Source organism: Denticeps clupeoides, chromosome 9 (assembly GCF_900700375.1).
Source record: "Denticeps clupeoides chromosome 9, fDenClu1.1, whole genome shotgun sequence".
NCBI classification, from domain to species: Eukaryota; Metazoa; Chordata; class Actinopteri; order Clupeiformes; family Denticipitidae; genus Denticeps; species Denticeps clupeoides.
Genome location: NC_041715.1, coordinates 19,839,907 through 19,984,085, shown reverse-complemented (window position 1 = coordinate 19,984,085; position 144,179 = coordinate 19,839,907). Strand labels below are relative to the sequence as shown.

The 144,179-nt window shown below is 42.8% G+C and overlaps 4 protein-coding genes and 1 long non-coding RNA gene across 8 annotated transcripts; 2 read left to right on the top strand and 3 right to left on the bottom strand.

The window, feature by feature from the left end:
• Positions 1-10,951: 10,951 nt before the first annotated feature.
• Positions 10,952-32,500, top strand: acvr2aa (activin A receptor type 2Aa). Of its 2 annotated transcripts, XM_028991379.1 has the most exons (12): positions 10,952-11,646; positions 15,302-15,500; positions 17,917-18,020; positions 20,688-20,842; positions 22,993-23,016; positions 24,864-25,007; positions 25,883-26,026; positions 26,491-26,636; positions 26,838-26,952; positions 27,039-27,177; positions 28,289-28,419; positions 30,399-32,500. In XM_028991379.1, the coding sequence occupies exons 1-12, from the start codon at positions 11,592-11,594 to the stop codon at positions 30,591-30,593; spliced, it is 1,551 nt and encodes a 516-aa protein (XP_028847212.1). In that variant the 5' UTR covers positions 10,952-11,591; the 3' UTR covers positions 30,594-32,500. The 2 variants fall into 2 exon arrangements, with proteins under 2 accessions (XP_028847212.1, XP_028847213.1); XM_028991380.1 differs by lacking the exon at positions 22,993-23,016.
• An 11,190-nt stretch (positions 32,501-43,690) lies between these two features.
• Positions 43,691-51,201, top strand: tnfaip6 (tumor necrosis factor, alpha-induced protein 6). The gene is made up of 6 exons (XM_028991549.1): positions 43,691-43,809; positions 44,245-44,382; positions 44,951-45,112; positions 46,890-47,118; positions 47,269-47,309; positions 50,512-51,201. The coding sequence occupies exons 1-6, from the start codon at positions 43,710-43,712 to the stop codon at positions 50,631-50,633; spliced, it is 792 nt and encodes a 263-aa protein (XP_028847382.1). The 5' UTR covers positions 43,691-43,709; the 3' UTR covers positions 50,634-51,201.
• Positions 51,202-62,408: 11,207 nt separating this feature from the next.
• Positions 62,409-77,339, bottom strand: ttf2 (transcription termination factor, RNA polymerase II). Of its 2 annotated transcripts, none has more exons than XM_028992157.1 (23): positions 77,202-77,339; positions 77,007-77,118; positions 76,510-76,593; positions 76,336-76,411; positions 75,494-76,180; positions 75,300-75,420; positions 73,541-73,717; positions 73,270-73,427; positions 72,162-72,243; positions 71,398-71,508; positions 71,166-71,316; positions 70,854-70,953; positions 70,500-70,684; positions 65,654-65,807; positions 65,448-65,539; positions 65,248-65,333; positions 64,957-65,093; positions 64,611-64,775; positions 64,099-64,148; positions 63,254-63,407; positions 63,070-63,152; positions 62,907-62,981; positions 62,409-62,656 (listed from the first exon to the last, which is right to left on the bottom strand). In XM_028992157.1, the coding sequence occupies exons 1-23, from the start codon at positions 77,227-77,229 to the stop codon at positions 62,512-62,514; spliced, it is 3,213 nt and encodes a 1,070-aa protein (XP_028847990.1). In that variant the 5' UTR covers positions 77,230-77,339; the 3' UTR covers positions 62,409-62,511. The 2 variants fall into 2 exon arrangements, with proteins under 2 accessions (XP_028847990.1, XP_028847991.1); XM_028992158.1 differs by having other exon boundaries at positions 65,254-65,333.
• A 2,816-nt stretch (positions 77,340-80,155) lies between these two features.
• igsf3 (immunoglobulin superfamily, member 3) lies at positions 80,156-132,590 on the bottom strand. 2 transcript variants are annotated; one of them, XM_028992121.1, is made up of 9 exons: positions 132,016-132,590; positions 119,732-120,112; positions 100,368-100,787; positions 98,293-98,679; positions 97,553-97,960; positions 95,341-95,748; positions 85,326-85,736; positions 83,441-83,872; positions 80,156-83,353 (listed from the first exon to the last, which is right to left on the bottom strand). In XM_028992121.1, exons 1-9 carry the CDS (start codon positions 132,128-132,130, stop codon positions 83,103-83,105), a joined length of 3,213 nt encoding a protein of 1,070 aa, XP_028847954.1. In that variant the 5' UTR covers positions 132,131-132,590; the 3' UTR covers positions 80,156-83,102. The 2 variants fall into 2 exon arrangements, with proteins under 2 accessions (XP_028847954.1, XP_028847955.1); XM_028992122.1 differs by having other exon boundaries at positions 119,732-120,109.
• A 5,450-nt stretch (positions 132,591-138,040) lies between these two features.
• On the bottom strand, positions 138,041-139,779 carry LOC114797239 (uncharacterized). The gene is made up of 3 exons (XR_003750829.1): positions 139,711-139,779; positions 138,621-139,281; positions 138,041-138,286 (listed from the first exon to the last, which is right to left on the bottom strand). It is a non-coding gene; the product is annotated as an uncharacterized LOC114797239 (long non-coding RNA).
• Positions 139,780-144,179: the final 4,400 nt, after the last annotated feature.

The window sequence follows — 144,179 nt, the reverse complement described above, 5'->3', positions numbered from 1 at the left end:
ATAGCACACCTCACACTATAAAGTACTAATTTTTGATATATAGTGTGCGTGCTTCGGTACGACACACATTAAGTGCCAAAAAATAAATAAATAAAGTTTTTTTTGCCCATTGACACTTTTTTGTTTTTCCAAAATTGTGTGTGATCTGTAAATCATACAGAGACAAAGCATATATAAAAACGTTGGTCTTGGTAAGATCTACGAGACAACATCAAAAATAATTTTTTGTATGTCAAACCATCTAGACACAAAGTCCAAAAAAGTCAAATTTTGGACTAGGATAATTAACACTTTTTGGGGAATTGCGCGCAGACCGTAAATCTGACATATGTCAAACCATGCGGAATGAAAAAGTCGTGTGTGTGCTGTGAACCGTGTTATTGCAAATTCTACGAACCCAATTTTTTTCTCACTTTTAATAGTTTGGTCACGAATTGTGGGCGTCCCGTAGTCCCCAAAGAAGCAACCAATATGTCATTTTGTGCAGAGAGGTCAGGTCTTGACACCCGTGTCTCTAGCTTTTACGGCTGGTCACAGTGAGCTGAAAACTTCTTCTTCCACTCTATAGTAAACGGTATTTTTTACACTTTGAACACGATTTGTGGACGGCCATACGACCTACCAATACAAACAATATGTCATATTGTTTGTTTCTGTGCGTTACACGGTCTTAGCATGGCAGCCTTTAATGTAACACATGTCCTTTTTTGCCTTTCTACCAGTTTTCCAAACCTGCGTTGGCAGCACCAACTCGTCCTATATGTCAGATCGTTGGCCTCGCCTCGTTTTTCGGGTCACTAGCTTCAACGGTTACGTAAAAAAAACGTATTCCCAGCACAATAGTAAATGGTCTGTCTTACTGACAGGCCCAAATAATAGTAAACCCAACATCTCAAATCTAGTTAAAAGCCAAGGAAAAAGATGAGCAATTCTGCCTGCCTAGCACAATGGGTTAATTTTATTCTTTTTTGAAAAACGGCAACACGACTTCCTCTCTGCTCTCAACAGTATGATTGGTGAAGGGTGTTGATGATGTAATTTCCTAACAAATGCCCCCTTGACTTCTGTAGGCCGCTCTCTTCCACATCAGCGTTTGAAGCTGTTTTAGGCAAGGGCTGGGAAATTCTCAGCCCTCGCCTAGATAAAGGGCCAAATTCAAAATAATGCTGTATATGCCTGCTACCCTTGATAATATGTTTATCAGTTAGAGTAGTAAATTAGAGCAGTGTTTTAAAATCTAGAGCAGTGTTTTAAAATCCCTTCTCCTTCTCTTCTCCTGTCCTGTTGGAAAACCATTTCAGATGACGACCTCTTGAAGCTCATCGAGAGAATGACAAGAGTGTGCAAAGCAGTAATCAGAAAATGGACACATTCACCTGGCTTTACAAATGGTGGGGGTTTATTACAATGAACAAGTACACGCATGGAACAAGATTTTCAGATTAAGGATTCAACAAGAAAGCAATAGAAGATGCTGACAGGTTGCTGTGAATCTGCTGAAACATCTGCAACTCTCGACTCTTTGCGGTTGGAAAATGATTTTCAATTGGCTACTTTCATTTGTGTTCAACCACGATGTTGCATGCGACTTTGGTGTCAGGGAATATTGGCCTAACCGCAGCAGCCATTATAAGAAAAAGGGACCCGAAAACTAATTGTTAACTTTTCCATTTATCCATAATGCCCTCTAGGCCACACATTTGCTGAAATACATTTCCCTAATACCAGACATGAGTTGCAAAGAATGTATTTCTCAAATTATTTTGTTTTTAATCTTTGATTCAGTACAATTGAAACTTTAATATAGCATTGACTGGAAGTGCAAATGCCTCCTCTGGTTTAATCAGACTTTTAAACCTGCCGTTAAAAGTCCAGGCTGGTCCTTTATTCTCATGTCCACATTCATGCCATACAAGAGGCTTCCACACTATCTGTGTTGGGATCTGCTGTAAATAGTTTATGCCTCAGCTGAGCCCAATACATGCTGCTTTTCCTCATGCTGTACACCGTGTCTCTTCTGAGTGTCTGAAGAGCCTTGTGCACTTTCAGTTTTATTAAAATTCAGTTTAGAATTTATTTTAAGTGAAGTGATTGTCATTGTGAAACACTGCAGCACAGCACACGGTTGACACAATGAAATGTGTCCTCTGCACTTAACCATCACCCTTGGTGAGCAGTGGGCAGCCATGACAGGCGCCCGGGGAGCAGTGTGTGAGGACAGTGCTTTGCTCAGTGGCACCTTGGTGGCACATTGGCGGCTCGGGATTCAAACCGGCAACCTTCCGATTTAACCAGACCACAATTGCCCTGCAAGGCCACCACGTTCAACGGACTGGTGTCCTTGTATAATAAAGAAACATCTTTTCACAAAAAAGACTGATCCTTGAAATTTTATGAATTATAGCTTTAGGTTGGTAAATAACATTCACTTGCAATCTAAACTAAATACTAATGTCTTCCACTCCTGCTCTGCTTTGAGATCAGGACAGTTTTTGAGGAGAAGACGTGTTTGTTGACAAAACTGACAGCCCCACATTTATCTGATTATGTTCTTATCTGACCTCTGGCACAAGTCTTTAGTTAGTTACCATCATTTCTCTACATGTGGGAAATGGGGAAAGTGTTCAGTGTGCTTATTGTTCACTAGCATAAGGTAAGTCTTTAAAGGGAAGAATCACATAGTAGTTATCTCTGTCTTGAAGAAGAGAACTATGATAAGTAAATATGTTTGTTATCCAAAACAATCATGATTTTATAATCCTGAGTTTAAAATGGGAGGCGCACAATGATCGATCTGTTCTGGAGGATTTAAAAAAGGTCAAATGCAGAAATTGTTATTAAAAAAGATTGTGTTTATGGGAATCCTGAGGATGAATTTCACTTTTCACTAGCAAACAAGCCCCACACTTAGTAAATAGCACGGCACCGGTTCGAAAAAAGTCGTCACTGACTCACTGACACAGAGGTTCACAAGTGCAGTTTTTTCCAAGTCCCAGTCAAATGAAATGACTGAAATGAGGGTTCTGCACTACATCATCTATACTAGTACTATTATACACACTATTCAAATTGAATAGAAGAATATGCACTTCAGAGGGTTAGGAACATGTAAATTAATATTATTAGCTTTATCGCCCGAGCAAACATTACTACATGTTGGGGAAAAGCTGCAGTATTTTTAGACCATACTGCATTTTTGGAGCAGACTATGCCATTTTAAACAAAAACTGGGAGAGTTATGTTAGAAAACAGTTTTATTGCATTTCTTGCAATATCTTTTCTTATTTTTAAAAATTTTCAGTAACTTTTATTAATATTTGAATTATTAATCTATTTGACTAAATCCATCAGGATACGCTATAAGGTTTTATAGAAAGCTATAAAATCTACAAATCCTAATTGAATCTATTCGACTCACAGTGCACAGGCAAACTTGCCATCACCCAGTGTCATCCAGAAATCTGTCGCTGCACACGTGCATGATGTTGCATGTATTATCAGGGAGGGATATTCAGTCTGCTTGTGGTTTTCCTGGAAAAACTGAAATGAATTAAATAAATGTATTTGTCATCTCTGCTGACTTATTGTTCAGAAGTGTTCTGATATTATGTGTAATGCTCTGGTGCCACTGGGCTTAGCCTTAGTGGGTAACACACTCGCCTATGAACCAGAAAACCCAGGTTCAAACCCCACTTACTACCCTTGTGTCTCTGAGCAAGACACTTAACCCTAAGTTGCTCCAGGGGGGGACTTTCCCTGTAACTACTGATTGTAAGTCACTCTGGATAAGGGAGTCTGATAAAAGCTCTAAATGTAAATGTACTGGGTCCTGATCACTCACTGCTACCGCTCATTAGGCTCAAGTGATCCGGATCCTTTTTAAGTGTGAATGCAGGACACATAGGTGCCCTGTGTTGTTTTGAATTGTTGATGGTTTAGGTTTGTGGTGCTACAGGCCACAAACATAAATATTGAATTTATCACAATGTTGAGGGTTTGTGCCTTCCTTTTCCACCATGGCATTACAATATGTCATTTAAATCACATGGTTCACTCAAGACTAACGAGATGAAAAGAAATTAGCTTTGAGACAAAAATTGTCATTGAGACAAATTTTGTCATTGTGACAAAAGTTGTCAAGAAGTCATGACAATGATTTTTCATATTCATAACTTCATATTTCTTACACACTTCACTACGAAATCTCCACTATGATCTCCAAACAGAACAGAAAAAAACTAATAGCAACCCTGATAGCAAATGTCCTTCATAACATATCCCTCCCCATTTGTACAGTTTTTTTTACTGTCCGAAATTGTGGAAACTGTGACCTGCCTGGGCACATTAGACAGCCCTTTTCTCTGTTTTTAAATCTCTTCTCATTTTTTCTTGTTGGCTTTTGGCATGCTATGAGATGCTATGTTAATTTGATTATTCATTCTTATTCATCTGATGTATTAAACATAAAATAGTAACAATAAAAAGCAGCTCATGTAAAGTAGCATGCAAATGCTTTAATCTATTGTCTTTACAATGTCTTTAATTGATTGGGTTTTGTATAGTGTACAGAACTTCAGTGGTTATAAAAGTTGAGTGTAAATCAAATTGGATTGGATTGCATTGGACCACATAAAGAACCAACACAATTATTTCTGTTGGGAAGAGAAAACGTGTTTTCAAAATGCAGGTGACCTATGAACTAAAGCGTGGCAGTTGCTGACACTAATCACTCAACCGGCACGATTCACTCTTCAAATTATGCAACCAAAAGTTGGCATCCTGTGTAAAATGTAAACGGAAAAACAAAAATGAAATTCGTATTGAAATCTCATAAACACATATTTTATTCACCGCACCAGATGTTTATACTTTACCACTGTACCATTCCAAAATAATTCTACCACTAATGCCATGTTGAATTGGTTTAGAAAGAGGAATGTTATTCCACTCCTGTCTGATATAGGATTTTATCTGTTAATTTTGGTGAAAGGTCTGGATGGAAAGTAAATTAGTTCTGCACATAGACTGCCTTGTGTATATTTACTTGTATATAAATGTTTTTTCAAGATGCATAAAATGCCATTAGCAACCCTGAGGCATCTGTCCAAAAACAGGAACGAAAACTACAAACAAGGTTGTGGTCCTAACGGTTCTTATGGAGTCCTAGTCCATCAAGCCTCACTGGTTTCAGGCGCGATGGATCAGGACTCCATAATCAGGTGCAGGAGCACCTGCTGTGATCGCCCCATGGTCCCTGGGAATCACAGTTTTGTTACCAAGCGGTTGTTGGTTTAAATGCCAGTTCTGCTTAGAAGAGTCACGACCTACTGTAACATGTATTAACTATGATATAAAATTAATAATAATTGATACTTTGTGCCCCTACCTCTTTGGTGTGTTTTAGGAAAATGTGGAGGCATGGACATTTTGTGAGTTTAATAGCATTGGACCTTTCTGGTGTCATAGGGCTTTTAAGTAAATGTTAGCACAGCAGGAAGAGACCATCCTTGCCAGCAAGTCAGCAGGTGAAGAAAAATACTTAGCTGTGACACGCAGGCAACATGCTGAGGTGTGGCATGACACCAGCAGTCCGGCCATGCAGGAGATGCATGCTGTCAGGGCTGCTCGGAATTCAGTACATGCTGCGGGATCCCAGCATGATCCTCTGCACAAATGTCATGAGCTTATTGGTAAACCCAATGACTGAAATAATGTTTTCATTATTGTTGTTGCTGCAACCAAGACCACAGCACCTAGACACTTGCACTTTAAGGATCTAATTTGCAGTAATTGTTTCACCATGAAAGTAGTGGTTACACAATTGTGTGTGTAAATGTAAAAAAATTGTTTAACTAAAGACACTGCCTGCCATTTAATGATTGTGGGTGTTAATGAGGTGCAAATTAGCAGCCCATGCATTGACAAAATGCAATTGTCACCACTCTGCTGGAATACTGTAATGCACTCTGTGAGGGTCAGTGGTTCCGTCATTGCTCAGCTTCAGAGGATACAAAATGTTGAAATGCATCTTTTAACAGGCACTTCGTTTTAAATCAATTTTATTTGCTTTAAAAAAAAAACCCTTATGGGAGTCACCCCATCCCTAACTGTCTGTGTTTCTACACCCTTATCCACCGTCCCACCCTCTCATTTGATCAGTTGCTCCTGACTTGCCGTAAAACAAAGCATAATCTCTTGCTTTTATAGCATTCTTATTCCTTTGATGTATTAAACATAAAATATTCAAATTAAATAGCAGCTCATGCAAAGTAGCATGCAAATTCTTTAATCTATTGTCTTTACAATGTCTTTAAACGATTGTATTTTGTATAGTGTACAGAACTATACAGAACAGTGGTTGTAAAACTCTAATTGGATTGGATTGCATTGGACCACACAAATAGCCAACACAATTATTTCTGTTTTCAAACTCCAGGTGGCCTATGAACCGAAGAGTGGCAGTTGCTGACACTAATCACTCAACACACCATGGCCAACTTTTGAATTCGAAAGTTGGCATCCTGTGTAAAATGTAAACAAAAAACAAAAATACAATTCATATTGAAATCTCATAAACACACATTTTATTCACTGCTCCAGATGTTTAAACTGTACCACTGTACCATTGCAAAATAATACTAAAAATAGCATCATGTTGAATTGGCTGCAAGGCGTCTCAAATAGTTTAGGAAGAGGAATGTAGTTCCGTTCCTGTCTGATATAGGACTGTATCTATTCATTTTGGTTAAATATGGTTAAATCTATCTATTCATTTTGGTTAAATAGTTCAGCACATAGACTGTAAAACCATGTATATAATATACTTGTATGTACCTTTCAGCATTGATGCCTTTCCAGATGCATAAAATGGCAAGTCTTAACACAGAATACATTTAAGTACATTCTGTCCTTCTCCCGATAGCTACATCTCACACATGCAGGTTTTATTTCAGACACACATACTCATGCATTCACACACACACACACACACACACACACACACACAGGAGATGTAAGGAGGAGATATTCTGTTGTGTGAGATTACAGAAGAACAGACGGCTGTACCTTCTTGCCGGGTCAGTCACTTAATCTGCAGTCACCTCTCAGTTCTGTCACAGTCACGCTTCACCAAGAGTCTTTGATTCAAGGGCATTTTGACCTGTACAACTTCCCTGTCAGCGCTGCCCGAGTTCTGAAATGAACAGGTTTGACTGAATGAATTCAAGTGGGATTTTCTTGCTGTTTCATTTTTTGATATTTAGCATACCAAAAAAATATATATTACTTTCATTCATGTTGTACATAATTTACCTCTCACAATATTCTTAGGCTAAACAACTGACTTAATACAGGAAAATATCCGGGGCATGTCTGTGAGAGCACCTTTCCAAAAACATATATGCTTTAATTATTCTTCTGCTGGTCTCTACCTAAAAAATTCCAATGTGATACATTTTTAATTACAAATGTTGTTTTCAAAATGCATGAAGTTATATGTCAATGCCAAGCCCTCTGACGACCTTAAAAAATTAATCAGATCCTTTGTAATGGATGGAACCACCACCAGTGTATTGTATGCCTGGGTAAACTCATTTCACCATGGTAACCACATGGGGGTTCACACACGTCTGGCCACAGCTCGCTTTTCAGCCAACTATAGTAGAGTTTTGTTGAATGCCACGTTCTATGCTCAGTGCATGAGGGCTTATTAAATGTACTGGCTGTGTATTCTGTCACAACATATAGTGGCAGCAAATATGAGGAACTGCAGTATATGATAAGCTAGCATAGATAGGGCATAGAAAAATGACAACAAGATGAGTGCAGCTGTTGAATTTCTGTGTTAAAATTGGCATATGTGCTGAGTGTCATGGCTCATGGCAGCTTGCGAAATGTAAGGATTTGTCATGGAATTGGTTTGCATTTGATGAATGAATTTTAGAGATATGTTCATTTGTGCAGCAGTTGAGAAAGAGAGTATACAAAATCAAAAACCATTAACATGAAACTGTAAACCACTAAATTATCCTCAGATTAGTGAAGCATCACATTTCTAATCGGGTGCGTCGGGTGTTGACCTAAACTTGGATAAAGAGGAGACAGATTTCCAGGTATCCATGGAATTAATCGAAGTTGTTTAGATGTATTTACCAGTCAGCAACGAAATAAGACATTAGTCCCTCAGGGGTCATGTTAGCTTGGCAACATATCATGTTATCTTAAATAAGAAATTGGTCATAATTATGGTTCTGCAACACAAGAGAAGCTGCCATTTGATAGAAAAGGAATACTGAAATAGGCATTAGGAGCAATTGGGAGCCTTCTTTTGTGTTTCTCAGATTGCCTACGGTTGTCTACAAGCACAGGAAGAGCCCTTAGGAGTAAAGAGTTTAGTGGCTTAATATTTTACATGTGCAATAATTATTTTCTCTGAGCTGGAATCCTCTCCTGTTTTCATTATAAGTTCTGTTCAAAGGCAAAACAGGCCCCGTACCGCGTGTCAGAAATGCTGGGGAATTCCACACATCTCCAACTTGATCTCATTCTGCAAAACGTATCCCTTAATTATGCACCCATTACAGCTTATAAAAATGCCAGAGCAATATAATGAGCAGCAGGCATGATTTTACATGAGTTTACTTTGTGCTGCAGCATGGAGTTCCAAGTTCTTTTTTTTAGGCTTGTGATGTTGGCTGTAAACGTGTGTTTCTGAGGGTACAGCCAGAAAGAGTGTTGCAGGTATGACATTGCCACGATCGTTACAATTTTATAACTTGATAATGTGTGACCGGGTTTACCAGAATACTCCAATTAATTTGATAATGACATCATCCAGGCATATTTTGTAAATATTTAAGGCATTTGGCAGACGGCCTTATCCAGAGCGACTTACAACGTGCTTTCAAGTTACCATCGATGAAGTGAACAGTTCTGGTTCAGAACTGATTTAGGACCCTCAACTATGAATACAATCTTTTTATTCACTCTGTTGTAGATTCTGTACATAAGTTAGACAATAAGAAAGGTACAAGTTAAACTAAATATTCTCTAAAGAGGAAGGTGTTGAGCTGCCGTTTGAAAATACTCAGTAACTGAGCTGTTCTGACCTCGAGGGGAACTTCATTCCACCACCGAGGGGTCAAGACCGAGAAGAGTCTAGATGAGCGTCTTCCTTTTACCTTCAGAGATGGAGGGACCAGGCGAGCAGTACTGGAGGCTCGGAGTATACGAGGTGCAGTGTGAGGTGTAATAAGGGCTGTGAGGTAGGATGGTGCTACTCCATGTTTGACTTTGTAGGCCAGCATCAGTATTTTGAACCTGATGCGTGCAGCTACTGGGAGCCAGTGGAGGGAACGTAGCAGAGGGGTGGTGTGGGAGAACTTGGGAAGGTTGAAGATCAGACGTGCTGCTGCATTTTGTATGAGTTGAAGAGGTCGGATGGTACATAGAGGTAGACCAGCTAGAAGGGAGTTGCAGTAGTCCAGTTGTGAGATTACTAAGGACTGAACCAGTAGTTGGGTGGCCTGGGTTGACAGATAAGGGCAGATTCGTCTAATATTGTAGAGAAGGAATCTACATGAGCAGGAAAGACTGCTGATGTGAGTCGAGAAGGAGAGTTGGTTGTCTATTGTTACTCCAAGGTTGCGGGCTGTTGTAGAAGGAGAGAGCTGTGAGTTGTCCAGGTAAATTCAATTGAGCCTGGTCCTTGGTGTTATTGGAGTTGGACAGCCTTATCAATCATCACTTGTGTGTGTAAGGCCAGCCACTTCAGCTGCCACTTCAGGCCTTTTGTTCAGCAAATGCTGACATCATGGCAGCTGCTACTGCTCTGCAGAGTAAAATCTGTGAAGGGTGTATCACAACTGCACGCTCTCAATTTTCTTTAATTTGCCCACCGGAAGACCGATGATTAATGGTGTACTGTAAACAATGGGCACAAGTCATAAAATATGCAGCATGTAACATATACATTTAATTGATAATAGATTGTAGATTTAATAATGAAAATTAACATTTGGCATCATAAACCTGAGATAAGAAAAATGAATAGTTCAATTAACAGAATTCCAATTTTCGTATTTAATGAAAATCCCTTGCTCAAAGCGCTTAGTTCAGAAAAGCCCTACATGTATTATATCTAAAATGTATTACCAAATGAAAAAATATGAAGGAGCCCAAAGTATTAAATGAAAATCATGTAAATATCACTGTAATCTCCATAATCTAAAATCTGCAAAGAGTTTTAAATATAATGTTATTTATAAATCTATGCATCATATGGCTAAGATATTAATAACTAAAAGAGTAAGAAGGAGAAAGACAGGAAAAATATTAATAGGTATTACCAGGTATTTTATCCAAACAGATGACACGCATGATGAATGAAACAGCAGATGCACTATATTTGGCGCACATTAAATATATCCATGAAATACCCATCTGCTCGGAAATCATGTGTAGCATAGGAGTTGGACATATGTAATGATTGACTAATACCTTCTTAATGTAATAAAAAATGATTACAGTTGGAAGAAGCTTGTGGATTACATGTTGAGGATTACAGCAGAGTGAGAAGATCGTTTTGATACAAAGTGTAACGTTTAACGTTGCTTACAACATTGGTAAATAACAGGCAGTAACCAGTAAATAACAGCAAAGTAAAAGCTGTTGCAGATGCAGTAACAAGACCCAGAAAAATTACCAGTACCGCAGGATTGACAGAGCGACGTCACCGGCGGACAGGGATTTTAGCCAATGGCAGAGGTTTTTGTAGCAGGCTGGGCGGGGTCCCCGCATAATTATAGGTGTGGCCGCTGGAGAGCAGTGTCAGAACCGCCCTGGGGTCCAAGGACGCATCCGATTCGTCCAAAGCGCTTGTCCGTCAATCTGATTGGATGCACGTGGTTCCAGTAAGTGGGAGGGGTCGGGAGGCGTCCCGACGGGAAAAAAAAACAAAACAACCCCGCTGGCTGCCATCTTGAATACTGTACTCACGGCACAGCGGTGCGAGGAGGATTATAATGCCGCCGCCGCCGCCGAGTGTTACGCTAATTATCCCGCGGCGCCAGCCTTCTTCGCGGCGGAATGCATGTTGAGCCGTCGGCCTCGGAGCGCAAGTTCCTCGCGAAAGTGGGCGACGTCGTGTGACGGGAGGCTGTTGCGCCCGGCTGCCGTGCTCTGCTCCCAACCGCCGAACCGCACGGAGCCGCTGCGGGTCAAGTCGAGTTCGCCCATCCTGAGCCGCTTATTTCCGTCGCTGCCCGTAAATATATATATATATACGGCCGAATATGAATATTCTGAGCATGATGCTGAAACTCTGCTTGCTCGGCGCTGCGGGCCGGGTCGGTAATTGGCGGATGTTTCACCTCGAACCGGCCATGTCCTGTTCGAGCTCCGTGTAAGGATTTTGGAAGGATTCCGGACCCGACACGCAACCTCTTGGGATCCATTTTTTCCCTCTTATGGGGTTAATTTTCCTTTTTTTTTCACGCGACGGACAGACTGTAAGAAGAATTGCGATTAACATTTAAAAACGCGAGAGGATTTCTTCCAGTCAGGTCGGACTGAACCCAGTGAGCGGACCAAGAATGGGAGCAGCGACGAAGCTGGCGTTTGGAGTGTTTCTCATCTCGTGTTCTTCAGGTGGGTCTCCAGCCAGGAACTAGGACCTTTTCCTGCTTGAAATCATTTTTACAATTGACTGCGATCTGGTGGTTTTGTGAATATTATATTATATATATTTGCTCTGGCAGAAATTAATATATTTTTTTGCACACAACATGGAACATATATAACTTGACCTTGTTGTGTCCAGATGTGGTTCCGAAATGAATGGGAGCAGCGCTTTATGAAAATGTACGAGGTGCAGCATTTTAGTCTCTCTTTATTCGTCCAGGCCGGGATAACCTCACGATTATTACGGTGGTGGTGATGTTGGCGAGAGAACCTGCACTTCTTCCTCAGCCCCGCTGCTCCAGTGGTGTCGTGTGGTTTTGGCCCTCGCTGGGCACGGTGAAAAGTCCGATCTGCTGCTGAATCCACAGGCTCTGCTGAGCGCGCTCTTTTACTTTACTTTCTGTCTGCGGGAACGCTGTGTTACAATATTCATTTGCGCCATGCAGTTGTGTGGCCTGCGTTGAGGTTTTAATCCTCATTGAGAGCTTCTAAATCTCAGATTTCATAGTATCTGAAGCATCAGAGACGTGGGGGAAAACATGTTTTCATGGATTAAGCCATTTCGCCGGTTCATACCTGCGATCTGGTAGTTTGATCTGCCGCGGGGATACGGTATTGCTGTTTGTCAGTTCACAGCTCGGCACTGGTTGATCGATTCCGCCCTGCCAGTTCAGCACGTGACCGCGCCTGGTCTTAATGCTCCCTCAACGATCACCGTACAGTAAAAGTTTGTCCAATTAATTGTAATTATAAGCCAGAATGTTGAGTGCCAGATCAGTGAAATGTCCCAACCAGAGCCTGGTGCCACAGTAGCAGGGTCGCCAATATTATTCACGCATAATGCTTTGGCCGATTTTTGTATACTGACATTTCATATGTTGAAAATTTTAAAGTAAAATGTTTCCTCTTATTAATTTTATTATTATTATTGAATAGTTTTATTTTAAGCAAAATCTGGGAGCATGGGCATATATAACATAATCATGTTTATTCATTATGTGGAACTTAGTCCTAATTAAATGTGACCGTACCACAGTATTCAAATATATATTTTGTCAGTATATAATCCGGGCTCATTTGTCTATTTAGTTTGTGGCCTGTGATGAACTTTGCAGCTCTGGGCTCGGCCAACCTCGTTCCCTCAACAAATCCAGACAGATTAGTGGGGCGACCATTAGAGAGTAACACTGCCTCTGTACTAAATCCCCAAAACAAAGATTTTGTTTTCATGCGCAGGATAATGCACACTTCCTCCCCCAATCCCCATCAGCGCGGTGGAGCAGTGTGCATGCTGATGGGTAATTTTTGGCGCTAATGCGCGCGCGCGCCACTTTACTATGGGGGATTTACGCTCCTCGCTTTGTACAGCCTGTCGGTGGCAGCAGCAGCGGCGTCGTTTTCTGGAATGCTGTTATTATTCTTATTGTATGCATATGTTACCGTGCAAGCAGACAATACGTTTACATCAAGAAGCCTTCCGCCAACATTAGGGTTTTCAGAGCCCTGTACAGCCTCCTGCCTCTAATTTCTGAACCAATCAGAAGCAGAACCATTCTTTTGTGCTAATTTGTCCCAAATTCTACATCTATTATAGCGCTTTGAAATAAATGTTCTACTTTTGGTCTTATCTACGTACAGGGACATTCAGACTGCAGGTAATCAAGATACATTACAGGTAGGCGTGGGTAAAATGTCCTTTTCAAATATCTAGTGATTATGGCGATTATTTTCATATGCCTGATTGGAATTTATCGGTAAGATTTTTTGCCCACTCCTGCATCAGTATACTGAGGAAGAACCATTGAAAGTGAAGTGATTGTCATTGTGAAACACTGCAGCACAGCAAATGGTGACAAAATGAAATTTAACCCTGCGTCACTCTTGAGACCTCAGTGGCACCTTGGTGACTCGGGACCGAACCGTTCACTTCCTTACCAGCTAGGCCACCACTGCCCCTATTCTGGTGAATATCACCAGAATTGCCTGAATTCTTTTTTTTTCCACAGTAAGTACAAGGATATTATTCACAGGATGTGTAGAATTGCACACACTTTCTTAATCTGTCACAAAATAATATAAATAAAGTAGTTTCTCAGAGGAACAGAACAACCTTAAAGCTGGGACACCTCAATATTTTCATAAAATGTGTGTGTGTGTCTTTCTGCACACCGCAAACAGAAGATCCCATGGAACTCTGGGAAATGTCTCAAGTTTAATCCATCATCGTTACCTGCTGAATGTGTCCTGAAGGTTTTGTGACTGATATCAAGAAGTGGTTGTCATGACATCATGAACAGTTTTGGCAAGGTGTAAAAATCGGATTGATACGAAAGTCACACAATTTTCCCTGTTGATGATAAGCTTGTGTGTGTCTGCCACAGCGTTGAGACTACGTCCTCGGCACATGCTGTCCCGCTGTGCTTGTATTTCGTTTCGATGTTCACATCGCTCATGTCTCTTATGTCCCCACCAGAGCTGACCAAAACAGGTTTTCTTTACATGGTGTACACCGTACAACACACGATCAAGCTGAGATTCGGCCCATTTCCAGAAAGTATTCATTCAAAACGGGCCAAAAATCTTGTATGTCGTTGTATGTCCAGTTGAATTAATGTATAATGTAAAGTAAGAGTCACAGCAGCTGATTAAATTTGACATGCGTGTATTTCAACAGCAGCACGTCATTGGTGGAAACTCCAGCACACCTTCAGCAGATGATCAGCTCCAACTTGCTCTTTCATAAACTCATTCAGAATCAGAATGAAAGAAAATGTACATGTATGTTTTATAAAGACCCATAAATTGAGGAATTGGTGAAAAGGAAAATATATATTTACTGACGTTTTGCATGTGGCTCTACAGTTTTGTAGATTTCTGTCTGGCCAGAAGCACCTACACGGGAGGACAAAACGTTCCCGAAAAGCACTTGTGTGTACAACACTCGTCAACGTGATCTTATTTCCCTGGTCATCCTTCATGTGGCACTTTGGATAAAACGATCGCTCTATAGAATGAGTATTGTACTCACAATTTATGGAAACCGAATGGGGAATTGCAGTTGTCTTCTCCTTGTAAGTCGCTTTGGTTAAAAGCATTAGTAAAGGAAAAGAAAGTAGTATGGTAGGAGGTTTGGGCGACTTTCTAGTCTTTCATTTTTTATACCGTCATGTCTGAAGAAGACTTCTGATCCGTTTGTGAAATGTGGGATCGCATTGAGGGCAGCTCTGTACGGGTTCAGATAGAGCAGGAACTCCAGCAGATTCTAAGTAATCCTAATAATGGGGAGCTGTGTCTTTGGAACAAATCCTTTGGATTTTGTCTTACCCAGGGGCAATTACCAAATGACACACACACACACACACACTTACCCCTGTATACGCCGCCACTGACTTTATTACCGACTACGAAAGACGATTGGGCTTCATAATTTACAGGCTAATGAACTGGTGAACATGCTCTATACAGGTTTTGTAGAGGTACAGAAATAAGCAATATGCTTGGCCAGTAACTGTGTTTCTGATTAGAGGTTCCTCCTCGCACGCTACACTCAGGAGGAACCGTCTCCCTTGTTGCATTTGGATGATGAAATAACATGAAAGTCCGTCTTCTCTCTCTTGGGCAGGCGCCATCCTCGGCCGCTCACAAACCCAGTGCGTGCAGTACAGCTACCACCCCGCCCGCAGCAACACCAGCGGCGTGGAGGCCTGCGTCGGGGAGAAGGACAAGCGGCTCCACTGCTACGCCACCTGGAGAAACGTCTCCGGCAACGTCGAGCTCTTCAAGCAGGGCTGTTGGCTGGACGATGTCAACTGCTATGACAGGTAAGTCCCCACGCTGCCGATGGGAAGGGAGTGGCAGTCGATGAGCTCCCAGCACATCTAGCGCAAAGACTGGGAAAATAAGAAAATCGGAAACTAACTGGCATCTTCATTATTCATTTAACTAGTTTAGTGCTGTCACGAACGTGCACTTTGTCCGTATGCAACGTGGTTTAAATGTTACATGCAGCACGTCAGCTTTACAAGGTGCCTCGGTTTCATTTCTCAGAAAAGGAGATAAGATTGAAGCCATTCAAATGACTATTTCAGTTGTGGACTATAAGATATCCATGTTCTCAGATGCGTGTTTGTTCTCATTATGATCTCATGATAGCCCTTTTGAGGAACATTCTTAATGGCTTGACCCACGATTGTAAATGTATGAGTGGTTTTTACGGAGCTGCCTGTTCAGTGTAAATTTACATTTAATTTACGTTTTTTTTAATTGACTGCAGTCCATGGGCTCAACTCCTTCTAGATGGGTTACAAGAATTTCAGCATACTTACTACAGTACCTCCCAGTTCGCTTCAGATTGATTTGTTTTGCTCGCCATTAGCCTGCGAGAGGGAAATTGTGGAATGAGGCACTTTAGTCCCCAGCATTCCATTATGAGAGTTTTAAAGGACCATAGGAAGAAAAAAAAAAAAAGTGAAGTGATTGTCATTGTGATAAAGATCCGAGCAGCCAGTGCACACAATGACATGTGTCCTCTCCATTTAACCTTCACCTTAAGTGAGCAGCGGGCATTTACATTTACATTTATGGCATTTATCAGACGCCCTTATCCAGAGTGACTTACAATCAGTAGTTACAGGGACAGTCTCCCCGGAGCAACTTAGGGTTAAGTGTCTTGCTCAGGGACACAGTGGTAGTAAGCGGGATTCGAACCCGGGTCTTCTGGTTCATAGGCGAGTGTGTTACCCACTAGGCTACTACCACCTGGCATGGCATGACAGGCGCCCGGGGTGCAGTGTGTTTCCTCAGTGCACCTTGGTGGTTCTGGATTCGAACCAGCAAACTTTTGATTAACCGCTAGGCCACCACTGCCACCTTGGGCAAAAACTAAACACAAGCAGGACACCCTGACTCGAGTAGATTTTACAGTCTTCATTATATGGATGTTAGGATGTAATTGAATGGGGTTTACAAGGGCACATAGTACCAAATAAAGTATCTGTCAATGTATTGTGATACTTCCCTTCTAGTGAATACCTTGACCATCGTGATTTCATTTCTCATGGAAGCTACCTGCTATCCTAAATCCTTTCAGCAAATCAGATACCAATCACTGAACCTGAAGTTCAAGCTGATTTAATAATTCAGCTATATTGGAGCATATCGCTGAAAGTTTCACAGAAGTATGACCGTAAATATTGTTCTGACCTTGCAATATTCTGACTGTGTCCCTGCTGTTTGCAGTTTAAACATAGTTGTAAATGGTTGAAACGTTTGTGTGTAAAGAGGTTTTTTGCGGTTGATCTGGTTTTCAGTTGAAAATCATATCTGCTTCTATCTGGCACGACCTTCAACAAGGAAGTCAGCACTCAGTTCCCTGCTTGTTAGCATAGCGTGCAAATAACGCCGAGGACTTGCCCCACGGCTCGTGTCCTAGCATGCTGCTCAACCTGTTCACCCGCTGCTCTGACGCGGACCGATTCCGTCCGGGTGCGATCCAGGCGCCCCTTCCCCCCGCCGCCTTTCAAATGAAGGAATGCTGGAATGTGGTTACTTACTCCTGCATCTCAAATGATCGTGAACGCTTCTCTCCGTGATGAAGAACCTGACGTGCAGGACCTGAGATCCAGTCCAGGCGTGGACTGATAGCACGGCGTAATTATAGCAGCAACTCAAAGCACCTACAGGAGCCGGAATGTTCCTTTCAAGCCCCTTTTTTAAGGCTGAAGGGTGGTGACCGGATCTTTCTTCCGGTTTTATTGCTTAGGGATTGACTTCTGAGCTATTCGAAGTTAAGAGCCATTGTTGTTGATGTGAACTTTTGAGTGACCTGTCCTCCTGAGGGGCAGCCGTCCTCATAAGTACTGAATTCAGTTTATATTCAAGCTGTGCAGCACTACACGATATACGTCGGACAAAGACGTCCTCTGGGTTTCCACGTAGAAATAGGTCAAACGGAAGGGAACACGTTAATGATGTTTGCACACGCGATTGAATGCGGAAGTAGCGTGTGCAGAAGAACTGTCAATCATTTTAAAATTATAAAGAACATAATTGAACATAATTCTTAAGATGCTTGACCTTAAAGAAGCCCCCAGGCTTAGCTGGTAGTACGCCTTGAAAACAGTGGAATAGAATTTAAGTTTTGAATTAAACTGAAACAGTTGTGAAACACTCTGAGTGGCCGCTGGGTGTTTGGTAAGGCCAGGAGTTGGTTTGCTGATGTGGTGCTTTGTTTTGCAGTGCCGAGTGTGTGGAGAGGAGAGAGGTGTCGGACATCTTCTTCTGCTGCTGCGAGGGCAACATGTGCAATGAGAAATTCTTCTACAATCCTGACCGGATGCAGCGTAAGATCATTTAGCGTTATTCCTTTTTCCTTTCATGAATACAGTTTCTACAGGCTGTGATTTTCTAGCACAGTAGAAAACCGGAGAATTAGAAATTAACAGTGCAACAGCAATAAATTAAAGAAATACTAAGAAGTAAATAATAACCTTGTGGTCCAGTGAAAATCTGAAACAAAAGGTACAGGAAAAGGGAATCAGTGGTTTGTTTGGTTAGTTTGTGTGTATGGCCTGTCCATTGTTTTAAGATAATAATAATGAAAATAAAAAAACAAAAAAACAATGGCAATAAAATAAAAAGCACTCATTGAATTAGAACCCTCATATATCAACATGTCCTACTTGTACCACTGAACCACCATCAGGATCCTGGTTAGAAATGTTATTGTAGTTTGTAATAAATTACTGCAAGTTTGCTCACTTTCAATTGGACAAGTTTTGGCAGCAACAGTGGTGATCATGATAGTCTCTTCCTGTAGTGACTTTGTTCAGAGAGGATTTTGGCTCAGCTCTCTCTGCAGAACTGTTTTGGCATGTTTTACCTTTTACAGCCAAGCTTATAATCCCTCAGCTGTTCTTTCTCTTCAGGCAGGGTTAGGAGGGTTCGAACTTGTCCATTCTGTTAATTCACTGACTCTCAGGTTCTTGGTAAGGCTGTTTCATAACTGTACTTTCCAGCAATGTTAAATGTGATGCAAAAAGTTGCGTCTACTTAAAAAAAAATAAAAAAGAAATAGTTCATCTTTAATAATGTCATGAAATGCTGAAGTCCTCTCAGATTTTGTGATACTTGAGCATATAGAAAATGAAAATACCAGCTGGAATGCGGTTACACAGATTTCCCTGACCTCACTGCATGTGGATGCCCTGTACATGACCTCCCATTTCCTTCTTGTGAAAGATTAACACACTTGTATAGCCACCATTTACTGATCCCTCACATTCACTGGCTTGAGGGAAACAAGCTTCTTCATTTGGGGATGAACCCACTGCCTCTTCCTGTGCATTGAATGAATCCACAGCTCCTCTGTTCTTGTCACTTCTTGCATTGCAAACTGAATTTGCGGTCCACAGATTACTACTACTCCTGCCTGTAACAGAGGCAGGTGCATAGGTGATCTTAAATACAGGACCCCCAACAGAAGACTGAAATAGGATGCCATGTCAGCAGTAACAGTGCATGAGAGGGTAGACACGAGGCCCTATTAACACGACAAAAGGTTGTCACAACTCCGAACAAGGAGAGATGGGCATTCCAGCGCCACTTACAGGTGTGGAGGGAGGTTAAAAAAAGCATTTTCCTGCATCATCATCTTGTTCTTTGTGTGAATGGCAACAAATGACACTTATAAAAGCCATTTTATAGAAAAGACAGGGCCTTAATCAACAAACACAAGGGCTTCTGAAGGTCTGGAAACAAGACACTAGTGACACCAACTAAGTAAAACAAAATGTCACATATATTTAAGTACAGTTTGGAAACTCAGCGTTGTCGGGTGCATCAAGGATGCGGATATCTACTCTTTTTCTCAGCTTTATGCCAGCAAACAGCAGCATCCACAATACTGAACTGTGAACTTGAATGTTTCAATTTTAATATTATTTACACCAAATCATTATTTCCTACTGTTTTTAATAGGAACGCTTCCTGTCATACTCTGCTCTGGCCATTCTGACATCTGCAAGGGCATTTTGGGTTCTGCTTGGCAAAATAATATGTTCATGCCACATGGTGAAAGAAACAAATGCAGAATGCTTAAGAACTTGAGGTGTTTAGTCTTTTCCATTTTAAGCAAACCATTTGTGCTATAACTGCCCATTTCAACATTCTCATAAAGCCTTTGTGCAGATTTTTATCTTTTTATCAGTTGATAAGACTGTTCAAGTTTTTTTTTTTTTTTTTTTTTTTTTTTTAAGGTGAATGTGATCACTCATCTCTTAATTTGTAAAAATTGCAAAAGGAATTTTAATCCCTCCCAAAAAAAGCATGATTATTAATAGGTGTTTTGTGCATCTTGACACATACACATAATATAACCATTGATTTTCTAGCAAAATCATCTTGTAACTTCTAATTGTTGCTGCCTCATGCTCGATATTCTGTATTTTTGATTCCTGACTGGAGATCATGTGATCTTTTCAGAAATATTAACAGATGTATTTGAATGTCCGCAGTGAACAGCTCTAACAGTCCTTAGTGCTTTTCAATTCTCCGTGGCCAGTGAAATGTACATTTTATTGTTTTTATAATAACTTATCCAACTCTGGGTCAGAAGGAAACTGGAGCTTAAATCACATAATTAATCACCACTGGCCAACCTAAACTGGACATGGACTATATTGCATTGATGCAGTGCAGAACATAATCTATTTTATCAGAATGACGTTGCTTGGTGATTTTCTGGCAGCGGCATAAAAACTCTTACGTCACTATGATTGTCACATGATGACATTGTACTACCAGTAAATACAATGTAGAAAATGAATGGGATGCATCAAAATCGAGGCATTGGTAATCGAATCGTGAGGCCAGTGAAGGTTCACACCTCTAGTGGAAACCCTGGTCCACTACATATACACCAATTCAGAATATTTAAAAGGAAGGAGCCTGTAGGCATGTATGCAGTGGTGTGTTGTATTTGATGTCTTTCTCTCTGTTTCTTTCTTCAGCCACTTCCAGTCCAGTTACGCCGAAACTTTCCGTCTTCATGATCCTGCTGTATTCCTTAGTGCCCATCATGGGCATTGCAACCATAGTTCTCTTCTCTTTTTGGATATATCGCCATCATAAACTGGCATACCCACCCGTTCTGGTGCCCACTCAGGTAAGCTGTGCAACAAATTGGACATGTTCCTTTATACCAGTGTCATTTTAAATGAAATGGTATCATGAACCTTTATTTTTTTGACACGTGCCGTTTCTGAGTAGATTTCTTCTGTTCAGTTATACATTTCACATTTAGTTCTCATATGTTTGTTTCCATTTGCAAACAATGATGTTTTTGTAGTTGGATGGATGGATGGATTAGTGGATGGATGGATGGATGTCAGCCTGATGTAGCACCAGCTCGAGATAAAACGTCTTCTTGTGCAGTATGTCCTGACCTTTCCTCCAGATCCTCCTTACTATTTATTGCTCATGTGAAGTGGGATTCAGCCTGACCTCCAGAAAGATGTGGCTTCTTCAATTGCCATGGCTTTATCTCTGCATCTGGCAGGTCAGGTCGATCCAACTGGGAGCAGAGTCTCCAAAGTCGCCTTCCAGCTGAATTGGTGCACCGCATGACCTGTTAGTAGAAATCGTTTCTCCTTCAGTCAGAACAAAGATCCTGACTATATAAGATCAAATGAAGATCAGATGGGCATCCTGTTGGGTCAGAAGAACTGTAAACCCAAGGAGCTTAATCTCTTCATTGTCCTCTGCTCCCGTATGGATTTTCACATAGAGAATAACCCGTTGGTCACATGGTTTGTCAAACTCATCACATTTCATGCTATGTTTCTGTAGGCGAATGTGCCCCGTTGCCATGTGCAGCTTGATCCTGAGGGGAGAGATGAACTCCCTAATTCAAAAGCCTCCTTAAGCACCTTGTGCTGGAATAATTCTGAACAAGCAGGACAAAAGTCAAGAAAATCTGAATACTAAATATACAAATACGACATGGAAAATCTGTGTTCATCATTTTTCTTAAGATGCACTCGGCCTGATCTAATTTGTTTCCATGTCAATTGTTTATAGTTGAAGAATGAAAGTGAAGATAGCATTTTAAGCAGTTGGCCACTTTCTACCCTCTCTCTTAATGCCACTGTGTACCTCAGGGTGTGAGTCTGCACTCAGGCCCATATTCTGACCACTTGTCAGTTATGTTCATGGTCCCACCCCCTGGTTATTAACAGGTAGTCAAAGAACAGAGCAGTGAACCCAACGAAGTCTCTCCTGCTCCATCTCCTGGCCTCATGCTCTAGTCCTGCCACTGTGAAAAGAAGGGCCCTGCAGACGGGGATGGTCTCTGCCTTACTTACTTTTGTAAAATATTGTTGGGTCTTCCCTGATAGCACGTGCAAGATTTTCGGCACCAATTTTTGAACTGCAAAATTAGCAAAAGACGAATGAGCCGCTAGTTCCTCATTGTGGAATATTTCAGCTCATGCTGTCAATATGTCACATGTTTTATCTTACTTATTTATGACCTAGGGACATCTTTAACCTTACTGTAGTGGAACAAGTCCCATGCTTATCATCGTAGTGTTGTGAAAAATAGTGCACTCAGGTTTATTGGATAGAAATTTGGTGGATTTCTGTTAAAACGACTTGAGTTCATTCATTTGAAGCCCATTTTCTAGAGGCTGCTACCTTCAGCAACTACCACCAGTCTATACATAATATAAATAATGTATACATCAAGCTTTCTGCTCAGATCTGTGCTCCCATTAGCACCCCCCCCACCCCACCCCACCCCCCCACGGTCAGCTGGGAGCAGTCCCTCAGCCGAGGTTAGTTCATTATCTTCTGTCTGTGGGAAGTCCGCTCTAACTCGCACGTGAAGCACTTAATCCCTCCAAATGATGATGACTGCCACATCTTCAGACTTCAGTTTTTGGATGGTAGTAGCCTATTGGGTAAAGCCCGACATGATGGATTGTGGCCTGTGGTTCCTCAATGCTACAGTTCGGGTGGTAGTAGCCTACTGGGTAAGACCCCTGCCTATGAACCAGAGGACCACAGTCACAAGTTCCAACCCCACTTAACAAGACACTTAACCCTTAGTGTCTCCAGAGGGACTGTCCCTGTCACTACTGATTGTATGGCGCTCTGGATGACAACGCCTGATAAATGCTGTAAATGTAAATTATTTGTGGACTAGTTTAAGGCAATCAATAAATAAATAAAAATAATTTAATGCCCCAGTTCATATTGTTTTGCCAATCTAGAAAAAGTAATGTCTTTTGTTTCTGACTTTCTTTCCTGGAATAGCATGCCTTTCATATCATGGTAGAGGTAAGAGTTTTAAACTTAAATGTTTTCACTTTTCTTATTTCAATCGTTTAAAAGTTTTGTGCATTTTGTCACCATTATTTACCTCTCACTCCCAGATTTATATATACATATGTCACTGGCCTGCATATTCATTTCAATACATTTAATTTGTAGATGTTATGTAGATGAAATGTAAAGACAATTGGGTCTTCTGAGGCATGAGGAAGTCACAGCGCATGCAGCATCTAGTCGAGCGAAAGAGGTATTGGGACGAATTCAGGCATGATCACTGTAGACCGGTGCAGAGGGACCAGCCTCTGCAGGATCAGCATGTTGCATGTTGCTTTCTGAATTTGTTATGAGGAGGGGGGGTGCTGTTTTGTTTTTTTTCTTCTCGTGTTTGACAAAGTGAAGATGTGCTCAATTAACATGGCATAGAAAGGCTGTTTTAGTCATATTAAAGGAGTAAATTAATTGTTTGGTAAAATACATTGGTTATATAAAACCATTCAATTCATGGTTAATGTGGCTTTAAAGTATTTATATGTGGATCTGCTATGACACTGTTGAATGCTCACAAAAATCATCGTCCTGCTACTCAGCAAATCTTTTCCTCCATACCTGATTATTAAAATAGGATTAATAGGAAAATAGGATCCTAAATTGCTGTCTTATCTCAGGTTAGCACATGTACAGGATTAACATTGGCAGCATATCATGATTATTTCATCTCGAGGGTTGCTTCCACTTCCCAACTAGTTCAACTTACTGCAGGATCACGGCATCAGGCATCTTTATTGCTGTTTTCTTATGAAACACATGGAGTCAAGTCGTGCGTGTGGACGTTTTTTGCTGCTGCGTAGAAGATGAAATGGAGAAACAAATCTGTTTATGTTGCAATCTGCAGTTATCTGCATATTAATCTAAGATGCGGACCATGAAAATAAAAGGTCCTGAAGTTGGGTGGATTTTGGGGAGTTAAAACACTTATATTTATCATCAATTTCCTTATCTTCTTATTCTGCCCCATTTTTCTCATAAAAAAAAGTAAACACACAATATACCATCAGGCTGCCACTTTTTTTTTTTTTCTTCACCTGTTTGTGGCGCCCTTATCGATTGCATATATTACCTATGCCCCCAGCCGGCCCCGGGCCTGTGGAGACCACCACTGCTGTAACATTCGTGTTGGATTGCAGCAGACCTTCATCATGAAAATGCATGACCCTTCCGATAAGACGCTCTGCTCTGAGTAGAAAAGGTCATGTTAGGTGTGTGCAGGTCAGGTTTGTATGCTTGCAGACAAGCACTGACGTGCCCACACAATGGGTTTTGACGTGATTGCAGCGACAGTGGAGATAAGAGTCAGCAGTGTGCCACCGCCGCCACTGTCCCCCCTCATTACATCACTGTAAAAAGCCTGCGTGAGGTACAATAGTGATCACACTCTCAACATGAAAGACAAGAGAAAGGCAAGTATTTCTAGCATGGTCCACAGCTGCAGCTAGCGTAAAGTTTAGTAGCTTGTGATCACAAAACCTTTACATCAAGATAAGTTGAATAGAGCAGAATCATAGACATTTCTTCAACTGGCGGAAATTTGCATTATATTTAGGAATCTAAGCTAGATCAGTATCGACCATCCATCTATCCAATCCACCTCATCTGTTTGCTGAAGAATTTGTGTGTGTGTGCGTGCATTTTTTTGTATAAACAGTAGTGCTATGAGTCATTTAAATCTATGGCTGCAGGCAGCTTTTCGTGTATAAAAAGGCTCAGAGCGGTCTGGTCACCTGGAGAAATGGTGGTCTTTCAGCACGCGGGATTGCAGTAAACCATTTCCGCTTTATTTTTCCCCAACATTTCAGGATCCCGGCCTCATGCCCCCCTCACCCCTCCTTGGCCAGAAGCCTCTGCAGTTGCTGGAGATCAAGGCCCGGGGTCGATTCAGCTGTGTGTGGAAAGCTCGGCTGCTTAGCGACTATGTCGCTGTGAAGATCTTTCCCATTCAGGTAGGAAGCCACAACATTGTGACAAGACAACACACGACTCGGCGCGTGTGCTATAAGTTCACCAGACTGGATTTTTGCCACTTTTTAAACTTTTTTTCAATAAACATACAATGCTGTATGTTATATAGACTAGAGCAATAAATCTTTGCCCAGGTCAGATCTGGTTTGTACTAAAAATCTATCATTTTAGTCTAGCCTTGCCATATGATTCGCTTCTTTGTTCAATTGTATTGGTGGTTGGTAAGAGGTCTTCTCATTTTGTACATTTGTTTTATTAAACATTGTTTTTAAATGGAATATTTGTTCAATGGCCCATGGGTTAATGGCTCTATGGAAATGGAACAGTGAAACACTGACTTTAAATGCACCACACAGCGTAACAGTCTGATCTGGCTCCGGCCGTGTTGGGTCTAACTTTTTAGGGATGATTACAGTTATACGCTACAGTGTAAAACAAGGAGAAAAAAAAAAAAAAAACTACAACTATCTTGGGGTTGGGGCATCCTGGCTTTTCTTTGACACAGGCAGGGGGTCTTCAGGGTAAAAAAAAAAAAAAAAGGTTTGGAACCACTGATCTATAAATACACCTGTAAGCCATGACATCATGACCACCTGCCTGATATTGACTTGTTCCTGGTATCACCACCAAAACCAATCACTATCGGGCTTGGACAAGACCTCTAAAGTGAGGTAGTGCCTCCATGGGCCGGTCATGGTTTTCTGGTATTGATTGCATCAAGTTAGTTCCAGTTTCCTGAGCGTTATGCTGGTGTAATCATCTAGTTTCTTCACCACTAATTTCTTTTTGTTTTGAAGGCCATCATGTGTTCTTACCTTCTTTGTCTGTGGTTTGTCTCCTCACTTCTCATCCTCAGGACAAGCAGTCATGGCAAAATGAGTTTGAGATCTACAACCTGCCTGGAATGAAACATGAGAACCTGCTGCTGTTCATGGGAGCCGAGAAGAGAGGAAGCAGCCTGGACATCGAGCTGTGGCTGATCACTGCCTACCATGAGAAGGTAGCAGCTCCCCCTGCTGGTCAATTTATGTGCTTCCATAACAAGATTGAGATTTTTTTCTTTTTTTTTCTGTTTAACTATACAGAAGTATAGTTCATAAATCCTGTACATTTATGAGTGTTTGATCCTGTAGACATACCGGTACTTTAACAGGCTGTTATGTTGAACTCAATAGATTTCTGACAAATCATATCCATATACTCCATATACTATTGATTCTGTCTGTGAACAGTTTCTGTATTGCACTGCTATTAGCATGTCAAAGTTAAAAAAAAAAATTTTCAACTATTGTTCCACATTATATGTTCTTCCCTGTTCCTTTGATTTTGTTTTAATATAATTGTGTTTTATGTATGTATGTTTGTTATTATTGTCAATAATTGATAGCGTTCCTCTTGTTTTTTGCCCTGTGTTTTGTCTTTTGTTTCATTCCCCTCAGTAATTTTTCTCTTTTTGGTCAAAAGGGTTCTTTGACTGAGTACCTGAAGGCCAATGTGCTGTCCTGGAATGAGCTGTGCCACATTGCCCAAACCATGGCCCGGGGATTGGCCTACCTCCATGCAGATGCCCCTGGCCTGAGGGATGGTCACAAGCCATCCGTCGCACACAGGTTAGCCCTGAGTCAGGAGATCTTCTGCAGCTCAGATTTGTTTTTAACATGCAATATGATTCCATACAGCTTTTTTGAAAAGTTAACAGGATTAGAGAAAGCTCATTATGTGCTATAATTTTGACCTGGCACCATTGATGCATTTCAGTTGATACAATTTGTCCATGCTTATTTACCGTGGTGTGTCTACCTGTCACACAGGGACATCAAGAGCAAGAATGTGCTGCTGAAGGCTGATTTGTCTGCCTGCATTGCAGACTTTGGCTTGTCCCTGAAGTTTGAGGCTGGCAAGTCAGTAGGAGACACTCATGGACAGGTGAGACAACGCTGCTGGACCCAGGGACGTTTTGCCGCAGTATTTTGTAAAAATGCTGAAATGTCTTTCTCTCTCTGTCCTAATAGGTGGGTACAAGGCGGTACATGGCTCCAGAGGTGCTGGAAGGGGCAATAAACTTCCAGCGGGACGCCTTTCTGAGGATTGATATGTATGCTGTGGGCCTGGTGCTGTGGGAATTGGCAGCACGATGCACTGCGGCTGATGGTACGATTTCTCAATGTACAGTGGTGTGGAAAAGAGTTTGCTCCCTGTCTGATTTCTTACTTTTTTTGGTCACATTTCATTGTTTCAGATAATCAAAATAATAAAGTCCAGTACACCAAATGTGTTTTTAAGTGCAGAATTTTCCACTTATCCGCTAGGCTACTTTGACAACTAACCATAGTAACCTCCTGATAGCAAGTGTGAGTCTAGAATAACATAAATCAAATAATAGGAATAATAATAATAGGAAACGCTAAACATCAAACCCAAGTCAGGGTTCCAACAGTCATAAAAAAAATTAAAATTCCAGGCCGTGAAAAGTTTTAGAATACGAAATAATCATATAAATTTCTGAAAAAGTCATTGAAATCTGATTGACAGATTAATGTATAACAGGAAGTTGCCTGCGCGAGAAATGTTTTTCTACGTTTACAGCTACAACGTTTTAAAACTAGCGCAGGTCTATAGTATCTTTGGTGGCTCCAAGTAATGAACCACGTTTACCAAGTTTAGTTTAACAAACATACATAACAAACACAAACATACATAGACAAAAAAAAAATACACCAACAAAATCCAATGCACCATCTACTTTTTCTCTTAAGTGTAATATGGGTATATTTACCCACTACATATGTAAAATCTCACAAATATATAATTTATGTATATACTGACACATTTTTACAACGTTTTTTTCTCTTCTAGGACTATTTATTTGCTTACTTGTACATTGAATATTATATTATACAGTCGACCTAGTGTTTTTTTTTTTTTTTGTTTTTTTTTTTTGCTGCTCTTATCTTGTAATGTTCACTTCCTGCCATGAAATTTCCAATTTTCTGGTAAATTTTACATTTGTGATTTATTTTTATTATTATTTATTTATTGAGTTTATTGATTAAATGTCACAGGTATGATTGTGGTGTTGGTAGTTTTTTTTTTTTTTCTTTATCGAGTGATTCCATATATCTTGGCTATGGATGGATAATTAGTTTCTGACTTTATTCAGACTGTCATGTATTTTGTTTGAATATAGAAAAATTGAGGAATCGCCTCGTGAGCAGGATTGTGAATTAATAGAGCACCCGTATCCCCTTTTCTGTCCACTCAGGCCCTGTAGATGAGTACATGCTGCCTTTTGAAGAGGAGGTGGGGCAGCACCCCAGCCTAGAGGACATGCAGGAGGTTGTGGTCCACAAAAAGCTGCGTCCTAAACTGAGGGAGTGCTGGCAAAAACACCCGGTGAGTTCTGCTCCCTCTTTATACATATATACATCATGGCTTTAGACCAATGACTTTCTTTCACACTTCCATGTGCACGTATGGTGCATCCGAAAAGTATTCACAGCACATCACTTTGTCCACATTTTGCTATTTCAAAAGGGAAATAGCAATAGCTTGTTTCCCCTGATCATCCTTGAGATGTTTCTGCAGCTTAATTGGAGTCCACCTATGGATAACAGTGTATAGGACCTGATTTGGAAAGTCCCCCACCTGTCTCTACAAGGTCCCACAGTTGATGTCAGAGCACAAACCAAGCATGAAGTCCTGTCTGTAGACCTCAGAGACAGGTCTCCGGGCACAAATCTGGAGAAGGTTACAGAAAACTAGCTGCTGCTTTGAAGGTCTCATTGAGCACATTGGCCACCATCATCCATAAGAGGAAGAGGTTCAAAACCACCAGGACTAGAGCTGATCGGTCACCTAAACTGAGCAATTTGGGGTGAAGGGTCTTATTCAGGGAGTTGAACAAGAACCTGATGGTCACTCTGTCAGAACTCCAGGGGTCCTCTGTCCACCGAGGAGAACCTTCTAGAAGGACGACCATCTCTGCAACAATCCACCAATCAGGCTTGTAGGGCCAGACAAAATCCACTCCTTAGTAAAGGGCATACATAGCCTTTTGGAGTTTGCCAAATGGCACCGGAAGGATTCTCAGACCATGAGAAACAAATATCTCTGGTCTGCTGAGACGAATATTGAACTCAAGCATCAGGTTTGGAGGAAACAAGGCACGGCTAATGCCATTCCTACAGTGACTCATTGTGGTGGCAACATCATGCTATGGGGGTGTTTTTCAGCTGCAGGAACTGGGAGACTAGTCTGGATAGAGGGAAAGATGACTGCATCAATGTACAGACATTCTTCATGAAAACCTGCTCCAGAGCGCTCTTGATCTCAGATTGGGGGAACGGTTCATCAAGCACACAGCCAGGATCTCAAAGGAATGGCTTCAGGACAACACTGTGAATGTCTTTGAGTGACCCAGCAGGAGCCCAAACTTGAATCCGATTGAACATCTCTGGAGAGATCTTAAAATGGCTGTGCACAGACCCTTCCCATCCAACCGGATGTAGCTTGAGAGGTCCTGCAAAGAGGAATCAGGGTAACTGGCCAAGGATAGGTGTGCCAAGCTACTACTACCATATTCCGGGTGGTAGTAGCCTAGTGGGTAACACACTCGCCTATGAACCAGAAACACAGGTTCAAATCCTGCTTACTACCATTGTGTCCCTGAGCAAGACACATAACCCTAAGTTGCTCCGGGGGGACTGTCCCTGTAACTACTGATTTTAAGTCACTCTGGATAAATGCTGTAAATGCAAAAATATTCAAAAAGACTGTACATTTACAGCATTTATCAGAGCAACTTACAATCAGTAAGTATTACTTACTATTAGTAAGTGGGATTTGAACCTGGGTCTTCTGGTTCACAGGCGAGTGTGTTACCCACTGGGATACTACCACCCCAAGACTTGAGGCTGTAATTGCTGCCAAAGGGGCATCACCAAATGTATTGAGGAAAGGCTGTGAATACTTATATACACATGCTTTTTCTCAGTTTTTTTACGTCAATTAAATGCCATCATTATGGGGTGTTCTGTGTAGAATTCCGATGAAAAAAATCATTTTAAATCGTTTTGGAATAAGGCTGTAACATAACAAAATGGGATGTGCTGTGAATACTTTTGTATGCACTGTAATCATATGTTCAAGCTGAACATGTTACAGCCAATGTGAACAGTCTCTGCTTAGATGCTAGAATATTTTTAAAAATATTCCCCATCCAGGCAGTTATTGGTACCATTTCATGGTACATGTACCTTGTGTACTTCATATTTCATCTACAAATTAACAAAAATACACCATACACTGCTCACTTTCACTTTTCACTTTCCTGTGTAAATGTGTGAAATGGAGTCTTTCTTCTGGTGATCCAGGGTCTGATCATGCTCTGTGAGACCATTGAGGAGTGCTGGGACCATGAGGCAGAGGCACGGCTCTCTGCTGGCTGCGTGGAGGAACGTGTGGTGCAGATGCAGCGCAACAGCAACAGCACGGGACCCAATGACATTGTCACAGTGGTTACGATGGTCACCAACGTGGACTACCCACCCAAGGAGTCCAGCCTATGACAGGCAGGGAGTACTGTTGTGTAAAATCAGGTGACAAATGGAAAGAGGAAATGTGACAAACTTGCACTGTGTTGAAGGTTCATTCAGCAAAATGAATCAAGCTGCACATGGCGACATGTGCTGACCCAAGGGTTCATCTGGCACAGGTGACCTTACTGCACAGACCATGGTGTTCTGGACTCAATGTGAATCTCACTGTCTCTTTTTCAATCAATGAAAGGAACTCACTTTTTCTTCTTCAAAACCAGAGAGCATGGGGTCGACCTCCTTGGGTTCATGTCATTTCAGTGCAGTGACTGATTTTAAAGGCATCGGCTGATCTCGGGTTGTCATTGATGACTGTTGCAATGCCAATAACAGCTTCTGAATGTCTAGTGTATCACTGCTGCTGGACATGTATATACAGACAGAGACAATATTTTACAAAGAAATATTGACTTCTTTCTACAAGGTATACCTCAGTTTTTCCCTTCATTTTCTCAACACCACTACAATTAAACACAGCATTTATACGAGCTACATTTAGTGAAGATTTTCCGACATGCCGTGTTGTTTTTAATGACTTAACCACATATGCCAAGAAAAGAGGCCATTCAGAAACCAGTATTTCTGCCTTTTATTATCTTGTTTTTTCTACAATATGTTCCCCTGCTGCTGAGTATGTGATATATTTTTTTTTTTTTTTTTAAACATGGTGATCTGTGTTTGTGTTCAGTAGAGAATTGATTTAGAGAAGAAAATCCCTGAGAAATATGAATTCATGTAAACATGATGAGCGCACTTAACCTTTTTACAAAAAAATCTGCATGCCTTTTTGTTTCGTTTGTTTTATATAGCCTTTTTTAGAGGAAAATATATGAAAAAAAGATTTATGACATTAATGTTTTCTTAATTTATTGTGTGAGGCATTTTGTACATTTTCTCCTTCACTGTTTTGTCCATGTGGGTCAGTGTCCATTTTTTTTTTGTTTGTTTTTTTTTTTTTTTTTTTTAAATCTGCTGCGATTTTCGTACTTCTGTACATCTCAGGAACCTTTCAAGCCCTTCTGTTCAACTCTGTCTCTGTGCCATCCCTCATGCTGACCCCCTGATGCAATGATTCTCAACCCTCCATCACTCATCAGGCATTGCCCCTGATCTGCATTGTCTGACAGTTCCTTTTTCATGGCCCCGTGCCGTCATGCGGGGGTGATCGGTTAAAGCTCTCGGCCAGGTTGGTCTGTTCTGTTTCACCCAAGTAGAGCTGAAACTGAAACATGGTGTCAGGGTGTACAGGTGCCATATGTATAATACAGCTGTACATGAAGTGTCCAAATTGACCCTGAATTGAAAATTAATTTGCTTTCATTTATTTTATTTAATTTCTTGTTAACATACAGTCGATTGCACAACATTAAACTGTAACAAAGAATTTTTTTTTTTTTTTTAATATCAAAGGTGCTAAGTATTATCACTCACTCACTATCCATAACTGTTTAAAATGAATCATTGGTTTCGGTTTCTAGACCCACCCCGGAACACCTGGGTGCAGGGGCAGGAACACACCCAGGGCAGGGCACCAGCCCACCTCAGGCTTAGCAGTATCATGAAATTTTCATTTACAGAAAGTTTATACACACATTACATATGTATAATGTGCCCCCAAATTGTGCAAATGGACAAATTCTGTGGACATGTTGAAGGTCTAAGTGTGCTAAAGAGCAGCTTAGTGGGAGTTGAAACCTTCTGGGAAAATTAGTTCATTATTGATGTTAGATTTTTATTTCACCTACCACCCCATATTGGTTTATTTGATCATGCAGAGGCATGGGTAAAAAAATTCAAATTTTTCTCAGCAAGGCCAAACTTCCTTACCAGTGTCTCCATTGCAAAGGTCCACTGTGTATATAAATATGAATGTTCTTTTAGATTGTGAATTAGCATGAGTTTTTTTTTTTTTTTTTTTTTTTTTTTATTATTATCTCAAACATGAAAAACACATTTATAATATTATGACAATGTTCAGTCTTTGGAGTATATCTTTATTTTAAGTGTTTTTATTAATTTATCCTCTTCAGAGCTGGTGGGAAGAGTGGACAGGTCCTGGGTGAGTGTTTCCTGCAGCTCAGGAGTCTGCAGTCTCATGGCAGGGAACAGTCACTGTAGCGAACGCTGTTCTCTGCACCATGCGACTGTAGCTCTTCTTTTCTCACACTAAGTTGCACTTTGTGACCTTAAAAAAAAGTGGGTTTCCTCTCTACCCCTCAACTATGCTGAGTGACTGTCACTGTTAACCCAAACTGGCAATGGCGGGCTTCAGCTGCAGGTATTTCTGTTATTGCGGACGTGACGTTTGGATTACTGATGATTATTATTTCAGGGCCTGGTCCCCAGTGATTGTATAAACATTGTACAGTTAGTTGTGTGTATGCTCTTCCTCCCCCTGAAATTAAAAAATATAACGACTGCTCTGAACAACATGCTGTCTTGATACACACAATTTTGGCCTGGTGCTCTCACATATATAATATAATCAGCTATAATATTATATTCTAATATAATCAGCTTTACTTTAAATCACAGATGCTCAGTACAACAGGCCAACCGTTACACCCATGGAGTGTCAGGTGATGACGTATTTTAGAAATCTGCAAAGCGGTTGCACAACATAGAAATGCTTCAGGAGAGCTATACTGCAATCAAAATGGAGAGAACCACAGGTACAGTGTGTTCTAGTTCCTGGCAGTAGGAGAACTGCTATTCACATAATCATGTCGAGAAGACTTGGTGTTCTTAATACGGTGATTCAGGAGACCTGTATTCCAAGAATAGAACAGGGAAACATAGTAAAATGTATGCCTTGTGATTAGTGGAAAATGGGCTAAATTAAAACTTACACCTTGACATGTTAGTGTTCATAATTCTTCATGCTTCAGAAGATCCCTGTTATAGATAAGGGTAACACATTTCATGAGCACAAGGGGGCAGTTTCTAAACAGGAACCTCACATTTACAGCATTTACCAGACGGCCTTATCCAGAGCGACTTACAATCAGTAGTTACAGGGACAGTCCCCCCCTGGAGCAACTTAGCATTAAGTGTCTTGCTCAGAGACACAATGGTAGTAAGTGGGATTTGAACCTGGGTCTTCTGGTTCATGGACGAATGTGTTACACACTAGGCTCCTACCACCCCCTATGCCCTGTCCACGTTCACTAAACACATGTAGACTGAATTGTCGTACTCCTGTGCACCCCCACACTGTTGTGCAAGGGAGAAGAGTTGGTCTACTGTCCCAAGGCTAGGACAAAAACACACAGTGCACAGTGTGACCTCCCATAATCTGCCTACAGTAGGCCCACAATCATCATGCGGTTGGTCAGGGAAAGATATGGCACCCAGAGGCACTCTAGCAAGAAGAGCTGGGAAACTTTGGGTCCTGCCATTGTGTATGTTACGATGATGCGCTTCTAAACACCTCCATGACGGCAGTGCCCGCTTTCAGCGATATAATGCACCCTACCACACTGCAAAAAAGTTGCTTCAAGGTGTTGTCTTTGTGGTCAGTGGTGGTATTACAGCCAAAGCCGTTAAACTGATCCAAGATAGAAAAACTGTTTATGCATATTAGTCCTGCGCTCCGACAAGCATTACATGATGAGAGGACATTTGCAGGCATGTTATGTGGATGTATGATATTTGTGATTTTGTTGTTGTAGCCTAATGGATTAGACAGTCACCTATGAACTAAAAGACCACAAAATCCCAGGTTCAAACACCACTTACTACCATTGTGTCCCTGAGCAAGACACCTAACCTGGAGTGTTTCCAGGGGGACTGTCCCTGTCACTACTGATTGTATGTTGCTGTGGATAAGGGCGTTAATTTTAACATCCATAGAAAAAGAAGACCCTATACCACATTTTACTGATAGAAAGTCAAATTTACACACACACCCACGTGTCAATCTATTCAACATATATAAATAGCACACATAGAAAGCTTGGCCTAACATCAATTTTCCACTAGAAAATTCTGCCAAATTTTGGGAGAATTGCAACATTGCTGCCTTTCAAAGGACACAAAGCTGGGCACAAACAGCGATAATCAAATGGATTTATGATTTATGGATCTGGATTTATATGTATCTGATTTTGGGCAGAATATAAAGTCCTTGTAATTTTGTTACATTTACATTTACAGCATTTATCAGACGCCCTTATCCAGAGCGACTTACAATCAGTAGTTACAGGGACAGTCCCCCTGGAGCAACTTAGGGTTAAGTGTCTTGCTCAGGGACACAATGGTAGTAAGTGGGATTTGAACCTGGGTCTTCTGGTTCTTAGGCGAGTGTTTTACCCACTAGGCTACTACCACCCTTGTTCATACTGTAATACAGGATCTGCTTGCAAAATTAAAGTGAGGAACTTCACCTAGCCCACCTGTATGGAAGAAAATCTGTTCCAACTGATTATGAAATTTTATTAGCCTTTGAATGTAACACACTGACATTGTAACAATGCTTCTGAATATTTTGGCTCTACAGTTTTGCTGTAAATAATTTCAGTGTATATTTTCAATTCCAAAAAATTCACAGTAAAAGATTCAAGCACCAAAATTTCAAGCAATATAATTCAGCACGCCCCCTGCGATCAACGGGTGTGGGGTCACTACTGGTACCCAAAGTACAATAGGTCACAGCTGGGAGCAGATCCTCCTCCTAGAGATGCTCCGCAGTTGTGGAACGGCTTACCGGTCAGTGTCCGGGACTCAGACACAGTTTCAGGGTTTAAATCTAAACTGAAAACACATCTGTTTTCTCTGGCCTTCTGCTTAAGTCCCAGACACAGTGTCAATTATTAAGTCCACTTTATAACACAGTCCCCCAGTTAAGCACAGACAGTGTTAAATTCACCCTAGTTAGGCTGTCCTAGTTAGGGTACCGGGCTACTGTAGCACCAATATACCATTATTACCACATATTTCAGTATCGGTCGTACAGTGCCACCGTCTGCCGCTGCTTCTGTTTGTTTTTCTCTGAGACACGGAATCAAGCACCCAGACTACTGGCAGACTCCAGTGAAGAGACCAGCAAATAAATCCTGGTTCCTGACAACTGCCAAACGAGGACTTAGCATAAAATGAACCAGAAGGTCACCACAGCCGCCACCACCGTTACAACTACAGCTTCAGGGATCTTCAAATGGACCAGTAGCATCATAAAGGACACATAATGTACACCATGACACTGGACTACATTTTGGACTTCTCCACCTCTACAACTGTAGGCCTTTTTCTCTTAAGGAACAATAACAAATCCTGCACTGACACCATTTGCAGGTTCACTCTACCGTGGAAGGGGGTCCCTCTCTGTATCACTCCTTCCCAAGGTTTCTTCCTTTCTAGGAGAGGAGGGTCAAGTGTGGGGGATGTCAACTGTAGGGCCTGTTAAAGCCCATTGAGACACACTGTATGTGATTTTGGGTTATATAAGAAATAAATGTTGATGCTCAAATTTAAGGTCAGAAATTACACTCCAAAAATTAGTTTTGGGGTTATACGTTAATTGTGCAGTCAAATTCTATTGCTGCGATGCCTAACAGGAGCAGACAGAGGAGTTGCTGAAACTTTTTAAACTTTCTTGCTTTTTCAGCTTTTTTCAGTTGCTTCCTGTCAACTGCTGGGTTCTGTGGCAGGCATTATTTAGTGGCTAAAGGTGTACAGTTTCCCAGTCGGAACACGTGTTATTTATTGTTGTGAAAAGAATATTTGCTCATTATTTGAAAGTCTTTTAGTTTTCATTTTATTCAAATGTGAGGAGCGTCCCAACTTTTGCAAAATTTTCACTCAGCGATTTTCACTTAGCGTGTTTCAGCAAATTCATACAGTTGTGTGTGTGTGTGTGTGTGTGTGTGTGTGTGCGCATAATTGTGTGTGTATTATTTAGATTTCTTTTTCTTTCTGTTAAGTTAGCATGGTGGAATGGGGAGGGGAGGCAGCATGGCATTAAGCTTTTGCCCTCCTGTTAAAGGACTTGCTTCCTCTTGTTAAAGTTACTCTGGTGCCTTGTTTTACGTGCCCAGCCTAGGCCAAGTGTAATAATCTGGTGGAATAGGGACAGAGAGACAAGAAAAGATATTGATTCCGGTCGAAATGGTGGTAACCTTTACGCACTGAACACTCTTAGTTAACTTTACTTAAATTACGTCAACATTACACAATCTTTTGTTAGAAATAAGATCTCATTTATTTCTGATTTCTGTATGTTGGACAGCACAGTTATTTAGTTTATTTTGAGTCCTATTGTTTTGCCTGGATTAAGTGTTGAAGTTGTCGCTGCTGGTGGAGGGGAATTTAGTGTTTTTAGAATTTGTTAAATTAATTGCAATGGGTAGCTTGGGTATTGTGTTTTGCTGTCTATCAATTTTTGTAAGTAGTCTTTGTCTTAGTTTACCCGTGTGTGTTTTAATGATCTGATCAGCTGTTATCTATGTTCCCCTGTGTGAGTCCTCCTGCCTGCCTGCCTGCTTGGTCCCTCACAATGTCAAGCAAATACCCAGCAGTATCAGGGGCCCGTGACAGAAAATTCCTGACCCTACACCACAGATAACTACCCTCGGTAGATAAATACAGGGGCTGACACAACCAGGACATCAAGAGAAAAGCTAACGTCCCCCTTTTTTGGACACCATAGCTCTTCCCTGTCCAGGTGGCAGGTTCAAATTGGCCACCACAAACAAGGGGACAGGGAAACCAGGCAGAAGATGGTCACAAGTAGCACATGATATGTTTAATTCAAGATTTGTCACATGCATGGTTCTAGCATTTCAACACGCAGTGAAATGCATCCTGAACCGCTCTGTTTTGATCGTGCAGAGTTACAGTACTAGTTATAGAAATAAGTAAAATAGAATAGATGAGAAAACATTAAGAATAAGGCTAGTAAAAAAAAAAAAGCTATATTGCAAGCAAGATATTGTTCAATGAGAACATAAGACACAGGCATCATATATTAAAGTTCATGGTGCATGGATTGTACAATGACCAGTCTAACAAGAAGAGATTGCAGTTGACAACAGTGAACATTCCGATGGCTGGGGTGTGAAGTGTGGTGGCATGTCCTCGTTCAGCATCCTTATGGCCTGATGACAAAAACCCCTCCTGAGTCTCTCAGTACTGGCCAAGATTTTGGGCGCTGGAAGAGGCTGCTGTGATTTGTCATTCATAACCTTGATGGCCGGGTCCTACATCTCTTGATGTATGTGGCCTGCAGGGATGGAAGAGGTGACCCGCAGCAGCGTTCCGCCACACAAATCGCCCTCTGTAGAGCTTTTGCAACACAGCTGTTACCAAAGCGTGAAGTAAGGTTCTGTGCCCATGTCAGGTCCTCTGAGATGTGGACACCTAGGTACTTGACGCTGCTGGTGTACCACTGATGTTGAGGGGCTTGTAGACTTCATGATGGTGTTGGAGCAGTGAGTGGCCACACAGTGATGGGTGTAGAGGGAGTATAGCAGAGGACTGAGTACATATTCTTGCTGGGTTCCTGTATTGAGGGTGATGCTGCTGAAAATGTAATCTATCTATCATTAAATTTGCACGCCCATGGTTGTACTATGTCGCTATATATCTTAATAAATCTAATCATAGTCTCTGTACTGTGATATGTTCAGAATGGAGAGATTCTTTCTCATTCTGAAATCTTTTCAGCATTAATGGGAAAATATGGGGCTGACAAGGGGCTACAGACTAGAGTCTGGCGCATTTAACATGCTAAAACTGAGCGAGAGAGTCTGTCTGTGTGCTTTTGTGTAATGAAAAGGTGCCTAATACCAAAAGAATGGACTGGATGAAAAAAAGGCCTTTTAGGGTTTTAGAGAAAAAACACACCCACCCTGTCTGGCACATAGCACCAGCAGGATGTTAAGTCATAGAGTGACAGTACATGGATGCTGGCGTAAAAGCAGCCCAGGACAAAGAGGGCATTCTACTCACAAGGATTTCTGTTCATGCAGTGTGCCCTGGATTTACAGAACAATCAGGCAGGATTCAGACTCAGCACCTTAAAGATGAAAGGACGCTTTGCTTACCACTGCATGGCGCTTAATGATACATCATTACACCATTTCTGAACAAAATCAAGCCATGTATATACTTTCTAATAGAAAATGTAGAAAAGTGCATGTCAGGTGGCTTCATAACCTCAGTGTGTTGGTACGCTGTGCTGTACATTTATGTTTCCAGGGAAAATGTATTGTAGTGTAAAATGTATTGTTAGTGTACCTTATATATTGTTTAGTTTTGAATAAATAAGGACTATCAAAATTAACATTAACAAATTAATTGTGTTAATTTTTCATTTTCAAAATACATCAGCACAATTGCTGCAGCAGCCTTTTGTTTTCTGCCTCTGCAAGGTCTGAACTATGAATTGGATGACTAATTCCCTACAAAAAGATGGAGACACCCAGGGAGTTTCAAATTATGCATCTTTCTCGTCCAGATAAATGTATAAGTGTGACCGAATTAAAAAACACAGAAATTTATCAAATAAGGTAAATGTGTTTGCTTTTAATTTACTCAGTCTAAATTGGGAAAAATAATATTAACAAAAAGCTCCTATCAGCGAGTCCATCTGGCATTATGATGTTGAGAACCATGGTGGTAAGCAGGCTCCTTCTAGAGGTGCATCTGAGATGTCAGTGTTAATAAGCTTAGGAATTTACTTCCCCTGGTCTAGGGTCACTGTGGGTTCAATTTACAATGATACAATCATGAAAAACACCAAAGGGAGGACCAATGCTCGTACCTTGATCAAGGGCACCTCAGTGGCATCTTGGTGGATCGGCAACCTTCTGCCCCCAAAATCTGTTTCTGCCCAAAATCTTGGTCTGTTGTGAAACTCGCGGTCACACCAAAAAAAACACACAGAGACCTCCAAAGACCTCCAAAAAGAGGTGGTCTTAATCCGAGTCAAATAGTGAGCTCTGGTGCAGTCCGCCTGGTGAGAAGCGTGCCGAACAAAAACTGGACCAAATACTATAAATCACACCGACTCGAGAGCAACGAACTATGAGTACATTTCAGTAAAGTCATTGTGTTTGTACGTTCAACATCCTGTAAGGTGAATCTCAGATAAACTTCAGGAGGAGTTGTGCCTCACACACATTTGGTCTGATGACAACATTCATATGAGTCCACAACAGAAGATCAACTTCCTGTATTTACTTTTATTGTTCCTACAGCGACATACCTGACCAATTAGTGGACCGAAAGTTCTCGTGTGATTTGATGCAACGCATGTTCGTTGGCTTGGATTTTTCCCTGTGTGAAAGGAAACAGAACCAGGAGGAAAATGATACAAAGAGTAACAGTCATGGGCCGCAGACAGAATGATTCAGGGCCTCATAAAAAGCCATTTTACACAGAGAGCTGGCAAAGAGGAGCAGCACAGAAACCTCTGAGCAATTATCATGGAGTGGTGAAAATGCCTAGTTGCATTATAAAGTACTGTCATAACTGTAAACCTGGCATGTGTGGGAACGGAGCAGTAACAACATCTATTGTTAAGTGTTAGGGGAAGGGCTGGGGGGTGGTGCATGATTTGACACGTCCATAGAAAAAGTAGGGGTGCATGGAGCTGCAGCAGGAGGGGGAGAGCAGGCGGCGGTGGAAGCACTCGGTAGAAGCCCAGGGAAGGGAGCGGGCAATACAGGAGTCATCAAGAGTTGGTTGACGTCAGGAATGTCCAGTAAACAAAGCGATTTGGCAAAAATTGCATCGAGGACAGGCAAGAGATTGGGAACATCGAGGTCCAAAGTCAATTCCAGGAGACTAGTCAGACAGAAAAAGTTTCAGAATGAGGTGTTATCCAATACAGAGAAAACGATGATGGCCGACTTCCAAGACGGTGACCCGATGTATAAAAAATGTATAAACAACATAGGAATGTCCAGCCATCATACCGCTCAGTTAGGAGACAGCTCCTGAGTCCAAAAGATGAGCGTGTTCTGGTGCGGAATGTGCGTATAAATCCCAGAACAAAAGCAAAAGACCTTGTGAAGATGCTGGCTGAAGCTGGTGAGAGTGGATCACTATCCACAGTGAAACGAGTCCGGTACCGACATGCGCTGAAAGGCTACTCTGCCATGCAGGAAAAAGCCATTACTCCAAAAGCGACATAAAAAAGACAGATTACACTTTGCAAATGCACCCAGGGACAAAGACCCTAATTTCTGGAGACATGTTCTGTGGTCTGACGAAACAAAAATTGAACTGATTGGCCGTAATGACCATCGTCATATTTGAGAACGCCATCACAACTATGAAGTACGGAGGTGGCAGCATCATGTTGGAGTTTTTGCTGCAAGAGGGACTGGTGCACTTCACAAAATAGATGGCATTTCATGAAGAAAGAACAGTATGTTCTCAGTAAATTAAAGTAACATCACAAGACATCAGCCAGGAAGTTAAAGCTTGGGCGCAAATGGGTCTTCCAAGTAGACAATGACCGTAAGAATACCGCAAAATTGCCTACAAAGTGGCCTAAGGACAACAAAGTCCTGTTTTGGAGTGGCCAATGTTTTGGAGTGGCCATCACAAAGCCCTGATCTCAATCACTTAGAAAATTTGTGGTCAGAGCTGAAAAGACGTGTGAGAGCAAAGCGGCCTACAAAACCTGACTCCAGTTACACCAGTTCTGTCAGGAGGAATGGGCCAAAATTCCATTAAACTGTTGTGAGAAGATTGGGGAAGGATACCCACAGCGTTTGCATCAAGTCATTCAGTTTAAAGGCAATTCTACCAAATACTAAGCAAATGTATGTAAACTTTTGACTGAAGAAAGTAATAAAACATCTCAAAATAATTCTCTCACGCATTATTTTGACATTTAGAAATGATTTTGAGAATCCAAACGGGCCCAAAACTGAAAGGGTTTTGTATGATTTAATGTCAGACAGTAAGAAAAAAAAGTTACATATCTTTTTGTACAGTCTATGTAAACTTTTGGTTTCAACTGTAGACAATTGAGGAGCACTTTCTTAACAATAGCAAACAAGTACGAGCTCAGTGTCCAGATTTGGTATGAAGACCTAATAAATTGGATGTGGATTCAAACAATATATGCCAAGTAGGCCTGGCAAGTATGGCATCAAAATCTTGAGGAACTTGTCTGGGAACTTGATAATGGTTTCAAAACAACATCAGGACTAAAATGTAACATGTCTCTTATATTCTATTACGTTTTGTGCCTCTGACCATAACCATAGTTAAAATAATTCAGAATGTTTGTGAATAATTTTAAATAAATTGACTATAATACCAAAGATTTAAAAAAGTCAATATTTTGGGATCAAGCTCACTAAGAGATTAAAGCAAAAAAAATTTAATTTATTTCAAAAAGATTTCATTTCATCCTTTATGATTTATAAGCAGTCAAACACAGTGGGAAAAATGTCACCGGGAAGATAAAATGTGCATAGTAAACGGGAAGAAAACACAACCTGACCTCACCTCACACAATGAGACAATAGGAACGTTTAAAGATGCCTGGCCAAACCAAATGACAAAATGGTGGAGATTAAATGAAGACACGGGCAGGCATAAAACAGGAAAACTCAGAATCCCCCATCGGAACCCTGAACAGATGGAAAAGGCCAAATCGCTCCTTTCTGGATTTAGGCCATTTCAAGACCTCAGTCCCATCTTTTGCCATGGAGGAAGTGTCCCAGGAAGGACCGCCCCCAAGACCCCAGGTAACACAAACATAGAACCAAATCTTTATCACACCATATCTTTAAAATATCTTTATTGTCATTGTAACCAATACAATGAAATAAGATGCAGTCCCTGTGTCAGAGAGATATCTATAAAAAATGTGAAATATATAAATAAGGAAGCATAAAAAAGAGAAAGCTAACATCTGATACAAAAGTATACAAAATTAAAATCTCATGAATCAGTCTTCATGAGACCTTATTGCACGTGGAGTAGAAACGGAATTAAATTGGAGGTGTAGATTAAATGTTATTCAGTGCCCTGATGGCAGTCTGTTAGTCCTTGTTTTAATGCTGCTGTATCGTTTGTCTCAGGAAATAAAGTCTCTGCTGAGCCTTCTTCACCAGCTCTGTTAAGTTCACACCCCAGGACAGGTCCTCCGGGATGTGAACGCCCAGGAAACGCAAGTCCGTCACCCTCTGCACACCGTCCCCACTGATGTAAAGAGGTTTGAGGTCAGTTTTTCTTTTCCTATAAAACCATGTAAGGTTAAAGCAAAATGAAGTTAGAGTTAAAGTATTTGTAAAGCGTATTATTTGAATGATGTAATAATTGGCTGCAAATGATAATCTAAACCAATCAAGTACAGAGGGTGTTGGCGTGCTGTATTACCTTAGTTGGTTAAAGTGCCTGTCTAGTAAACAGGAGAAGGCCTAGCTGGGACAGTGGTGGCCTAGCGGTCATGGAAGCGGCCCCATAATCAGAAGTTTGCCGGTTCGAATCCCGATCCACCAAGGTGCCACTGAGAAAATGGCTGCCCACTGCTCACTCAGAGCGATGGGTTAAATGCGGAGGACAAATATCACTGTGTGCACCATGTGCTGTGCTGCTGTGTGCCACTACCCTGTGTGAAAGTGAAGTGATTGTCACCTGTGTGGCAGCACCCATCACGATAATAAATGATATTTGTGTAGACGTCCAGTCTGCCTCATCTTCAGAATTCCTTTTTCACTTACATTTACATTTAAGGCATTTATAAAGAGCGACTTACAATCAGTAGCAACTTAAGGTTAAATGTCTTGCTCAGTGACACAATGGTATTAAGTGCCACTTGGCATGGCAGGATCTGAGCTGTTCATACATTCACATGGACACTTTATATTAGGAACAGGAATTTCTGCGGTCAATGATACTGTCTGTGCAGGAAGATCATCTACATATGTGAAGAATGTGAAACGTACTTCACACACAAACAGGGCTTCAGACAGGATGAGCAGAGTTCAGGACCGAGTCACGGGTGTCGCGGGTGGGCGTGGCGACGGCGCGGGGGGGGGGGGCGGGGCGTGGCGGCGGCACTATTTAAACCCGCGGCGGGCGTCAGGGGGCGCGGCTGCGTGCGGAGCTCACTGCGGGCCGGACATGCGGCTCTTTTCCTTCACTCTGGCCTCCTGCCTCTTCCTGCAAGATGTCCGCTGCTGGGGATACAAGGACGGGGTCCTCCACAACTCCATATGGCTGGGTAACGGCGTCCCCCTCTCTCCTCACAGACACACGCAGGCTAGACAGACAGGGGGAAGGACGCTGCCACGTGATCCCAGCATCTGCACACATCTGGAAGACATGAACTCAGCAACACCCACCGGACAAGGCACAGGCAGCAGGGTTTTTCTGGACTTTTGCTGACCACTTCAGACAGGTTACCTAACAGGCTTAGTAAGAAGAGGAAAAACCTGATGGAATCGGCATCATGCTCACTTCCAAACCGAATATGAACTGATAGCTAAGTGAAAAATAAATATCATGTTGTTTACTGTACAGCACTAATGCGAATTATGATAAATCATTTTTTTCTTAGTGCAGAAACAACTGTTTCTCTCTGTACTTTTACAATGCCAGTTGTCTGATGTAATTGCAGCATGTCTACAGACATGATGTATTGTGTGTGTGTGAACAGAGCAAGCTGCCGGGGTCTACCACAGAGAATCCCGGAAAGGCCGGTACCAGCTGACCTACAAGGAGGCCAAAGCCGTCTGCAAGTATGAAGGCGGAAGTCTGGCTACTTATGATCAACTGGAAGCTGCCCGCCAGATAGGTCCGTTTCTTCCCACTGACGTTTAGTGTGGAGTTCTTGAAATGTTTTACTCAGAATGGTGTCACTCCACTATGGGAAGCGTATGGACAACCAGTTTAGCAGTACATAAGTGGCATAGTAATGCAGCATATAATTACTGATGGTAATGATGGAGATGGCTCTTCTCACAGGAGGTCTGCTGCTTTCCAGAATATTCTTTTCCTATGACAAATACGTTTTTAGAAGACACTGATGAATATTTTAAAATACTTAACTTTAACCCAACATTTCATAAATATCTCAGGTTTTCTTATATGGGTGTTTTCTGATTATTTTGTAAACAAACGCAGACCAAATATATTATTCATAGTTATTATATAGTTATTATTTTATTAAAAATGCATTTTATACTGTGTTTTTCCCCCTGTGACTATAGGTTGTGTATTCCAATCAGGTTGTTAAAGAAATAAGAAAATGAATATTTAATGCCTGCATATTAATCTCTTAATTAGCCAAACAAAGGCATTGGTCTATTTGTGCATTTCAAGTGACTTCCACAATGTTTATCTTTATGTTCATTTCTGTTAAGGCTTTCATGTTTGTGCGGCTGGCTGGTTTGACAGAGGGCGAGTTGGTTATCCTATAGTCAAAGCCGGCTCCAATTGTGGCTTCGGAAAAGTTGGGATCATTGATTACGGCTACAGGGTGAACAAGAGCGAGAAATGGGACGTCTATTGCTACAATCCCAAAGGTAGAAAACACAGTTTTGAGTGTAGTGTAACTTTTACTGTTCTCTGGGCCAAGTAGAATGCGCTTCTAATTGGAAAAGTAGTAAAAGAGTATTACTGGTCCTTGCATGTAATCTTTACATTACTGCTAATGTAATAATACAAAGCAATACAAATTATATAAGTTGTTCATAGAAAAAGGTTCTTCCCATTATTCTTACAATTCTTATCCTTACAATAGTCAATTCATCATATTCCCTACCAACTGCAAAAGATGTTATTCTGAGATGTGCAATTTAATATCTTATGATTATCTTTAGGGTTAAGTATCCTAATAGTGCTCTGACTTGGAATTGGAAGCACTGCTATTTAGGACACTGTTGTAAATATAGTGTAGATACCATCCCTCCAATGTATCATAGAGAGAAATTATAGTACAAAATGCAACAAAATTAACATGAAAGGAAGAAACGAGCTGCTTTCTGGTTTATTGGATTTGATATTAGTGAGACTGAAATAATGTATTTTTTACTGGCTATGCATTTCCAGACAGACGTCATTATCCCCACTGTTAAAATGAAATTCCCCTTAGTCAGTCACATCAGCAAGCCACAAGTCCCACTTTCCAAACAAAGCAGACAAATTTAAATTGTGAATGAGAAATCGCATGATTGTGTATTCAGGGAAATAAAACTGCGCCATTTCTGAGGTTAAACGGGTATAAAATATCTTTATATTTTCTGATAACTCTTACATTTCTAAACATGTCTTGTGTTACTGTTGGCATTTCAACAAACTGTGGTGTGTGTCCCTCAGGAAATAGCCTTTCAGCAAATTAATGGAATTAAATACCACCATTAACAAATTAATTCTCATTTAACAAAAATTTTATTTTTTCTAAAATGCTAACAACCAATCTATAAAATTACCTTAGACTCTATATTATTTAATTTGTTGTATTGTTGTATTATTTAATTTGTTGTATGTTCAAGGATACATTTTAGGATGGCAAAAATGACTCATCTGAGTCTTGTGTATTGCTAAGGAAACATAAAATATTCAGTACAATGACTTTCTTACAACACTGCAATTTTAGAAGAAAAGATTACCGTCAATTTCAAAATCTGCCCAGAGTGTATACCCTAGGGCTGTACATTTACATTATATTTCATCCTGATCAATGATCGCGACGAATAATGAATAAAAAAAAGGCATGTTTTCTGTGTGTATTTACATCACTTTTAAATGGCATGTAAAATACACAGACAGTACCATGTGACGTGGTTCCCTGCATAAAGCTAGCAAAGAGCAAAATGGCTGAAAACGGAGCAGAGGAGAGCAGCGAAAGTCATGGAATCATGTTAAGTGAATGTTGGCAAGAAAGATTACATGAAATGGCTTGGATTTAGCCAAAGTGACATGGAGGAAATTAAGATGCTGTGTAAGATATGCTGTCAGTTGGTGCCTTCAACTTTTAAAATATAATCATATGAATATATGCTGTTTCAGACATTTGCAAACTGAACAGTATGTGATCATTCCACAAAATGACAAGTGCCCAGTGGATGACATCATGTCAGTGGTGGTCTGAAATGATGCACATTTTCCTCCAGTGGCCTCAGGTGCAGATGTAGATCATGTAACTGTTACAAGCAGCCCATATGGACTTAATTTCCTCTCTTTTCAACATGAAGAGAGGAATTATTTGATACAAGGAATACTAACTACTAGCACGATCTATGGGACCTTCTAGAAACAGAGCTAACTATACCATTTTAACATTTTCATTTTTGTTTACAGCAAAGGAGTGTGGAGGTGTTCACACAGACCAGCAGAAGCTTTTCAGTTCACCTGGCTACCCTGAAGAATACCAAGATGAGCAGATTTGCTACTGGCACATCAGAGTGCGCTTCGGACAGAAGATCCATCTTCACTTCTTGGATTTTGACATTGAGGATGACACGTCATGTCTGAGTGACTACCTGGAGATCTATGACAGCTATGATGATGTGTCTGGCTTTGCAGGAAGGTGAATGCAGGAAAATACAGAAAAGACACATACGCAGTATCTATCTATCTATCTATCTGTCTGTCTGTCTGTCTGTGTGTGTGTGTGTGTGTATATATATATATATATATATATAGTTTTTTTAAGTTCATTTTGTTGATTTTTTCATAGGTATTGTGGTGATGAACTACCAGAGGACTTCATAAGCACAGGTAGGATGTTTACAATTGAAGCTGAAAGTAATCATTGTGATAAACAGCACACGGTACACTAAACAAAAGGTCCCCTGCACTAACCATGAGCTCAATCCCAAGAGTGGTAGCTAGACACAGCAAGAGATGCACAAGAGTGGTGGCTAGAGTCAGCTAGACATGAAGTACAGTGGTTGCTAGAGGCAGCTAGAGATGACTGGTGGCTAGAGATGAAGGAGAGTGGATGCTAGAGACAGCTAGGGATGAACAAGAGTGGTGGCTAGAGATAAAGATAAAGTGAAGTGATTGTCACTAGCAGCACAGCACACGGTGCTCACAATGAAATTTGTCCTCTGCATTTAACCCATCACCCTGATGGAGCAGTGAGCAGCCATGACAGGTGCCCGGTGAGCAGTGTGTGGGGACGGTGCTTTGCTCAGTGGCACCTTGGCGGATCTGGATTCGAACCAGCAACCTTCTGATTATGGGGCTGCTTCCTTAACCGCTAGGCCACCACTGCCCTGCACAAGATTGGTGGCTAGAGCTAAAGATTAAAGTGTAAAGAGTGTTGGCTTGAGCTAAACAAAAGTGGTTGCTAGAGATGGACGAGAGTGGTGACTAGAGATAACCGACAATGGTTGCTAGAGATAAACAAGAGTGGTGGCTAGAGACAGCTAGAGATGAACAAGTGTTGGCTAGAGATGAACAAGTGTTGGCTAGAGATGAACAAGAGTGGTGGCTAGAGATGGACGAGAGTGGTGGCTAGAGATGGACGAGAGTGGTTGCTAGAGATGGACGAGAGTGGTGGCTAGAGATGGACGAGAGTGGTGGCTACAGATGGACGAGAGTGGTGGCTACAGATGGACGAGAGTCTTGGCTAGAGATGGACGAGAGTCTTGGCTAGAGATGGACGAGAGTGGTGGTTAGAGATGGACGAGAGTGGTGGCTACAGATGGACGAGAGTCTTGGCTAGAGATGACCGAGAATGGTTGCTAGAGATAAATGAGAGTGGTAGGTAGAGACAGCTAGAGATTAACAAGAGTAATGGCTAGAGACAGCTATAGATTAACTGGAGAGTTGGCTAGAGATGAACGAGAATGGTTGCTAGAGTGCACAGATGGCCTACACTGAAAATGTGAGTGGGGTAGCATGGGCAAGAGTGGTGGCTAGAGATGGACGAGAGTGGTGGCTATAGATGGATGAGAGTGGTGGCTAGAGATGAACAAGGGTGGTAGTTAAAGATGACAAAGAATGGTTGCTAGAGATAAACGAGAGTGGTGGCTAGAGACAGCTAGAGATGAACAAGAATGTTGGCTAGAGACAGCTAGAGATGAACAAGAGTGTTGGCTAGAGATTAACAAAGGTGGTAGCTAGAGATGACAAAGAATGGTTGCTAGAGATAAACAAGAGTGGTAGCTAGAGATGAACAAGAGTGTGGGCTAGAGAAGATCGAGAGTGGTGGCTAGAGATGACCGAGAGTGGTGGTTAGAGATGAACGAGAGTGGTGGCTAGTGGTGGCTACAGATGAAGGAGAGGGGTGGCTAGGGATAAAGCGAAGTGATTGTCACTAGCTGCACAGCACATTGTGCTCACAGTGAAATTTGTCCTCTGCATTTAACCCATCACCCTGATGGAGCAGTGAGCAACCATGACAGGCGCCCGGGGAGTAGTGTGTGGGGACGGTGCTTTGCTCAGTGGCACCTTGGCGGATCTGGATTCGAATCAGCAACCTTATGATTATGGGGCTGCTTCCTTAACTGCTAGGCCACCACTGCCCCGCGCAAGATTGGTGGCTAGAGCTAAAGATTAAAGTGTAAAGAGTGTTGGCTAGAGATAACTGACAATGGTTGCTAGAGATGAACAAGAGTGGTGGCTAAAGCTAAAGATGAAAGTGTAAAGAGTGTTGGCTGGAGATGGACGAGAGTTGTGGCTAGAGATGGACGAGAGTTGTGGCTAGAGATGGACGAGAGTGGTGGCTACAGATGGACGAGAGCCTTGGCTACAGATGACCGAGAATGGTTGCTAGAGATGGACAAGAGTGGTGGCTAGAGATGACCGAGAATGGTTGCTAGAGATAAAAGAGAGTGGTGGGTAGAGACATCTAGAGATGAAAAAAGTAATGGCTAGAGACAGCTAGAGATTAACAAGAGTAATGGCTAGAGACAGCTAGAGATTAACTGGAGAGTTGGCTAGAGATGAACAAGAAAGGTGGCTATAGCTAAAGATGAAAGTGTAAAGAGTGTTGGCTAGAGATGAACGACAGTGGTCCCTAGAGATGGACGAGAGTGGTGGCTAGAGATGAACAAGGGTGGTAGGTAGAGATGACAAAGAATGGTTGCTAGAGATTAACAAGAGTGTTGGCTAGAGACAGCTAGAGATTAACTGGAGAGGTGGCTAGAGCTAAAGACGAAAGTGTAAAGAGTGTTGGATAGAGATGAACAAGAGTGGTGGCTAGAGATCAACAAGGGTGGTAGCTAGAGATGAACGAGAATGGTTGCTAGAGTGTACAGATGGCCTACACTGAAAATGTGAGTGGGGTAGCATGGGCGAGAGTGGTGGCTAGAGATGGACGAGAGTGGTGGCTAGAGATGAATGAGAGTGGTGGCTAGAGATGAACAAGGGTGGTAGTTAGAGATGACAAAGAATGGTTGCTAGAGATAAACGAGAGTGGTGGCTAGAGACAGCTAGAGATGAACAAGAATGTTGGCTAGAGACAGCTAGAGATGAACAAGAGTGTTGGCTAGAGATTAACAAGAGTGGTGGCTAAAGACAGCTAGAGATTAACTGGAGAGGTGGCTAGAGCTAAAGATGAAAGTGTAAAGAGTGTTGGATAGAGATGAACAAGAGTGGTGGCTAGAGATCATCAAGGGTGGTAGCTACAGATGACAAATAATGGTTGCTAGAGATAAACAAGAGTGTTGGCAAGAGATGAACAAGAGTGGTGGCTAGAGATGGACGAGAATGGCTGCTAGAGTGTACAGATGTAATATAATCCCGGCATATTGAAAATATGTCAATGTTTCATTATTATCATCATAGTTTTGATTATATGCTTATTAACTGACATTTTTGTGAGATTCGCTTTTAATTTCTGACAGAAACAGTCATCAATATGAATATGTGCTTACCCATTGCTCCATTTTGTCACTCACATGATTACAGTGTAGCTGAAACTGTATTACCACTTGTGCCTCTTATCACCTTTTATGACTCTGTTGCCTAGGAAACGTCATGACACTGAAATTCCTCTCAGACTCCTCAGTAACAGCCGGGGGCTTCCAGCTACAGTACTTCACCATCAATTCTGATTTTCAAGCCATTAATGATACAAATTCTTTTACCTGACTCATGCTGTATTCTGTATGTTTTAAATGTCATATATGCAGTTTTGTTAAGAATTGTCATTTAATTTACTAAAATGAACCTAGTACCAAACACGTAAGGTACAACGGCAGGTAATTTGGTCTAAAACACTTCTCGAATTATCCTAGACCAAGTGTAGTCAGCTAAAATTTAAAGAGGTCCAGTTAGAGAGAAAATTTCCAGAAGCAAAGGTCCAGTAGATCATGATTTGTAACTATTTAGTGTGATATACATATTTAAGTGGCCTATTAGTTGCATCCACATTGCATGTAATCAATTCCTGACTCTCAAATCACATTCATTCAATACAATAAATTATTTTTTTTCACCTGAACATACATGCATGACTGACGATATGAAGTTGAAGTTTATTGTCATATGTACAAAGTACAGCGTACAGAGCACAATGAAATTCTTACTTGAAAACCCCTCCCGTAGACAGAACATAGAACATGATACATAGAAGACAAAGTGCAGCAGCAAGACAAAGTGCAGCAGCATATGTATGTTCTCCCATTTACTAAATAAAAGTTTTTTTACAGAAAATAAACAGGTTTAGAGGCTCACTTTCTTCCACTCCCCCACTATTTTGCTCAGTGAAAGAATTGAGTGGTAGCTTGTCCTGGCAGGATTTTAAACCTGTAATTGAATGGAGTCAGGGCCATTCTCATATACATGTGGAGGTGCTCATTTGTGAGCCTGGAATGATATTTAGTTGTAAATATGTTCACTGTGGTGAAAGCTGCTTCACTGCTGTGTGTGGAGCCAAACATAGAAGCCATCTCTTTCTTTCAACAATTTCTTTCTTTCTAAAGCCCTAGAGCGCTGTGTCTACAATCACATTATCAGTCTCATAACCAGTCTGGCTTCAGAGCAGGTCATTCTACTGAGACGGCCCTTCTGGATGTTTCTGAGAAGCTACGTGTTGCCAGATCTGCAAAGCTAATGTTCCATTTGCTAAAGTGGGGATGTCTGTTTTTCGTAGCGCTGAGAAGAAAGAGTGTCAAACAGGTGATGCTTGAAACCGGTCCGCCTGTGAAGTGAAAATACTATTCAGCAGGCATTTTTGGGGTGTTTCATACCAAATTAAGTGTAACACAGATGCGCACATCCATACAGTCCCACAGCCTCTCCCATCAATTCATTCTTCTCCTTTCCCACGTCTCAGAACGGTTGGACAAATGTTTTTGTCTGGCTAGGCCATTGAAATCATTTTTTTAAAGACCATAAATTTTAAAGCTAAAAATTTAAAGCAACTGCCCATATCACTTCATCTGGGAAATTCAAGTTATTTTCTATAAACATCCACTTTCAAACTGTTCATATATAACAACGAACAAAATGAAGAGAACAATCACTTTACAGATGTTGAAAAGAAAATTACAGTGAACCAAAGATCTAACATACCTGTCTGCTTGCACACAACCGAGAAGAAATTAGTCTCGTTATTTAAATAAGTTTCCTAAAGGTCGCCTAGCCTGTCAATGGTGCTTTGGCCATTCTGCTTCGCCGTTCAGAGAGCAGCAGCTCATACGGTCGAATCTGGAATTTGACGTCATAAGGGGAAAGGTTTCCTCCCGTTTCTCATGCTTTGTCTGCCCAGAGAATTTCACAACCATCCCCTAAAACATGATCTCCACCGACCGTCATGACTTCCAAACATGCAGTTGTAAAAATGAGCACAAATATATATATATATTTTTTGGTCTCTCATCACGCGAGACTCTGAAGAACCAGTGGGTTATTTTAATTTTTCTTAGAAAACCGCTGACACAACTTCCTGTCTGTGTGAAACATTGTTGATGACGTCATTTCCGCAACTTCTATATGCCGCTCTCCTCCTTGTCCCACCTCTCTCCTCCACATTAGCATTTAAAGCTACAGACATTGAAATGGTGCGTCCTGGGAAATCTCATTGTGGGACTGGATCAAAAGCAACCACTTAATGACTCCTAGTTGGAATGGATATTGGAAACAGAGTTATTTACTACTTTTAACAAATTAACCTATTTAAATAGTGTAAGCAAAGGACATCACAGAGATGGCTTGTTCACAAAATGTTTGCTGAAATTTTATTATTTTTTTTCTCATCTGAAGCAACTTGGCCTTTTACAAGGTACGTTAACAGTCGGGTAGGTAGAGAGGTTTGTTAGAGAATTCACACTGTATTTCGATCAGTTCTAATTGCAGATTCTCTTCCACTTCTTCTGCAATCACCATAAAGGGAGTTGAGAACTGCTGAATTTCTTTCTTATTGGCAGAAACATCTTGGAAGCACTGATTGAATTTGGTCATAGGGTGATAGCAGCCTAACACACTCACCTACGAACCAGAAGACCCAGGTTCAAATCCCAATTACTACCATTGTGTTCCCGAGCAAGACACTAAGTTGCTCCAGGGGGGGACTGTCCCTGTAACTACTGATTGTAAGTCGCTCTGGATAAGGGAGTCTGATAAATGCCATAAATGTAAATAACAGACACATATTTCCCCCTTATACCAGAAATCTTGGTCTCTGGAGAAGTGCGCATGATTTTGGACAAGTGTGCAATGTTAAAGTTGTGGTTGTGAGTTAAAGAATGTTTTCATGAGCGCGGTTTTGGTGTGTTTGGCGTGAGCTGGTGTTACTTCCAAGGACTTCCTGAATTAAGAATCACCTAAACACAAACGTAAGTTATGGCTCCCTCTCTTGTTCAGTTTGTGAAATGTACAGTTTGTCGAACTCCGTCAGATTTTACCTGTGGTAAGTGTATAAGACTAGTTGAAATAACGGAGAAAATAATCAAGCTAGAAGAGCACATCCAAAACTTACATTTAATTAGGCAATGAGAAGTTAACCAAAACTTGGTTAAAACAAAATTAATTTGTAGCATAAAACAAGTCTACTTCTTTTGGATACAACTATGTTGCACCAACCTTGCTTAACTTAATTTATAATGATAACCTCGGTATTGCACATAAACCCGGACATGGATTTAACTCTTTTGAGATTCTCTATACCAACATAACCCATGTAGTTAATAAAATAAAAATCATAAGTTCATTCCACTGATTATTTTTTATAGACCCCCCTGGACCTTACTTCGAGTTTCTTAGTGAATTTACAGACTTTGTTTCCAAACTGATTGTATCTGTGGATAAAGCCCTAATTGTCTGCGACTTTAACATCCACTGTGATAAATTAGAAGACTCTCTAAGAACAGCATTCCTGTCTATACTAGATTCAATTGGAGTGAAACAAATATAATAAGACCTACTCATGAAGGTGTTTACATGCTTGATCTTGTACTGACCTTCAGTTTAAATATAGAAGACATAGTCACTCTTCCACAATAATCTTTTCTAAGATATTTTCTAATTGCTTTAAAAATATGTCTTAGACACAATTAACTCAACTCACCTCATTACAGAGACAAACAGACAACTACATCAAGTGCAGCACAGAGGCTCCTCCTTGAACCGTCACCTTATTGTGGTGGAGGAGTTTGAGAGCCCTAATGATCCTAGGAGCTATGTTGTCTGGGGCACTTGGTGCACCTGGTAGGGTCTCCCATGACTAATTAGTCTTAGGTAAAGGGTGAGACAAAGAACGGTTAAGAATACCATCATGGCAGAAAGAACAAAGAGCCAGTGAACCGGCCCGGAGGTCCCACCCTGGAGCCAGGCCTGGGGTTGGGGCCTGTGAGCGAGGGCCAGGCCCAGACCAAACCATATACAAGTTGGGTCCGGGCCCAACCCAAACTGGATACATGGGCTCATCCAACTGTGGACCCATCACCCGCAGGAGGTACATGAAGGGTTCGGTGCAATATGGATCTGGTGGCAGACCGAGGCGGGAGCTTTGGCAGTCCAATCCCCGGACAAGGAAACTGGCTATTGGGACATGGAACATCACCTCTCTGGCGGGGAAGGAGCCGGAGCTTGTGGAAGAGGTTGAGAGATACCGGCTAGATTTAGTCGGAGTCACCTCGACACATAGCATTGGCTCAGGAACCCAAGTCCTTGAAAGAGATTGGACACTCTCCTTTGCTGGAGTTGCTTCGGGTGAGAGGCTGAGTGCTGGGGTTGGCTTTTTGTTAGCCCCAAGACTCTCAGCCTGTTTGTTGGCGTTTACCCCGAGGGGCACTCACACTGTTTACAGTGGGGATGGGGAGCTGCTGATGTCGACTGGGGCTATAGTTGGGCGGTGGAAGGAATACTTTGAGGAGCTCCTCAATCAAACCAGGGCTGGAATGCCTGGGTATGGAATGTCCAATTTCAGGGGCAGAAGTTGCTGAGGAAGTCAAACAGCTACACAGAGGCGGAGCTACAGGGGGATGAGATCAGTCCTGGTTATCTCATGGCTATGGATGTTGTAGGGCTGTCTTGGTTGACATGTCTCTGCAACATTGCGTGGACATCGGGGGCAGTTCCGGTGGTGTGACAGACTGGGGTGGTGGTCCCCGTTTTTAAGAAGGGAGACCAGAGGGTGTGTTCCAACTATAAGGGGATCACACTCCTCAGCCTCCCTGGAAAGGTCTACTCCAAGGTATTGTAGAGGAGGGTCCGGTCGATACTTGAATCTTAGATTGAGGAGCAATGTGGTTTTCGTCCTGGCCGTGACTGCGAGGAAGAGCGAGGATTGGTTAGGACAGGAAATAAACAGGAAGTCCCGGCACCTGCTCCTCGCTCAGACATCGTGTTTCCTTCATGGTCCATGAGCTCCTACCTGTTTCCTGATCCCGTCTCCAGTCCTCTACATCTCCGGTACCATGAGTTCTCTTCGGCTCGTGAGCTACTTTGTCGGCCGGTATATCGTAACGGCGTTTCCCTGGTGGGATTCCACTTTTAGCGCTCGGGCGTTACAACAGCAACTGCGTGTGTTTTCCAACCAAACACGGCTCTCTCCGCGTTTGGGTCAATCCCGCACGCCTCAAGGGCGTTTCTGATCTCTCGCGATTGTCTGTGTGTTTACACGCCTGACACGATCACGCTATTCTCCTTGCCAGGTTAGAGAATGTTGTTGGGATTAAGGGAACAGCCCTTGCATAGTTCAGATCACATCTGACCAATCAGTATCAGTTTGTGGACATCAATGGTGATTTGTCTTCACTTAGTAAAGTAGTTTGGTGTTCCACAAGGTTCTGTCCTAGATCAGTTGCTATTTTCCTTGTACATGTTACCTTTAGGTGACGTCATTTGCAAACACGGTGTTAACTTTCATTGCTACACAGACAACACAAAGCAATGCCAGACAAAAGGCAGCAGCTGAACAGAATAGAGAATTGTCTGAAGGACATGCTCACTAACTTTCTTCTGTTAAACCCTGCTAAGACAGAAGCTCTTCTACTTGGGTCTCAAGTAGCCAGACATAAGATGGCTGACTACATCATAACTCAGCATAGCCATTCTATCTCACCAAGTACTGAAGTAAATGATCTAGGTGTCCTCATTGGTGCAGATCTCTCATTAGATTCGCATGTAGATAATATCACTAGGATAACATTCTTTCAAACCTTAGAAATATTGCAAAAATAAAAAACATCATCTCAATGCACAATGCACAAAGTTGGTCTGTGGCTATATTATTACATAAAGGTTAGATTACTGCAACGCATTACTGTTTGGATGCTCTATTAGGTGCATGAGTAAACTCCAGCTAGTACAGAATGCTGCAGCCAGAGTTCTAACTAGAACCAGGGAATTTGACCACATCACCCCAATCTTACAATGACTGGCTACCCATCAAATTTAGGATTTACTACCAAATCGTACCTTTGACCTATAAAGCCCTAAATGTTCTTTCCCCGCAGTACCTGAGTGAACATTTAGTTATTTACGAACTGCCACGCACCCTGAGATCAACGTGTGTGGGGTCACTACTGGTACCCAAAGTACAGAAGGTCACAGCTGTGAGCAGATCCTTCTCCTATAGAGCTCCGCAGTTGTGGAACGTCTTGCCGCTCAGTGTTCGGGCCTCAGACACAGTCTCAGTGTTTAAATTTAAACTGAAAACTGAAAACACATCTGTTTTCTCGGGCCTTCTGCTAAAGTCCCAGACACAGTGTCAATTATTAAGTCCACTTTATCACACAGTCACCAGGTTAAGCACAGAGAATGTTAAATTCACACTAGTTAGGCTGTCCTAGTTAGGGTACCGGGCCACTGTTACACCAAATATACTATTTCCACATATTTCAGTATCAGTCATACAGTGCCACCGTCCGCCGCTGCTTCTGTTTGTTTTCTCCGAGATACTGAATCAAGCGCACAGACTACTGGCAGACTCCAGTGAAGAGACCAGCAGATAAATCCTGGTTTTTGAAAACTGCTAAACGACGACTTAGCATGAAACAAACCAGAGGGTCACCACAGCCACCACCACCGTAACAACTTTGTATCACTCATTCCCAAGGTTTTTTTTTTTTTTGTGGTGTCTGGTTTGACTATTGACGTCCAAACTGGGTCATACTTAGTGGATACAGTTTGGTGTTGGACCCATGGACGCAATATAAACACGATCTGCTCATCCATAAGGCGTGGGGGGTGCATCTCAAGAACCGTACAGCATTAGCTGACATCAAATGATCACATTGTTGCTTCCTCTGTTTCATTCAGGATAATAAACATAAATCTGATTAATCTAATGGAAAAGGATTATATCTTCTGGGTTTCTGTAACTTACTGTGGAGTATGGAAATTGCCGTTTGCAAAATTCACTGAAGTAAGGGCACTAAAGGAGTTTCTGCATGGTGAGAAGCTTCGCTGGCCCAGGACTCTTCCCAGTGAGGTACAGTAACCTGTCCTCTCCCACTAACCGTATCCAGATGTCACGATGTTTTTCCAACTTCTTCATACATGATAAGCACGACTGGTGAGTGAACATAAGTGAGAGGTCCAAGCAGGCATATTTCAGATCCTCAACAGAATCTAAGCCAAAGCGACAATTATGCCATATCTATCCCAGGACTAACTTCAAAGGCCAGATCGGGTCACATCCATTGCACAGCATGTTGGTCAAGGCCCACAAGAACTTCCTGTCCACCATTAAATATACTGCATAGACTTCAGTTGGCCAACCTTTGCCTTCAAGGTTCCGCAGTACTGCGTATAAAGTCTGGGGCTCCAGTTTTTCTATTCTTTATATGAATCCCTGCATAATGTGGGTTTCCATCATACCTTCATTTGCTCTCTATTAAAGATATTCAGTTGCTATCCAGGCATTTTACAATAGATCACGGTTTTGCTCCACCAAATACATGAAGTAATCATTGTGTCTGTAGAAGGTTGCTTGAAGTGTAGCATCAAAGGGTGTGTCGTCTAAACATGCGCGTAACTCCTCCAGTTGGCCCGAAGACTCCTTGTGTATTAAGTAAGCTGTAAACTGCTGTCTTAATTCCATTTTTTTATTCAGTAGAAAATATTTTTTAAATAGATGAGTGTGAAACTGCAAATGCAAGACTTTGTTTGCTCTACCCACATGGCTTGGGTATTTTTTTAAAGACAAGCAAATTAAAAAGGTGAAATCTGTCCAGGATGGACATTTAAACTTTGCCTCAGAAGAAAGAAAAAGTTCTTTAGTGCTGTTCTTTATTATGTGCTGATTATCAGCATATAATTGTGCTAATAAATGATTAAATAATCGTTTGTTATTCTTTATTTATTTCTTAAAAAGAAAAACTATTACTGACTTTTTAAATGACTTTGCTGCTTTTCTTACACAACTCTCCAATATTACGCCAAATTATGTAATACTCTCAGGGTTTTAAAAAATTGACAATCTTTTAACAAGAGATTTTACATGTTGCCCTGAGTGCTATGCGAGCCCTGGTTCCTACTTACTCCAAAGGTCACATACTGGATTCAATTTATTTCTCTGGTGTCTCCCACCTTGATTGTGTAGCAGACAAATAATAAGGAACCTTTGGCCGGGTTTGACAATAAACATAGTCTGCTCGTTCATAAAACATGAAAGTGAAGTGATTATCATTGTGAAACACTGCAGCACAGTAAACGGTGCACACAACGAAATGGGTCCTCTGCTTTTAACCATCACCCTTGGTGAGCAATGGAATTAATACTGCCCTGGAAAATAATGAGATTTTTTGGATTTGGGTTCATGAAATCGGAGAAGGGACATTACAGTTGGCAAAAATCATTGAAGTAAGGGCACTAAAGGAGTTTCTGCATGGTGAGAAGCTTCGGTGGCCCAGGACTCTTCCCAGTGAGGTACAGTAACCTGTCCTCTCCCACTAATTGTATCCAGATGTCCCGATGCTCTTCCATCTTCTTCATACATGATAAATGAGACTGGTAAGTGAACATAAGCGAGAGGTCCAAGCAGGCATATTTCAGGTCTCTAGCATAATTTATGTCAAAGCTATAACTATGCCATATCTCTCCCAGGACTAATTTCAAAGTCCAGATCGGGTCACATCCATAGCACAGCATTTTGACCAAGGCCCAGATGATCTTCCTTTCCAACATAAATTACACTGCATAGAGTTCAGTTGGCAAAGATTCTTCTTTGTGGTTTTGCAAAAGTGAGTATAAAGTCTGGGGCTGCAGTTCTTCTATTCTTTATACGAATCCCTGCATGATGTGGGTTTCCAGCATTATTTCATTTGCTCTCAGTTAAATATATTCGGTTGCTATCCAGGTATTGTACAATAGATCACGGTTTTGCTCCACCAAATATATGAAGTAATCGTTGTGTCCGAAGATGCCTGCTTGAACTATAGCATTCACTGGTGTCTCCTTTAAACATGTGCGTATCTCCTCCAGTTGGTCCAAAGATTCTTTATATTTTAAGCATTTGTCAAACTTCACCCTTAATTCCATTTTTTTTATTTAGTACAAAATATTGTTTAAATAGATCAGTGTGAGACTGTAAATGCAAAAAGACTTTTTTGCTCTACCCACATGGTGGTGGTACTTTTTAAAGACAGCCAATTAAAAAGGTGAAATCGTTCAACTTTGCCTGAGCAGAGAGAGAAAGTTCTTTAGTGCAGTTCTTTATTATGTTCTGATTATCAGCATATGCTAAAGAACTGCACTAAAGAACTTTCTTTCTCTGCTCAGTTTAAAGGTTAATAGGTTAAGGCCTTGCATCGACTACCGCGGTCTCTCCAAAATCACCATTGAGCGCAGCCTACTACACCAAGCTGGACCTCCGAACGACCTACAATCTGAACTGCATCCAAGAGGGCGATGAGTGCAAACCGCCTTCATTACCCATACCGGTCTCTACCAGAGCCACGGACCCTCTCCTTCATTTGCCGGGTGTTCTGGTGCCCTTCTCTGGCCAAAGATGTCTAGGAATACGTTGAGGGCTATGAGGTGTGTGCCAGGTCCAAGAACACCACCTCACAACTGATCGGGTCCCTCTGTCCCTTACCAGTTCCACAACGTCACTGGACCCATCTTTCTTAGGATTTTGTCACCGGTCTGCCAGGGCCTTTACACCACCCTGACCATCGTGGACCGGTTCTTCAAGGTCATCCACCTGGTCGCCCTGCCTGGCCCTCCGTCCTCTGCCACAACTGCCATCGAATCACCTCCAGACCAACAGCCAGGCAGAGAGTGCCAACCAGCTGCTGGGACAATTCCTGCAGTGCATCGTCTCCAGCCACATCGGACGTGGTCACACTTCCTGTTATGGGCGGAGCTGACTACTGCCATTCTGGTTCACAGTCTTGTCACTTCAGCAGGTGGTTGGACCTGCTGGGAATAAGCTCTCCACTCTGCAGCTGGATCTTGGACTTCCTAGGAAATAGCTCCTCCAAGTTCCTCAGAATGAACACAGGTTCCCCACAGGGATGCTGCTCAGCCCACTGCTGTTCACTCTGCTGACAGACAACTGTGCTGCACAGTACAGTTCAAACCACATCATCAAAAAAACTCTTTTTGCAAATTTCTGCTCATTTTGCGTGTTTGTCTTGTCTTTTGTGTTTTGTTTGAAATATCCAACATTCCACTTACAAGCATCCTACATGATGTTGTCCTGTTTGTCCTTGTTCATTGTACATAGTCTGTACAGTATTTAAGTTTTAGTTAGTATAGTTTAGTTTACTTTATAAGCTTTTTTTTTTAATTGCCATTCTCGTTCCTCATACCTGTATCCAATTGAGCACATCTGGAACATCAACAACAACAAGATTTATTTCTTACATAGCCCAAAATCCCATACAGTATGTCTCAATGGGCTTTGACAAGCCCTACAGTTGACACCCCCCACACTTGACACAACAAAAAACTCCACAGAAAAAAACTAGGAGAGAGAAAAAAGAAAGGAAGAAACCTTGGGAAGGAGTGATACAGAGAGGGACCCCCTTCCAGGGTAGAGTGAGCCTGCTAATGGTGTCAGTGCAGGGCTGGCGATGATTTGTACAATATAATAATAAGTCCTACAGTTGTAGGGTTGGAAAAATCCATTATGTCTTTCTCCATCCACCAACACCACGTTGCACCACAGATTGTCCAGGATTGGAGGAGATCCTTCAGGAGACCATCCACAACCTAACCGGGAGCATGCCCAGGCATTGTAGGGAAGTCATACAGGCACGTGGAGGCCACACACACACACACACTACTAATTTGGACTTGTTTTACATGCTTGTCATGCTTCCTATATCATATACTGTCACTATCATAACAGTCAGATTTCAAACAGGCCCCAAATATCACAACAGTTGAGGCAGTCTTTCCGGCCGCGGCCGCCAAGGTTGGGGTAAGTTTCTTCTGAAGCAGTGATCCAGCATCACGGTATTTATACTCGGGACGGTGACAGCCAGTCAGGACTGCCGTATTGGAATAGTGCTTCTGAGGAACGACGCGTGAAATAGTGAATATATACAGAATAATAGTGAAATACAGAAACTAATGCCTGAAAGAGAACCCCTTCAGACCGTTGTAATGGACATGACATTTTTTGTCTCTAAACCAATAAATACTCTTAAATGTAATGTCAGCAATGTCGGTTACTCACTCCGTCCCAATGTTTTTCCTGGTGCTATTGGACTATAAGGGAAATAAAGTGTTGTCGATTGGATCCTGATTATCCAGTCACATTCATGCCATGACTTTGAAAATTGACACTCTCTCAGAGAACACTCAATCAAAACTTTAAACTTATGTTTATACTGGCCAAACAAATTTGAACCAGTATAATTTTTAGCACATATCATATTATTAATTCATAGGCTTTGTGATGTCCATTCATCACAAAAGGTTCACGTTTTAACACTTCTCATTGACCTTTTGTGACAAGTGCAACATCCACTTGTTGCATGCCATTTTACAGAATGTAAAATGTAAATGTAAAACTTTAGTTTTATGTTAAAGACCTAAAAATTTAAATTGCTTGTACATGTCCACATGATGATCTCAGGATGGTGCAATAAGTGTTGGATCCTTCGGCTGCAACAGTTTTTCTGCAAGCTCTGCAAATCTCCTCTCCCATAGAGGTGGAATATTTCCATCGTTGGCGGTCTCTCGTTAGCCTTCTGCCATGATCTGCTTGAGCTGTGTGCGTGTTTTACTTTGTCCATGTATGTCTATTCTATGTCTTTGGTTCCTGTGGAATGATTTTTTTTATACTGAGGAAGTCTTCATGGTGGATTAACCAAACGCCAATCTGGTTAATCCCTACAACACCTATTTGACAGGAATGTGGAGGTCTTTCTTTTAAAGCTTTGTACTGGTTTGAGCTAGGTAGATTTAATTTCAGTACAGGTTGCATATGATTTCATAACATGTTCAAGACAATTTAAGAGAACATAAAAAAAAAAAAAAACTTTATTTGTATTAAATACATTTAGAGATTCAAGACATCCTCATTGTCACCACTCACATTCCTACTTCAGCCATTTTTTCAAACCGCTTAGACACCAAAGATGATCCTAAGGTCAGCCAATGTGAGCTTGGTGAAGGACGTCCCTGTACCGGTCAACACCTTCTGAGCCAACTCCTTCTTTTTCTCCTGGAGAGAAGATATTTTGTCTTCCACTGTCTGTTCACATACAAACCTGAAGAAAGGGATGAGAAAAAAAAATAACATAGGAGAAATAGCCTACTCAGAACTGGCAGTCACTGACAAACTGTCACTGTCGGTATGAACTTTGCCTGCATCATGACATCATGATTGCATGTATCCTGTTACAAAAGCAGAACTGGCATATTCAACATAAATGCTGTAGACAACTGAAAAGAAAAAAAAACCCAAAAGCACATTTTCTGTACAGCTGACAAATTTAATACTCAATGTTTTATCCTTACCTGTGGATAATGACATTGTGTTTTTGTCCCACTCTGTAGATGCGGTCACAGGCCTGGTCCTCCAGGGCTGGGTTCCTACAAATACAGGGACGTCCAAATTTAGAAGCCGCTGGGTTTACTCACAATTTTATAAAAATCAATCAAGGAGCTGAGTCACACTCACCAGTGCATGTCTATAAGGAAGAGGTGATTCCCACCAATAAGATTGATCCCCACTCCCCCAGCACACAAAGACACTAGCATCACCTGTGAAACAGGTACTGAATAATGCAAGTGTTTTATATGGTCGAAATACAAATACAACAGCAGTCTTAAATTTAAACTGAGATGAAATCCTCTGCACCAACCTGTGGTTGTTTGGGGTTTGTGTTGAACTCCTCTACCAAGTCCATACGGCGCTTGGGGTTGACTGTGCCATCAATAACTGCAAAACTCAAGTCCAATCTCTTCAGGTGGACAGCCACTGTGTTCAACATGCTGGTCCACTGAGACACGATCACACTGCAATCATACACTTTGATCAACACGGAAATAAAACTGTTTTAACCACTTCAACTAGGGCTGAACGATTTCAAGAAAATATCTAATCACAATTTATCTGAGAGATATTGCGCATATTTTTGCAAAGTTGGTTCAGTATTCACTAAAACTGTAGCATAACACTGAAATATGAACTGATTGTCTATCCCACTGGGACATCAATGCAACGTGATTAACTGTCATGGCAACTGCTGGACCCTTCGCAGCACAGAACTTCATTCTTACACATTAATGTCGTATTTAAAAGTCTGCAAATCAGAATGCTTCAAATCATGTGCATGTTGGTCTTTGCTGTGCTTAGTTCTAGTCTAAAAACGGTGTCCTTGGTTTATGAAAATGCAAGTTTCAAGAAGTAAAATTTAAGACCTATATTTATTAAGTAATCAGACAGGTTTTTGATAAAAGAAAAAAAAAAGTTAATATTGTGCATTCAAAGCATTCAGATATTCAGAAACAATTTCACATAAACAAGGGCTGAGTGCATAGTTAGCTCCTCCTTTCCAAGACAGATAACTAACTCTTTATTCTTTATACTTTTGTGAACACTCCCACCTTACAGCACTGGGAAATGACAGCCCCCAGTCACTGGTAAGGCCTTGGAGCATTATCTAGTGCACTAGAAATATGTACTACAATGTATTTAAGACCATACCTTTTCTGATTATTCCTGATCTCCTTCAGCTCATTGAGAATAGCCAATATCTAAAAGTGAAGTGAAAGTGATTAGTTGTCACATGACACACCACAGCACAGCAGTGCTGAAATGTGGTCTCTGCTTTTAACCCATCCCCCTGGGGAGCAGTGGGCAGCCGTAAAAGGCGTCTGGGGAGCAGTGTCTGGGGGCACTTTGCTCAGTGGCACCTTGGTGGTTCGGGATTCGAACCGGCAACCTTCCGATTACGGGTCTCTTTCCTTACCCACCACTGCCACAAGAACATGATATTAGTACGCAAACAATAAAATAAAATCAAAACAAAATTCTATTACAAAATTCATTACTTCATCAGAAACAATGTATTAAAGGAACAAAAAATGACCATTGCTCAATGGTCTAGAGCAGATACAGTTTAAAAATTCTAATTTAAACGACTTAAACAAGTAAACTGGCCCCTTATTAACCTGACCCGATAATGTGCCTATAACAGTAGTGACGTGTAAAATCACCTTTGTGCTCTCCCATGTCTCTTCAAAGAGCTTTGAAGAAAATCTGGAGCCATTCAGTGTGACTGTCGTTTTGGGCCCGGAAGCCTCTGAAAGCGACAGGGCATTCAGCTGTTCCTCTAATGTCAGGGTGATTCCATCACCCTGCATCTCAGACTGATCCAGGGTCTGTGGGAAGTAAATATGTGAAATATGCAAGCAAAAATGGAATGTAATAGTAACAAAGGCATTGCGTGTCTTAGTAACAAAAATATACATTTTACATAAATATTTGAGGTTTGCATAGATTCACAGGGCTTGTCAGAATCTTAGCCACTGCCATAGTCCCTTGAAAAAGAAAGTTCATTACCTTTCGGAGCAAGGATGGGTGGCAGCAACACTGTCTGAGGCGCAGCAGCAGGGACAGGATGTGCACTGCACTGGACGCCTGAGGCGGCTCGGTGGGTGATGCACGGCCCTGCTGGGAAACTCCAAACTCGCGTGCGACTGCCGGTAAGACACACACGCTTCAAATGTTTAGCAAGCAGAAGCTTTACATGACAATCAAACACTGCCGAATACATGGAGCTAAAACAATGCATGTTTGTATGAATGCAAATATATTTATTAGCCAAGTAAAACCAGCAAACAACTTTATTACCTTTACCTTGATCAAAAGGATTGCCACTTGATGCTTTTTGAAGATCTCCCCCTTCATGTCTCTTTAGGTATGACTGAAGGGTAGATCTGACAGAGAAATTTTTCTTTAATTGGTAATACAGCCATGAAAAGCCATAACCATTCAACTGGGCAGTCAAATGTTTTTAATGTAAAAAGGCCTAAGGCAATCATGCTGGATACCTGGACTGTGCAAAGACCACGTCGTAAATGGACTGCTCATCCTCAGACAGCTTTATTCGGTGAACCACACATTTCCGATCAGGCAAAGCCACCTTGGATTGAAATGAAGCAGTGTGTGATGTAATTTGTAGCCCACACAGATTTTCCGTTTTATATATATGCATGTGTATGTTAAACGTATTCTTGCTTTCTTTACTCTTTTGTACCAGAGGTTTGCCAGTGGAATCCATCTGGTCTTTAGTGCGCCGCAGCAGAAGTGTTCTGGTCAAGATGTTAAGTCTCTCTCCTCCTCGCTTAGAGCCATTGTCCACCTGAGCCTTCCATAGCTTATACTCATCAAAAGGCGAGCATCTCAAGAACCTGATAATCAAAGCAAACAGAATATATTACACACACCAGTTCCCTCCTGATATGAAGGAATACGGGAAAGTAACATTTAAATAAATAAACGACTTGATATCCGGCACTGTTTTGTTCGGATCCACAATGTCTGACCACTGCTGAGTGTCTGCTGATAAAAAAATAAAATAAAAATAAAATAATATATATATAGAGAGAGACACACACACACACACACTCACCTATATATATTTTTTATATATATATATATATATATATATATATATATCTGGATACATCTGGAATCATATTGTCCATAAATATATGGTTTTAAAATGACATAAGGCAAAAGATCCGTCTGCATGCACACATTACAATAACGTAGCAAGCTTTCGCTGAAGTGGGAGGAAAAAACACTTGCTGCTCATTCTGGATGAAATAGGAGCTTTCCATCCATCACAGAACAACCTCCTGGATCCTAACCAGTCTGGCTTCAGAACAGCTCATTCTCCTGAGACGGCCCTTCTGGCTGTTACCGAGCAGCTACATGCGGCCAGATTGGCAAAACTGTCATCTGTACTTATTCTCCTCGTCCTCTCTGCAGCATTTGACACCATTAACCACAAGACTCTCGTCAATCCTGAAGAGGCTTGGAATTGAGGGCTCAGCATGGCAGTGGTTTGCTTCCTACCTTGATGAGCAATCTTACCAAGTGACTTGGAAAGGAGCCACCTCTACCTCACATAGACTCTCCACTGGTGTCCCTCAAGGCTCAGTGCTAGGTCCTCTCCTTTTCTCCCTCTACATGAGATCACTTGGTGAGGTAATTTCCTCACATGGATTATCCTACCACTGCTATGCTGACGACACCCAACTCATCTTCTCCTATCCTCCCTCTGATCTACATGCTGCTTCCAAAATCTCTGCATGTCTAACAGACATCACGTCTTGGATGGCAGCCAATCACCTCCAAATCAATCCCACCAAAACTGAACTAACATTAATTCCAGCAGATTCTTCACCACATCAGGATCTTTCTATTTACCTGGACAACTCACAGCTCTCTCCTTCTACAACAGCCCGCAACCTTGGAGTAACAATAGACAACCAACTCTCCTTCTCAACTCACATCAGCAATCTTTCCCGCTCATGTAGATTCCTTCTCTACAATATCAGACGATTCCGCCCTTATCTGTCAACCCAGGCCACCCAACTACTGGTTCAGTCCTTAGTAACCTCACGACTAGACTACTGTAACTCCCTTCTAGCTGGTCAACCTCTAAGTACCATCCAACCTCTACAATTCATACTGATCTTCAACCTTCCCAAATTCTCCCACACCACCCCTCTGCTACGTTCCTTCACCTGGTCCCTCCATCTCTGAAGGTAAAAGGAAGAGCTTCACCTAGACTCTTCTCAGTCTTGGCCCCTCAGTGGTGGAATGAACTTCCCCTCGAGGTCAGAACAGCTCAGTCACTGAGTATTTTAAAACGGCAGCTCAAGACCTTCCTCTTTAAAGAACTTGTACCTTTCTTATTGTCGAACTTGTATACAGAATCTACAACAAGTGAATAAAAAGATTGTATTCATAGTTGGGGGTCCTAGTGAACCGGAATTGATCTCTTCATCGATGGTAACGTTAAAAGTCTCTCTGGATAAGGGCGTCTGCCAAATGTCGTAAATGTAAATTTGTAACAGGGGAGGCGGCGTCAATAGTACAATAAACCCACTTTTTGCTCGCAGAATAACGGGAACGCGGCTGCTCTTATTCTCTGGCACTATGCAATGGAGACGGACTTGTGTTTAACCCCCATGTAACACACATCTCAACATGTAACATTCAACTATTTACACCAACCCTCTCATTTAACAGCACATTTCCTTTCACCCCTAGTTCCAACCCAACTAGGGTGGTAGTGGCCCAGTGGGTAACACACTTGCCTATGAACAAGAAGACCCAGGTTCAAATCCCACTTACTACCATTGTGTCCCTGAGCAAGAAACTTAACCCTAAGTTGCTCCAGGGGGGGGACTGTCCCTGTAACTACTGATTGTATGTCGCGCTGGATAAGGGAGCCTGATAAATGCTGTAAATGTAAAATGTAAACTATGCCTCATTGCAGGTTGCAAGCCAGCCCCGCCCACTCATTCTTGATTGGTCAGAAACTGCCCTCAGTCAGATCGTGGTTCGTTGACCGTTTTCTCCACGTACTCTCACATTATTGTGCTCCGTGAAGATTAACACTTGCTTCTCTAAACACTTATATTTAATGTAATTTACTGTCATGTAATGTAATTTAGATGAATTATTTTTTGTATTCTTTTTTTTATTCTAATGTTGATCTAATGCTGATCATCCATCTTGTTTTGTCAATGATTAGTTACACATCTAATTTCATAATGATTTAAATTTGTCCCAATATTTAAGGAAATGTTTGAACGTATTATGTGGCCATTACAGGACACCAACTGAATCCTCTGCAGTTGGCCTACCGGGCAAACAAGTCGGTGGATGATTCATTGAATATGGGGCTGCATTATATTCTGCAAAACCAATGACTGTGCAAAGCATGCTGGTACAATCAGGTTGGCCAATAAATTGGGTAGTGATTGTGAAAAATGCCAAAAGTATTGAATGCATAGTTTAAGATATAAGAATGATACAAACCGGATTCCAAAAAAGTTGGGACACTTAATAAATTGTGAATAAAAACTGAATGCAATGATGTGGAGATGACAAATGTCAATATTTTATTTGTAATAGAATGTAGATGACAGATCAAACGTTTAATCTGAAAAATGTGTTGATTAAAAATTTCACGGTGTCAACAAATCCCAAAAAAGTTGGGACAAGTAGCAATAAGAGGCTGGAAAAAGTACATTTGAGCATAACGAAGAGCTGGAAGACCAATTAACACTAATTAGGTCAATAGGCAACATGATTGGGTATAAAAAGAGCTTCTCAGAGTGGCAGTGTCTCTCAGAAGCCAAGATGGGTAGAGGATCACCAATTCCCACAATGTTGCGCAGAAAGATAGTGGCGCAATATCAGAAAGGTGTTACCCAGTGAAAAATTGCAAAGACTTTGCATCTATAATCAACTGTGCATAACATCATTCGAAAATTCAGAGAATCTGGAACAATCTCTGTGCGTAAGGGTCAAAGCTGTAAAACCCATACTGATGCCTGTGAGCTCCAGGTCCTTAAACAACACTGCACCACACACCAGGAATGCTACTGTAAGGAAATCACAGAATGGGCTCAGGAATACTTCCAGAAACCATTGTCAGTGAACTCAATCCACCGTGCCATCCGCCGTTGCCAGCTCAATCTCTACAGTGCAAAGAAGAAGCCATTTCTAAGCAAGATCCACAAGCTCAGGCGTTTTCACTGGGCCAGGGATCATTTAAAATGGAGTGTGGCAAAATGGAAGACAGTTCTGTGGTTCTTTTTGGACGCCATGTCATCTGGACCAAAGAGGACAAGGGCAACCCAAGTTGTTATCAACGCTCAGTTCAGCCTGCATCTCTGATGGTATGGGGTTGCATGAGTGCAGGTGGCATTGGCAGCTTGAATGTCTGGAAAGGCACCATCAATGCAGAATAATATATTCAGGTTCTAGAACAACAGATGCTCCCATCCAGACGTCATCTCTTTCAGGGAAGACCCTGCATTTTTCAACAAGATAATGCCAGACCACATTCTGCATCAATCACAACATCATGGCTGTGTAGGAGAAGGATCCGGGTACTGAAATGGCCAGTCTGCAGTCCAGATCTTTCACCTAGAGAGAACATTTGGCGCATCATAAAGAGGAAGGTGCGACAAAGAAGGCCCAAGACGATTGAACAGTTAGAGGCCTGTATTAGACAAGAATGGGAGAGCATTCCTATTTCTAAACTTGAGAAACTGGTCTCCTTGGTCCCCAGACGTCTGTAGAGTGTTGTAAGAAGAAGAGAAGATGCCACATAGTGGTGAAAATGTCCTTGTCCCAACTTTTTGGGGATTTGTTGACACCACACACACCATTCACTAAATCAATATATTTTCCCTTAAATTGATACGTTTTCTCAGTTTAAACTTTTTCTTCTGTGATTTATGTTCTATTCTGAATAAAATATTAGAAGTTGGCACCTCCACATCATTGCATTCAGTTTTTATTCACGATTTGTATAGTGTCCCAAGTTTTTTGGAATCTGGTTTGTATAAATGACAGCGTATTTTAATTTGTCAAGGGTCAAACTAATAAAACCAGCCCTGACCACCTTACCATGCTTTTAAGCCCACATACAGCTGTAATATCGAGCAAATGAAGAACACAAAGGATCAAGGCATAATATTTCATAAGTACACATTTCATTTGATCAACTTATATATGTTCCAATATTTTGTCTGACAAATAACATTATTCATATTCAGTAATGCTACAGGGTCTATTATGGAGATTGCCGGGGTCTTTCTGCTAACATTAACAAAAAATGCTTTAACATAAATGTACGTCTGACATTTGAAATGAAATGAACTGAGAGAGAGAGACAGAGAGAGAGAGAGAGAGAGAGACTACCTGGCAAGATATCGATTGAAGTTGCTCTTTCATGGTGACATGCTGCTAAGTGTGGTTTAGCAACAGTCTGGCTGGCTGCTATGCCCAAATTTCTGACCGGCTGTATAGGAGGACAGTATCCAGCTTGCTGCTGCTCTATGTGCACATACCTGATGAGAGAGTACATGTCCAGCAGGTTGTTCTGAATGGGTGTTCCAGTGACGGCCCAGCGCGCTGCAGCTCTCAGCTTGCACACAGCCACAGAGGTCTGAACTTTAGGGTTTTTGATGTTGTGAGCCTCATCCAGTATGACACGGCTCCAGGCCACACGCAGAAGAGGGCCCGTGTCTTTTGTCTGAGGATTATATGTATTGTTATATCTTATTATGTCAAAATTGATTTGGAATAATGCAGGCAAACGTATCCAATGTCTTTAACATTACTACTATTGATTCTATTCGGCTATTCCAAACGTGCGGAAAATGTCACTCAGCCGTGCTCACAAATTAAAGAGCAAGTCTTACCACTTCCTCTTGATGTGGTCTCTCACAGTCCTCTTTCTCAACTGGGATCTCTTTGGAGACAAGACTGTATGTAGTCACCACAACATCATGTTCTGCTAGACTGGAAGATAATCAAATTTTCAGTCAGTGTTTATGGTCGCCGTTTCGCTCTCAGCTACGCAGCAGCGTGACTGCCCAGTTACTGTGGACCAAAGAACTTTTAGTGGAGGAAAAATGAGAATAGAAATGAGAGTTCTGCCTCTTTTTTGAGATGGAGGTTTAGTGTACTACACGCAGTGATTAGAGTGAGAAATATGTCTGCTTGTCTCTTACGTTCTGGCATTTCTCAGGCGGTTAGGCCCATGGTAGAGGTAGACACTCAGATGGCTATCCTTTACGTGCCTCTCAATCTCCTTCTTCCAGTGATGCACCAGGGAGGCTGGGCAGACGACCAAAGTCCCTTGTGATTGCACCATTGACATGTCTAAGAAAGCAAGAAAAGAGAACAGAACTTTTCAACCATTCAACGACTCCTACATAAACATGTTGTGGGGACAGTAACTACCGTCTTTAGAGATCCACCCTTCCAGCTTGGTGTCTTTTTCATCTTTATTTTTCTTCTGTGCCAGAATAAGTGCAATCATATTCAGGGTCTTTCCCAACCCCATATCATCCGCTGTATACAAATGTACAGGAAAACATCGGAAAACGTACTTCTTTTTTATCCAGCATTCATTTTTGTTCTTATAAGCTAATTTAAGTAATCAGGTAATAACTAACTGATGTAAATCTATATTACAGTGTAATAAAAATGCATTGAAAAGACTATACCAGGAGTTGGCAACCCTGGCACTTTCACCCTTACACTGCGGCTCCCTGAGGCTTTGTAAAAGAAATAATAATTGAAGTGTTCATATTTTTAGCAATTTATTTTATTGCATGTCCTCTTGAAATCTGATTGCCCACCCGGCCTGATTTGTTCAATTAGAGTAGTGTTTCAAAATCTGAAGCCTCCTGGGGTAAGTAAACAGTTGTTTGTGGAAACCGGATCCAAATGGCCCTTTGAGTGTTAAAGGTTGCCGACCCCTGTACAGTCGTGACCAAAAAGTTCACAAAGTTTGCAGCTTCCGTTTTTTTATTATGTCAATTTGCATATATGCCAGAATGTTATGAAGAGTGATCATTTTAATTGCCATGGCAATGAACTTAATACCAAAAAAAACTATTTCCACTCCCTTATTCTCAAAACATTTGTCCATGACTGTACTATACTGTTATAGCCCCACCCAGTGGTTCAGTAGCAGTACAACAAGTTGAAACCAAAATTACCAAGAATTCCTCCACAAGGTTTCTGGGTCTCCCTCCACAGAAGCCAGGCCAAGGCTCTCCTCTGGTGTGGCAGTAACTTGACCTGAACACAACACACAACTCCAGTAGCTGCGAAAGTTGTGTGTGTGTGTGTGTGTGTGTGTGTATTTGTGTACTGAAAGTGGAATGAAAGTGAAATGATTGTCATCACAGCAAGCACAGCACACTGTGACACAACAACACGTGTCCTCGGCATTTCCCCCTAGTGAGCAGTGGGCAGCCATGAAAGGCTGCACGGTGAGCAGTGTGTGGGGACAGTGCTTTGCTCAGTGGCACCTTGGTGGCTTGTGACTTGACCTTCTGATTACGGTTCAGTTTCCTTAACCACTAGGCCACCCCTGCTCAACTAGACATGATTTTGGTGGGAAAAGTTCTCAGTAAAAAAACAAAACCAAAACATGTAGATTATGAGCACACAGCACATGCAGGTATGAACTGGATACTTACATACATGTGGCACATTAGTTTTATTTATGGAATACAATTATTTAAAGGCAAATTATTACATTTGTGTAAAATTGACGTGAACTGATTCCACCAGCCCGTGGTGCCCAAGCTCTGTAATCTGACAAGGCCTTCCAGTCATTTAGAATATTCACTCAATCACTTACTATCCTCAACTGTCATTTCCCTTTCCAGGACACACACACACACACACACACACACACACACACACACACACACCATTCACTCTCTCGCACACCTATGAGGCAAGTCAGAGTAGCCAATCCACTTAGTGTGCAGGAGGAAGCCCAGGCCAATACAGGGAGAGCATGCAAACTCCACACACAAGGTCTAAGCCAGGATTCAAACTCACAACCTTGGAGGGGCAAGGCCACGTCCCTGACCGCTGCACAGCCCATTTAAGAATATTTACTTCACTGCTTGCTCACGATCCTTTTCATCTATTTTAGGCTACCGTGTTGGTTATATATTTTGTAACGCTGTGTCATAGGATATCAGATGACCCTTGATAGAGCTGATTAGAGCCGGTTAACAGGTACAGTGAAAAACCAGAGGAGTGGAGCCGATTCCAGACAGTACCAGACATTTGTGTTCGGGCTCTTGCCTTGATTCCTGTAGGATCGCGGGCCTCGGATTCTGTATCAGGACACGACTCTAAAGAATTGTGCAGGTGATCGATTGCCTCAGTTGTAGCGTTGCGTACAGCCAGCAATCGGCTCTCGGTCATCCTGCCCCCATAGAACGCTTCCCTCTCAGTGGATCCTGGAAGTCAAACAGGGATAGACAAAAGAAACGAAATACAAAATAAGCCAGGACAGGACACACTTCTAATAATTTATAACAAATATTAAGTAAAAGTTAAGGTCAATCCACACCTCCACACATCTGAGTACATCCCAGGTGAAGTCCCATAGAGCTGGACGAGGCTGACTGTTGGTGAGGGGCGGGTGCTGCAGCCAGTAGTTTTGTGCCCCCAGGTCGGCTAAAAGGATTGGGAGCGCTGGGGAAAATCATTTTGTCCTCTGGAGAATCTGTATTTTTATCCTTTTTCTCTGAAATAAAGTTATTTTAACACAGGCAGATTAAGAGAACATTTCAATTGGGAATTTATTGGCAATTAAGTGCTCACCATAACTAAATATTCAGCAGTGACGCATTCACATGGAAAACGTTTGGCACAGGATTGTCACAGGCGTAGGTATAGCGGCCGTAATGGGTGGAAAACGTAATACTCTGGGAAAATAAGCTAATTGGATTTCATAAAGCACTTTTCACCGAAAGCTTATCATTGACCATTAAAACTTTAGCAATCATTTCTCAAACAAACCTTCTTCACTGGTAAATGATCCAGTACTGTCATTGCAAATTTAATAAATTGTTGGACATATACGGTACAGGCCAAAGGTTTGAACCCACCTTCTCATTCAATGTGTTTTCGTGAACATTTACGTTGGTAGATTCTCACTGAAGGCATCAAAACTAAGATTGAACACATGTGGAGTTATGTACTTAACAAAAAGTGGAGACCTGGCCTCCACAGTCACCGGACCTGAACCCAATCGAGATGGTTTGGGGTGAGCTGGACCGCAGAGTGAAGGCAAAGGGGCCAACAAGTGCTAAACACCTCTGGGAACTCCTTCAAGACTGTTGGAAACCATTTCAGGTGACGACCTCTTGAAGCTCAACGAGAGAATGCCAGGAGTGTGCGCATTTTTGATGCCTTCAGTTAGAATCTACCAATGTAAATGGTCATGAAAATAAAGAAAACACATTGAATGAAAAGGTTTGTCCAAACTTTTTGCCTGTACTGTTGGCAATATTGACTTGATTAACTATCAATCTGGTTAACGTAGTTCTTTATTTGAAGCATAATTCAATAAGAAATGTAGCTTATTTAAAATGTGTTGGTGCTTAAAGTGCTTCACTGAGCTGAAATTACATAAAAAGAAAATCGAAATTAGTGTTTTAGGGGTTTGAACTTGATTATAATCTCAGCCTGATCTGTTTGCTGCTGTTTATTACTGAAAGACATCGGTGAGATGAGACACATTTTAAATTTTTACTATCCGATCCACTTGTACTTTTTAATCATTTAATTTCTCTCACATTACTCTGCCTCTGGCAATTGTTCGTTTAACCCCACATTTATTTTTTCTAACCCGTAGTCTGGCACTCGTTGCGTGCGCAAAGACAGCCGGGCTTTTAAAAGATGTACACGTCTTGTCAGGTTGGGTTGGGAGTTTATGGAAACTCTTTCCCCCGAACTGAAAATTCACGTCACATGTGGTCGTACACTGGAGCCCCGAGACCATCAAGAAAGAAAATGGAGTTCCAAACCTCCTCAGGCAGGAGCCACAAGAAAAAAAACATGCAGTATGAGCTTCACGGAATAGTTTCCATGTCTGAATTTGGATGTCGGCCATGAAGATGCTCAATCATCAGATTTCTGGACTCCAGGACAAGGTCTACAAAGCAATCATTTCCCATAATTCCAATCTCTGTCTCGATTCGGTGGAATTAGCTGTGCAGCCTTGCTAGAGTGTTCAGTTTATCCAAATATCCGCTAGTTAATGCTTCAGTTCTAGTGTGAGGAGGAAAAGAAGCTACCAGATTTTAAGCAGACCCCCTCATCACCTGGCTCTGCAACATGGGCCAAGCTCAGGCCCTCCAGGGCTTCCTCCAGCTCCTTCACCTGAGCTTTCAGTCTGTCCCCTTTATCAGGCAGAGCCGAGACATCTACCATTGACAGAGTGGCCTAAAAGAAAACACACACACGGTCAACCGGGTTGTGAGGAGGGGAAGATTAGATGCTCACCTCTTCACTGCACCTTTTTCTGTTTGAGCTGCGCCGAAAGCTGGCTATGTAGGACCCAGGGGTCCTCCTGTTTCCGCCTGAACTGAGACGCAGGCTGGAACCCAGGATAACAGGTGAGGGACTTCTGCACAGGGACACTCGGGGACGGCCGGCACGCGGGCTGCACTGCCACCACCAGGACGTCATCGTCCGAATCGCTCGCCCCTGTCGCTCTGCGCTGGCACTGTGGCTTCTCCGCATCTCCGGAGGTGGGACATGGCTCCTCAACGTTCTCCTTCCGCCGGCCTACGGCAGCACTATCTTTCCCAGCATCCTCCGCGTTGTCATCGCAAACCCTCTCTTGTTCTTCAGATGCAGCCGCACTACAAGTTTTCTGGTCCTTGTCATCTGATAATCTTTTCTTGATCTTCATGCCTGGAGGAACGGCTTTATTTCTCCACAACTCCACTTTGTTGCCTTGTGAGTGATTCTCCTTTTCCGTACAATGGCTATTGGGGACTTCACCCCGGCTCTCTTTTTCCTCTTCTTTATTTAAGCTCTTCCTATTTTCCTGGTCTGCACCCTCTTCGCGTCTCTCGGCCACATTTAATCTTCTCCACTGTGAAATCTCAGTTTTGGCTGCGGCCTTGAACGGATTCCGTACCGCAGGAAAGGCGGATGTGGAGGGCTGCTCTTTTTTTTCGGTCAGAGCACTCTTTTTCTGGGCAGGAAACAGAAAAATCTCTCATATTAGTTACAAACGAAGGAAGAGGAATTCTCTGATGCAAAAGTGTACGATTATGAAAAGATGAAGGCAAACAATATACGACTCTTTTATAACTTGTAATCAAAGAATGGTTCGATGAAGATGGACACCTCTACTGCATTCCATGGAATGTTCCCACACCATTTTTGGCCTTCTGTCTTCCCAGCTGCACAGCGGAAATACAACCTGACACACGCCAAAGTCCACAAACACACACACATTAGTTAAAGCCCCAAATAATAATAGTAAAAAAACTTTTAATAAAATTGTGCTCTCACACATACCTGTATTTCTGCTGATCATTTTGAATGAGTGTCTGCAGTTCCACTATGGAGTCTTCATGAAGTAGACAATGAGAGGGCGGAATGCTGGAGGACAAATGACAGGCATGTCACATGTCACCTCACATAGCATGTCAAACAGAGGCAAAAAACACCTCTTCTAAAATCTCTAATTTAATTTAAGATTAATTTAAGATGCTAACAGAAGTACAGAAACCCTGTTAAAGTCTGGTCTATTGATATAAACTGTTTGTAAGGACCGAACATTTCCGCGCTGTTTGAGGGTGTGTACGGTAGGTTCGCTCCATGTCACTTCTTCAGAATTAACTGCTAATTAATAATGAACTTGAATCGTTTTAAATATACTCTCAATACTATTCTATACCTTTACAATATTTTAGAATACTATTTTTATATTACTAAATAAATATTATTTATATTTATACATAAATGTTTCCATGGCTTGAATGAGAAAATGATTATTTGCAGGCCAGACGTACTCGGTGTGTAAGGTGAACCCGCACGCTGGGCTCCTCCTGGAGCGGCACAGATAGAACGACTTGCCCTGGTTTGGTCCCTCTTTCAGGCCCGTCTTCAGCAGACACACCTCTCCTTAAAAAGGAAGCAGATGCGCGACCATCAGCAGTAAAGAGGGCCAAACTGTCAACAAGGCCGGAAAAAATGTCGTCAATTACCATGAACGTCACAGCGAACAATTTCCATCGTGGTGCGACGCGAACCAAAATCAAATCTCGACGTGAGCCCCGAGGCGTTTTTAAAAGAAGCCGGCGTCTGGTCAGCGCGCTTCTTCCTCTCCGCCTTCTTCTCCGCTCATAGTTCGCCCGCAGACAAGATGGCGTTATACTGCCCCCCACTGGCGGCCTCGTCATATTTACATTTACAGCATTTATCACACGCCCTTGTCCCAACTTTTTGGGGATTTGTTGACACCGTGAAATTTTTCGGATTAAACGTTTGATCTGTCATCTACGTTCTATTACAAATAAAATATTGACATTTGCCATCTCCACATCATTGCATTCAGTTTTTATTCAAAATGTGTTTAGTGTCCCAACTTTTTTGGAATCCGGTTTGTATCATTCTTATACCTTAAACTATGCATTCAATACTTTTGGCATTTTCACAATCACAATGGCCACATAATACGTTCAAACATTTCCTTAAATATTGGGACAAATTAAAATCATTATGAAATTAGATGTGTAACTAATCATTGACAAAAGATGGATGATCAGCATTAGATCAACATTAGAATAAAACAAATAATTCATCTAAATTACATTACATGACAGTAAATTACATTAAAAATAAGTGTTTAGAGAAGCAAGTGTTAATCTTCACTGATCTCAATAATGTGAGAGTTCATGGAGAAAACGGGCAAAAACTGAGGGCAGTTTCTGACCAATCAAGAATGAGTGGGCGGGGCTGGCTTGCAACCTGCAATGAGGCATAGTTTACATTTTACATTTACAGCATTTATCAGACGCCCTTATCCAGCGCGACTTACAATCAGTAGTTACAGGAACAGTCCCCCCCCCTGGAGCAACTTAGGGTTAAGTTTCTTGCTCAGGGACACAATGGTAGTAAGTGGGATTTGAACCTGGGTCATCTGGATCATAGGCGAGTGTGTTACCCACTAGGCTACTACCACCCATATGTACCATACTTACTGGCACCGCTGCATTTACAATTTTTTATCTTCTAATAAAGGCTGGTAGTAGTCTGGTGGGTAACCAAAAGACCAGAAAGACCCGGGTTCAAACCCCACTTACTACCATTGTGTCCCTGAGCAACACACTTAACCCTGAGTGTCTCCTGGGGGACTGTCCCTGTCACTACTGATTGTAAGGTGCCCTGGATAAGGGGGCGAATGTAAACGACATGGCCTCACATCTCCAAGGTTGTGAGTTTGAATCCTGGCTAGGGCCTCGGAGCGTGGGTTTCCTCCCGCTGTCCAAAAGCCTGTAGACTAGATGTGTGTCTGCACCCTGCATTGGGCTGGTGCCACGCCCTGTGCCCAGTGTCCCAGGATGGGCTCCGGCAGCCGCACTAAGAGGTTCTGGAAATCAATTCACCGGGAGCTGTGCTGCTTTCGCTTTTGTTTTTACAGATAAAAATGTTTGATCCATGTAGATGGAGAATGCACAGTAGTTCTGGCTATAGTTGTTCACCAAAGTACGTTGCAATGTCCACTTGTATATTATATCATTTTGACACTTACCATGACATTCGAACTGTACCTATGTTGTGCATAAATACATGACCAAACATGACCAAATGACAGTATTGTCACCCGATTCCCAGGTGAGGCACGGTCAGGGTTTAGGTCGGCATTGATGAGGCTGAATATTGTAACGGTTGAATTCAGACAGTTGAAAAGTTAGGGAACTGAACCTGTGGAGAAAGTTAGTCACGGATAAGAATTGTTCATTTTAACATGATAATATGTAGGCTCTAACAGTAGATGCTGTTCTGTGTACCACTACCCTCCCTTATACCTCAGACAAATAGCTGGTCTACCTCTAAGTACCGTCCAACCTCTACAACTCATACGACTGATCTTCAACCTCCCCAAGTTCCCTCTGCTACGTTACCTCCACTGACTCCCAGTAGCTGCACGCATCAGGTTCAAAATACTGATGCTGGCCTAAAATGCTAGCACCATCCTACCTCACAGCCCTTATTACACCTCGCACTGCACCCCGTATACTCCGAGCCTCCAGTACTGCTCGCCTGGTCCCTCCATCTCTGAAGGTAAAAGGAAGACATTCATCTAGATTCTTCTCCGTCTTGGCCCCTCGGTGGTGGAATGAACTTCCCCTCGAGGTCAGAACAGCTCAGTCACTGAGTATTTTCAAATGGCAGCTCAAGACCTTCCTGTTTAGAGAATATTTAGATTAACTTGTAACTTTCTTATTGTCTAACTTATGTAGAGAATCCACAACAAGAGTGAATAAAAAGATTGTATTCATAGTTGGGGTCCTAATGAACTAGAACTGATCACTTCATCTATGGTAACATGAAAGCACGTTGTAAGTCTCTCTGGATAAGGCCGTCTGCCAAATGCCTTAAATGTAAATGTAAATAGGTGAAGAAATGCCAGAGCCAGAAAGATCAGTTTTATGTGTACTTCAGAAAACATTGCAGACACATTCCAAAGGTGTCTGCATTTGGGTTGGGACTCATTTTAACAGGATGTAATATTGGAGGAAGACCAGGCCTGTTTCAAATGCTACTTGAACTTGAGGTTAATTTCACCAGGCAAAAAAATTACTATTGTATTCTTAGGTCAATGTGGGATTTTAATGACTGCCTCATGTATTTTAATTGGGTGTATTTTTAAAATTTGACATTCTCTCAATTTAGATGTCTATTAAAATTCCATACACAAGAGAAGGAATAATTTCCATGTCATGCATTCCACACCTAGATGTGTGTGTTCATGCAACGAGGCCAGCTACGTATTGCGTTTCAGCTCTATAGGAAGGGCATTAAATGTATCCAGAATGTTAATACAACATGCACTGAATATGTTTTTTATTGCAGGAACTGACATGAAGGCAAAGTGACTCATTACGATAGTGATTGCTACAATTAAGTCAAATATGTAAACCAAAAAACATAAAAATGAATGCTATGGCCTTTATTAATCAGTGCACTATTTCTGAAGATGAACATAAAAAATACACTTGAAAAAAAGCAGTACTGCCTGAACTGAAAACACCACATTTTTTTTTTGTTAAAACTCCATTCACCGTACAGCCATTACATGCAGCTCTCATGTGAGAACATAATGAGTGAGCTGGGTATGAAGTATTAAAATGATAATAGATTTAAAGTTATATTAAAAAAAAAAAAAAAAGTCCATAATAATTCTGTACAACCCACATGAACATGCCAGATTCTCCACTTCGTGCAAAGTACAATTGGCAGAATGTGATGGAGAAGGACCTTGCCTGGGAACCACATTGCACTGAAAAAAAGACCCCTTAATATACAGCAGTGTTTGAACCCTTTTCTACATAAACGTTATATGTAACATCATCAGTGTTATAAAAGATTGGTTATATAACGCAGGTTTGAGGATAAGTCTGAGAGCAAAGTATGTCTCACAGGAACACAAGGTCCCGAGTTTAATCCAACAGAAATGTTGTAAAATGTCTTGATGTGAAACCAACATCAAAAAAATGGAAGTTGTTCAATTGAGAGGACAGAATTGCTCCAACGTAATATACAGCAGGGATCAACAGTTCCTGTACATCTTTATTTGAGGTTCACTTTGAGGTTGACTTTTTTTTTTTTTAGTAATGAATCTGCTCTGATGATGTTTAGGTAGAACACCTCTATATGTTCTGTACATGTAACATAGTAAGTCTCTCTGCCAAACAGGCTCTTGAGCAACAGGGATACAACATTCTACTGGAAGTGGACAGTGCAAAATGTAAGGGGAAAAGGGGTTAAACCTCCATGTCCACGCTTTAGCATTCACATATAGCTGACTTGCATTGATCTTACATGATGGCACAAACATCATGCCATCTCCCGCGTCATGCACTTCACATTTTTGAAGAGACGGCGTAACGCCGGGGCTGCCATGGGAACGGTTGTCGGGCCCAGTACTCTTACTGCTCTGAACGAGGCAGGCAAAGACAGTCCTAAAATGCCAGCAGCCGAACTCAGCAGTGTCATGATGGTTCAGATATTGTACAGAGGCATTCAAGTACATCCGAATAAATAAACGGTACAACCACGTGGACTGTACATACAGTGATTTTTACTATAGTCAGCAAAGAGTCTGCTCATATTGACGGTTTTTAGTAGGATATACTGGCACCGAATAATTTGAATAATCTCCCTACAAACCCCAGGCTACTACATTTTGGAGTGAATTTCTAATGGAGTTTCATATGTATGTATGTATGTATGTATGTATGTGTGTGTGTGTGTGTGTGTGTGTGTGTGTGTGTGTGTGTGTGTGTGTGTGTGTGTGTGTGTGTGTGTGTGTGTATGTGTGTGTGTGTGTATATATATATATATATATATATAAAAATTGGCAGTCAAAGCTAATGTAATTGAACCCAAATCAAAAGCTGAGCCACGCATCTTGCAGGCAAATGCGTAATGGCACATAGTCAAAACTAAATACAGAATTAAGGAACTCAGAAAAATCTGCCACAAGTTAGAAAGAAAACCAAACCAACAACACTAATGTAATAAAGTAGTATTCATAAAGCAGTATTTCCAGCAGCTGCCGCACTACGGCAGTGGCAGTAATGGTTGTGAGAAACGGAGAGACTGTGTTCCCAGTAGAAAATACGATTTAAAAGACGTGAAGTGAAAATGCTCACCAGAGACTACTTTAAATACGAGCCTGATTCATCTTTGTCAGTGTCGATGCGAAGAAAAGGTTGATTTGTCAAACTGCTCACATCCACTGAGATCTTCTGCTCCACAGCAGCTTCATTCAGGCCCGGCCACATATTGTTCACATGCTGCGTTTCACTCTCACAATCACAAATATTTCCCCCAAAAAGACGTCCAAACAACCACATTTAAAACAATCTTTTATGAGCCCTCCAATAATCATCCGGCAGGGGGTGCAGAATCATATTTACAAAATCCTACACACATTACAGTCTCTCTGTGTCACTAAAGCATTTTGCTGAAAAACCGTTGGCATTAGGAATTTCCCTTAAACAGCAGGAGCAGCTTCTGAGGTCCCTCCGTCTGGAAGGTGTGACACCTTCCTTCATTTCGCAAAAAAGAATCAGTGACACATCACAAGCAACAGACAGTGGCAACAATGAAGATATCTTCATGGGGGTCAATTCTACCTATAAGAGGATAAAAAGCTGATTATTAGAACACAACGACCAACATCCATCCATTAGCTGATGAGCTCATAGGTCAAATACACAGAGGAATTGAAGTCTGAATGTTTTAGGGTCTCTGTAAGCTCTCGTTGAACTAGAGGATGACGATGGTCGCAAATCACCAGAGGGTCTTGGCAGTGTGGACACTGGGAGGACAGAGGTCCCACCTTGATCATTGTCGTAATAAGTCCGCCTCCTTATGATAAACTGAAGACGATTCCCTCCAAAACTCTTCATTTCTTTTCCAGTGGATCCTTCCTTAGACCATTACAGTCTTGCAGTGCAATTTGCTAGTCTTACAAAAACAAACCAAAAAAACAAATACTTATAAAAAGCTTATGCAGGACTAGGGGCAGAATGATAATATTAATAAAAAAAAGTGGGGGTTGGGGGTACAATCACATTGTACATCCAAGCAGGAACTCTACCCAGGAGAGTAACATATTGTCCAGTTTGCACAACAATATGAAATAAATAGTAAAACTTCCGAGGCCAACCTTCATTCAACTGGCCACACCAGGCTGCTGTCACACTTGGTCCAAAAGGGGACAGTTGGATTGGGAGCTTTGACACACAGGTGACAGGCCAGAAGACGTCCCGGTGCTGTTCACACAGCAGGAAAAGCTAAAGACAGAGATTAAAGGAGCGAGACGGATCGAGCATGAGGAACGGGGTGACAGGGGAGAGAAGGACGCCAGATCCTCACTCCACAGAGCCTGGGTGCAGACTGAGGGCAGGAGGGTCCAGGCAGGTGGGGGAGTAGCTGAGGTGCGGCTCCTTGATCCACAGCAAAGGGGCTCCATTCTTTCCCTCCTGGTTCTTGCTGGAGCTGCGTGTCTTGTAGTGAACCAGCAGTATGGCAATGAGGAGGATGCCGAAGATCGGGAACGGGTAGAAGAAGATGAAGTAGAACAGGGAGTCGTTCGAGCACACCACCGACTGCAGGGTGGAAGCTGTAGGGAAAAACAACCAGAATTAGACATTTAGCATCTCCATTTTCTTCTGGCCGGATCGTTATTCGGCACGAGGTAGCTACTCACTCTGCTGAAGTACGTTGACCAAAGTCACTCCAGAGTTGTTGGTTGCGAGGCGGTACCAGGCGTTGCGTGGGTTCAGCAGCCACTCCTCCACATGGCAGTAGTAGTATCCAGCGTCGGCGGGCCGGGCCTTCTGGATGGTGAGGCTGTAGAGGTCTGAGGCGGTCCTCTCGAACTGCAGACGGGAGGTTGGCCCCGGATCTTCGATTGGGCTACAGTTCCCGTTGCCAAATACAGCATCATGGCCGATGGAGAAGACGCAGTCACGCTGCTGTGCGTCCTCGCCGTCCCCCCAGCCGGAGCGTACCACGTACCAGGAGACGGAGAAACGCGAGTCTCTGGAAGACTGGGACATAATGCTGCAGCCCAACCGGATGGATCCAGCTGCCCCCACTGTGATGTTCGTCTCAGACTCTTCCACCTGCAGCCGTAAATCTGGAGGAGAGCAGAGCAACACGCCACATTTGCATCCACTTGGCACATATACTTATGTGTGTGTGTGTGTGTGTGTTTGTAGATGTGAAGGTCTATGGTCGCTCTGTTTCATTTGGAAAGCTGTCTGCCAAGAACTGTGGTGTATGATATAAATATTCTTTCAGAGCGATGATGAATTGAAGGTGTTGCATTTGTAATGCACAACCACAGCTCTAAAAAAAGGGTGTGGAGCCTCACATCATCACTGAGATCTGGGTTCAGGCTAAAAATGACAGTTTCTTTAGTTAAGGTGAACTGGAACAAAACCTTTCGGAGTGAAGATTTAGGAGTCAGTAATTAACCATTCCCTAGCAATAATCTCAAATATGGTGATGTACAACCCATTTGATTAAGTTAAGTGATTAAGTTAAGTTAAGTGAAGTCCCATGTGATACACAGCAGCACAGCACACGGTGCACACAGTGAAATTTGTCCTCTGCATTTAACCCATCACCATGAGTGAGCAGTGGGCAGCCATGACAAGCGCCCGGGGAGCAGTGTGTTGGGAAGGTGCTTTGCTCAGTGACACCTCAGTGGCACCTTGGCAGCTCGGGATTCGAACCGGCAACCTTCTGATTACGGGGCCGCTTCCTTAACCGTTAGACCACCACTGCCGCATTTGGACAATCCAATCGATGCTTTTGGGTGGTAGACGGTCAATCAGGGCTCAGGAAAGGTGAGAGCTGAGCCCACAAAGGCATTAGTGGAGCTGAGGCCAAGAAGAAGTGGGCAACACTGGCAGGAACTCATGTGAGAAGTGAGCCAACTTGACAAATCTGAACATTGAGAAGCTCTTGGCAGGTGCTTGCTGACACTTTACAATGAGGGTGGCTCATAACCCACTCTGTTCCGGGCAAACCCAAAATGCCTGAACACAAGAGGCATGGCTGCCATTCTAATAGCCCAACCTAGATTAATCACTATCTAAGCATCCATCATGACAATTAATACTATAATTAAAGGCTGATGCCATGAAAATTAAGCACAAGGTGGCCCAAAAGAAGCTCAAATTGCTGAAAATGGGGCTCTGAAGGGTCAACTGAAAGTGAAGTGATTGTCATTTTGATACACTGCAGCACAGCACACGGTGTACACAGGCAAATGTGTCCTCTGCTTTTAGTGAGCAGTGGGCAGTTATGACAGGCGCCCAGGGAGCAGTGTGTGGGGACGGTGCTTTGCTGAGTTCCTTGGCGGATCAGGATTCGAACCGGCAACCTTCTGATTATGGGGGTGCTTCCTTAACAGCTAGGCCCCACTGCCCCAATTATACCATTACTACTATCTTCCTTCATATACCAGTTGGCCCAAAACATCTACCAGTCAATCATCCTTTGCTCTATGGTCCAGTTCTAATGCCCAACTTTTTAGGAACACCTAACACAGATGACACCCCACCCACTCTGTCCACTCTCACCTGGCCGCTTAACCAGCATGTGGGTGAAGCCGGACGAGTCGTGCCCTACGCGGTACCAGGCTCCATCCGGGTCCATCAGCCACTCTTCCACCAGGCAGTAGTAAGTCCCGGAGTCGCTGATCTCTGCGCGGTGCAGGGTGAGGCCGTAGAGGCGTGGGGACAGACGCTCGGACTGAATTCGGCTGCGTAGGCGCTCCTCTTCGGCATAGGCACCATACTCAAACGCTCCGCTGCGCTCAATCTTCAGCAGGAGCTCGTCAGGATCCCCACCCTCACCCTTTCGTGCGTACCACAGCACGGCATGCTGGGACTCTGGGCTGGTCTGGGACGTCACAGAGCAGTTGACCCGCACGCGGCTGTCCTCCACAAACTGCAGACTCTGGTTAGACTTGTGGACTCGCAGCTTGCTCACTGCAGGGCAGAGAGAGAGAGAGATCAAGAGGTAGAGGTGAGAGGGGGGGAGAGATACAGACTGGAAGCAGAGCCATGAGAAACCATGACGTTAAGATACATCAAGTGTGACCACCACCAATCCAGACATTTTATGTGGCTAAACATCCAGGCCTGCGGCTCTCAAACTATATCTGTTGTTCCCCAAGCACCAACTGTCCCCCACTGCCTCAACAATATAGTAATGAAACAGTTTATGACATTTACACTTACAGAATTTATCAGACGCCTTTATCCAGAGCGACTTAGAATCAGCGTTAAGTGTCTTGCTCAGGGACACAATGGTAGTAAGTTGGACTTGAACCTGGGTCCATACGCTAGTGTGTTACCTTCTATGCTACTGTCACTGGCAAAAAGGGAATGAACTGATTATAATCCAGTACACAAAATACTTAAGATTCAGCAGATGAAATCATGCCATCATCTTATATTTAACCCATCCATAAATCCAAAAGCAGGATGTGAACTTCTTTTATGATTGCGAGGACAATTTTCCCATAATGTGTAGCACATGGGAGCGATTTTAGAATTTAAAATGAGCCACCATCAAATCACAAAGTACATAAATACATCAGGCTACCACAAAAAAAAAAAAAAACACTATTCATGAATGAAATCATGCAGCCCTAGATTGTGACAAATGCACATTGCTTAAAACTATTATATCTTTCGCTGTATCAAAAAAATTGTAAATTGTATCAAAAGACATTTTATAATAAGATTTCCCCCCAATATTGTTCTCTGGAGCAGCATTACACTTCTGACTGCACACATGATGTCAGTTTTCACACAGAAGTGATCCACTCCACCACCCACTTACCAAAGATTTTTGCTCAGTAAAATAAATGCTGGGAGGTGAGAATGAGACTTGGGTGAGAGAGAAGTAAAGAGCCGATGAACGGTTGAAAAGCAGGACATATTAACGACGGAGAGACGGTGCTTCCCTTTTAAGGGGAAAAATGCCTGGCACAGACGCAACAGTCTTTTGTTTGCTCCATGCACAGCACACAACATGCTTAAAAAAGGCAGCTAATTTCTTCAAATTCATGTAAAAAGAGAGAGGAATTCGCCGAGCATCTTGTGAATGCATTAAAAAGGCCTCACATTGTCCCCATGATTCCAGATGAAATGTTCTGGACATTTTTGGACTCATCTTTGCAGTCATCTGAGAGATGAAATTTTTGAAAGAGCTTCTATTATCAACCTCATCCTTGGATCTGCGGTTTCAGTATTTGCAGACAGGGCTTTGTAGAGCATTAGAGTCATTTTACTCGACTGAAGGCATATAAAATGGGACCTTTAAATAAACATTAGTTTTATAGCATTCATTCATCCTACCTTTTTTTTTTGCCTGTCAAAATGATATTTGTAATGTTTCTTGGTTGATGTTCGTCTATTATCTCTGTTCAGCCTCCCTGCATAGGAACAGTTGCATCTCACGGTTCTTTGTGAACAGTTCATCGCGGTGGGGGTCTGAGAAGCCAGATAAGGTGCTGGCTGATCGTTGGCATGCTGCATTAAGCGGAGGGAAGGAGAGGAGAAAGGGGTGAAGAAAGCGTAGGCAGCTGAAGCGGTGAGTGCTTAGGGGAGTGAGGGGACAAAACCAGGCAGAACGCATGAGACAAGCGTGACGGGGACATTAAGACAAAAAAAAAAAAAAAAAAAAACATCTGAGGAGGAGGAACAGCTCTTTGAGCAGTGATTGATTTGGGGTGGTGGGTAAGTTTATTAAAAAACATGACAGCAAGAATGACTGCTAATACGAACAGCAAAGCCATGCAGCACTAAATTCACCGGCATAATGGGAATCTAATATCTATGGTAATGTGGCTAATGCATCCATAATTCTTTCATGTTTGTCGAAAATATCCAGTCCTATCTGACTATGTAATTACGCTTGGGGGAATTATGTGGGGTTGTTAATGAACCGGTCTGTCCTCTCCGCCAAAGTTAAATCCACCCTCCTGTACAAAAACAGTAGACACTGCCAATATGGCAATTAATAGTACATGTTGTCCAAAAAAAAAGGGAGTCAGGAGACAAACTTTTCTCTAGCCTCAACACCAGCAGCTCCGAGAACTATTGACAGCTGAGGGCAACACTCCCCTAAACATGGAGAAGCAGACCTAGATCTAGATTTTTATACGGCACAGCAAGAGTTTTGCAGATTTCAATTTGAGCAAGTAGCTTTCTCCAAGAAAAAGGGTTTCATTTGACGGGACTGCCTCTGAATACTTGAGCATGACCTCAAATCAATTGCGAAACCTGGACATGAAACTGGGTGTTTCTGCAGGACAATGATCCCAAACACGCATTCTGGTTTGTTCAGTTTACAACCAATTATGATAACATTAAACTTTTGGAATAGATACTTCCGAAGCCCCGAACTCAACCCTTATGGAATTATTTGGACCAGAAAAGCCGTTGCTCTGTGACTGACTAAAAGACTGCCAGTGGTCATCTATGCAAAGCACTATCACAAGCACTAGCAGAAAATGGGATTGTCGAAAAGTGAAAGTGAAGTGATTGTCATTGTGAAACACAGTTCAATTGATGCCAGAACCCTGACTGGTGGGCATGGGCACCCTTCAGAGCCCCATATGTTCAATATGCTTTTTCAGCAATTTGAGCTTCTTTTGGGCCACCTTTTGCTTAATTTTCATGGCATCAGCCTTTAATTATAGTATTAATCGTCATGATAGATGCTTAGATAGTGATTAATCTAGGTTGGGCTATTAGAATGGCAGCCATGCCTCTTGTGTTCAGGCATTTTGGGTTTGCCCGGAACAGAGTGGGTTATGAGCCACCCTCATTGTAAAGTGTCAGCAAGCACCTGCCAAGAGCTTCTCAATGTTCAGATTTGGCAAGTTGGCCCTGCACATTTAACCCATCACCCTTAGTGAGCAGTGGGCAGAGCGGTGTGTCTGAAACCCATCTCAGTAACTATCTCTTACGGTCTTAGGGGAACATAGTCACGCTGCAGAAACTCTGTTACCCCATACTGGCATCTACTACTCAAACAAGAGTGGTAGGTGGGCCATGGAACGCTGTTAAAAAGCTGACTTCATCTCTGCCCTTACTGCTCTCCACTTCCTGGACGTCTTGGCATTAACAGGTACTTAGATATCCCCTCAGAATACAGCTGCACCCGCTGGTGTCTCTTCTGCCTATAGTTTCACACCATGAGGAAAACTGGGAGAGGTGGTGCGAAGGAATTGGTCCTTCACACCACTGCCTCTCACACATCTTAAAATCTCTTTCTTTGAGTTCCATGACATCTTAGTTTCTTCTCTGGTGAGCAGCTTTCTCATAGTCATATATTTCCCTCTGGGGTCACTGGGAACCTTTATTGATGAATTGGACACTCTGCTCAGCAATCTTCCCATTAGACACCCCTTCAACTCTCCTGGGTGACTTCAACCTTCCACTAGACAAAATCCAAAGGTCTTGCCTTCTTCCCATCTTCTTCTTCCCTCTTTCTTTTTGGCCAACAGCAGCAGCTCTTCCACACACTATTTATGAAGGACTCTCACCACCCCTCAACATGTCCTGTTCTCCCTCCTACTGTCTGGCAGAACCGTAACTGCCAGATGCTGCAAGAGCTTCTTCCCCCAAGCAGTCAGAGCTCTCAATGCACCGCCATCACCAGAACAACGATAAACTCAACAACAAATCCACATTAAGCACCTTCTAACATTCTGCTCATTTTGCACATGTTTGTCTTGTCTTGTGTGTCCTGTTTGACATACGCAGCATATCCTCTTACAAGCATCCTAACATGATGTTGTCCTGTTAGTCCTTGTTCAGTGCACAGAAAAGTTTTACTTTTCTTTTATCGTCTCTGTACAGTATTTAAGTTTTAGTTAGTATAGTTTAGTGTATATATAGATATATTTTTTCCTTTCTTTATCATTTCCACTGTACTGTGTATACTGTTGCACTGACAATAAACCTCTCTTGAATCTTGAAAGGAGGGAATGTCCTGGATCTGTTTTTAAGTCGTCCCTCTCCACCTACCGACATTTTTCCCCACTCCTCTTCACGTCTCTGACCACCACTTTATGTTCTTCACCCTTACTCTACCTATTAGATCTAAGACTGACCATCCATCATTCATTCCACATAACCTTCACTCTGTCTCACCTTCATCTGTCTCTCCGTGGACCCTTACACATATTTCAACATCTGACTCCTTACCACCGGAGACAACTCACTTTCCCTTTCCATGGATCATCTCTGTCCTCTATCTTCCAAACCTAAAAAGACTTCTCCCCCTGGTCCCTGGCAATCTGAGACGTTGCGCAGCATCAAAGAGAACAAAGAGCAGCAGAGAGGAAATATAAAAAAAAATAAATCACAACTTGACTCGGACTCAAACCTACTGCATGCGGCCAGATCAGCAAAACTCTTATCTGTTCTTATTCTCCTCAACCTCTCTGCAGTATTTGACACAGTTAACCACAAGACTCTCTTGTCTATCCTGAAGAGATTTGGAATTCGGAGCTCGGCATGGCAGTGGTTTGCTTCCTACCTTGAGTGGTCTTACCAAGGATCCACGACTGTCCACTGGCATCCCTCAGGGCATCCCTCAGTACTTGGTCCTCTCCTTTTTTTCCACAAGATCACTTGGTGAGGTCATTCCCCCACATGGGTTATCCTACCACTACTTTGCCGACAACACACATTTCATCTTCTCTTTTCCTCCTTCAGATCTACATGCCACTTCTCTGCATGTCTAACTGACATTTCATCTTGAATGGCAGCCCATCATCCAAACTCCATCAAAATCCCATCAAAACTGGACTAATATTCATTCCAGCAGATTCTTCACCACTTCAGGATCTACCTATCTACCTGGACAATTCACAGCTCTCTCCTTCTGCAACTTCATGGATCCTTGGAGTTTACCATTACCATCCATAGTTTAATGAATATTATCACACTTCTACTTTATCTGGTTTGTGTCCTGTTATGACTAAGAAAATTTGGCATCTGTACCTCCTCGAAAGTTTAGTCAAAGTGAGATGATTATTCACTAAACATCTTTATCTTTACATGGATGCCAGTTATTGTATAGGACACCAATTAAAAGGTTTACTTTGAGACCACATGACTGCCATCAATGTTGTAATGGCGAAAGCAAAACTTGTTTGCTTCAATTTCTGGTTGCATAGCAGGAAATATTGTATGCATTATGGAGTAATCCATTAATAAAGCATTTCAGAAACAATCATGAAGCAGTGTGATGTACCTGGGTAAAATTCAGAATTATTGCTTTTTAAATGCAATCGTTTTATTGGGGTGAAAGGGAAGAGGGGAATTTTTGAAGGGAACTTGATTTGAACATGATTTCCCTTCACACATTTCTTATGAGACTAACAAAAAAGAATTAAACTCGATCAAGAACATACAAATTATTTCATATTCACATGCCACTGCTTTGGTTAAGAAATGATTTTCAGGGGTGTGGTGGAGGCACATGCAAGCTCCAACTCCACAAAATTTTAATCATAAACAAATAAGAAGAAAGAAAGAAAAAAAAATCCATCAGCAGTAATCATATTTCAGCAGCAAGCTAGCCTTTTGGACCACAGATGGTGAATGTCAGCCCATTTACACCCCATTCACCCTGACTTCTGGGTCATAATGAGGGGACTCATTAAGCATGTCTCATCTGTAAACAAAGGTCAATTATGGGTGTTCTGGGTGCTGGTTAATGAGGATATTGCAGTAGATGGACACTGAACCAGTCAGAGGGCCTCGGAGATTGAACAGACATGGCCATCTTAACACCAGGATGCACCTGGAGGACAGCTGGACTTTCCACACTCGGGAGGTGCAATATGTGGACCTTCTTTAACAGAGAGCTTGTGTGTCTATGCTATTTCATCATTCATTATAGGTGTGAATAAGTGAAAGCCCGTTGGCACAGAGCACCTCCACTAAGATGTTGGCTGAAGGAAGATTCTCTTTGCAGGCCAGCTGGAGCTCACTTTTATTCTCAGATAAAAACGCAGGTGGTGAGGAAAGCTCATCGGTGCCAACAGTCACATGGCTCCAGAGAGATGGAGACACCCAGACCCAGTTCTGACAGCAACTGAAGGCCACCAGCACTGAGACAAACACATACAGTCCTGCTACAGTGACGTACAGGCTTTATTCAGACCAAATGTCATATCATAATAATAATAATAATAATATTAATAATAATAATAATAATGCATTTGACACAAGACAAAATGGGACATAAACTGCATAGTGACAACAGAATTTATTGAGATTAATTAAGAGATGCATAAAAATATTGCCATTATAGAATATACTTCTCAGTGAACTAAATATTGACCTACTGCTATTTGCATATACACATCAAAGATGGTTGATTTATGAAAATCAGGTGAACTTTGGAACCACTGAAAGATCTGGAAGCCGGGAATATCTGAAGTCCCATGATATTACACAGGTGAAAAATACACCTCTATATCCATCTCTACACACACACACACACTCAAAACATGTTTTATTTCTAGTTTCTTTGCTCTGCACACACTTGGCATTCTCTCGATGAGGTCGTCACCAGAAATGCTTTTCACTTCACAGGTGTTCCTTATCAGGGTTAATTAGTGGAATTTCTTGCTTATTAATGGGGTTGGGACCATCAGTTGTGTTGTGCAGAGGTCAGGTTAGTACACAGCTGACAGCCCTATTGGACAACTGTTAAAATTAATATTATGGCAAGAACCAATCAGCTAACTAAAGAAAAACGAGTGGCCATCATTACTTTAAGAAATGAAGGTCAGTCAGTCGGGAAAATTGCAAAAACTTTAATTGTGTCCCCAAGTGGACGATCATTATGTTTGACCAAAAAGGAGAGTGATGGAGTGCTGCGGCAGTCACCGGACCTGAACCGAGATAGTTTGGGGTGAGCTGGACTGCAGAGTGAAGGCAAAGGGGCCACCAAGTGCTAAACACCTCTGGGAACTCCTTCAAGACTGTTGGAAAACCATTGAAGCTCATCGAGAGAATGCCAAGAGTGTGCAAAGCAGTAATCAGAGCAAAGGGCGGCTATTTTGAAGAAACTAGAATGTAAAACAAGTTTTCACTTATTTCACGTTTTTTGTTAAGTACATAACTCCACATGTGTTCATTCATAGTTTTGATGCCTTCAGTGAGAATCTACCAAAAGTAAATGGTCATGAAAACACATTGAATGAGAAGGTGGGTCCCAACTTTTGGCCTGTACTGTATGATTTTTACATATTGTGATGCTTTAAAAAGTTCTAACAGGCTTTTGGGTTTGGATACTGGAAGACTTTACTGACACCCCTGACCCCAGCTCTGTCACTGCCACCACCACAGCAGTGAGCCTTCTGCAGCAGTGCTGATACATTTTCTGTTAATCCCTCATCCTCAAAACACTTCAACTAATCCCACAACTTCAAACAGTAGAGGCAGCATGTGAAACGGCTAATGGCACTGCTGCTTAGAGACTATGTTCTCCCTCATTTATCTACATGTCATTTGCATTCATAACCACCAGCTACAAATAATGAATGGCACTACAAAACCACACAAAGAACAAGGAGAAGGAGTGGTGGATGAAGGGGAGAGAGCCTGACCTCTCGGTTCCCTCTGTTCCTGAGCCCTGAACCCCAGAGCCACAGCACTTCCACTGCGGCTCAGGAACGTTGCTTCTCTTCATGACCTGAAGCTGGGAAGAAGCTTCAAAAACAGGGCGAAGCAGCAACGTTGCACACAGTAATTATTTCACAGGTAAGAGTTACCTATAGTTAAGGGTTGCTAGATGCCTCCCCATTTACACGTTCACGGCAAGTCCCCTCATACATACTGAACCATGGTTTAACACTGTTCAATAATGTATCAAGTCAGACACACAATGATTTCACACATCATTACCCTGACAACAGTTTCAACTTTGAGACATTTTCAACCATTTCATTTAGCCAGAAGAGAAAAAGAAAAAAGCAAATGGAAATTTGAATGACTGGCTCACGTTATGCCTAGTGTGTGTGTGTGTGTGTGTGTGTGTGTGTGTGTGTGTACTATGCCAAAAAGAGCAGAATGTTTGACTTCTCGGGTTTGAGTTCATTCCACCCACCAGAGCAGAATGTCAGGCTGCTGCATAACACACAGCAGTACAGAAGAACTTTACACGTTCCTGCATGAGTTCCAAAACCGTGAAACTACAACTACATGTAAACCGACAATAAATAAAGTGATAGGGATGTAGGGATGAGCAGTAAAGTGTCATGCGTTCATTTCTCCCTGCTGTCTGGGCTGCTCTGTTATAGTGTTGATCGAATGCACAGAAGACTATAGCACGCACAGTCAGCAGAATCGGGCCTATTTGCTGACCCAGTCATATATCTACTATCTTTCTTGCCATTATTTGTGTATCAGTGCTGTGTATTAGTATAGTGAAAGGGCTCAATAACGTTAATATCTATTGTTCACTCTGTTTATTCGGTTGTTATTAGTTATTAGTCATAACTGTTTAGATCTGTCAGTACTGTACTCAGTTACAGTCGTGATTCATCAGTTAAAAGTGGCATTTCTTTATATAGTATGGTAGGTAAAGAGGCTACAACTCTCCTATTGAGGTGTGTGTGTGTGTGTGTGTGTGTATGTGTGTAATAGTCTATATGTACATGTACATATGCAGGAGTAACTATACATGGCATGGAGGTGGGAGGCCAAGGTTTTCTATCTAGAACTGATTGTTAATTTTCCAATGCATGATATCTGGGGTATATATCGGGAGAGACCCATGCACAGTCAGCAATCATACGTAAGAAAATGACAAAAAAAAAAAAAAAAAAAACTCATGTTGTTATTTTTTTTATTAAAAAGTAGTTTAATAGTTAAAAAGGTTCAATTACAATGGAAGATCTTGTAATCATTTTTTGTATTAAACTAATCATGGAAAACGGTGTAATTCCACTTGTATTGGTTCTGCCTATAATGTCTGTATAAACGTGTGTCTTGGCTAATGGTGTCTGACAACAGGGCTTGTTTCTTGAGTGGGAGACTCAAGTGCTCAATTATTAGAATAAAGGCAGAAGTAAGAGGTTTCTCTCTTTCCTCTCATCATTTCCTTCCTCCTCTAATCAGCATCCTTTGTGGGAGGAGCACGTAAACACCCCCCTCCTCCCTCCCTCGCATTCTTCTGCTGACCTGTCCTCCATAATGTTCCCTAGGGGACAGAGCTCTTGCCTTCACGCACAATTAAGACCGCGGCGCCTCAGCCAAGGACCGAAACTTATCAGCTTAAACAGAGAGCTCTTAGTCACGCAGGACTACGGACTCTACAAGCTCTCTTCTCACTGACAGTCACCCCCGCAAAAAGCCGACAGGAAGCAGCACAGAAGCAAAAATCACTACGCAGACCACCAGTGGGAAGTAAAAACTGTATTATAAAACCATAAAGTGTTAACACGCAACCGACAGCACAATCCAGCCCCTCTGGTTCAATGCATCTTGTGACGTAGAGCGCTATTCTTTTTGGGCCTGGGTCTCGTGAAGACGCCGCGTCTGGGGTGCTCACCTGGCTGCAGCACGCTGATGCCCAGAAGGTTGGAGGTGCGGTTGGCCACCTCCGCCCATGTGGCGTCATAGTTGCGGCGGTACAGAACAGCGACGCACTGGTACGTGCCGGCCTCCTTGCGGCCCGCCTGGGTGACGCTGAGGCGGAAGTTGGTATTGGCGGCCGAGTGGTCGACCGTGGTGCGCGTGCCCAGGCCCAGCAGCTGCTCGCCCCAGCGCAGCGTTCCGGACCGCGTGAACGTCACCAGGTCCCTGAAGTGGCCGTCGCCGCCAGCCTGCTGGAAGCGCCAGGTGACGGAGGCGGGGACGTTGGGGTTATGTCGCGGCTTCACGATGCACTGCAAGTCAAATGAGTCTCCAAACGTCACACTGGGGGTCCGTGATGAGGCAGAAACAAAGAAGGACGATTCTGGGAAGAAAAGAAAAAAGATTTGGTCAATGCAAAATAACTTATTCATTTGTCATCTTTCTGTGATTCCGGTTGTTTATTCCAGTAAAAGTAACTCTTTTATCATATAACTGTTTGTTCAATTCTAATTCTAATTAAACTGCTCCGCCCATCCTTATTCCACGCCCACCCACACAGGCTCAGGCACAACACTGTCCTCTCCTCCCAGCTTCTGTAAGCCTTGTTAAAACTGCATGAATTCCCACCCACCACCCTGAAACTGCAGCGTAGTCTCTGCCAGCATGAACTGATTCTTCATTAGGAAGAAAAAAACAGAACATACAGTAACAAGCAGGCGGAGATGAACGTGCACATCTGCCACGGTTCGCCCACAAACCCCAGAATGCAGTAGTCTGGGAGGAAGTTACGGGAGGTTTGTCCTTCTCAGTAGTCATATCTATTCGTATACAATAAATACATAAATAAATGACACAGCCATGCACTGTCCCATGGTGTAACTGGCACAGTTTCTTAAAATCTTACTCATTACTGTAAATTACTGTTGTCATGGCAACACATGTAATGGCCGTTCACCAGCCACTAACAGGATTTGCTCATCAGCTGATAACTGACATCATTTGGGTCAGTGGTGGCCCCTAGCGGTTAAAGAAGTGGCCCCGTAATCAGAAGGTTGCCGGTTCGAATCCCGGTCCGACAAGGTGCCACTGAACAAAGCACCGTCTCCACACACTGCTCCCCGGCCGCCTGTCATGGCTGCCCACTGCTCACTCAGGGTGATGGTTAAAAGCAGAGGACACATTTCATTGAGTCACAATGTGCTGTTCTGCAGTGTTTCACAATGACAATCACTTAACTTTCATTTCCAGGGGAAATTTAAATAGTAGAAATTAAAACTTTACACTTCATCTGCCTGAGCTTATAAAGTGCTCCTGTTTGACCTAATGTACAGTTGAGGCCAAATTTATTGGGCCCCAAGAATTATGGAACATCTTCCCAATGTTTGCAGAATTAAATATAATAAAAAATGAGGTGGTCAAAGTATTAGCCCCATATTAATTTTTGTTTTCAAAGCACACCTATATCAATTAAACAAACCACATTTCTGCAAAGAACACTGAATCAGTTACAGGGCACTGGAACACATGAGAGGGACAACTGTTACTCACGAAGGAAATAACGAGACAAAGGAAATCTGGAGCTCAGAAATCAGTGGGGGAAGCCACACTGCCATCTCCAAGCTGTTCACAGTGTCTAGAACTGCTGTACCTTGCATAAGAGCACAACTTAACTGGGATTTTAATACAAATAAATATACAAAAATAAAAAAAAAAAACACAGACGACCTCCGAGCCCAGCCCAAAAAAAAAAAAAAAAAAAACACAGACGACCACCGAGCCCAGATCCAAGCTGTGGCAGGTGTTCAAAGTGAACGTCCACGCTCAGAAACCATGCGATTTGGACCAGCTAGAACAATTTGTAATGGAAGAACAGGCCAAAATTCCTCAGGAGACCTGCGCCAACCTACTCTAAGAGACTGGTTACTTGTGGCTCAGAAAGGGCACACTATTGACTATTAGGGGGTTAATAATTATATTATTTGTATTGTATTATTATAATAATTGTATTATTAATAGAGTATTTGATTCCAAGATATCATCACTTGTTGTTAATGGTCATTTTGGTGGAGAATAGAGTGTTTCCTAATTTCATGGGGGTGAATCATTTTGGCATCAACTGTACCTGCTTTCATTTCAAATAAACCTACAGTTGACTGAGACCCGCGCCACGCCCGTGGGTCTCTTACCGACGGATTTGACGGTGACTGTACTGGAAGCTGACTTCTGCTCGATCTGCTGCCACGTTTCATCAGGTTCCGGAGTGCTCTGGATCCACTCGGTGGCGGTGCAGCGATACTGTCCGTCATCAGAGGGGAAGGAGTTGAAGAGTGACAGCACGTACGTGTCGAAGCGGACACGCTCCGACCGAATGTCACCGTAGCTGCTGCGCTCGCGGTACGTGGGACCAGGCCGGACGGTCCCATCCCGGTCCACACTGGCAATGGTGACGGCTGGCCCACTGCCCTGCCTGTCTGTCCACTGCCAAAGTACAGAGAGGCTGCCTATAGTGGAGCGGACAGTGCAGGTCAACTGGATGGCCTCACCCTCCAGAACTTCCGACGAGTTGCTGGACAAAGACATGGTCATATTGCTTTCTGCGAGGAGAAGACAAAAAAAAAAAAAAAAATCAGCATAAAACAAACCTACAAAATCAATATTTGACATCATGTGTTCTCAAAAAATGTAATTCCTCCAGCATTAACTGCTCATCTAAACTAAATCTCAGGTGGCCAACGGGAAGACAACAACGTGTTGCCTTTTTTTAATGAAAAGATCAGAAATATACCTGCATACTCTGTCTGGTTCAGCGTAATTGTACGTTGTTCAAAAACGCGCTGCATTAAAACCCAAAGGTTCCATTTACGCATTACATATTTAGCACCAGCCTCTGCACCGTGCATGAAATGAGGAAAAGTTTGCTACTCACTTAAAGGAGCAACCGTGATCTGGACATTGCGAGAGCGCTTGCTTCGGTCTATGAAGTCCCCGGTGAGTGTCTTCTCTCTTTCAGTTACTCTGCAGATGTACTTTCCGGAATCTTCCTGCTGGAGACGCTGCAGCTTCAGCAGGTGGACGGAGGCACTTTCCTTCCGAACAGTCATCAGCCCAGCAGCTTCACGGTCCACGTAATTTGAGCCCAGAATGGGCACGGCATCGGGTCCCACCACGGCCACAGGCGAGCTGCTGAAGACCCACGACACAAAGAAGAACCGCTCCGGAATGTTCTGAGCGTCAATGTTGCAACGGAGCTCCAGCGGCTCGCCTGCCGTGTAGGTCCGACGGTCCGTGTTCACCTGGATGCTGAAGTCCCGGTCTGAGGAGCAGAGGGACGGATAAGGAATATGAAACAACGCTTCTAACAGAAGATCTAACAGCGGTTTGGTGGTTCTGACATAATCAAAGAAGTTATTAAAAAGATAAAAAACTATTGAGGCTCAAGGCTGGTGTAATGTTTACTTGAACTAAATCAGATTTTTAATTACTCACTAAGTCTCCTTAGTGAGATGGAGTTAAAAGCACACAATTCTCATTCCTACTACACATACTTTCAAATGAAATGGAGGAGGTTTAGACCAAATTTCACTCAAACTGAAAAAGAATGAGATCAAAGAATGAGATCTAAGATATGCATGAAAAAATTCAATAAGTCAAACGTTTATGTTAGACAATGTTAGAAATAAAAATTTCTGTTAACAGAAAATGCATTTGCAAATCAGATATTTCACATACATTATCAATAGAGTAATATTTATAGCAGTCTAAAAAAGTGCATTAAAACCTTGTCTTTGGTCTACATTAATTTTATTAACACATACATCTCTCTTCATAAGACGGTCTTCACTTTGTCCCTCTTTACTGGACAGCCTTCAAACTGTTAGGTCCACCTAAAACAGCTCAAAGCTGCATCACTCTCCTTCTCTCTCTCTCTCTCTCTCTCTCTCTCTCCAGTTTCTTTAAATCAGACTCTCAGGCAGTGTGTCACCTCAGCGCAGTAACCGGATTTGCCTAAAGCAACTTAATCCCTCCCATGCCTTACGCATAATTCGCCTCATTGTCAAAGAAATTTCTGGTGAAGACCTCCCACAGCACCAACTTAACCTTCTCCCTCCGTTTCACGTTATTGTTTGGGCATACGTAATAGTAATATTAATATGGGGTATACTATATATATCAAACCCCACCACACTGTTGTTGAGTTAAAAGGAAAAGCATAACTTCCACGTAATGCGCAGAACAAGCTCAACGTAACATGTAGAGTAAGTGGAGGTTCCAAGAGCCCAAAACAAAAGATGATAAATGCTGCAGTCAACTGATGTAAAGAAAATAACAGATCATTTCCAGACAGAAAATCCCGGCCTTCCACCCAGGGATCAGTTCATTTGAACCTTGCATTAACTCGTATTGTTAAAGAGGGACGCAGGGAACCAGCCCTTGGGCCTGGAACCTGACAGTGTCAGGATCTCACTGTCCTGATGATGATACAGAGACACCACATCATGGAGTCATTAATGTCATATTAAATTATAGTTGGTGCCCTAAAAACAAATACTGATTTGACGCTACAGATGTGCTTCAAGGACACATCAAAGCATGTCTGCGTTCGGCCTGTGTGTGTGTGGCCGTGCGTCAGAGACCATGCTGTCAACTGAAAATGAAAGGGTGCAATAGACAAATCAGGAGTCACAGTAAAGTTCAAAAGCCAAAAGACTGCTTAGTCCCTAAAATATATATATATGTGTGTGTGTGTGACAGACAAAATACTGTAAAACTTTCTGTACACTAAAAAAGGACAAACAGGACAACATAATGTAAGGTGCTTGTAAGTGGCTGTGCATTTGTGCAGTGGGCTGGTTGAAGTACTATTACCGGGGGATTTGAACCGGCGACTCTGCTGTTCACCTCAGTAGGCCAGAGGCAAATTTACACCTGAATACATTCCAAAGCGAACTGAACCTGAACTGGGTAAAAAGCTGTGATGTGCACAGTGTGAAGAACCCTCACCTGTTGGCTGCACGTTGACCGTGGTCTTGTCCGACTGTTCGCGGCTGATGGGGAACCAGGACTGGTCTGGGTCCTGGATCCACTCCGACGCCTCGCAGTACAGCTGGCCCTGGTCGGCTGGCTGGATCTTGTAGATGGTGAGGCGGTAGGAGGTGGCACTGGTTTTGTCCAGCCGTAGGTCCCCTGAGGACATCCTCTGGCGGTAAGGGCCTCCGGGACGGAGCACAAAGTCCCTGGAGAGGGTGACCAGATCCCGTGGGGGAGCGCTGGGGTCTTCCAGGCTGCGTAGGTACCAGCCGACAGACAGGTGGGTGTGCTGGGAGGTCAGACGGGTCACCTCGCAGGTTAGCTGCAACGTGTCCCCCTCTACTTTGGAGAGCATCTGTGCCGGAGATGTCACGGTCAAGGTATCTGGAATAACTGCAGAAGAGAAGAAGTGTCTTAGTTAGAGACAAAAAAAAAGCGCCCCCTCACGCCCTCAGTAACATCGAAATACCTAGAAACGCAACCTCAAAAGGTCCAAATGCGAGTACATGTACACAATCGCAAACCATTAACACCAAGGAGCGATTAGCTGCAAACGCTGACACGACGCCATCCTCGATTATCACCACGGCAACACATCCACCCTGCATCTACGCGCGGCAGGACTAGTGGCAGCCGCTGGCGATACAGGACCCGGCGGCGGTCCACGAACGCCCGCTAACCACCCAACGTGTCACGCCGGATTACGCTCCCTGCATTAATAAACCATCGGCCTCTGTACTACAACAGCTTCGCGTAAAAATAGCCCATCCTATTTATCCAGCGATATAAATAAAAGCAGGGCATTTAAAACGCGGCGGCGGAGCGCTTACGCAAGCAGCCCAGATTCGGCGCTTCAGGAGGAACCTGCCATTTCAACAGCGGCGGAAAGCTCCAGAAAACACACACACACACCCCCCCCGATCTTCAGTGATCTGCTGTCAGGACGTAAACACGAGAACCTCCACAGATAAACGGCACCCCTTCTCTGTACGACTGGGCCCGCAGTTCTGAATCGGAGCACAGACTGCGAGCCAGGCCTTCTTATCAGCAGTCAGTGCTTGACCTCACAGAATGCTCTTCTGGAAGAACGGCCCAGAAGAGCAGAAGCTGTAACGCAATTAAAAGCCGACTTCGGCAAATAGTTTGGATCTGTCAACTAGACAATACTTCTTCAAAGATTCAATGACATGAAAATGGCACTTTGTGAGGTTATTTAACATTAATACGAGCTCCCCCAGCCTGTCTATGGTCCTGCAGTGGTCAGGAAATGGCGATAGGTGTAAAGCGTGCTTTGGTCATTCTGCTTCACCGTTCCGAGAGCGGCAGCTCATATGGTTGGGTTTTGAATTTGTCCCCTTATGGAGTCATAAGGGGAAAGGTTACCTCCCATTCCTCATGCTTTTAGCACAGAGAATTTCCCACCCCTCCCATAAAACATTATCTCAATCAACCATCATGGCTTGAAAACAACTCTGAAGAACCAGTGGCTTAATTTGATCTTTTCTGGAAAACCGCTGACCCGACTTCCTGGTTGCAACAAACATTGTGGTTGGTGAATGGTGTTGATGACGTAATTTCCGTGAACGCCTGCTTACTTCTATAGGTTGCTTTCCTCCTCGTCCCGCCTCCCTCCACCTCATTAGCATTTAAAGCTACAGACACCGAAACGGTGCGTCCTGGGAAATCTCATTGTGGCTGTAATTCTGCATTATGGCTGAATTTCGGAAGAAACAATTAGGGGACCAACAAGACCGATATAAAATTATATTAATTTATTCCTTTTTTGTTCTTTATTTGGATTTAGGTTGTTGCGTCCTGCAACTACTTCTTGTGCATTTACCTTTGCCAAGCAGGTTCACTTCCATTGTACACTAGTGAACCGGAGCGATTAGTCCTTCCATTTTAAAAAAAGAAGAAGAAACCTGCGTGTTAAGCTTTTAGTCAGTACGGAAAGTAATCCCATTTCGTTCATCTTCCAAAGAGTAACTATGCAGTAGTTCTGGAGGAGATGTGGTAGATGAACCGGGTGTTGGTCTCTTTCAACACTTTAAATGTTGTATTCCTGCTCAGAGAACAACACACATAATGCATGTAAATCAATATTTCACTAAATGTTTCACATTTGGCTTTTCAGCCTTCAGCGTCCACCCAGAGTGACTTACAAATCATGCAGGGACAGTCCCCCGGAGACACTAGTAAGTGGGCTTTTTAACCTGTGACTTTGCTACTACCACCCTGTTAAAATTGCTTGCAGCTTAGATTCAATTTGAATGGTGCCAAAGACACACACACACACACACACACACACACACACACAGTACTGTGTTCACCCTGTATGAGAGAACCTGTAACCCTCATGCAGAATGTCTCACATTTCTGTGTTATAATCTGTGGACCAAGTTTTTTTTTTTTTTTTTTTGTTCGATCTCTGGATGTAGCTACTCTAATGGCTGAAATACTTGTATTGATTACTGTGGCTTTCACAGCCCCAAAACCAGCAGCATTACAGTCACAACAGAAAAATAAACCATTCTACATACTAACCTATCTAAAGACAAATCTGATCTGTTGTTACCATAGCAACCCCCTGCTCTCCTTTTCTTATAGGATACCCTGGTAACAGCACCCCATTGCCATGCCAACACAGTACTCTTTCTTTATATATGTATAACACTGTACAATAGATCACTTTCAGCAAGAAACTATTTAGAGAGGATTTTAATGCCAGAGGATGTTTGGAGCCAAAGAGTTCCTGGATTCATGTTTGGAACAACTGGAACAATCCCACAACACCCTTTTTCATCCATGAGACAGAAGTTGTGATTCAAATTACAGGAAATACCATTCTGCCTAGACGCGGTCCTGCACACGTGTCATTGTCACTGTCTGTGAATCCAGCATCTGTGGGTCAGCTGCACCCTGTTCAAGCTGGTGGCTGGCATTAAGCCACCAGAATGCACATACAGATGACATCGATCATATTTGTCACTGCAACCTTATGACTCCTTGTGTGAGCACGAGACCGGTATCGGTGATTCAGGACTTTGCTAAAGCTACTAATTATCACTTTCACTGCGGAAGCACACAAACTACGTGGGCAGAATGCTCAGAGCTCATGACATCAAACTCACTCTTCCTGTGCATTAGCACTAATGCACAGGAAGACGGTCCAAACTCCTTCCAGCAGGGCCGGCAGTCAGAGCACCCACCCTGAGATAGTGGAGAGCAAAACATGACAAGTCTTAACACACATCTCTCTCGTTCCATGATCAACACGCATTATTAGCACATGGATTTTAACTGCCATTTGCAGTCCGAATTCCCTATTAAGGCTGGAGAACAAAGAAAGAGATGAACACACAAAAAAAAATATCCAATGATATTTTACGCTTTCCTCACTATCCGCTGTAGGTCTTGCGGTCCGATACGGTGCAGTTCCCAAAAGAGGTTTGTACCTCAATTCTGAGTGCATGACACTCCATGTCCCAACCTCATTTCACACAACTGCAGAGCCTGCATGATATGAACTGACTAGTGTATGATCGAGATGGAGGCTATAAACATAATCTTCTACTCTGCTTTTGATGTTGCGTTGCATTGTTACTGTGCCTTTTTTATGCAAATAGGCTGGCGGTGTCTCCATGCTTTAATAATGCCGTATCCCGGTGGAGGTGGTCTGATGTATTGCTGCCATGACAGACTCATATAAGTAAAGCCAGCAGCCAAACGGAATGCTGCCGAGATGCACAATATGATTTGATTGTGCCTGTGTGCAATTATGACTGTAATACAGCGCATCCTTCATGGATTTTGTGAGAGTGCATGAAGGAGACAGAACTATCCAGGTGACAAAAATAATAATAATCCACATTACTTGTAGTTGAATTTCAAGACACTCAATGACACCTTGCAGACACTCAGAATACTAAAGCTAATAGAAAAAAAACATATTAAAGGCAAAATACAACTCTACAAGGGTGGCCAGGTTTGACGAGGAGTGTGAGTTTTGAGGGACGGGAAGGTACGAAGAGCATCAGTGTTACATATATCAGACGGAAGAGAGTTCAAAAGGCCCAAAACTCCACAGACAGGCAAGCGGAATGTGTTGTAAGGCTGAGAATAGAAGGGTATAACACACACACACACACACACACACACACACACACACACACACACACACACACACACACACACACACACACACACACACACACACAGAGTGTGTTCCGGAAGCTTGACAGGTAGGAGGTCCCAGCTCGCAGGTAGACATTTTGATTTCTCCTGATGATGGTGCTCAAAAGTATTAATTCATTATCCATCCAAGTGAACCATAGCACAACCAAAATATTTTTTGCAATGTGTTAAGTGATAACTTGCCCACAGGTTTTATAACGATGCATCATTCTAAACCCATATAATTTAGCCTGGTGTGTGTGTGTGTGTTTAAAGTGTACATTTTTTTTTATATATAAAAAGCAGGAAATAGACTGATTCATCTTATCGGTGGGTGGGTGGAAAGGGTGGGGATATGATGTTCAGAAAGAGACACAGGCTAACAGCTCAACAGCTAAACTCTCCTTTAAAGTTTCTATGTGTAGGTGTGTGTGTGTGTGTGCATATGGGGACACATCAAAACTGGCAGGGCAGGGACCAGAGAAACCACATGACACTATAGCAATGGAAAAAAAAAAAAAGATGGAAAGCTTCAAACGCTCTCTAAACCCTACATCTTCAGAGGGGACACTCCGTTTCACCATCCAAGATTTCCATGTTACAAGAATAACGTACATCTGTGCATGCACACGCCATATGTGTCTGTATCTACACTACCAATCAAAAGCCTGGACACACCTACTCTGTAGCGGTTTGGAGAGCAAGATGGAGCCATGCTGAGGAATCCAAAGCAAGAAACATATTCAGTATTTGTTGTATCAGGAGAGAGTGAAGTATGATGGGTGGTAGTAACCTAGTGGGTGAACCAGAAGACCCAGGTTCAAATCCCACCTTTGTGTCCCTGAGCAAAGGCACTTAACCCTAACTACTGATTGCAAGTCGCTCTGGATAAGGGCGTCTGAAAAATGCTGTAAATGTAAATGAAAGTGATGAATCTGTTTAAAATCTTTTTACATTCATGGCTGCCTTCTTCACTATTGTAATCATCATCAAAAGCCGCTTGATGAGATGCTCATGAACATGACTGAATGATAAGAAAGTGCTCAGCATGAACCTTCAGGACTGTTGGAAACAGTCCCCATTGTCCAACTCAAGGTGGAGGAGAGAAGACAAGAATGTGAAATGCTGCCCTCACAGCAAACGTTCCCTGGTATAGAGAGACACAAATGTTTAACTTTTCGGTTATTACATAACCTCATGTTTTATTTCAGTCACGTGTCTTCAGTGTTGTTCTATAATGCAAAAAAATGCAAGATTCCTAAGTTTAGGTGTTCAAAAGTTCGAAATTTGACTGGTAGCGTTTTTTTTTTTTTTTTTGCTGTACTTGGTTAGTCACATTTCCAACGCGCTCATCTGCGCTTAGGGCACAGCACCAGCGTGGCATCAAAGCCACATGTGAGAATGTGTGACTTCAAAAGGCGCTTTTGTTAAATACTGGTGAAATAAAATAAAAAAAGATGCTACTGCTGCTTTTCAACCTAGTGGCTACATGGCAGTTATTGATCTGAACATACGTAAAAAATAATAATAATAACCTAATACAAACATTAGTAATAATTATTGAGTGATAGTCGATTATCATTCAAAAAATTACCACAAACACCAGACCCCCAACCAGACCCCCAAAACCTCATGTATTTAAGAAACGTGTGTGTGTGTGTGTTCACACAAATCTGTCTCCATTTAACAGAGGTAGTCAAAGAGCAATGAAGTGCGAGGTAAGAGTTGATTAAAGCACCAATGCAAGTAGATGAGGTGTGAATTTTTGGACTTTGATGGTGCTCCACCATGGGGGTGTGGGTTCCTCCTTCATCTCTTACCTGGGCCCCAGTCCACCTCCCGGCTGTTCATATCAGATGTTGTATCATCTCTCCTTTCTGAAGATCCAATTATCACTTCTCTGCTTCACACCCACACCTCTACCCCACATTCCACCACAGACTCCTCCCGTCCATGAAAGTGGAACTGTAGAAGTGCGGCCCCGTACTCATCTTCCTCCCTCACCGCACGTTACAGCTTAGCAAAATGTTTCTGTTGTTCCATAACGCTTCTGGTGTGGCCTTACAGAAGCCTTCAGGTTGAGCTGACAAAAGCACGAGCAGAACTCTCCACGGACCAGACCCAATAACCTGCATCTCCACTACACTCAGGATGCTTCTCCTCACACTTGACACGTCGGGCAGGAGAACGGATGTTGGCGTTCACTGAAGCGATTCTGTCATATTTATTCAGAAAGCATGTTTATTTATCATTATTATAATAATGACTAAAACACTGGTGTGCATGTACATCTGTTAAAAGAACCACCGAACTGAAGTGAAATGTGTGTACCTGTGGTACACGTTAGATGCAGCTCTTTTCAACGTCATATATTCAGATTTCATGCAAGTGGTTCTCAAAATATTTCCAGGGCCTCCTCATGCCCACCTTCCCCAAACAACCACACATCATATTAGATTCAGCCCCACATGGGGTTTCATGATCATTACAACAGAGGCCTATGTTATTTCTGAACTAAATGAAACTAGAAAAACAGGCTGAATAGTCTGTAGGGGAAATGTGTGCATGTTTGACGTGCTCCGATCGATCCAAAATCCTATAAAAAGGGTGGAATTTCTGCGAGGAAGTAAATGAGAAGCGGTGGTCCACAGGGGCTGGGATTGTTTGTGGTGATAATAACAGGATTCGGTGAACAGGGGTGTTAAAACAGACCTTTTTACACACAGTATGCTTTTCACAGCTAATGGCATGGTAATTATATCCCATCTGGAAAAAAAAAAAAAAAAAAGAGAGAGAGAGAAAGGGTGACCATAGCAACTCCTTCCTTTTTTTCATTTCATTTTTACTGAGCAGGGGTGATGCTCTGGAATTTCTTGTTATTTTTTTTTTAAAGACTTCATAAATATTACATAACAGCTCTTGGTGAATAAAAATCAATGCTGTATTTAAAAGAAACAACAAATGTTGAAGTATTACTGAGTAACAGTCAGGCAGAATGACGGAAAACGAATGTCGTCACAAGGATGGCTCTGATGTCACTGCAGCAACACAATCATCTGCTGATGTCACAATGGAGCCATTCTCCTGTAAACAGTTGGCCGATTGACCTGAACAATAGACAACGACATTCTTCGGGTCAGACAGCTGTCACTCACTCCCCCACTGCCAGTCTGACAGACGTACAACTGTGACCCAACACAGAGTCCAGAGGACAGCTGCTTTCCTCGAGATGAAAGACAGCAAAAATGCATGAGAGAATATATTATATTCTTGTAATAAGCGATTGGAAATGAATGGAATGGACAGAAATAAAATGACTATTAAATAACCAAGCGTGAAAGCCTATTGCAGTAAGGTTTCTGATTCTCAGATATTAACCATAATGGAGCAAGAAATCAAAGTGAACAAAGCCTTGCAAACACAATAGTCATGTGAAAAAGTAAGGACACCCCATAAAAGTTTAAAAAATAATTTGTGTTCAAATGTGTACATTACTGTGATGTACATGAATCATTTCAAAATATGAATATTTATATATATACACACACAGACACACACACACACATACAGAGCAGTGGTAGGATAACCCATCTGAGGAAACGCTTCGCACTCTTGTTTGAGAAGTAGATGACAATATGGGGTAGATGAGGTTGTTGGTAACAGAGCCTCTGTGGTGTGAAAATGTTCTCCTGAGCCTGTAGGAGATCTCACTGAGACTATCATCATGTGCTTCAGACACATGATGGCAATTTGGTAAAATGGAGAAGGTGAAAATGAAAGATTAAGAGAAAAGGTACTAGGTTTGGATCAACAAATGTTAAAGTATTTGACAATAAGATCAATTAACACCGAAACTACCAGTGACTGACCCTGTGCTCAAGCTAATGATGACAACACACAGTCTACACAAATATGCAACACACAATTGTTAGTCCTACACAATCCTACAACTGAGATTTTAAACAGACAGTAAAGAAAGTGCAGATTCCAAACTTTACAGAAGAGACAGATGCAAAGATGGACTTGAAAGACGGACTTGAAGCACATCACACTGAAGTGTGAGACCACATAATAGGGGACGTGTCAACACAGTCCTGTGTGTGAAAGCAAGATGGTAAAAATGTCCTGGTTTGCTGCATAAGGACCTGGCCATGACATTTCCATACATAGAACCCACTATGAATTCTTTATCGTATCAGAGGCTGCTCGACGGCAATGTGGCACCGTCTGTCTAAAAGTTAACGCTGAAACGGAAGTGGATGACGCAGCATAACAACAACCCAAAATATTGCAATAAATCTACCAAGCAAATAGTTTCTGGAATTTCCAAGACAAAGCCTGGATCTGAATCCTCCTGAGATGAGGTGGTGTGGTGTTCAATTAGACTCAAACTGAATCAAATTTATTTAACGAAAAAACAAAGCTCTTCATGGAAAAAAAGTGATTTTATTGATTATTGATTAAACGGTACAATAGCAAGTTTCCAAAATGCAAAATGAGTCAAGTTGTAAAAGTTTGTAAAAAAAAAAAAAAAAAAAGTGTTTGAAATAACTACTCCAATCCAGAAGTCTTATTATTCAGGGTACCAGAATAGCGCCTCATTTGTTCAGGGCCTGGTAATGATGAGTGCTGCTGTCGGGAAAGCAAGACGTCCCATCTTTATCAACTGGTACAATCTTATCTTCAAAATCTTTGTAATGGACAGATTCTTGTTCTCCATGAGGTTTGAGGATGTCAAGTTTAGGAGAAATAGAAAAATAGAGCAAACAGCCTCCAAAGGTATTCATTTTCTTTGTTAAAATGTATATTATATCCTCATATTTTGGAATATTGAGGTCTATAGCAGTCGCAGAAGCATTTCACTGCATATCATACAGTGTATGACTGTGTGTATGTGCCAAATACAATTTGAATTTGAATTCCTACTCATAAAGTGTATATGCTTTACATGCATTCATTTGCATAACACCCCCTCTTTCGTTTCTTTGTTCTATATTGGTAAGTGGAGAAAATTCTTATGGGAATTATCCTATATGTTAATATGATAGAATATGATAGCCAGCAGGATTCTATGGGTTGGTAATATTTCCCCTGCTGGGTTTTATGTTTAATACTGAAAATTTAGCTTAAAGAGCTTGTTTCTTATTCACATCATTTCGCTTTAAAAATGAATCTTCAGAAATGATTCTTTTCAACTATTCTAATATCACTATTCTCATATTATGGCTTCCGACAAAAGAATGCACAGCAGGCAGATTTAACAAGAAACTTGAAAAAAAAAATCCACTTTAAAGAATGTGGAAAAACACATAATTTATTCACGGGATGAAAAGACAGCAGCGAGTAAAGCAGAGGTGAGAAACAGAAAGACAGCAAATTGGAACGAGGAGCAGGATTTAATGTGAACCGTGGGGATCTCATGTGGAAGACGGATCTCGCCGGGTGGCTGAGGACGTCTAAGCATTTCTGCTCATCAAAGGACCTTCAAATCCTGAATATAACTGTGCGGTCCAATCAGAAGCTGCAGCATTTTAAGCAACTGAATATTACGTGATGAGCAATCAGACAGCCAAAGATGCAAATGTCCAAGAGTCTGAAGAAATATCTTCAACTACTGAAAAAAAAAAAAGCTGTGCTCATTTATATTGATGAGGAAGAGCTATTCTCCACAGCAGGTGAAACACGTACAAACACTTCGTTTCACACATATGTTCTTAGTTTGTTTTTTTTTGTTTTTTTAGAATATTCCGCAATTCAAAGAAATGGACATACATAGAGAATCATACTAGAATCACAGTTAATATATAATTTAATGAATGTAGAAACTGTCTAAACAATTATAAAAGTATAAAACAATTTATCATACAAGCTGAGATGAATACATTAAATGATTAATATATTTCTTAGTAGTCAAAGGAGTGGTTCATTAAAAAAAAAAAAAAAAACCGAAGAGTCAGGTGAAGCCTCCATCATAATTATTTGAAGTTCGATACACACTCTATGCACCAATACAATTAGCAAACCTTTGAATTGAATTAGTCACGCCGGCAGAGCTGTGAGAACTAGATTTGTCCAAAGCAAATGGGGATTTCTTTTTCCCCTAAAAATAAATACATTCAAACCACTCCACAGTGAGGACTGCAGAATCAGTCCTGGCAAATCCAGGCCAAAATATCAACAGTTTCCATGAGACACTAACATGATCTGATGGTAACCATTCTAAAACTAGACATGTCAGTCAGTAAGATATCAGACACACCGAGCCAAAATATCATTTAAATAAGCCAAAATATAACTGTACAGCCAGAGTGACGGGAGCAGGAATTGAACCTGATAACCAACGGTGAAATATGATGGTGGAAAATCAGCAGGGACCTCATAAGGGGAAAGGCCCCCCCCCCCTAAAAAAGTAGCTCCGCTGGCTGTCATGGCTTCCAAACGTGTGGTTCGGTGATTGGATCTAAAAATGAGCACAAATGTTTTTTTTTTTTGTTTTTTTTTTTTAGTTCAGTACCGTGAGACTGAACCAGTGGGTTCATTTAATTTTTTCTGGAAAAGTGCAGACACGACTTCCTGTCTGCACCAGATATTGCCGTTGGTGAATAATGCTGATGACGTCGTTCCGCGAACGCACCCCCACTTCTATAGGCCGCTCTCCTCCTCCTTAACAGATTCTTTTATTGTAACTCACAGCTGTGCCGGGCAGAGGATTCATGGACTAACAGAAACGCAGAGACTTTCTTGGAGGTTGGCAAGCCTGAAGTGTATTTCTGGCAACACACACCTCTCTAGGGACTGAAGCACAGCAGCTTAAGCATGGACATGTTGGCTTCACGGACGAGGAGGAGAAACATTTAAACTGGCATCCTTCTCAAACCACACATGTCAATTCAAACTTTTGAATCGGTAACTCTTTAAAATGCACAATACTTTTCAAACGGCCTTAATCATGACAGCCTGAACTGTGGGGTTATTTCATTAATGAATCATTTATGGATAAATTAACAACACCAGAGTTGTTCACCTTCTCACTACCAGAACCTCACAGCAGCAAGGACACACACCATGGCCTAAACCCTGCTCCACCCTTAACATTAAAATGCAACATGGAACCCTCTTTCTCGGTTTTGATTTTTCACCTACATACCATACCAGACGGTCACTTACTACGGTAACAGAAGTGCCTGCTATCTCTGGTAAACATTTGGGCTCGGGTCACTGATGCCATCAACCCTTGGCCAACTTCAGAGTGGGCCTGCTTGACCAGTGCTCATCCTCCAGAGTGGTCAGACTTTAGATGTAACCGACCAATGCCAAGTCCTGCGTAGAGCTTGGTCACTTGATCTCATGACACCCATCTGAGATTTCCTCCTCCGCTGCTAGCACAGAGCTTTCGAGGCTGTGCAACCGCAAACACAAGAAAGCAGATCATCTGCTTTTCATCCCGCTACATCACTGTCCCTCTAGGCAGATTTCCACCACAGGAACTCGGGGGACTTTCCAGGTGGCTAAAAAAAGAGACAGAAATTGGCCCCTTCAGCCCATTACAGTGAGTGCAGAATTCCTCAGACTCACGTCTTGAAATGATAATCGGGGACTGAAACGGATTCTACACAAATGTGGGAGGATTGCTCCTTTATTTTTCAGATTGTAAAATTGATAACTGAGTAAAAAATAAAAAACAGCATTAGTTAAGTGTCTAGTAAACTTGACATTTATGTCAGCTACATAGTTCATATAAAACAACTCATTGATCCATTAACCTCAATTTAACAAGAATGAGGCCAGGACAGCCCGGTAAATCCTGTTTGGTCATTACATATATGTGGTGTGTGTGATATGGCTGGATTTATACTAATGAGACAGCTCCGCTGTGGTGGGAGATGATACTGATGGCAGTTCTATGGATTTTGAGCACAGACCCACAGAGCAACTACTTTTTAGTTCAGAATCAGAACCCTACAAAGTGAGAAATTACAGCCATATTCATTTCATGATGTTCGGAATAACTACAAAATCGCTCTGAACATTTACATTCGAAGCACAAGCCATTTTTCAGGGCCACACCTGAAAACAGCCCTTACAAAGCCTACGGGGGCAGAAGAGCACACTATCAAAACCTGCCGCCCCGCCCCGCCCCACCCCACCATACAGACCACGCCTGGGTGGACTCAGATGGTCTTTAACTCACAACTCGTTTGCCTCTCGGGGCGATCCCAATTATTTTCTGAATCTTCTGATTAATGCAGCAGTGAGCACATGTGCTTTGTGTTCACATTCATATGCGCATATAATGACTATGCAGGATGAAAGCCATCTATATTATTGTCTCAAGGTTGTTCTCATCCGAATACAACCAAAGCAGCAGCAGAACAATGCTGACATGGTTTACTACACAAAGCCAGCAAAAATACTATAGGCGTGAGCTTTAAACGTTGTTAAAGGTAGAAAAAAACCTCTCTCTAAGGCACTGTTCAAACAATAGCTGGTAATGTTTGTATGTCACAAAAATGAATTCTGAATATGTAAGAATGAGTTAATACACATATGTTCGCATGAAAGACCAGAGTATTAATTCACATCTACCAAGTTCAGATGTAGGAGTCTCGAGTCCCACGTGTCTGAAAACAGCTTCTGAGGCCAAGTGAATGATCTAGCAGGAGGCACCAGATAAAATGAAATTTCAGTTCTGATTGGTTCGTGGCCAAAAGAAAAAGCATACAAAAAACACAAGACACATCAAAAGAGAAAAGTCCAAAACCCACTGTCTTCAAAATCAAATATAAAAAATTACGCTGTTAGACATTTTAACTAAATCTATTTTCTATTCCAAGGTGGGTAACGATGAACATTTTAATGAGGCAGGCAAGATGGTAATATATTTTAATAACTCCAGGGGAAATGGAACATTGATTTAGAGGCTGGAACTCATCTGCCTCATATACATACATTCATACACATCTCCAGGGCCTTGGAAGCATAAGTGTATTTTGGGAGCATGTGTAAAATGAAAATGTGCATGTAAAGTGTGCCGGAAAAAAAAAATGGTCATAATAACCCCTGTTAACACACCAGTACCTCCACAGATTAGAGGCTAACCCGACCTCACCCACAGCCACTAATCACTTTATAATGGAACTCTAGGTCCCATGATTAAGGTGACTTAATCAGGTAAAAGTCTCTCTGGTTGTCATTTACGCTTCACAAGAACAAATGTCCACTTAGACAAGATATTAGTTTATATACTAGCTGAAATACTAGTTTTCCCCCAAAAGATCTGCAACACACAGTACAGTTCTGACCCTTATTACAACACAATTACAAGGGGCTCATTCTGTGAATTCGGCACCATTGACCTGTGCATGCGTGAAATTGTGTGCCAACCTCGCCAACGTCTGCTGTAGATAAAAGCTGCTGTTCCAGCGGAAGGCAAGTGTGGGAGTTCTGCATGATGTCATGTCCACTCAAATTAGATCCCGTTCTACCATTACGCCCGACCCCGGACTTCCCAGCATCCCAGTGCTTCACTAGCGGATCATTTAGAGTGAATTACAGAACAGTTGCCAATTAAGGGTCGCCACGGGCATGCCCTGAGGAAACCTTGAATGGAACTTCAGCTTTTGGTATGGGCTGGTGAGAGGGTGAGGGGGGCTTCCTGTCAGCTGATGAGAAGCCCAGTAGTAATAAAGTCTCCAGGGCTCTGGGACACTATATTTGAGCCCGGCAATAGAAAAGAAAATCATTTCAAAAGGTAATGGAACAGAAAGGTCACTGCTGTATTAAGAGGAGTGAGCGAGAAGGATGCAGATAAAGCCAAACACAGAGAACCCCTTCGAATCATTGCGACAGAACATTTAAGTCCAGTTCGCCTTATCAGACCCACGTCTTCCTCAAACTGTCCGTCCCTCCCGAACAACACTTGTGCTTTCAGTCTGCCTGCATCATTTTACATTAACAGCATTTATCAGACGCCCTTATCCAGAGCGACTTAAAATCAGTAGTTACAGGGACAGTCCCCCCCCCCCCCCCCCCCCCCGGGGACACTCAGGGTTAAGTGTCTTGCTCAGGGACACAATGGTAGTAAGTGGGATTTGAACCTGGGTCTTCTGGTTCATAGGCGAGTGTGTTATCCACTAGGCCACTATCACCCTTTTTTTTGCAGGGATATGAATACACCGCTCTGTTCCGAGCACCTCCCCCAAAAACAGGATGTTTTCTTGCAGGCCCTTGGTCCTGCCTGCGCACACCATTCCCCATTAGCACACAGATGGCCGGTATGAATTACTCCCCACTCCAGCACTGAAAGGCCATAAAACACACCCGCTACAGAGAAGAGCGGAGCAGAAGGACAGCGAGGGGGAGGGTGGGCAGGCTGGGTGAGTAAGCGACTGATGATGGAGGGTTAAAAAAAGAAGATGAAGGAGGGATGGGAACAGTTGAATGCAGAGAATGCAAAGAGAGCCATGGATTCGAGGAGTAAATCGGGGGAATACACTGTACTGGGAAGCTGCAGCAGTGCACATCTTGTCTGGCTCCTCCACGATCTCACGACATACTGTAAAAAGCAGCAGGAAGCTTCCTTCCGTTGCCAGATCCATAATAAAAACTGCCAGACGTGGTCATGAAGACCCGGCATCCTCGACTGGGACGTACAGGGTTGTTATTTAGTAATGAAATTGGATTAAATACAGAATACTTTATACTAGTAGCATTCTGGGGAGTTTTTCCAGAAGCTACAAGGAAACTGGACCACAAAAAAAAAAAACCAATATCCCATTGTGTTCATTGTGTGATACGACAGGGTTCAATTTTAGAAATTCTCACTTTACAACTAACACACGCAGGTGGTGGAACAGACAGTGAGTTTGTGGTGCAGCGGAATTCAGCACAAAGTACGGAAATAGAACATACAGACATGTGATGGGAGCCGATCACTAGAACTATCTGGGTGTGTGGGAAGTCAAGGGAAGCAACGTTTAAGTAAAGAACCCAGTGGGAAAATTGGATTTGAGAAAGTCAATCTTTGCCCAACTGGTAGAACCAGGCATACTCTGCAGACCTGGATCAGCTTAGGTCCTAGTTCAACATCTTCCATGTTTAAATCCAGCAGAGGCAGGTTCGGGTGCGATGAAGTAAATTCAGCGCCCACAGAGAGCGAGAGGTGAGGTTCCAGCCGAAACCCAGGTCTGCCAGGGCACATTTTCACAGGCTACGTTCTGCTGGGGCTTCTTGGGTCACCCTTTGTGCTGCTCTAGTTGAAGTCAGGTGCACAAAGCCGTTGATGTAGGTCAGTGTGGACCGGAGAGCATTTAAGAGAGTTACCGTAGTCACCCACTCCATCCTCGTTCTTCTACGAACGCCTCTTCATTCTTTCCATCAGTGTCCACTCCACCGTGCTGTGGAGAACGGTGTTTTTTTTTTCCAACCCACCCACTCTTCACACTCCCTTCTCCCGTCTCTTTTCGACATCACTCCCTCATTATTCGTGATGGAAGAGGATTGATTGAATGCGGGGATTAAACAGATTTTCTGCGGACAGTACGACAGGCTGCGTTAAGTGATTGTCACATGTGATACACAGCAGCACAGCACACAGTGCACACAGTGAAATTTGTCCTCTGCATTTAACCCATCACCCTGAGTGAGCAGTGGGCAGCCATGACAAGCGCCCGGGGAGCAGTGTGTGGGGACGGTGCTTTGCTCAGTGGCACCTCAGTGGCACCTTGCCGGCTCGGGATTCGAACCAGCAACCTTCTGATTACAGGGCCGCTTCCTTAACCGCTAGGCCACCACTGCCCCGTTATGCACAGGAAACATCTGGGCGAACGTGAGAGAGCCTGCAAACATGTGCTCAACTGGCCAAGCGTGAGGGTGACTGCGATGCCAGGTTCCAATATAACGAGCACGAATCTTGCAAATGCAAATTACATGATGATTTTAATATTGCAAATGCAATAAATATCATACGAATCCAAACAGTGTCATCATGACCGTCCCTGTTACTGACATAACTTTGGTCATCTATGGAAACTGAAAAAGACAGCCCAACAATTTATAGTCCTCAGCAGCAGTTTAGGTACAATAGCAAGTTTCCAAAAAGTAAAGTAATACATTTACAATGAAATTTCCAGAAAGTCAACTGATCCAGAAGTTTCATTAAGAACTCCGAAGTCTCGATTGGTTTTTAAATGATTGATACGATGCAGAAGCGTGGTGATGTGCAGTCGTTGTGATGCGGTCATGCTGGGCAGTGAGTGGTCCTGGTGCAGCGCGCAGTACTGATCGTGCCGGGAGGGCTTCCACGGGAACAGGTTGTTCTTCATGGGTACCTGCAGCCAGGATTTCACGACTGGGGAAGGTGGCGGATTCGTCACACTGGTGTCTGATGGTAATTAACAGCGTTGCGCGTGAGATTTCCAGCAGGCGTGTCCCACTCTGCTGCGATGTTTTCGTCTTTGATTAATGCGCCACATGCTGACCCCGCATGTGGGCGCCGTTCCAGGGGTCAGTCCGGCCAGTTTGAGCGATTCCAGGTTCCCGCTGGTTATCATCATCAATCCCATGGGACAGACATTCTGCTGTTATTCAGTGTCAGAACAAGTAGATTTATTCTGATGGCTGGATGTATTCATATAATGAAGGGCAGCCTGGGTTACCCCCCACACACACACACACACACACACACACACACACACACGCACCAAAACAGTAACCTGTAAAGAGCACTCAGGACACAAACACATGCACAAAAAGACTTCTGGATCAATATTGTACAACGTCCGCTTGCGATATGGTACTAAAGGGCCGAGCTAACACTTACTTCCTCAGCTTCCTCTTCCACCGCCAGACGCAATCCAGAGCATCCATCGTAAAACAGGAACGGTAGAGCGCAGAGGATGCATAGAGAAGATGTGTTTGCTGAAGGACGAAGTCAGAACTGAAAGCGTTGAATTTTTCCCCATGGGTTCGAGGAGTAAAGCGGGGAATACGCTGTTGTAGGAACCTGCAATATTTTTTTAGCGCTGAGCCCCGAAGTAGAAAATGGTCTGTGTTCAGTGATCTCCACCATTTGTAGCTTCAGGTTGTAACAGCTTTTGGTCTGTGTGCAGTGGAGGAAACTGTGGTGAAGCATGCAGAGAAACTAGGCCCGCCGGGAAGAAAGAGAATCTCCCGCCGCTGCTGGGGTTTCCACCACACTCTCCATTTATTAAGCTTACAGCACCTCAGTTTCGCCACGCCCGGGTAAATACATGAGACGGGGACATTACATGAACAAAACGTCAAGGTTTTATGTAATACAAAATGAAATAATAAAGGGACCACAGGAGCATGGGCCAGCCTGCTCGGTTCCTCTGCATCAGGACCGGGGCAGCCACAGGTTGCTATCATGATGCAATATCCCATTCTCTTCATTAAATAAAGAGTCATTAAATACTCTGACCGAGCACACAACACCTTACTGAGATAAAACAAGCAATTTGTGCACAATATTTCCCTTCCACCTAAAATCGAGTCAGATGTGGAAGATGGAGGTTGTTGAAAGAGAGTGCTGGAGACATCTCTCAATACAAACCAAGCAGAGGCAAAGCCAATGGCCATGCGTGATGCATTTCATTCTCCAGTGAGAAGATGGGAGGGCGACGGTAGATCCAGAGTGGGCAAGAGCGAGCGAGAGAGTGAATCAGAGAAATGCATATTCGGCTTCATCTTCAAATGGATGTCACCTACAATGATCCACTTATGTGTGCAACCCACACTACAGATACTAGTGATTCTTCCACAACCTCCACAGCAACCGCTGACTTCCAGGCACATGGGTACCGATACATGAAGACCAGAAAACCTCTACATACCTAATGCCCACCCACAAATTACAAACAAATCCCAATTCTGTAGTGAATATTCAACCAGCCAAGGTCCTCAATTGTAAGCTCCAAGAAGGTTCTTTTACTTTGATTTGACTTCTTATTCACTAAATAAAAATCATCTGACCTCACTATTAAAAAACATTAAACTTTGTGTGAAACTCTTATTCAGTGTTATTCTGATATTAGAGAAAAAAACGATGCGTTGACAAATAAATCATTAAGGTATTAATTAATAATCCATCAGAAGGAAGAAAATCCTGCCTAAATGCAATTGGTGGCAAGGGAAACACTGCACCATGACCCCACTGCACAGCTGCACTTTACTTCCAGAGATCAGACATGCCTCCGTGCCTAACAGCCCGAGCTGCCACCTTTGACCTTATCAGGTCACATTGGCAGAATTCTCCCATGGGGACTGATTACTGTTTATGCTAAATCCCTAAAGAGACTGATGCACCACACAGACAGACAAGCAGGCTGACAGGACACAGGGTCAGTTCCAAACAGGTGTTAAAGGTCATCCTAACTCAGGCCACCTCCTGAACACACACTGATTCCCAAAGAACTAGAGGGGAAATAAGAGTGAAACCAAAGTTACATTGCAGGCCAAATCTGGACCTTACACAGTGCATGCTGGGTACAGAGGAACCTGTAATGAGCCAGAATAGAGGCTGAATACACAGACCATGGCGGACAGTGGTGAAAGGGAAAACTGAGGAGCCATCTTCGGACTTAAGTTGTTGTCATCATCGTTCAACATTACAGAGGGAAGCACAGATTGGCTACACGCAACGAGAAGGTCTGGGCAGGGCGAGTCCGGCTGTGCTTGAGTGGGTTGTGGTTGGAGGCAGTCAGGCTGGAGCCCGGCAGAGAGCAGGAGGTGGCGAGAAGGGGGGAGAGAGAGCGGAGAAGAGGGACAGGTGGCTCTCGGTGTGGTGCTGAGAATGGCAGCCAACGTGCTCACGACTCGCCCAGCCGGCTCATATTAAACCAGACCGCGTTAAACCCAACACGCACACGGACGAAGCCCCGTCATCCAGCGAGTCGGAGAGGGTTTAGAAGCATTTTTGGGGTTCTGGTCACACGTGAGGAAGGAGACAGTTGGCTCTCGCTGGTCTCACGTTGGTGAGCCTGTGAGGGTGGGCTGCTTCTCACAGATGGACTGGCAGTCTAACAAGCGCCCACTTCATCCCACTGACAGTCCTTCAAACTCAACAAATTAACACGCAGACAATTAACCGAGGCCACTCGGCATCTCCACAGAAGGCCAAGACAGAGTGGGGCTGCGTGACTCACCGGTGAGGTTGGTCCTGGCACTGTAAGATCCCAGGAACTGGCCGTCGGTGTTTGGGGTGTAGCACTCAATAAAGCCCTCGTCACTGGCCATCAGTTTGGTGATGTGGAGGACAGCGGAGTCGCCACTCAGACGCTCCACATAGATCTCTTTGTTGTTGACACGCTGGGAGTAGATGGCGTAGGCATAATTGGGCTGCGCTGTGCTCACGATGCGGATCTCCCGGTCGGGGGCGGAGTACAGGTACATGGACCATTCAAAGTCCTGCTCCACGCCCTCCTTGTAGCCGGTAACGTTGCACCAGATGGTCAGATGGGAACCCTCCGTCCGCACTAGAGGGCCGTTCTGCACGGTCACCACGCGTCTGGCTGAGCAGGATCCTGCTAGATGGAAACAGAGAAAGAAACAGGAGATTAGCTGTGGAGAAATGCAGGTGATGTGCAGATGTAGGGATGGCGAGGAAGAGCAGATGTTTACTGCATTCGGGTCACCTGTAGCATGATAGACAATCCATCCCAACACAAGTTGGAACTCACTGACAAAAAGGCCTCTCTGATGATCAATCATCTCAAAACGGAGGTAAAGCATTTATACCAGCCATGCCTGTACATGACAAAAAGGTTCAGATTTGGAGCCATTATCAGTCACACAAATGGATAGAAACATAAACCTGGAATAAAACTCCAAACCGTATACAGTATTCACACAAAAATTGATCAAGTACATTTAAAGAAACATTTTGCACTATTGCACTGTATACTTCTTGCCATATTTGAAGGGAAACAGCCGCTGTATGTAAAGCTGCTACTGCATTTATCCTTATGTGCACTTAGACAAATCAAAGAGAGTGGAAGGCCAAAGTGCCCTGCCATAATACGCCTTCTTTAATGCAAAAACGTGACGTTTCAGCAAATGGAACTCTATGCTTAATCCGCCCCTCTGTCTCCCAACACAACTAAATCACATTTATTCCTCCACTGGAACCCAGCCTGGGCCCAAACAACCATGGAGAAACATCAGACATGGTCCCATTATGATGTCTATATGATGACTTCAGTAGAACCATTCACTGTATTTAGTGTGGCACCACGCTCAGGTCCGGGCGTACACTGGTGATGGGGATTGGTGAGAACTGGGATTGGTCTCTTCAGCCGAGATCATTTCCGGAAAATAATTTCAAGTCTCAATCATAACCTCTCTGAAAAATGAAGTGTATCATTTAAACCGCAATTGCTCAACTTCCAATCGTATCACCCCTGAGAAACAGACTGGAGACTGAAAGGCCTTTTTGAAGTTGTGGATGCACGATTTCTTCGTTTGGTCTGATTTCATATCTAGAGCACGTTTGATATGAAGAGATGTTCATTTTTAACAGTTTCTCTTCTTCCCAGAACCTGTCACAAGGGTTGTGGCTGAGAAGAACCAGTGCACTCCCACTCACAGGCATTAAAAATGCAGCGCATTCATACTGAGCTTTTCAAACCCAACGCTTTTGTCTTTCTGCTAGAGCAACATGCAGTGTGAAAAGCCTGCCTGTGCGGCCAAAGCGGCATCATTTAGCTCTGATGCACTCAGTGTGTGTGTGTGTTCATTCTAGTGCCGTAAAGTGTTAACATGTATGCGCTACTCTGATAATGCCTTGAGTCTTCCGAATCTCTGTAACAACAGACGTAGGCGTGATGGAGGGGATCCGTTTTAAGAAAAATTAACTGAACCGTAATGTTAATTCTTCAGACCAAGTATGGGAGAGAGGCTCAGGCGGGCAGTAAGGATGGAGATGCGTTTCTATTTCTCTCTCTGTGTGTGTGTGTGTGTTTGTGTGTGTCTCACACAGCAAAGAAAAAAAATTAATTGAATACATATTGCTTTGTTGTCCCTTAACGCTGTAGCTCAGTCAGACAAACCTCATTTTTTTTATTTTTACATTTACATTTACGGCATTTATCAGACGCCCTTATCCAGAGCGACTTACAATCAGTAGTTAGATTGAGAAGATTCTGGTTCCTCTTGTAAAAAGGCAGCGGGCGCATGGTGGACACGCCACAAGCGTTTGAGCGCCACTGCCACCGAGCGTAAAGTAAATGTGGCCCGTCACCGTGGGGATGGTCTCTGGCTCGAATTCATTTTACATCAGTGCCAGACCCACACAGGAAGTGTACAAAACACAGATGCTTTAATTACACTAATTCCATTTAACGTGCTGCACACTGACATATGAATTACGACGATCGGCCATTTCACTTTGACAGCCCTGGTAAACGCCGATGGTTTTGCCGGCAAGTTTGAAGCGGGTCAGGCTGCTACAGGTGGGCGTGGGCTTTTAAAATGCCCGCGGCGCAGAGAAGCTCTGCTTCTGCGAGGCTTCTTCACACGTGCTAATTCCGTTGCTAAGCTACGCAGGGTTCGCCACTTTAGTTCCACGCGTTTCCGAGCACTAAACGTTCAAGACAAAAGTGAATTCACTCCGTCTTTCAAGCCAAGCCAAGCTTGAAGGACCAATACCTCCATGCTCAGAGCATCCAGGGGTGCAACTGTAACAATTTATTCAAACCTGGCAAAAATCTGAGGAATGGCGTGACACTTGGCGTGGACGGTCACAAAGCCACAGAATTGTAACCACAGCAAGTGATGCTGGTCTCTTTCAGTCACAAAGACAAGCAGAGACCTCCTCCTCCTGCAAAGTGCACGAGTGACCACATCCATGCCTGTCAATCAGCCTTACTCAGAGAAAACAGCCTTGTCTTGTTCCCCCTGCTCAGCGTGACCTGTGACCCCAAGAACATGAAAAGGACAAAAGAATGAAGAGAGACTAGAAAACCAGATTTGACAAGAAAAAAAGGAGATGACAGTGACCATATGACAGTGACAGTTTTTCAGGCCTAAACCACATCTGAAAGTCAAGAGAGGGGACATCTGAAGATGCAGTCCTTTTGTCACCATATGGATGGGATCAAAGTGACGCATGTTGGTTGTGCTGCAGGCTCTGCTGGATTTATGTCCCCGACTGTAGTTAGTGTTAATAATCCAGGATGTGTTCAGTCGTGCTTATAATACTCCGTCTCAACAGAACAATGGAAAAATGTAACTCTCGTTGCTACAACGTGACACTTTTAAAGTCTTTTCACCAATTTAAGGGGGTGCACACAGCTACATATTGCACACCACCATTGTTATATATGTGTGAAAGTCAAATTCTCCAACATTTCACTGAAAATATGTCTGATTTCTGTTGGCCGGAAAATAATGATTTACTGTAGCAAAAACACCTTCGTGCGCTGTAGAATTTTTACCCCCCTCGGGTGTAATCTGCCTATGAAGACGTTAACGTAACTGGAGCGTGCATCCTTAACAGGAGACCTTTAAGAAAAATTATTGTTTTACGTACTTTTGGCTTGATTCAAGCAGACAAAAAGCCTGCCAGGCAGTGGTGGCCTAGCGGGTAAGAAAACGGTCCCGTAATCAGAAGGTTGCCGGTTAAAAAAATCCAAGGTGCCACTGAGCAAACTACTGCCCCACACGCTGCTCCCCGGGCGCCTGTCATGGCTGCCCACTGCTCACCAAGGGCGATGGTTAAATGCAGAGGACACATTTCTTTGTGTGCACCGTGTGCGGGGTCTGCAGTGTTTCGCAATGACAATTTACTTCACTTATTTTATTTTTTTTTTTTAAAGCAAAAGGGAAAAGAACATTTTTTATTTCTGTCTAGTCTAGTTCCCTCTGTGCTCTCAAGGTTCTGGGCAAATCATAACAGCGTGGAGAGTAGACACTCGCTCCCAAATCCTACACGATTACAGAACACACATACAGCGCCCTGCTGTCTGACCACAGATAAAAGCTTTCAGAGCACGGGACATGACAGCGGTAACCACGGTAACGTCAGCACAAAACAAACCATTTCATATATAATAAAGAAATAAACCTGCAACGTGTACATGATACATGAAAATATGTAACTGAGAGGAAGGAAATAACTAACATAATAGTATTTATAATCATTTATGGTGCTCGTGATAATCTTTTACATCACAGTACACAATATGAACTGAACATTACTGTAAAGGTCCCCTGACATGAATGTATGTCATGTATGTCTTGTTGGTCCCCTAATACTGAATCTAAAGTCTCTTTCAGAAATTCAGACGTGGTGCAGAATTACAGCCACTTTGATCCAGTCCCACAATGAGATCTCCCAGGACGCGCCGTTTCGGTGTCTGTAGCTTTAAATGCTAATGAGGAGGTGAGCGGCCTATAGAAGTTGAGGGGGCATTTGCGGAAATGACGTCGTCATCAACAATGGTTTGGCGAGTTACTTTTTTAGGGGAGGGGTGAGAAAGTCTCTGGGCGGACAAGTCATGTCTGCGTTTTTCCAGAAAAGATTAAATGAACCCACTGGTTCTTTAGAGTCTCGTGTGACTGAACTAAAAACAAATACATTTGCATTTATTTTTACATCCAATCGGGGCAACTGCTTTTGAAGTCGGTGAAGATAATGTTTTATGGGAGGGGTGGGAAATTCTCTGGGTGGAAAAAGCACGAGGAAGGGGAGGTAACCTTTCCCCTTATGACGACATAAGGGGACAAATTCCAGATCAGACCGTCTGAGCTGCCGCTCTCTGGATAGCGAAGCAGAATGACCAAAACACTCTTAACATCTATCACAATTTCCGGCCACTGCAGGACCATAGACAGGCTGGGGGGAACTCGTATTAATGTTCAATAATCTCACAAAGTGACATTTTCATTATAGGTGACCTTTAAGTTACTACTCAAATAAAATCTTTCTGAAGTAACTTTATGAAGTTACATGATAACCCCGCTTATTAAATCAGCGCTATTCCCTCCTTGTGACCAGGCAGGTGAGGAGACCTCCAGGTTCTCATCGTCTCCCACTCCAGGACAGGGTGAACAGTGATATATGAGAGCTGGGGACACACTCCTGACACCACACAGAACAATAGGTCACCTGCTGCCACGCCCTTAACTCACATTACATACACACCAGCGACCAAAACCAAAAGACCAAAGGGAACCTCACGAGTACCAAGGCAGCTTGGCAATAACCGTGACATACTCCTTCATCAGTACTGTTCTACAAGCAGAGGAACATCAACATCAGCTGGAAGAAGAGGCCATCTGGGAAATTGGACTGGTGTTTGTGTGAGCAGAGCCACTCCTCCCAGAGGCTCAGACACCGAGCAAACAACACATGACATGAGGGAGATCAGGACCATCAGGTCCATCACACACGGTCATGAACCAAGCGAGGAGAAGGATGTGATGTGTGTAGGTGGCCAGCAAGCATATGATAAATAAATACTGAGACATTGTGGCTTATGATGTGGATGGATGGAGGTACGTGCTGAAGCCAGCATCTTCTCAGACAGTCAGAGGTCCCGATACTGAACCTGTACCATCAGACGGAAGTGTATCCTCTGCAGCAAATAGATGGAGCTCATTTAAATTAACAAGCTTGATGGCCGATTGGCCCCAAAACCTCAGTACTTCCGTGAATGTGTGTGTGTGTGTGTGTGTGTGTGTGTGTGTGTGTGTGGGTGTGACCTGCTCGTATAAAAGTAGCCTGAATGGAAATGGTTGTGGTCGCGTGGAGGACCCGAGCAGCAGTGTGTCCTTCAGGACCCACACACCGGGTCACTGGGGGACGAAAACAACGCCGCGGTGAGGTGTGGGTGGTGGGGTGTCATCGCCACAGAAACAAGGAAAACTTACTGGCAGATGAATCACTCCTTACTGTACATGAGGGGGAGGTGTCATGATGAATAGAAGCTGTGTGTGTGTGTGTGTGTGTGTGTGTGTGTGTGCGAGCGCATGCGGGCGGCGTGCATGAGAGTGATACAAAACACGTTACTCGAGGAAATGTCACATTCCTCCCTTGCTTCAGGTTAGTATCGGACAGTTTGTCCTTCACCCAGTGCTAACTGAAAACAAGCTACAGAAGAGGATGATGATGACGATGATGAAGAGTAAGCTCCTGCCTCCCAAGCCTGTAATTAACACTGGTTAATTGGCCTCAAGCCTCAGAAAGGAAGTAGTGGTGTGAGTGAGCAGGGCTCTCACCATAAGATATCCCAGGCAGACTATAGATCTGTACATCGTCTCCACGTCTCCATCCTTCGGAAACTCAGAGCCCTTCGACTAAAACAAAGACGACATACACACATCCATCAATTCCCCACAACATCGAGGAATATGAGACGTTACAGTCATTTACATTAATGGCATTTATCAAAAGCTCTTATCCAGAAATATCAGTAGTGACAGGGACAGTCCCCCCCTGGAGCTACTTAGGGTTAAGTGTCTTGCTCAGGGACACAATGGTAGTGCGTGGGATTTGAACCTGTGACTCTGTAGTCTTCTGGTTCATAGGCGAGTGTGTTACCCACTAGGCTTCTGCCACCCAACTGCACCATGCACACGTAACGGAGAAGCTTCGAGAACGTGTGGGTCCATTTATTTATATGCAGAAATTAAAAAAGCAACGGCCAAGTTATTACTTCAACTTAAGGAAAGAAACACGACGCATTTCTGTGTCTGATCATCTCTACACGTGACCCTCAGACTGCAAACAGAAGGAGAGAGGAATCATGCCAGCATGGGTCATGAAGGTGGCTGCTGTGTTCTTCACATATAATAATGCATATCAATGCAGATTCAAATATTTTAGTGAAGCAATTGTCATTGTGAAACACAACACAGCACACGGTGCACACAACGAAATGTGTCCTCCTTTTAACCCTTTGGTGAGCAGCCATGAAAGGCGTGTGTGGGGACGATGCTTTGCTCGGTGGCACCTCAGTGGCACTTTGGCAGATGGGGATTCGAACCGGCAACCTTCTGATTACAGGGCCACCACTGCTCCATTTTTTAAAAAACTGGGGGCGTTAGGAAGTATTGATACAGCAATATACTGTGATATTTTATGTGGTGATATTGTACCGATACAGGGACATCAAATATCGCTGCGGAACGTGTTCTTTAGTAAGGTCAACAAAGGTCAACCAACGCGCGACTACAACCTCCAGAACTGTAGATGGCGCTATGCAGCTGGGTACTTTGAATTACTGCTGGGCATTTCAGGCAGAGTGAAATAAAAAAAAACATGACAGACCGATCACAGCACCCTGCATATCTGCTCTGTTTTTACATTTTCAGTGAACTTTAGAATATTGAAATATGTACAGGATATCAAGACATAATCATATTGTGACCCGGGTATCATTGTTACAATCACAATTTTTGGTCATTTTCTGTCCCCCATTTCTGCCAGTAACAGCCAGACCTCCTCTTTATTACTGTAATTCCCATCCAGATCCCACTTAGTTGCTAATTAATGAAAGTCGGAGATGGCAAATCCTTTTCCTGTACCTCGTCCATATATATATATAGAGGCTTTTTTTCCACCCCAAATGATTCTCTTCATATATATATATAATTATTATTATTTTATTTTTTTACATAGTTTATCCTGAGGCAGGTTACACTGAGAATTATTGCATAACGACTGCTCACAATGTGCAGTTGCACACCATCACAACATTTTCTCTTCAGAAGGTCCGATATCTGAAGACAGCCAGAGTAACGGCCTTCGAGCGCAGGCTTTAAAAGGCAAATTCAGCAAAATGGCAAACTGGATGATTTTAGGCATGAAACGCTACTGACGCTGCCGTGGGGCTTGAGTCTAATTCTAGTGTTGGTTAAGCTTTTGGCTTTGCATAATTTGTAATGTAAATATTCGAGGCATTTTGCTGTGTTCCATTTGGCATTGTATTTTACATTTTCTGTCTCTAGATGAATCATTAATTGCTTAATTATGTTCACAATTCAGAACTTTTTTTTATAGATTTCCAGAAAATGAATTAAAATTTGTCAGAAAAATCATGATTATTGCTTTTTTTTTTTTTTTTTTTTGAAAATGCTGTCCCCATTTTCCGTAACATTCAGCACAAGCCTGATCAGACTTAATCACCCCACCCCAGTCACCTCACGAACCGCATCCTCCACTGCACGTGTGCCAGGAGCATGTTAATGGCTGGTGAGTGGCGGCCCCCGTGGGAGACACCACCCCACCACTCAGCTCACCAGGGGTCCAATCTGGGCCCAGCTGCAGAAGCCAGGGAGCAGGAGGCTTTTCCTCGTGTTGTGCATTACAGCAACATTCACATCCCCCCCCTTTAATTAATCATGCCATCCCTCCACCGCCCATCCAGCGCGCCAGACTCAGCCCCCACCTTTGAATTATTGAGCATGCGGGGCAGACGGCCCTTTGGCCCCCACCATCCATTACTACAGTGGACATCTTAAAACATTTAGTGTTTTTGCCCAGGAACCCGTGTTGCAGCCATGTGCATAAGGGCTAAACTGCCCTTATTTTTGGGGGGGTGAGATGGGGGTTCAGTCCCACCCCCACAAGGACACCTGCTCCCCCCTCTTTGTCTCGCTTTCTCGCTCTCGGGCCATTAACCAGAGGAGCAGTTGTCAGAGATTTCTCCATCAGCGCTCACCAGAGAGGCTCTCGCAGGCAGCTGGGAGAAGAACAACTTGTCACAAAGTCACAAAAGTACATGAACAAAACACGCAAATCAACAAAAGAAGGTATGAAGGTGTGAGGGAGCGTCTAACCATTCCGGAATTACACATGATATTCTGTGAGTGTCAACTTCGTCCAAGCTCTTCCCTCCTCCTCCTCACCATTGGACAAGGTCCACTCCAGAAAGCAATCTGGAGAAGCTCAGCAGCCGAGTGGAGTTAATGAATTCCTCGTGGTGCACAACTCCTTCCGAGCGCTTCCCCTGCCCTCATTTACACTGCAGTCACTCACACACACACACACACACACACACACACACACATAACGGGTTCTGACCAGCGGTGACGGCAAAGACTCCCTGGTTTAACATCCGGATCAGGAGGTGGCTAAAGTTCTCATCATCATCATCATCATCATAAGGATGTGGTCCTGGTATGAGTGCTTAAAAAGTAGCATCTGCGGTATTTAACCGTATTTCCAATATAAACAGCCCGGTGAGGGGTTTTTTTTTTTAAGCAAATGGTGTCAAATCTCAATGTGTCAACGGTTTTAAAGTGGGGTGGGCACGTTTGCACAAGGGCGTGTGAGAGGGGGGCTGTTTGAGCAGCTGTTCGGAGGACGTCCAGGTACCCGCTCCTGGACAGGCCTCCGTGCTTCTCTCTTCTTCCGTATCCCGCGAGCGACCCGGACGCGGGAACCATCTGCACATAATTGCTCCTTTAGCCACATGCATTAGCAGCGCATGCTAATTAAAGCACAGCAGAGCGTTTTGTCGGGGTCCCAGGAGGAGCCCCGACATACCCTGCAGCGATACTGAAGGCGAAGGGCCTTTGTGCCTGAGAGAGTCAGGAGAGAAGCTGTGCCGCCAGGGGCTGTGAGCCTACGCAAGGCTCGAGCCGAGCGGTTAGAAAAAGAAGACGCGCCCCTCAGGCCGCCAGGGAGACAGACACGATGAAGCACGGCGCTCGTCGTCATCAGCGGCGCCGCTCTGCCATTACCGTCAGAGCAGACAAGGTGAAGCTAACGAACTCCACGCCCCTACACCCGTTTCAGGTCGTTCTCCACCAAAGACAGGAGGGTATGGTAACCATGGTTACCATGCATCGGCGCGAGGCGGCGGATGCCAGCGATGCAGACAGAGGAAGGCCAGGAGAGGCGTTTCAGTGCTGGAGGTTGGATGTGAAGGGCTCCTACACGCCCGCCCCGTGCCCTCCAGCATATGTCGGATGTAAACAGATCGTATCAGAACCGTTTTTTTTTACGGTTTACTGTAAACAGAAGGCCAGTGAAATGACAACGGTGGTACAACGCAGCGTACCTGTACACACGTACCGTCACCTCAGTCGCCTGTATACGTGGCGTTATTTTCCTCCCGATTTCACCGTACTGCTGACGTTGCATCATACAGGAGATCTCAGGCCTGCTCACCATCCTCTCATTACCGTACACACAAAAAACTACGTGAAACCACAGGCAGAGACTTCTTCTAGAAATGAAACCAGGGAAGGTGGACAACTGAACAGATCGAGCGATGATAGAATTCATTACAAAATGAATCTAACGGGGAGCTGGTTTTATCTGGTCGTAGCTCAATCCTTTATCTGCTGCCCTCTGGAAGACAATCTAGACGCCTTCAGACCAGGACCAGTTTCTGTCCCCTCACTGTCACCTAAACAGCTGAACAGTCACATTGCAGCTGCACTTTATGCACATCTGTGGTGTTTTTTACTGTAATCGTTGTATTTTCTCTATATAAGATTGACTATATTGTACATTGTTGTTCTTTATACTGTTGTGCTTGAGAGACACCATCAGCCAGATTGGAATTCCTTGTATATCTTCACTCACATACTTGGCAAATAATCATGATTCTGATTTATTACATATATTTACAGCATTTATCATTATATATTTAAGTCCTTATCCAGGGTGTCTTACAATCAGTAGTTACAGGGACAGTCCCCCTGGAGACACTCAGGGTTAAGTGTTTTGCTCAGGGACATAATGGTAGTAAGTGGGGTTTGAACCTAGGACTTTGTGATCAAATATATTAATTGAGCCTCATATTTCATATTCAAACATTACTCAATGAAAGCAAATTACTATTAAAACTGAATGACAACTTTTGAAAAATGACTATTGGTAGATTTTTTTAAATATTATTATTATTTTAGAACTTCATTGCAGAAACAATGGCATTGATAAGGTAGCCTTTCATTACAATCTGTACCGTTAGGGTTAAAAAAAAAAAAACTAGAATTGAAATGCATGGTGCCATATGGTTTTGTGATACATTTATTACGCTACTCGTAAGCCAACATGACAAGACGCCATCATGCAGGATGATGCGTAGACCGAGCTCCAGATATAAATATGTCTGTCAGGCAGACATCTGCACCCCACATCACACTGATCCCAGCCTGAATATCAAGAAACCAGAGGCGGTGTCAGCAAGGGGCAATGCGAGGAGGAGGGAGACTCGTCCCGTCATGTCATGATCCTTCATTCAACCTGAGGGGTGATTACTTTACAGAACCCACTACATGACGTACAGCATGATCCGGCCTTTATCTGTAATAAGAAAATGTAGCTCAGACTGGGTAAAAAATGTCAAATGCAGCCTGTCGTGAAGACAAATCATCTCAGGCCGATCGGAGAATGTCCCAGAGTCAGTCACCCCACCGCTGGACTCTCTAGTCTGGGTTCCGGACTCTCGTCTTGCTGTGGAGGAGCAGTCAAGTAACAGTGGACTCTGTCCACAAGGCCGTAAAAGCCTGAACTTTGAAATCTTCACAGCCGCGCAGTCCTTTTCGTATAAAGTGACGTCTCGACACTCGAGAGAGTGATGGGTTAAAATGTAAAATGTCGTGTACTACTGGTTTGCGTACGGTCATTACGTCCGTATTGCTGCGGTATTTTGTGCATCAGCCCGGAAGCGTCTGAGTTTGATTAAACCGCGAGCGGATTGTAAGAGCAGGCGGAACGTGGGAACGGGAAGGAGCTTTGTTGCCCCGCCTGTTTCGCCAGCAGATTGGCAGGATGGGGGGAGGAGAAGAGAACACAAGCTAGAAGAGATAAAGAGACAAAAGCCTGAGGGCACATTCAAATCATTCAAATTATTAATATTCAAACCTGCCCACCTTCACACTACAGCAGAGAGCAACAAACACACACCACCCAGTAAAATGTCCACTAAGGTGGACGGACCCACCCATCCCAAGCCAGTCCCCTGCAGCATTACATGCCTCGGCCAGGGGAGAACCGCCATCTGTCAGTTGTTGAAAGACGTGTGTGTGTGTGTGTGTGTGTGCAAAATTGAAATTGGAACCTTGACAAACACAGAAGGACCGTGATGAAGGTGGTGATGTGGTGATGAGTTGGACAGAGGGACAGCCGGAGACATGCTGTGTCCAGCTGCGTCTCAGGCCACGCCAGCTATGACGTCATTCAGGTAGACCCACGTCCAGGTGTGGATCGAGACGATGACGTAGCCACTTGCTCACGGCTGTCTAGACAACTCGCTCTCTCGCCTCTGGTTACCATGACACAGCGCTATTCATGGGACGCATCACCGGATCAGCGAGACACAGACCCCACGCGGAACCCACGCACTCTCTTATAACGTGGACCGTAATAAAATCGACACGGACACGTACACGTACGAGTGACGCTGATCTTCAACCAGCAACAAGTCACAAGTTGAGCCACCGCCGGGGCAGGTTGGTTAGTAAAGCGACTTACCGAGCAGCGCCAACGTAACCAGCAGCAACCGGACGCCCATCGTCGCTCCCGCGGCGCGCACCTGCGTGGACCTCGGCTCGTGGGCGGGTGCGAGTCCCCTTCCTGTGAGCCGCATCCAGATCCCGGTTTTCCGCTGCGATTCCGTGGAGTGCGGGACTGTCCTCGATGGTCACCTTCAGCAGCCCCCCTGTCCTATTGTCACATCGGAGACGGGTCCCCAATGCACGCTCGCGCCGCCCGGACCCAGGTGGGGAGCACGGCGGCCTAAAAGCGGACCTGCATGACCCACGATCCTCCAATAACACAATTTCCACGCAGACCCGCGCGCTCCACGCCGCTCTTTGTCGGCGGCGGTCACGTCGTCCCCAGATAATTCGGGTAAAAACTGCGGGTTTCGGGTCGGCGCCTCCTTCCCTCGGCACGAAAAAGCGAGATTTACCCCCAAATGGAAACTCCGTGGCGTGACCGCGGACACGAGAAGCCCGATTCCTCCCCGACGGAGCGGCTCACGCTGCCATTATTCTCCAATTTCAAACCCGGTCCCGCCCCCCGACCGCCGGAGTCCGGCTCCTGGTTCCGAGGAGGGCGGGGCGTGGCCGCGGGCGCCAGCCAATGGGATTCGAGCCACGCACACGCATGCATATACATACGTTTACATTTTCGCCGAAAGAAAGTTTGTAAGTTGTGTGCTGAAATTAATCGTGTGGAGGGGGTCGTTTTTTATTCATAGAATTCCTTTTCAGGTGTATTTGCATATCAGTGCAGCAGAGAATTGGATTTCTTTCTTAAAGCAGACAAAATAATGAAAAATAAGAACAACAGAAAAGAAATGACAACTTTATTATTATACAATTTATTATATAGAGAATTATTCATACATACCAGTATTTGGCTTTTTTTTTTTTTTTTTTTGTTATTTCATTTTTTACATTGTTGTTGGTTCACAAAATGTAATAAAAGGAAGTTCATGATTTATGTAGTTCCTGAAACAGAAGTGGGGAAGCTTCCAGCATTGAAGGCCCGTCAGTTAGTAGGCCACTGATACCCTCTGGTAGAAAATGTATTTGTGGTGTAGACAGCCATACTAAAGCCATGTTCCATATGTCCTAATAATATGGGTGAACCCACTCGTGTGATTATCCTGAGGTCTTCCCATCAAAATCTGTGAAAATTCTGTCATTTTTTTCTCAGGTTGGTTTTCCACGTGAGATACTAACTGACTGTGGAACTAATTTTATACCTGGACAGAAGGTGCTGGTTCTTCTTTCTCTGGACCCAGTAAATACAAGATAGACACTCCTGGTCAGTCCTGTTCCTGTAGGAACTTCATGTAGATCGCAGATCATCTTCTGATCACTTAGCGATGGAAAACTCATCATGATCACTCATCTGAACTGTCTGGATGCTCATGTAGACAAACTTCTGTATTCTTCATTTGCACAATGTCTGCAGCACTTTTTTTTTTTAATTACTAAATGAAATATGTTCTTAAATCTTGCATCTTGCAGAATCTACTCGACAAACCGAATACTAAAGACACAGCTGGGTTGAAAATGTGTAAGGTTGCTGCATCCTAGTCAGGTTTAAGTATTGTGACTGAATTTGTTGGCCGATCTAATTACAAAACTAACCAAAAGTCTATTATCATATAGGAACACTGCACCTTGGCCAAGGCAAGAACTATACAATCATACAAAAATTGTTACCCTTACATGGCTGTTCAGAGTGTTTATACTGGTAAGAGACCCCAGTTCTGTTACACTCTGTCTGCACAGAAACAAACCGGAATCTTCCGACAATTCATTAGCCCAAGGGGACCTCAAATTGCTGCATTTTCCAGCAGATCAATTATTGATTAGACTTGATGCAAAGGATTCATTTGGAATGACTGTATGTGAGCGGCTGCTTTTAAACTCCTGTCAGTGAAACGTCATCTTCATCATCATCTTTTGTCATTAGGGGTGTGTAAAAAAAACCTGTAAGTGCTATATACAAAAACAGCATTTGGTCACATTACAATTGTCTGCTTAGTTTTAGAGAATCATTATGAACTGTTGAAGAAAGCAGCAATTGAAGCTGTGCAATGACCGTTTTATCCATTTTACAGCATGCATAAAAGAGGTGTTCCTGCGAACCTCTAGATGTTTCTATGACATCTTCTCAGCAAGATGAAGCTTGGTCACAAGGTAGAAGGACACCCTCTCTGACCCATACAGTGACATGTTTAATGGCCCATGGAAAACCCATCATTAATGTGACAAATACATGAAAGGGAACATCCTGAACGTATAAAAATGCAGCTTGAAAGAATCTCCCCCAGTAAAACCTGATGACCCTGAAAAATTGGTCAAAGGATTCATAGTCAAATTAGCAGATGAAGCAGTCACATTTACATTTAAGGCATTTGGCAGACGCCCTTATCCAGAGCGACTTACAACATGCTTTCATGTTACCATCGATAAAGAGATCAGTTCTGGGTCACTAGGACCCCCAACAATGAATACAGTCTTTTTATTCACTCTGTTGTAGATTCTGTACACAAGTTAGATAATAAGAAAGTTACAAGTTCATCTAAATATTCTCTAAAGAGGAAGGTCTTGAGCTGCCGTTTGAAAATACTCAGTGACTGAGCTGTTCTGACCTCGAGGGGAAGTTCATTCCACCACCGAGGGGCCAAGACGGAGAAGAGTCTAGATGAGCCTCTTCCTTTTACCTTCAGAGATTGAGGGACCAGACGAGCAGTACTGGAGGCTCGGAGTATACTAGGTGCGGTGCGAGGTGTAATAAGGGCTGTGAGGTAGGATGGTGCTACTCCATGTTTGGCTTTGTAGGCCAGCATCAGTATTTTGAACCTGATGCGTGCAGCTACTGGGAGCCAGTGGAGGGAACGTAGCAGAGGGGCGGTGTGGGAGAATTTGGGAAGGTTGAAGATCAGTCGTGCTGCTGCATTTTGTATGAGTTGTAGAGGTCGGATGGTACATAGAGGTAGACCAGCTGGAAGGGAGTTACAGTAGTCCAGTCGTGAGACAGATCTGTCTGTGTTGACAGATAAGGGCGGATTCGTCTGATATTGTAGAGAAGGAATCTACATGAGTGGGAAAGATTGCTGATGTGAGTCGAGAAGGAGAGTTGGTTGTCTATTGTTACTCCAAGGTTGCGGGCTGTTGTAGAAGGAGAGAGCTGTGAGTTGTCCAGGTAAATAGCAAGATCTTGATGTAGTGAAGAATCTGCTGGAATGAGTTAGTTCAGTTTTGGTCACATATAAACATAGCATATGGATAGCGTATGGGCAGAATTGATCCAGAAACAGCTGAACAAGGAAGGGGAAGAAGACAATAATAATAATAATAATAATAATACACACACACTGTATATATAGACTTCTGCTGTTACATATCATACATGACATATATTTAAGAGTCACACAAACACACACACAAATGCGAATTCTGTGTTACTTGTCTTGTCTACTGTATGGTGCCTTGTCACTGCGATGTCTTCAGTGTCCTGACTCCTCATTGTTTGGGAACTGCGGTGTGCAGGTTATCTTACCCCAATAACCAGTCAGTCTGACCTTCTGAAATTTGACAAATGCTTTAGCAGTGTTATGGTCTAACTTCTATCCTCATCGCCAAGAATGCAAGAGCACCAGCCCCCATCATGCACACATTCTACCGAGGAACCATCGAGAGCATCCTGTCTAGCTGCATCACTGTGTGGTTTGGAGCCTGCAATGCATCCTGCCAAAAAACTCTCCAACGCACAGTAAGAGCAGCTGAGAGAATCATCGGTGTCCCTCTCCCCTCCCTCCAAGACATCTACAGTACACGCCTCACCAAGAAAGCCCTCGGCATAGCAGCTGATCCCACCCACCCAATGCAAACCTTCTTCAGCCTGCTGCCATCAGGGAGGAGACTGCGGAGTCTCCAGGCCAGGACCAGCAGACTGAAGGACAGCTTCACCCATCAGGCGGTCAGGAAACTCAACTCCCTCCCGGCTCTGCCCCCACTCCCCTCACTCCCCTCTTCTGCTCCACAAACTTTCTGAACTCTAAATCACACAAACTGACCATGCACCAGTCACTCTGTGCAGCTCTGGTCTGCCATCTACCTCACTTTCACTTCGTCACTTTAAACTTAAAACTCTGTTGCACTATTGGTTTTTGCACTCTCCTGATGTTGCACTCTCCTCCATGTGCCCTTATTTGTATATGGTGTTTTTAAAATTGTATATTGTGCCTTTCTTTTTAAATTGTATTTATACTCTGTATTCGTTACTGTCACTGTTTTTGTATTTAATGTTATTTTTATGGGTCAGAGAGTAACATAATTTCAATTCTCTGCATGTCCTGTACATGTGGCAGAATTGACAATAAAGTAGACTTGACTTGACTTGACTTGACTTGAAGAACCATACTGCCACTTTAACATGATTCTATATCCCATTTTAATGTCATTTTAATACAGCAACTAACACTCTGCACTCTATATAGATATTCTATTCTATTTCTGCAAGGGGAGTTGGAGTGGCAGAAGAAGAGAGAAGAGAGAACCGGAGAAGAATTGCAAACAGCTGACATACTTCTTGTGTGCACAGCTACATTTAAATGAAGGGCATGGGAAGCTATTGTCATCAACATTTCCAATATAATACCAAATAAAAAGTACAATGTTTATCAGGGACAGATTATTGGATTTGTGATGTGTGGGGTAATGGTAAGAATGGTAGAATGATTATGAAACCTCCACATCATCACTCACAGCACCGAGGCTAAATTCACACCTCAGGGTGGATGAAGTAACTGCGGCCCTGTGTTTTTCACACGGACGTGTTTATACAGCGAGGTGGACCTGCAGGCTGCCCTGTCCTCACTGTTCCCTGCTGCTCTGCTGAAATGGAGGACCTGATCACTTTTATCTACCCCATGCAGTGGAAGTTGCTAACGCTAATGCTAAAGTAGCCAGCGGTGGGCCTGGCATTCTTCAACCCTCTGGACAGTCCAGTCCCAGAACGTACACTGCAATGTTCATACAATAAGAGGTCGCTGAGCACCCAGAGGACCGGATAATCGGCGTGAACTACAGCCATGATCAGGCCCCAGCTCGGAATAACACCACCCTTAGTCAGCTGGGTATGGCGGACAAAGGAGAAATACGTCTATTCATGGCCTATGGCCTAAGGTTACAAGGATACAGGTCCAGGTTTGGGATGCAAGCTTATCCTGAAACTGCAGGAGTAAATCACTTCACGCATCTCACCAGAAACCAGCTTTGTGGTTCCACATTGCTTTCAACATCAAATTGAAAGCAATGCTGTGTCGAAATGAATCTTTGTGTGTTGGTGTACAGACTAGTAATGGCTAATTAACAAGCTAATATCAACTTAGTTTGTTTCCTTTTTGTTTAAGCCGTTTTTTTCTTTCTGGTTAATAAATATCATTATTATCAAAATGTACTTCACCCACGTGGCCTTACTTACGCTTATGTATTGTAATTCCACTGGCTTTGTACCTGTACTGGGCACAATAACAAAGATTTATTCATCTAATTGTATTCATCATTATACTCTCTGGTTTACTAATCAGTTTGTGCTGCTAAAGTACAGCAATTCCTCTGTAGAATAAAGACCAAATGAATGATCGACTCATTGACCATTCCACACCTTGAAAGTGTCATGTCCCGGACCTAGTGGTCCCCAGCCTCTAGTGGGCGCCACCAGCACACTGGACCTTATTTGAGTTTAGTTCCTTTGTTCTGTGCTTCCAGTAATATCCATTATGTCTTTAAATGACCTTTGAATTCACCTACGAGTCATGCTGAAGACATATTGTACAAGAGTGTCCAACAGATCAGCGTACACCTTTATTTGCAGGAACCCATTTTAATACCTGTAAACCTTTACTAAATCAGGCCACAAGTATGACAAGCTGCAATTGCAGGCAACTTCTTGAAAGCAGAATTCAGACAGGGTAAAGAGAACAGGTTTGGAATCAATGTGATGAAGCAGTCTTTCTCAACAAGGGGTGAGTGGAAGTGATGGACACCAAGGGTAAGGAAAAGGAACACAGTTTATTAGGAGAACATAAAGGGAATGGACAAAAACAAGCCACAACGGTTCGCACTGAAAACAGTCCCCTCTGTTTGTGCCTCTTGGTAGGGTTGCAGATCACCGCTGCCCTCTTGTGAAACCCTACAAGTCCTACGCCTTGGAAGGGTTGATCCACTTATCCCCATTCACGGGCAGACGAGTCGCCCAGGAACGTCTTTGTGGCCTGTATGGCACAAAATACACAGACACACATAACACAAAGAACAAACCAGTTAAAGGGAAACATGGGGAACTGGGAAGCCTCGGACTGCATGTTGGAGAACAGGCCCAATCACGCAGGTGGAATCAGCATCATCTCAGCACAATCAGGGCTCCAGTATCCACTATGTTGCTCAGGAGAAGCCGAGCGTCACAGGCTCCCCTATTCAGGTAATAAATGTTTGTAGTTATGCACACTGCCGAAGTCAATCAAAGCTATGGGCTCCTCCCATTTTCATCAAAAACGTAATTAAAGAAACGTAAATAAGTTTCCCTTCTTCAAGATACAGATAACTTACTGGCAAGTGATCCTTTCTTGTTTTGACCCAGAACATCAGCATCTGCAACAGCACAGGTCATGCAGCAAGACCATGACCCCAAGCATACAGGTTGCTGTACTGGAATTAAAGAAAGTTAATATTCTGGAAAACCTGACCTGAATCCAACAGAAATGTTGAAAAGAACAACAGTTACCCAAAATGGAAATGTCCAGTTGTGATGGGCATGCAGTTCGCCCTACGCTCCACGCCCACTTTTGCCACATACACAGATATGTAATACTGCGCAATTTTCATAAGCACTGCACAAGTACATAAGTTCAATGTTCTTCATACAGAAATGTAGAAATCTCAATAAACTGTAAACCAAACGATTAATTTTGCAGATTAACTAGGTTGGGAGGCTAAGGGAAAGGAAACAAAAGAAGTAGGGAGATGAAAAGAAAATATGAAAAAAGCTTGTGTTCAGTGAGCAAAACCAACCGGCAAGAGGGAAAAGAAATGTAGACCCACAGTAGTTACAGTACTCGGTACCTGAAAACAAAAACACTGTTTATGTTGGTAATGTAACAAAAAAGAACCCTATTTCAAATATTGGTTTACCTAATCCATTTATTGCAGAATTTTCTTCATCAGTTTTCAAAGTTGGTAGAGACCAAACCCCAGTTTTTCTCGCACATCCCTAGATAACAACATGCAATTATTGCCACTTTCAATTTTTTAACATTATTATTTCTTTTTTTTTTCCAGAGTTACTGTTGGGAAAATGAAACATCTAAAACTTACTGTACTGTACTGTAGTGTCATAGCAACAATAAGCAACACTCTCAGGACTCAAGGTGTCCATGCATAGGCTCCTCTCGAAATAGACTAGCTGTCCCCATCTAATTAAAGATGATGGATTGGGAAAAGGAGAACACCAAGCCCCACAGATGACACTAGTATAGAGTATGCTCTACATTTACTTAGGAAACATAGGGAGATAATAGATTCAGGGTGATCCTCATATATCACCATGATGTGCTTGATATGCCGTGCACTCAATGATCACCGATGTTGGCTAGTGTAAAACTACAGATGGTACTGTGATACGTGCCATGTGTGTACATACATTTTTGGTTTGTCCAGAAAATGTCCTCTTCTCCTGAGTGAAAAATACAAACGGGAACAACAAGAATAGAGACAAAGAAAGAGAGACGGTGACAGAGGAATGAACAAGCTAAGGTTGCAATATGTGGGTGTCTCCCCCCCTCAGAAAACACAGTTGGAGCTCATCCATAATTCAGCAGCTCCATGTCTCATCCGGTCACCATGACACGCCAAACAAACAAGGTCAGAGTATACCTCATTGTCCAGAAACAACACACACGCCAGTCGCTTTCTACCCAGCAACTTCAACAGTCGCCGGAGAAACACAAGTTGCCCGGACAGGGTTGTACTGCCAGAACCTGCTTGAGATAGCCCGCTGCATAGTTAGCCTGCCGTCTAAAACATGCACAGCATCTGTGAAAGTGGAAATGATGTGATGGTCATTGTGAAACACTGCAGCACAGCACACGACGACACAACAAAGTGTGTCCTCTGCATTTAACCCATCGCCCTTGGTGAGCAGTGGGCAGCCATGACAGGCGCCCGGGGAGCAGTGTGTGGGGACGGTACCTTGTTCAAGGGGACCTTAGTGGGACCTTGGTGAACCTTCCGAATACGAGTTCACTTCCTTACCAGCTATAGGCCACCACTGTCTATTCAAAGAATGCACGGATGCACCCATCAACGTGGCCACTACATTTCTACAGAAAGACCCCTCCTCACATCCTGTAGCCCAGCCAGTGTTGAACAGTAGAGTTACATATTTGTCTGCAGCTCAATATAGTCTACTAATTAACAAATTATAAATCATCTATGAAACAGCAGTTAAGTCAATCAACACAACAAATCAGCCAGGGATGTATGGCAGCAGTCCAAACAGTGTAAACAGCCTGCCCAACAACAACCACAGATAATTCTGAATCTATGGCACAGACGCAGTTATTCTTAGCTGCCTTGATTACTTTCAAATAATGTACATATCTCGCAGCATAGAAAGCAGCTGTCATTAATAATAACCAGCTACTGCCACACGCCCACACACACACTTACATACACTTACATAGCCACAACTTATAAGAAACACAGATTTTATTCAAATTGTACTTTATGCAGGACAAAAGTAATTTTTCCCAACAATGTTCACAGACAGAAAAAGAAAGTGAAGTGATTGTCATTGTGATACACAGCAGATCACACATAATGAAATGTGTCCTCTGCTTTTAACCCATGGTGAGCAGTTGGCAGCCATGACGGGCGCCCAGGGAGCAGTGTGTGGGGACGGTGCTTTGCTCAGTGGCAGATCGGGATGAGGGAAAGGAAAAGCATCCATCTCTCTGACAATTAAAACACATCACCTGACAACAGTTGGCCAAGAATTACAAATCTAACAACCATTTCAAAATGGACATTTAATAAAACAAATTTAGTGAAGTGATTGTCATTGTGAAACACTGCAGCACAGCACACGGTGCACGAAATGTGTCCTCCGCTTTTAACCTTCACCCTTAGTGAGCAGTGGGCAGCCATAACAGGCGCCCAGGGAGCAGTGTGTGGGGACTGTGCTTTGCTCAGGGGAACCTCAGTGGCACCTTTGCGGATCGGGAACCTTCTGATTATGGGGCCGTTTCCTTAACCACTAGGCCATCACTGCCCTGTTCACCACTGTTTACAACATACAAAACACTTTAACCAATCACCGAAACCAAAAAACCTCACCGCAGACACAGTTAAGCGACCCCCTGTGATCTCTGGTGCCCTCCCCAGGTTGGGAATCACCCCTCTAACTCACTATTTAATAATATTTTGTAGTTTTGCCTTTATCTTGTCATTGATTATTACATTGTTGGCTTGACATAGCACCACTTGACCTTTCTCTCCAGCCCCTATTACCTTCTTGGAAGTTTTTGTGTTGGACTGCTTTTGGCATAAAGCTGTGGAGCCATATTGATTGATGGTGCTGATTGATGTCTGATTGATGCCTGATAATAACCAGCATGATTTAATTATTCATTTAATTATTAATTGATAAAGTCAATACATTTGTGCAGGAAGACCTTTAAACTGTTGTCACCAGGGTGACCGCTGAACTCACCTCTAGGGTCATACATCATCACCACTGTTGCTGTCCTTCTTTGTTAAAGTTTGCAGTTTTGTCTGAGAATTAAATTCTGTAATTATTAAGGTTATGGAGGACAGGAGAGAGAAGAATAAAACTGAAGGCCAATTGGAACGCTTTATAAGTGCTAACTTAAGGATTTGATTAAAAGCTTATTTAAAGTATTTAGCTTTAAATATGCTGTGTTTAACTCATATAGAACGTTTTAAACACATTTTTTAAAAAGCCATTGTATTAAAATAGTCCTCCATTGTCTCGTCCGCGAGCTGACTGGGGAATGAAGCGCAGAGATTAACAGCACAAATCAAAATGGCACGAGGGCCAAAAACAGGGGAAACAAAACGGGAGAACATAAACAAACCCGCAGGCGTGTGGCGATTGCCAGAACCAAAAATAACTGTATGCACAAGTCATACGGTTCACATAAAATCTCGCAACCCGAATGGCTGCTCAGAAGTTCCTTATAACCACCCTGCTGTAAGGCAGATTGGAGCCAGGGGCGTTTCCAGCTGCACCCCATCCTGACACCCATGATCTCCCGCAGATGTGGGTCAATATCAGACGTGGTTGTATTTTAGGGATGATAAATGGGAAATTCTTACCCAAAAGGAGACTGTTAAAAAGCTCAACAAATTAGATTTGGTCTGGGCTTGGTGACTTGGACCTTGATAAAATACTAGATATTTGATACTCATGACTTGCTTCAGTTGCAAAGTGAGAAATTGCACCTGGTATCAAGTGTGCAAGGGGAAAAATGTGACTCACCCAGGGTAAACACCTCCTTTTTTGGTTCCCAGTGGTGTTCAGGAAGATAGCTTCTCTATGACATCATCCTTTATCACAGTTCCAAGCAGCCAGCATTGTCAACACTGAGCCAATTATAGCCATGGCCAAAAGAGGAGATAAGCATACAAACATGGCGGCAACTACATTCACATTCCCAAGACAATTTATCTCAAAAAGAAAACTAAACACCATTCAGATTTCTCTCTTTTATTCCAGCTCCAGTGACTGGTACAAACACTTTCTTTCATTGCCAAATGTTCAGGGACTAGATTCATAGCTCCAAGTGGTTATATTTGTATTGAATTCTCTTAAATGTTTGTTCCCACAGTGCGAATGCATGGCTCTGATGTCCGGACCATCACTGTGCTTTGATGCAGATATGCCGTGTTCTTTACTGTGCTTTAATCCTGAGTCATCTTTCATCAATAGCATCTGAATAAACCCTCTTGACCCGTATCCTCTAACCACTGCAGGCAAGATGAAACACTGCATCCATTCCCAGAATTCCATTTCCATCTCTAACGATGGACATTCAGCACCATAAATGCATTGCTCCTATATGAGATCATTGATACACAAATTTACACTGTTTCCCAAAATACACATATTCCATCTTATCCGTAATATCCATGTTCTGCTAATAACCAGCAGCATAAATGCTAGAATCTTGCAAGGAAAACATAACATGATGTGATAAAACAGGTCAAAACACATCGAAACCGTATCATTTCTCCTAAAAGGCGAAGCGGGAAGCAGCAGGGACTGTCGGAAGTGATCAAAGCTCTTTGGCAAACATCTGGCTTTGGCTGGGACTGGCTGTGACAAGCGATAAGGCAGCACGCTGCTGGTGTTCGTGGCGAAGATTCAGGGAACAGATGCTGCTTGAAAAGAGCTGGGCAAATTACAATCACAACTAAATCCGTTATATGACATCTGAAAGTGGAGAAAATGAAAAAAGTCAGACTTTAGGGCAAATGAACCTCAGGCCTATCCCAGAGCTACAAAGGTACATCTAACACCAGAGGTGGGTAGTAATGAGTTACATTTATTTCGTTACATGAGTAACTTCATGAAAAAAGTTTAAGTTTACCATTCAGATATAGTAACAATAATCACATGACACCATTTCACCAATCAGATGTTCCCATGAAGTCACATGACCACAAACAATTTGTGGCAGCATAGTGGCTCAGCACAGATAAAGTATGAATAGTTATAGATGCGACAGACACGTTTAGTGCTTGTAAACCTTATGTGAAATGAGCTAAGTAATCAAATTCAAACTCAATTTTTATTTGTAACATTCACAGTCATACACAGTATGATATGCAGTGAAATGCTTTAGCGACTGCTATAGACCACAGTATTGCAAATATTGCAAGTATACAGTGAACCAATATGCAAATATTGCAAACATAACCAAATATTACACTTTTATGTTTCTAACATAAAATATGTGTAAAACGTTGGGTGAAGGTGTGGAAATGTGTGAAGTGAAAGTAAAGTAAAAATTTGTGCAAGATTCTGGGGGATAGAGTCCAGAACTGATTTAAAGTCCTGGAGTGTGTTAGAGTTCTGTCCTATGTAGT

Excerpts from the sequence above, each read along its gene's own strand:
- acvr2aa (XM_028991379.1), top strand. The coding sequence starts at position 11,592 with ATGGGAGCAGCGACGAAGCTGGCGTTTGGAGTGTTTCTCATCTCGTGT. Across the intron at positions 25,008-25,882 it reads TGAAGATCTTTCCCATTCAG|GACAAGCAGTCATGGCAAAA; the intron begins GTAGGAAGCCAC and ends TCTCATCCTCAG. Across the intron at positions 26,027-26,490 it reads TCACTGCCTACCATGAGAAG|GGTTCTTTGACTGAGTACCT; the intron begins GTAGCAGCTCCC and ends TTTGGTCAAAAG.
- tnfaip6 (XM_028991549.1), top strand. The coding sequence starts at position 43,710 with ATGCGGCTCTTTTCCTTCACTCTGGCCTCCTGCCTCTTCCTGCAAGAT. Across the intron at positions 43,810-44,244 it reads CCACAACTCCATATGGCTGG|AGCAAGCTGCCGGGGTCTAC; the intron begins GTAACGGCGTCC and ends GTGTGTGAACAG. Across the intron at positions 45,113-46,889 it reads CTATTGCTACAATCCCAAAG|CAAAGGAGTGTGGAGGTGTT; the intron begins GTAGAAAACACA and ends TTTTGTTTACAG.
- ttf2 (XM_028992157.1), bottom strand. The coding sequence starts at position 77,229 with ATGGAAATTGTTCGCTGTGACGTTCATG. Across the intron at positions 71,509-72,161 it reads ACCTTGTGGAGGAATTCTTG|CGGATGATATGGGGTTGGGA; the intron begins GTAATTTTGGTT and ends ATTTGTATACAG. Across the intron at positions 65,334-65,447 it reads GTGGTCTTTGCACAGTCCAG|ATCTACCCTTCAGTCATACC; the intron begins GTATCCAGCATG and ends TTTCTCTGTCAG.
- igsf3 (XM_028992121.1), bottom strand. The coding sequence starts at position 132,130 with ATGCGGCTCACAGGAAGGGGACTCGCACCCGCCCACGAGCCGAGGTCC. Across the intron at positions 100,788-119,731 it reads TGCCAGGACCAACCTCACCG|TTATTCCAGATACCTTGACC; the intron begins GTGAGTCACGCA and ends TCTCTTCTGCAG. Across the intron at positions 95,749-97,552 it reads AGTCACCGTCAAATCCGTCG|AATCGTCCTTCTTTGTTTCT; the intron begins GTAAGAGACCCA and ends TTTTCTTCCCAG.